Genomic DNA, 144,179 nt, shown 5'->3' with positions numbered 1-144,179 from the left:
ACCGCTGCTGTGACGGGGCACCCGGGGGAGATGTTGTGCAGCAAGTTGTTAACCCCTCCGTGGGCAGGAATGGTGGCCCCAGGACCCGGCGGCTGTAGTGCAGGGGGGAATAGCGACTGCAGAGGGTGCTGGTGTACTCACTGTTGGAAACAAACACACGAGTCTCTGGTAAACCAAGGTGGTGGTGGCCGGTGCCATGACCGGCTGTATCCAGGTCCCCCACCCGGCTGGTGGTCTCTATCCTTCTCCTGCACTGTTTTCTGAGTGAATGACTTTCCCATGTGTAGCGTAGGAGTCCGCTTCTGGCTGGATGTGGCCTAAGGAGCCGTGCCCGCTGACGCAGGCCCGTGGGATCTATGGGCCCTGGTGGTGACCGCTTATCCCCAATCGGTGGGCTGTTGTCTTCTATGAGGGACTTTGGGTGGGACAGAACCTCTAGTCCTGGCCTCAATCGGTTAATTAACCAGCTCCAGTCGATTCTGGTTTCTGGCTTCAGGGTCCGAGTACCCCCCTTTGTGCTATGGTTTCCGGGTCGGTTCCCCGTGTCGATACCGGCGGGCTACAACCCTGGCCCGGCACGCCTCGGTTCCACCGAGCCGTCTTCCCGTCTTCTGCTGACGGAGACCACCGTCTGCCTCCTAGCCAATGGCACCAGGGCTCCAACCCTGGCACCGTTAAACTTGATCTCTCTCTCCTCCTGCTGGGACTACACCTAGCCCCAGCTCCTCTCAACTTGAACTTCAACACAGATCTGTTTACTTTCCCACCCTGAGCTGTCTAAACCCCTGGGTGGGTGTGCACCAACCGCCTGGCCACACCCACTGGTGTGTCTATCTGTCCCTAAGGGGGTGACTAGGCTTAAATGGTTGGCTGCTGTTGCAAAGTGTGGGAACGGTGTAGTGCGGGGGCCTAATTGTGACTACCTGGATTCTCCAGGCGTCACATCTGCACCTGTCTGAGGTCCCCAGGACGTCTGCAACTTCCAATATCTCAGTTACCTGCTCCACACACACACACACATATGGAGCTGATCATGTGACCCTGACTCCTCCCCTCCATGTGACATCATCACAGGTCCTGTAAGCACAGAGCAGCCATATATCTAGTGTGCGGCTCTGCAGGTGGAGGTAGGTGCAGGGTATTATATATCTAGTGTGCGGCTCTGCAGGTGGAGGTAGGTGCAGGGTATTATATATCTAGTGTGCGGCTCTGCAGGTGGAGGTAGGTGCAGAGTATCCATTATTTTGGGGGTCACCATTATCATTAACCCCATTCATATCATAGCTATTTTTAGCTTTAACCAGTTCAGGACCATTCCTCACCGGCTCATTTCCATATTGTTTTGATACAGGTCAAATATATCTTTGTTCCGTGTTAGCCAGCAGAGATAAGGTAGATGCTAGAATGTACGGGCTCCTGACAGGTATGACATAACCTGTCATATGATGGGACGTGTTCAAAATGCAGCCTGATGTCCATGTGGTCATAGAGATGATTATATTAGAAGCGGGGGTCTGGGGGGTAAGAGCCCCAGATGGGGGGTGCAGGGGGGGGGCAAAGCCACAAGAGGTGGTGGAGAAGCCACAGGAAGGGGGGAGAAGCCACAGGAGGGAGAGAGAAGCCACTGGAGGGGGGGAGAAGCCACAGGAGAGGGGGAGAAGCCACGGGGGTGGGGGAGAAGCCACGGGGGTGGGGGGGGAAGCCACAGGACTGGGAGAGAAGCCACAGGAGGAAGGGGAGAAGCCACAGGAGGGGGAGAAGCCACGGAAAGGGGGGAGAAGCCACAGGAGGGGGGAGAAGCCACAGGAGGGGGAGTGAAGCCACAGGAGGGTGGGAGAAGCCACAGGAGGGGGAGAGAAGCCACAGGAGGGGGAGAAGCCCCCAACCAAGCTGGTCACTCCCCCAACCAAGCTGGTCACACACCCAACCAAGCTTGTCACGCCCACTAACCTGATAGGAGCCCGTACATTCTAGACTCATCCGTAGAGATAAAAAAATTGTGTAAAAGAACTGAAGTCCTCATTGGTTGATACCTTTTAATGGCTAACTGAAAAGATGGTAATATATAGCAGCTTTCGAGACTCTCAGGTCTCCTCATCAGGCTCAGTATAACACAAAATCTGAAGAGTCACATATTTATACACAACAGGACATAGAATAGTGCAGTAAATAAGACACGTTATGTGAAGCAGAACTATCAGTATGGCAAGGGGACAATCAGTTGTAGCCATAAATATTGCAGCAGTTCATAGATAAGGAGTGTGAAAGTTTTATTGTCCACTGATTGAGGTCTGGTCCAGAGTTGTGATGCCCCCAGATGCTCTGAGGAACACATTTCTTAATTGATGTAAAAAGACATAAATCCATGTGACCCCTTCATTCCTGCTCTGAATGTGTCACCGGTCATCATAACATTGTACACCCAGACTCTCCTGTCTCTTGGATTTGAAGTTTCCTTTCAATACCAGCAATTTCATGTCCATGATGCTGTGCTCTGGGTTACAGAAATGTTTGGCCACAGGTAGATCTATCCTTTTTTCTCTAATTGTGTGGCGGTGAGAATTCATCCTTGTCCTGAGCTGTTGTCCGGTCTCCCCTACATACAGACCCCCAGTTTGACATTTGGTACATATAATCAAGTACACCACATTGGTTGTGGTGCAGCTGAAGGTACCTGGGATCTTGTAATCCTGATGTGATCTGGGAACCTTTATCTTGTCCGTTGTCAGTATAAATGGACAGGTCTTACATTTTTTCTGGTTGCAGGGAAATGTTCCTGTTGTTGTTGGAGAGGACAGGGAGCTTCTGACAATGATGTTCCTTAGATTTGGGGGCTGCCTAAAACACAGAAGTGGGGGGGGGGGGGGTCTGGAAAAATAGATTATGATCAGGCATCTTTTTGCAGTAATGGTTGTAGTTTCCGTGCAGCTCCTCTTAACACCTCCAGATTTGGATTGTAGGTGATCACAAGAGGGACCCGGTTGTTTTTTCTTCTTCAGTTTTATAATGTAGGAGATGGTTTCTTGATATTCTGGTGGCTCTTGTAATCTGGTTTTCAATTGTTCTTGGGTAGTAGCCTTCATTCAAAAAGGTCTTTCTGAAGCCCTGAAGGTGATTGTCTCTATCTGTAGTGTTGGAACATATCCGATTGTACCTGATGGCCTGACTGTACACTATAGAGTTTTTTATGTGTTTTGGATGAAAACTGTCCCATTTCAGGTATGTTGGACGGTCAATTGCCTTCTGGTACAGGGATGTCTCTATTTTATTGTTCCGTAGTTTGATGATAAACCCAACAAAGTGGAACTTGCTGTGCTTTCTAGGGGACTCTCATTTTGTCCTACTAAAGCTCTAGATAAAACTGAACTCTGCAGCTACATGGAAGATTATACTTCAGGAGACTACGCCTGAGGGAATATTTTAACGATGCAGATGATTCAGAATCCACCCAGACTGAAGGAAGATGGATCTTAACAACCAAGAAAAGGTCAGATTGGACATTCTCACCTAGACGCAACCCTCATTTGGATAACTATATAGACACTTTCAGACGTTTGGTAAAATCCACTTTCCTAGACACACACAGGAGGCAACCATCCAACATCAGTGCCCAGCAGAGAAGGGCCATAAAATCTTTGAAAACAAACAAAGAAATCAAATCATAATTAAACCTGCAGACTAGGGGGGTGCAATAGTCATGATGAAAAAATCAGACTACATGAAGGAAGCACACAGACAACTGATGGACACACGCTACTATAAAAGATTGGAGTCTGACCCTACACAGGACTACTACGAGGAACTAAACAAGTTGGTCTCTTGTCTGCCTAACATATCCTTAAAAGCTGATGAACTGATACCGGTGAGTCCAAGAATAGGCACATTCTACATGTTCCCAAAATTCACAAATCTGGAAACCCAGGAAGACCCATCATTTCATGTGTGGGCACCCTCAATGAACAAGTCTCTGGATGGGTAGAGGGTGTCCTTAAACCCTTGGTAAGGGATACAACCAGCCACATCCAGGGCACAACTGACTTATTGAAGAAACTACCAGCAATAGGTCCTCTTCCAGAAGGAACCATCCTTGCCACTATGGATGTGGAATCCTTGTACTCAAATATTCCCCACCAGGATGGATTAAATGCTTGCAAAGTCTTCCTGGAAAATACAGGAATTGATGCCGATTCTGTGGTAAAACTTACAAAATTCATCCTCACCCATAATTACTTTGAATTTGACAATAACATATATCTACAGGAGACTGGGACTGCAATGGGAAGCAAAATGGCACCATGATATGCAAATCTTTTCATGGCCAAGCTTGAGAGTGACTTTTTATCCTCTTGTCCTATCAGGCCTCTAGCCTACTACCATTACATTGATGATATTTTAATCATCTGGACAGAGTCTGAGGAGCAGCAGAAGACCTTCCATGAACAATTTAGTCAGTTTCATCCCACCATCAACCTAACACTCAACTACTCCTGCACTGAAATCAACTCTTTGGACACCATCATCAAACTACGGAACAATGAAATAGAGACATAACTTTACCAGAAGCCAATTGACTGTCCAACATACCTGAAATGGGACAGTTTCCATCCAAAACACATAAAAAACTCTATTGTATACAGCCAGGCCATCAGGTACAATCGGATATGTTCCAACACTACAGATAGAGACAATCACCTTCAGGGCCTCAGCAAGACCTTTTTGAATCACGGCTACCCCCCAAGAACAATTGAAAACCAGATTACAAGAGCCACCAGAATATCAAGAAACCATCTCCTACATTATAAAACTAAAGAAGAAAACAACCGGATCCCTCTTGTGATCACCTACAATCAAAATCTGGAGGTGTTAAGAGGAGCTGCACGGAAACTACAACCATTACTGCAAAAAGATGCCCGATTAAAATCTATTTTTCCAGACCTTTCACTTCTGTGTTTTAGGCATAAGAAGCATCATTGTCAGAAGCTCCCTGTCCTCTCCAACACCAACAGGAGCATTTCCCTGCAACCAGAAAAAATGTAAGCCCTGTCCATTTATACTGACAACGGACAAGATAAAGATCCCCAGATCACTTCAGGACTACAAGATCCCAGGTACCTTCAGCTGCACCACAACCAATGTGGTGTACTTGATTATGTGTACCAAATGTCCAACTGGGGTCTGTATGTAGAGGAGACAGGACAACAGCTCAGGACAAGGATGAATTCTCATCACCACACAATTAGAGAATAAAGGATAGATCTACCTGTGGCCAAACATTTCTGTACCCAGAGCACAGCATCATGGACATGAAATTGCTGGTATTGAAAGGTATTTTCAAATCCCAGAGAGACAGAAGAGTCTGGGAATACAATGTTATGATGACCGGTGACACATTCAGAGCAGGAATGAAGGTGTCACATGGATTTATGTCTTTTTACATCAATTAGGAAATGTGCTCCTCAGAGCATCTGGGGGCATCACAACTCTGGACCAGACCTCAATCAGAGGACAATAAAACTTTCACACTCCTTATCTATGAAGTGCTGCAATATTTATGGCCACAACAGTTTGCCCCCTTCCCATACTGATCGCTCTGCTTCACATAACTTTTCTTATTTACTGCACTATTCTATGTCCTGTTGTGTATAAATATGCGACTCTTCAGATCTTGTGTTATACTGAGCCTGATGAAGAGACCTGAGTAGTCTCGAAAGCTGCTATTATTACCATCTTTTTAGTTATCCATTATGTTAAAAATATATCCCTTAAATATATTTTTCTTCGAATACGTGATAAACGCATGAAAGACAGACTTCAAAAAATGTAAAAATAAATAGATGTATTTTATATCTAATAAATCTAATAAAATGGTTGCCAAAAATTCAGTTACAGAAAGAAAAAAATAATATTCTTTGTTAGCTGACGTAAAGAGTTCAATACTAGTCCATACTAAATCAATAAAAATCTTCATCCATCTTTCCTTAGTTCCTGAATGGCAAGGATGATATGCTGTAGGCCTGACAGCATGTGTTACTTCATCTTGGGTGAGCTGGATGGATTCTGGCACAGCTGGCGACATGTGCAAGAGGGAGAGCGCCCCTCCCACCGTGCCATGTTTATATACAGCTGTCCAAATCCATATAGGGTGATTCTGCTGAATGCATGTTACACATGATGTAACCCTCTGCAAAATTCCAGATAGAATGGTATATATTTATCATACTATGTCAGCATTTATCTATATTCAATATAGATAGCTTAATTTAATTTATTGTTATCAATAAATTCTGCCACTATAGATCTATTATCTGGATATATTATATTATAAATTATTTAATAAATGTGAACTTTTTACATTTATCCTATTGTTTTGTACATTCAGGTTAATGATCTGTGAAAATCTTTTTTTCTTGTTCGGACAGTCCAGTAAATTTTGTGTTTTTTTCCTGTATTTTCTCCACTTCATTTTTATGATACTGCCATCATCTTTATTATTTGTTTGCTTTTATAACAATGCTGAAGTCGGTTTCGAATTCGACAGGAGTTTTTTCTGTGTTTTTTTTTTTTTTTTTTAAAAAAAAGGAAAATTCTGGCACCAGGCGTCTCTTCATTCAAATCTTCAATATTTTATTTGCATGTCAAGAATAAAAAATTCATGTGGGGACGCAGACCCTAAACATCTGAAGCGTTTCGAACAAAGTTCTTAATCATAGGCATGTGAACAATACATAAAACATCCTTATATACCTATTCCATTAGATAAAACCATATACACCTGTTACTTGACAAAGTTAATTGTGAACATTGTAATTTAAATGTGAGACAGCCTACCTAAAAGTCATGGCACCAACATAGACTGTCAACCCTCCCTCTACTTAGACTAGCAAAAAGCCTTCCTATATACTAATTTATTGAATGGAGGAATGAGAAAAAAACAAAACACACCCAAATACATTTAATAAAAATGGCTGATGTCACTGCATATATTAATCCCAAGGGGAATATAGCCTCCAGCTCAATTATCCAAGGCATTTTCATTTACCAATCTATTAAATAGAAGGTTTAACAACAAAAATAAAAAATGACAACAATATAATCCAGTGCAGTGCGGAGCTCGGATGTGAATACACTGAGGAGCAGCAACAAAAATGATAAAACTGGCACAAACATGGGCATGTAACTGGCACCGAAGGGCGTTATGGAAAGGGCTAAATGGCCTTGGGCCACTGATCGATATAGGTAAAACCATAATAATTTGCTCATAGACTGAAATCAGAGAACAATGGCGGCTTTCCCTTTGTGATTACTAATTAGTGACACAAACCCATTTACATCAGCCGGAAGTGAACTTTACAAAACACCAGCTACTTATTCACATCTGGGTGAATTGGCTATTTACTCACTTTTCTGCCAGTTCTAATGCCCAGAACCCATTTGGGCCGGGCTGGAGTGACCTGAATTTGATGCGAGATATCACTATATAATGATGGTGTGAGATCAGTGACCCAAAGTCATTTAACCCTTTCAAAAATGTTCTTCGGTGCCCACTTTTATGCCCATTTTTGTGCCAGTTTTATAATTTTTGTAGCTGCTTTTAAGTGTATTCACATCCGGGCTCCTCGCTGTATTGTACTTTATTATTGTGATTTTTTTACGTTTGTTGTTAAACCTAAAAAGAGAAAAAACAGAAAAAATCCAAATAAGAAACCAACCTCAGCCCCAAATAAGAAACTGGACCAATAAGAAACCAACTTCAGCCCCGAATAAGAAACTGGACCAATAAGAAACCAACTTCAGCATTGAGTTTTTATTGCTGGTGTCGAGCGATACTGGTGGGAAAATAAGGGAAATGTCTGTTATTACCACATACCGTATTTTTCGTTTTATAAGGTGCACTGGATTATAAGACGCAACCCAAATTTAGAGCTAAAAAAAGGTAAAAAAAAAATGGGGTCCGTCTTATAATCCAGTGTTCTCTTACTGGAGGAGGGCAGCAGTGGGGGTGAAGCAGGGTCACAGGAGGCAGAGGTTGTGCTGGTAGCCGCGGCGGGTTAGAATCGTCAGCCTCAGCGGGTCCGTGGTGACAGCGGCGGTCAGTGGCGGCAGTTGCGGCGGCATCCTTGGTGGGAGCCGCGGCGGCATCCGTGGTGGGAGCCGCGGCGGGTCTGTGGTTGGAGCCGCGGCGGGTCCGTGGCGGCGGGTGACACGTGGAGCAGGCCGGTAAAGTAAGTGTCTCAGTGTGTCCGCGGTCCCGCTTCAAATGATGGCGCCTGGAGCGGCGCATGCGCAGATAGAGCGCTCATCCAAGTCTTCATTTGCGCACGCGCTGACTCCCGGGGTGGTGCATGCGCAGATGGGGCTCTCATCCAAGAGATCCATCTGCGCACGCGTTGACTCCCGGTGCCATCATTTGAAACTGGGAGCGCGGACACACTGGGACACCTGCCACACAGGCGCCCCCACGTACGCACAGAGAGGCAGCCGGCACCGACGGGCACTCGGCTGCCCACATGCACGTACAGAGAGGCAGCCGGCACCTACAGGCACCCGGCCGCCCGTCCACACGCACATTCGCCCGCACGCACGTACAGGGAGGTAGCCGGCACCAACGGGCACCCGGCTACCCACATGCACGTACAGAGAGGCAGCCGGCACCTACAGGCACCCGGCCGCCCGTCCACACGCACATTCGCCCGCACGCACGTACAGGGAGGTAGCCGGCACCAACGGGCACCCGGCTACCCACACGCACGTCCGCCCGCACGCATGTACAGAGAGGCAGGCGGCACCGTCGGGCACCCGGCTGCCTGCACGCAGCCACAGGCAACTGGCCACCAGAACGCACCCGGATGCCGCACAAACAGCACCCCGGTAAGCTGTATTCGGATTTTAAGACGCACCCCTCATTTTCCTTCCAAATTTTTGGGAGGAAAAGTGCATCTTATAATCCGAAAAATACGGAATATACCCTGCCCCCCTCCCCCTGCAGTGACTGACAGCCGCTCAGCATTGGAACCTGCTGTCAGTCAGTGCCGAGAGCACGGTATACTGAGCGGTGATTAAAACCTCATTGGTGCCACCCCTATGACTGAAAGCTGGATGCTGTCATAATATATGTTGTTTGAGTTAAAATAATTTGGGGATCTAAGTAACTTTAAGGTCAATTACGGAAATCAGAAGCCTTAAATGTTACTTTGAGCCCCATGGAGGTATCTATGGCCAAAATTAACTTCTCTTTTAAGTTGCAGTCCAGGGCAATCAAATTTGTTAGGTATCTCCATCCTTGCTAATGTAGACTCCCTCTACTCCATGAACTATCAGGTGCTTTTCTCATATACTGTAAAGGATCTTCTAGCATATCATAAAAAAATCATCTCTTGGTTCGGGCGTATTAATAAATTCAAAATGGATAAACTCCCTCGTTTCTTTTGTGTCTTCCAAGCAGTGCCAATACTCGCTGTCACCAGTTTTTTTCCCACTTTGAAGTCCGCCCTGCATAAATTATGTGGGGACGCTCTAGAGCCAGGATTAAGTGTCAGATATGCACACGCCCTACCTCTACAGGTGGCATCGGTCTCCCAGACTTCCGAAGATATCATTAGGCTGTACTACTAGTGCACATGTTTGACTGTCATTTCCATGCAGGTACTAAAAAGTGAGTTACCTTGGAACAGGAAGTACCGAATTTTTCGTTTTATAAGACGCACCGGATTATAAGACGCACCCCAAATTTAGAGATAAAAAAGTTAAAAAAAAATGGTGTCCGTCTTATACTCCGGTGTTGTCTTACCGGAGGGGGGTGACAGCAGTGGTGGAGCGGGGTCACAGGAGGCAGAGGCTGTGCTGGCAGCGGCGGCAAGTCAGTGGTGGCAGCATTGCGGAGGGTCAGTGGTGGCAGTGGCAGGTCAGTGGTGGCAGCGGAGGCGGCGGATCAATAGTGGAGCAGGCCGGTGCGGCTAGTGTCCCAGTCTGTCTGCGGTCCCGGCTTCAAATGATGGTGCCTGGAGGGGTGCGTGCGCACATGGAGCTCTCATCCAAGAGCTTCATCTGTGCATGAGCTGACTCCCGGAGCGCTGCGTGCACAGATGGAGCTTTCATCCAAGAGCTCCATCTGCGCACGCGCTGACTCCCGGCACCATCACTTGAAGCCGGGACCGCGGACAGACTGGGACACCCACCACACTGCTACTGCAGTCTGCACAGCCACCCGCCCGCACAGAGTGGCAGCCAGCAGGTCGCCTGCTAGCCCGCCCGCACAGAGAGGGAGCCGGCCACCGGGACAGGGACAGCCAGCCACCGGCATTGACAGGCACCCGGCTGCCCGTATGCGCTGACAGACACCAATCCGCGCCCGCACACAGAGCCGCACAGAGTGGCAGCCAGCAGGCCGCCTGCCAGCGCACCCGCACAGAGAGGCAAACGGCCATCGGGACAGATAGACAGCTGGTCGCCGGCATTGACAGGCACTCGGCCGCCCGCACGCACCATCACGCACACATCCGCCTGCCCGCACACAGAGCCACACAGACAGCCTCCGGACAATTCTCCACCTCCCGGTAAGCTATATTCGGATTTTAAGACGCATCTCTCATTTTCCTCTCACATTGTAGAACATCACTGCAGAGTAAGTGCTAGATGGCATGAACAATTGAAGTCTACGAGCTCCAAAACTAGTAAAGAATAGCTGATCTTTGTTATTTACATAATTTTTCTAGTTTAGGAGTGAAATATAATGTGGGCACATTTTGTAATCGGGTTAATTTTCACTCTTTTGCTGCCTTAATACAAGAAATAGGTGGTAAATTGTGCATGGGACCCCGCTACAGTCACACTTGTCTCCGTGATCTCATTTCCGTACAAGCGCTCTCACTGTGCCGTATCACTATAGTCTTGAGATGAACAAAACGATTCTCAGACCCCTGGTGTAGAGGCCAGGTCAGTAATCCACGGGGGCTGAACAGGAGCCATGTGAATTTTTTTTTTTATTCTTAAAATAAACAACAAAAGGAAATCGAACAGGCCCCATATGAATCAATGCTTTGCCCCTCTGCTTCTGTTAGAAACAACAATACCTAATTCCATTGCTCTGTTCTTAACCAAAAACTGGGACATTTTTTGTTTTTACTCTTTTGTATTTTCCCGCTCTTATTCCGGGAGTAATAATTGCTTTTATTTTTCCGCCCACATGCCATATGAAGGATTTTTTTTTTTTTAAATGGATAAAGTTTAAGTAAAAGTTCAAGTATGGTGAAATGGTGAATAAATAGTCGGTGCACACTACATCCGATCACGCTGTTACCCCCAGTGCGAGCCGATCAAACACTGCAGGCGGCTCACACCGGGCTGAGCACCGAGCGCACCCGAGCACAGCGATGCTCTAGAGAGTGGTTTACATTCGTAAAGCATCCGATCTCCGCACCTTCTTGGAAAAGTCTGAGTTTGTACCAAACACTGAACTTCAGGTTCACTCATCTCTAGTGGTGAATAAAACTCACTTTTGTAAAAAAAATCAGTTTGTGTCTCCATTTTCCGACACCGGTAACATTATTATTTTTGCGTCGATTGAGCTGAGTGAGGACTTGTTTTGTGCTTGATGAGCCGACATTTTCATTGATACCATTCTAGGTGCAATATGGATAATTCATCACTTTTCATTGTATTTATATTGCTATAAAAATAATGTGCTACTTTTATGGGTCAGTTTTACTACTTAAATAGCACATTTCATGATGACATTTTTTTCTTACCTCCATTATTATCTGCAGTATTTTACATATCGGCTCATCTCCTTCCCATTCAGATCCTTACAATATCGGATCCTCTCAGTGGAGATCTTCTATAGAAGAGAATTCTCCTGATTGCCCCGTGAAGGATGGATATGGACAGGGACAAGATGGCGGAGAGGATATTACACCTCACCCTAGAGATCCTCTTCCGGCTTACTGGAGAGGTGAGAGATTCTGATGACGTCACATTACATCATTCTAATCTATGGGAATAACAGATGGACAGAACTGGAGAGGTGAGGACTCTGGAAATGTCTGGAGTGAGATTTATTACTGTGTCTCTCCATAACCAGGATTATACAGTAGTGAAGAAGACCTCTAGTGAGCGCTGTCAGGCCCCTGTGTCTGAGGGATGGGGAAGACCCCTGAGCCCAATCACGGGGCCTCCACCTCACCCCCCGATACATGAGGACATCAATGACCAGAAGATCCTAGAACTCACCTACAAGATGATTGAGCTGCTGACTGGAGAGGTGACACTGCTGGGAATGCTGGGACATTATACAGTAACGCTATGAAGGGATCGGGGGTGACGGTATCATTGTATGTGTCAGGTTCCTATGAGGTGTCAGGACGTCACCGTCTACTTCTCCATGGAGGAGTGGGAGTATTTAGAAGGACACAAAGATCTGTACAAGGACATCATGATGGAGATTCCACAGCCCCTCACATCACCAGGTAATAGACAGGACTAAATACACACGGCCTATAATTATCTGTATGTAAGGAATGAATTCAATCCCTGTATTTTTCTCCTCCAGTTCTATCCAGTAAGAGGACAACACCAGAGAGATGTCCCCGTCCTCTTCTCCCACAGGTCTATAACCAAGAAGACCACGATGTTCCTCAAGATGTGTTTCCTCCAGATCTATCCAGTAAGAGGACAACACCAGAGAGATGTCCCCGTCCTCTTCTCCCACAGGACTGTAACCAAGAAGATCCCGATGTTCCTCAGGATGTGTTTCCTCCACCTCTATCCAGTAAGAGATATCTACTCATGTACTTTCTGCACTAATTTTGTGTTTACATTTTTAGACTTTCTGCTCTGGGTTTTGACATGATGTAACCAAAGGTCTCTTAATTACAGAAGTCTAAATTCAATTTCATAGAAGACAGACTGGCATTAGGGGAAAGGGAAAGCAAACTAACCCATTCTCTTAGCGGCCCCAGTATTTATATGCTGATTAGAGGACTGCTTATGTGGCGCCCTGGACAAACCAGGTCGTCACAGGTACTACACCATCACACCCTACACCCCGGTCAAGCACACCGAAGCCAAACACAAATCCTTGTTGCCTCCCTCCAGGGGCTGATGTCCACACCAGGGGGTGGAGCCAGGCGGTTGGCCCCACCCGCCGAGGAGTTCACAGTCCTGGAGGCGGGAAAAGGAAGTTAGTTGAAGCGACAGTGGAGTTCTGAGGAGTTGAGGTAGCAGTGAGAGATAGTGAGAGGAGAGTGAAAGAGAAGGAAGTAGAGTGGTAAAGGAGCAAAGAGACTGACGGTGTCCGGGTGTGTGGCCCGGGCACAAACAGCAAGGTTGCCAGACGGTGGTGACCGTCTGCAGGAGAGGCTAATTGGAGCGAACCGTATGGACCGTGGACGGGCGGTGGCCCGGCGGTACCGGATCGGTTCTAATGAGCATGCTCAGCATGTCCAGGAGAACTATCTAAATAGTTTAAAATCACTCCTGGTCTCTCTGTCGGTCGGACTCTCTCTCTCTGTCGGTCTCTCTCTCTGTGGGTCGATCTCTCTCTGTCGGTTGGTCTCTCTCGCTCTCTATCTCTCTCTGTCGATTGGTCTCTCCCTCTCACCCCCTCTCTCATACTCATCTCTCTCTGTCAGTCGGTCTCTCCCTCTCACCCCCTCTCTCATACTCACCGATCACCGGCGCGGCACTGCACAGCTGTCACACTGCTTTAGCGGCTTCTCCTGCTTTTGAAAATACCGACCGCGGGGAGGCGTAGGCGGACATGACTAAGTAAAGACGCTGTTTCTTTGAGCTCCTCTCTATAATCCCCCATAAAGCTGGTTTTTACATCTAAAATGGGCAAATTTTCAACCAAAAAGGTCAAGCCTCGCACCCCAAGACGACCACCCTCATCCCAGAGCAACTTTGGATCTTATCTCACCCGCTCTCGGGAGCCTGGGACAGTATCACAGCCAGGGCGGGAGCTGAGGCCTGCAGATCCTGAACTAGTATTGGATCCGATGCCCGAAACTGCAGCGGTTCTGGAGACCCGGAGGATGGGAGAAGCGGCGGGGAGCCCCCTTGATGCAGAGGGACCCACAGTCAGATCCACGGTGGCGGCAGGAAGCAGCAGAAGCTCCGCGCAGAGAGAGGTGGTAAATCCAGCGGCGCCATTACAAGATGGCGGCCGCGTACATGGAGAGCAGGCCGGCGGTTCAGCGTTGGAGGATGGGACATCCACAGCCATAGCCTCACCTGCCGCGCGCTTCGCTGTGACTCTGCTGGGACCGGAGAGCCCTCACAACCCACCTGCGGTCGGCGCCCGTGGGAATCGGACGGTTGCGGCCGGTGAGAGCAGGGTGCACATGCGCTCGGGCACAGGCGCTGACTCACCGCTGCAGCCCCGGGCTATGGGGAAGCTGTCAACGCGCCGAGCAAAAGGGGAGAAGAAGCCATCAACCCTGCATACAGGTGCTGTGGAGGGGGGGAGGAAAGGGCTGCATTTAACTCCGATGGATGGCCTGTTTGCAGCTCTCAGGCGCTCTGACTGCGGTAGGACCTGGTGAAGGGGGCCCAAGCTAGGGACTGTGGCAACAATCTCAGCCCCACTCCCCTATTAGAGGTCTCAAGCTCCACAGTGGGCTTTGGGGACGGAGAGGGGTCACATAGTCCCCTGGTGGCTACTAATGAGTCCAGGGGAATCCCCCAGAGGGAGACATCCCCCACCCATTCAGAGAGCTGGTTTACGGGTTCCTCCTGGGCAGAGAGCCTGACAGGCCCAGATGGGGATCTGGATAGGGGTACACTGATGCCCGTGAACAGAGGGCCCAGGGTGCTCGGGTCCCCCACACTTCGACTTACGACAATGCCACAGGCATGGGAAGGCATAAACAACCCCCAAGGTATGCAGAAATTGATATATGGTCCAGCTCTACAGGACTCTTTCTGTGCATATCCCAACATGTCTCATACTGCTGCCTCAATGGGCAAGGACCATCCGGCATCCTTGGCAGATCTGCGGTCATTGTTACAAGCGATTCCAACCAAGAATGATATTGCAGCACTGGCCAAACAAGTGGTAGCAGAGTGTAAACAGGAATTCATCCAATTGCGGACTGAACTTTCCTTACCCATAGGGTCTATGCCCTTGATGAGCGGCAATCAAATTCTCAGGTTTCTATTCAATCTATCCAAGAGACAGTAAAGAACCAGTCCAAGCAATTATTTGCCCTCCAACAGCATGTAGATGATTTGGAGAACAGAAACAGAAGGAACGTGTTAGGGGCCTTCCTGAATCCATTGCCACTCCTGATATTCCTTCAGTCCTCCGTTCAATTTTTAATAACTTACTAAAGAGGCCACCAGGAGCCCCTCTTGAACTTGACAGAGCCCACAGGGCCCTGCATCCCCCAGATACAGAGGATTTTTGCCCAAGAGATGTTGTGTGCAGGGTGCATTTTTTTGCCGCCAAGGAGGCCATTTTGCAAGCTGCTCGGAGGAAACAGAACTTATCATACAATGGCTCTGCCATTCGAATAATGCCGGATCTTTCAAGGCACACCCTAGCTTAACGTTCTACTCTTAAACCCCTTCTGGATGTCTTAAAAGAGAAGGGTCTACCGTTCCGGTGGGGATTGCCCTTTTCCCTATCGGTACAGAAGGACTCACAGTGGTGGGTCTTTTACGTTCCCCAGAGGACTTTCCTGCATTCATCTCAAGCCTGGATCTGCCTACAATCTCCATTTCAGCATGGCCTACCACTTTGCTCCAGTCTTGGGTCCCCAGGGGATGAACCGGCACCTCCGGGCCGATCCCACCTGCAGAGTCCAGTAGGGGGCTACTCCCGAGAGGCGAAAGGGGTCGCAGACCGGGCCGTCCTCGGCAGACAACATAGATAAGCTCAGAGGCTGTGCGTGCCTTTATGACCTATACTACCTACAGTTATTTAAGTTGAAGGGCTTTTACATGTTGCCTTAAAGTCTATTCATCGCCCATGTTGCATAAGCATTTGATACCTTTACTGGTGTTTATGGCTATCTTTAAAGTTTTAAGTATATTTAGAGCTCAGTTCAGTTATGTCTGACATCTTTTTTTCTACAAATGGGTTGGTATCCTCTGTCCTGCCTAGATGAGGCGGATATGTTCCCTAGGAACATTTGTTTGGACTTAGGGCTACTTTGCACACTATGACATCGCACGTGCGATGTCGGTGGGGTCAAATCGAAAGTGACGCACATCCGGCGTCACTTGCGATGTCGTAGTGTGTAAAACCTTTTTGATACGATGAACGATCGCAAAAGCGTCGTTATCGTATCATCGGTGTAGTCTCCGACATTTCGATAATGCTGGTGCAGCGACAGGTACGATGTTGTTCCTCGTTCCTGCGGCAGCACACATCGCTGTGTATGAAGCCGCAAGAGCGAGGAACATCACCTTACCTGCGTCCCGGCTGCTATGAGAAGGAAGGAGGTGGGCGGGATGTTTACATCCTGCTCATCTCTGCCCCTCCGCTGCTATTGCCGCCTGCTGTGTGACGTCGCTGTGACGCCGCACAGCCCGCCCCCTTAGTAAGGAGGCGGTTCGCCGGCCAGAGCTACGTCGCAGGACAGGTGAGTACATGTGAAGCTGGTGTAGCGACAATGTTCGCTACGCCAGCAATCACAAGATATCGCACGTACGACAGGGGCAGGGACTATCGCACTCGACATCGCAGCATCGGCTTGTCGTAATGCGCAAAGTCCGCCTTAGACTATTGTGCAAGGTCGTTATGCCTGCTGTTCTCTTTGTTTTTTCCCTGCTACACTCTACCCACCTCAAGTATTTTCTTCTCTCTACCTTTGGCGGCCGGGCTGACCGTGTTCGATTCCTTCTCTCATGTATCTCTAATGCCTCATCCTCTTATAGATGGCGGACCTAACCATCGCTTCTTTAATGCCAAGGGCCTCAACGTTCCGGAGAAACGGACACAGATACTTTACCACCTCCATAATCGGAAGGTGAGAATAGTATGTTTCCAGGAGACCCATTTCAAACAAGAACATGCCCCCATTATTAAAAATAAGTATTACCAGACATGGGTATCCTCAGACAACCCAGATTCCCGTTCTAAAGGAGTGGCGATAGCCATTCATAAATCCTTTCCACATCAAATCTTAAAGTGCACGACAGATAGTCTTGGAAGGTATATTATCCTCTCGCTGAAGGTGGGGGACCAAACATTCATAATAATTAATACATACGCCCCAAATCAAAAGCAGGACAGCTTTGTTGCTCGTTTGGTCGACGCCGCGATCCCCTTGATACAAGGTACAGCAATTTTATGCCGGAACCTCAATGTTACCCTTGACCCCACATTGGATAATTCTAGGGGCAAATGCAGCATTACATAAACTACCATTAAATGTATCAAAAAAGCTTTATTGCGCATTCAATTGTTAGACACATGGAGACTAAAACACCCGTCGGACAGAGACTATAGTTTCTATTCCCACACACAGGACTCATATATTCGTATAGGCTACATACTATTACAGCACAATGCCCTCCCCTTGATCCAACATACTGGGATTAATAACATACTGTGGTCACACCACGCGCCGGCCTATTGTACGATTGAGATTCCTTCTCTCTCGGCCCCAGAGGGTCGTGGCGGCTGAATGAGTCGTTGCTACTGGATGAGCTCTGTGTTACCGATGTTCAGACCTCTATCACAAGGTTCATAGAGGACCACTCAGTGGATGACACAGCCCCCACTTGTAAGTGGGAAGCATTGAAGTGTGTCCTACTGTAACATCCTGGAGGTGGATTCACGGGACCGTGCACCGGACTGCCCCAGAGAGGCAACCCGGAGCTAACCCCTATACAGGGACTGTCCGATCACCCCACCAGAGGGCCTAGATGCACGGTAGCCGGAACACTCGGGGTACGGAGTACGGGTCCTACAGAAGTCTCTAAGGGAGATGACTAAGAGTCCAATGGGAGGGGGCGTGGCTATGGCCTGGAGCTAGGAGGACGCGTGTCTGGCAAGCTCCGTTATCCTGAACCTGAATCCTGGATATATCCCAGCGGGGGAGACTGTAATTAACCCCTTGAAGGTCCCTGGAGAGAGACACAAGCAGTGGAGAGGTCGGGGTGCGGTGTGGCGACCGGGAGAGCTGAGAGGAGGGACGGAGTTACAGTGCCTTGCTGTGCTTTCAAGCAGCTGCAGCCATTTTACAAACGGTGACCTGTGGTGGCAAGGAAGTAAGGAGGGGGCCTGGTGCGGAGGTGGAAAAAGAGCCTACCTGCTAAGGGAGCCAGAGCTGCAGCAATTGATCCTGGCAGCAGGCAGAAAGAGGAGCACTGTCAGTGTGGGGATTTCAGCCTGAAAGACGCCGAGGAAAGACTGAGGTGAACTGGATCCTAGTGCCCTCCATTTTCTCCCTGAGGTTCAGAGGCAACGTTACATCAGTGCCAGCGGTGGTGAGTGAGAAGCTGCAGAGAGGGCCCCTGGGATTACACACCAGCAGTGGGGGAGTGTGATACCAATGTGATATGACTGAAGACTGAATGTGATTTAGATAGGGATCATAATCAAAAGATATAGTGATCCCAGATATTATTTGATCCATCAATAATTCAGTATCAAAGAGATGTCCTCTGGATTAACCTATCTCACTATGACCAAAGAATACATGTCAAACAGATCTTAAGATAATGAGGAAGTAACATTTACAGTTCCACTTACCGGAAACTTGTGGTTGGCTTAAAGACAGGTGTAAGGAAGCTTGCAGATAAAATTTACGGCTCATTGCAATATTTCACTAAAACTATGGTCAACTATGGTCGGTCAGTTGTCAACTGGCAGGATGTACAAGTAAATGTGCAGGAAGCTGCTGGTGCCCACCGCAGTTTGTGGTCAAGTTACATGAACATGACTCAGCTGTCACATGCTGGTGACCGTTTAAACACAACCTACAAAGTTTTCCTATAAAAATACACCGGACTCGCTTAATGTTAGGGAAACCTTCCAGGACATTGAAGTGTACGTACGCACTGTTCCTGTGATGCAAGAGGCCGGGTTGTTGTTTCCTTATCATTAAATCGAGTCCCTCCAATGAGAAGGATTGCTGCAACAAACGGTAATGTTGATGCATATTTCTGTTATTGTATAAGATTCTATGACTAAAAAATAGTTCTTATGCCTATATGTACCATTGACTATTCATATGCTATTAAAATAAATAGTATCTTGCTATAAGGAATATTAGTATTCGTGCCTGATTAGGATATCAGTGAGCGCTTCATAAGTACGGTCTTTCAGCCCCCTTTTTAGTAGAATTTAGCAAGACAGGGAGAAGGGAGAGGAAGCGATGGGACCACCCAGGGCTGTAGGGAAGGCCACCCAAGATGGCGCTGCTGGTGCTGGAGTGGCGGGAAAGGGAGGCAGAGCTGCATCTGCGTCACAGCAGAAGGCTGCTGCAGGACGCTTGGCCCAATATGCCAGGAATAGCTCCTCGGGATCTGACTCTGGTAATAGGGAGACAGCTTCGGGGTCATCCCATGCTGGTCAGCAGAGGCAGCGGCAGGAAAATGCCCGGGAATTACAAGACCCACAGGCCACAATGGAGGATGGGAAGGGGAGCTCGTCTTCGCCTCCCCCGTCACCCCTAATAGATGAATTGCGGCGGGCGCTCCTGCAATCAGATTCTTCTGCTCAGGAAGCTGCAGCTCCCCAAAGAGAACCTACTCTATCAGATGTCATGGCGGCTCTAGGAATTTGCAACACCTCCCTCAATAACCTCACGTACCAAATGAGCTGTATTAAGAGAGATTTGGCTAGTGTGACACAAGATTTGAAGCGGCAAGCTGAAAAAACCACAGCCCTGGAGGAGAGAGTGAGCGAAATTGATGATGTACTGTGGCCCATGACGCAGAAGGTGCAGGGATATGGCAGAAATATCGATGCCATCCAAGCCAAACAGGATGATCTGGAGAACCGTCTGCGCAGAAATAATATACGCATAGTAGGGGTGCCGGAGAAGGTGGAGGGAACAAAGCCTGCTGAATATTTTGAAGACTGGATTACACAGACTTTTGGAAAAGACACACTTACGCCGTTATTTGCGATTGAACGGGCTCACAGGGTTCCTACCCGACCCCTTCCACCAGGGGGCCCCCCTCGCACGGTGCTTATGAAGATCCTGCATTACAGAGATAGAGACATTATCTTGAGAGCAGCTAGAAACAACCCAAATCTATCCATAAATGGTCAGAAAGTGCCGCTCTATCCTGACTACTCAGCAGAGGTCCAAAAGAAGAGGGCACAATTCTTGGACATCAAGCGCAGATTGCGCCAACTGGATATTCCCTACTCAATGCTGTACCCAGCGCGACTCCGAGTGGTGGCTATGAATTCTACACATTTCTTTGAGGCTTCAAAAGACGGAATGGAATGGCTGAACCAACATGAGAAAACCATCCGGGAGTCAAGGAGGCAGCGGAGCCCACTGGCTGAATGAAGCTGCCTTTTGTTGTATGTCTGTTTTTCTCTCTCATTGGAAGATGGAGCCCTTTCCCTTTGCTTGTAGCTTTCTACCAGCCCCGGTTTTAGTTGACATTGCTGCTGAAAAAGGTCATCTTCCGGAACCGTGGCTGGGAGGAGAGGAAATGGTTGGTGGGAAGTGGCGACGTGGACTGCCTCGCCTGATGGACAACTACACTTGGGTAATAATTCTACATGAAGGATTGATTATATTGTAATGCTAAATTCAAAGTTTGTCCCCCGGGGCTGCCTATGGTCCATGGGCTTTCTTAGTCTCCCCTCTGTGAGTGGGGTCCTCCTTTTTTTTCTTTTTTTTTTTCTTTTTTTTTATTATTTATAGTCTCTCGTCTCTTCTCCTTCCTATTTCTATATTTGAGATGCAGGGATGTCGCAATATTGAGGCTTCATGTGGGGGACGGAGGGGGGGTTGTAAAAAGGGAATGAAAAGCTTAGTTCTATGAACAGTGTCGGGAGAAGTTTGCCACGGTTATTTTACATTGCTGAATGCAAGTATGTCTCCCGGGGCTTCCTGTGGTCCACGGGCTTTATTGGTTGCTCTCCTATATTCTTTCCTCTTCCTTCCTCCTCCATCCCCTCCCCCCCCCCTTTTTTTTTTTTTTTCTTTCTCTCTCTCTTTTTTTCTTCCTCTTCTTCTCTTATCTTTTCTCTCTCTCTCCGCTCCCACTCTATTTTCTATATAGATATTGTTATAACAATGATAAGGTTTGATGCGGGAGGGGGGGAGGGGGTTACAATGTTATACTTAAAAAGTAGCCTTATGTAAAGTTTTAAAAGGAGCTTGCCATGGACAAAAAGGGTCCTTTGAGTTGCACACGTTCCCCAAAGGGTAGGAGTAGTGGTTTTGGACAGTAGTTTATTTCTCGTTCTGGACTCCTACTGGAGAGGAGTATTTTGATAGACCCTACTGTCAACTTGTTTTTGGTTATGGTTGTTAGGATGTTAGGAGGGTGGGGGAGGGAGTAGGGGAACTATGTTTGTCTACAAAATGGAAGGCTATATCGGTGGTCCAGACGTCATGAGGGTGTCTGGGGGACAGTCCAAGCTGCACTTATTTGGTTTGCTGTGACATAATGGCTGAACAGGTGACGATGTTGACTTGGAATGTGAGAGGGTTGAATGATAGGGTGAAGCGCAGGGCGGTGTTGGATTATGTGAAGACTTTCCCATCTTCAATAGTATGTTTGCAAGAGACTCATCTGACTAAAGACAGGACTCATCTGTTGAAGTCGGGGTGGATTGGTCATAGTTTCAATGCCACTTCAAACTACTCCAGAGGGGTCAGTCTGTTGGTGCATCGTAATGTACCCTTTGTCTATCAATCGGTCAAAATAGATGTGGATGGGAGGTATATTTGTCTCCTGGCACAGTTGGCAGGGATGGTATACATAATAGTGGTGGTTTACGTTCCTCCTCCATATTCGGGACAAGTCCTTCAGGATGCTCTTCACTTTGCGGCGCAAGCACCCTTGTTGCCCTTGTTGATCCTCGGAGATTTTAACAACATAATTGATGTGGAATTAGACAAAATGGGGGGAGGAGAGGGTGGGGGACTGACGCCGTTTGGGAAACTGCTGTTAGAAGTGGAGTTGATGGATTTATGGAGAGTACGGAACCCGGGGGTGAAGGTTTACTCATGTTTGTCTGCCTCTTTCGGCTCGCTCTCAAGAATTGATATGGCCCTGGGCAATGCGCAAATGGCAAGGGCGGTGAGCTTAGTGGAGTATTTACCTCATAGCATTTCAGACCATACCCCACTTCGGGTTGTGATACAGTTAGGGATAAGGGAGGGGGGAGTACCATTCCTTGGAGGTTTAATCCGTTTTGGTTAACTTTATTCCCTAAGAGTAGTAAGATTCCCACCCTACTTGAGGAATTTTTCACTTATAATGTGGGGTCGGCCTCGAAGGCTATGGTATGGGACACAATGAAAGCGTTCCTTAGGGGTACCCTGATTAAAGAGGTAAATGGGATTAAGAGCGTGTCCAGAGAATTTGGGAACACTCTGCGGAAAGAGGTTCAGGAGGCTGAATTACTTTATGTTACACATCCGTCAGACGGTAATAAGGCCACGCTGGAACACGCACAGACACAGCTATCCCAACATATGTTGACAACAGCAGGAGATAAGTTATTCTTTAAAAAACAAAGCTATTTTGAAGAAGGAGAAAGGGTGGGACATTTGTTGGCAGTGGTGTCGCGGGCCCAGCAGGGAGTGTCCTTCATTGCTGAATTGAAAAAGAGTGATGGCTCACTGACACGATCTGATAGGGAGGGGATGATGGTGTCGCGGGCGGAGGAGGGGACGCTGCGCTCTCCCACTGCTCGGGTCCGGCTACCGCTGCTGCTGCGGCCTCTGCTGCTCGGTGGCTCGAGTGATGGGCCGGATCCCGGGGACTCGAGCGGCGCTCCTCACCCGTGAGTGAAAAGGGGATTGGTTTTGGGGATTTATTGTCCGTGACGCCACCCACGGTTGTGGTGATTGTGTGGGCACCACCGCTGCTCTGTATGGGGATCTCGGGAGCGGTGACAGGGAGCAGCAGAGTTGTTAGTTCTCCCCTCCATGGGTAGGGGTTGGTTGTCCCGGGGCCCAGTGATGGGGTGGAGGATGAGGGATAGAAGGCCAGGTGCGGGGCCTGGTGAGGTGCAGGGTCGCGGGGGGGCAGCGCTGTGCCTCACGGTACGGTGGTACTCACTCAGCCTGAGACGGTGACACAGTTCTCGGTAAAACACACGGCTGGAAAGACGGTTCCCACGGACGGCTGCTGTTGCTTTTCCCCGGTAGTTAACGGTGACTGTCTCTTTCCCTGCACCTTGTGTAATGTTGGTAGCGATGGGTTCCCACCGGTAACCCGCTCCCCGACTTGGATATGGGCCGGAGGAGCCCCTCTTTGCCCGCAGGCGCTGGCCCTGAGAAACTGGTGCCTTGGCGGTGGCGGTGTCTCTCTCATACGGTTGGACGGTTGCCTTCAATCGGGACTTAGTTGTTTGGAGACCCGGAGGTCCCCTTCACTGACGGATTTGGCAAATTCACGACGACTCCTAGCCTTGCCGGGATCCGAAAGGCCCCTGCCAATGGTGCTTGCTTCTCCTTGTATACCGGTCTGGTACCGCCGGGCCACCACCCGTCCACGGTCCTTACGGCACCTCCGATAGGCCACTCCTGCAGACGGTTACCGCCGTCTGCTAACCTTGCTGTCTCTGTCCGGGGCACACACCTGGACCAACTTCAGGCTGCTCTTTTACTACTTTCCTAGCTTCACTCCCACTCCTCTCACTTGCTCCTCTACCACTCAACTCCAACTTCAAAACCCTTCTCTCCCTGTTCTGCCTGGTTTTCCCGCCTCCAGGACTGTGAACTCCTCGGTGGGCGGAGCCAACTGCCTGTCCCACCCCCTGGTGTGGACATCAGCCCCTGGAGGAAGGCAACAAGGATTTCTGGTCTAGCTTAGGTGTACCTAACCGGGGTGTAGGGTGTGGTGATGTCATTACCTGTGACCCCTGGCTTGCCCTGGGCGTCACAATGGTGTTTCGGGAATTCTTTGGGAGCTTTATAGTTCTAAAGTGTCCCCTGCTGTGGAGGATATACAAGATTTTTTGATGCAGGGAGATCTACCGACTCTCCTGCAGGACGATGCATGGGCATTAGATGCCCCATTTAGTCTGGAAGAGCTGGAGCTTGCGTTGTCATCAATGTCTAGTAATAAGTACCCGGGTGCGGATGGCCTGCCGGCTGAGGTCTTTAAGTCTTATGGCTCAGTACTACTCCCCCAGCTGCTGGAAGTGTTCAATGAGGCACTAGAGATTGGAAGGCTGCCACCCTCCATGAACGAAGCCATAATTGTGGTAATTCCTAAACAGGATAAGGACCCCAGTCTGCCGGAATCCTACCGCCTGATATCCCTTCTCCCCGTGGATGTTAAAATTCTGGCAAAACTCTTGGCTAACCGGTTAGCACGGATAATATCCTCCTTTATACATCCTGACCAAACGGGCTTTATGCCAAATAAATATACGGCCATTAATATCCGACGGCTCTATCTAAATCTGCAGCTACCAGCGGAAGGGGATCAGTTTAAAGCAGTGGTCTCTCTGGATGCTGCTAAGGCATTTGATAGTGTCGAGTGGAATTTTCTATGGGTGATATTGGATACAATGGACTTTGGCGAAAGATTTATTTCATGGGTAAAGGTAAACGGGCTGTTGTCAGAGGGGTTTTCATTGCCTAGACTCTAGAGGGACTAGGCAGGGATGCCCGTTGTCCCCACTGTTGTTTGCCATTGAGCCACTTGCCGCGGTCCTGAGAACATCAAGAGGCGTGAAAGGTTTCCATCATGGTAACTTAACAGAGAAAGTCGCACTCTATGCGGACGATATTCTCCTTTTTTAGATGACTGGCTAAACTCCCTAAGAGAAGCCATAGATGTTATTGATCGTTTTGGCGCACTATCGGGTCTGACAATTAATTGGGGGAAATCATCTTTGATGACTTTGGGACCCGTCCCCCCTACCCCTGAGAACTTGGTAGGGCAGTTGAAGATTACTCTTTCATTTAAGTACCTGGGAATCTTGATCAGTGAGAAGGTGGCAGACTTTGAGAAATTGAATATTACCCCTCTCTTGAGCAGATTTCAGCAGAAAACCAAGGCGTGGTGTAAACTCCCTTTGTCGGTGGTTGGCAGAGCTAATTTAGTGAAAATGATTCTAATGCCACAAGCTCTCTACCAGTTACATAATTCACCAATTTGGTTACCTCAAAGGATTTTTCACAAAATCAACAGTATTTTCAGAGAGTTAATTTGGAAAAGGGGAATTGCGCGGATAAAATTGCAAACCCTTCAAAAGTCTAAAATGAGGGGGGGGGGGGGCTGGCGGTTCCGGACCCATTTCTTTATTATCTGGCAGCCCAGTTACAACATTTTAAGAACTGGGAGGGGGAGGGTATGGGAACCCCATCGTCAATAGTATCAGTATTGCGTCATACTTTGAGGAAGAGAGCCTTACCTGCGGAATTAGATTCAGGGGGTTTTCTGAGAACCCCTGCCCCCGAACACCATACCTTAAGAGAAATGGGGAAGACCTGGGTAAAAGTAAAAGAAGTACTAAAGGTGGGGGTAGTCACTAAGTACTCACTCATATGGGGAAACCCGAATCTTCCTGAACTGGACAAACTATGTGGGTTTGAGCTATGGCAGCAGAAAGGGATCAAGAAGGTACAGCAACTGTTTGAGGAGGGGCGGGTTAAGACGTTTGAAGTGCTTAAAGGGGAATTTGGGATTCTGAACAACAGGTTTTTCCAATACCTTCAGGTGCGTCATGCGTGCGAGCTACAATCGGTATCTGTAAATATGTCGCCGGTGTATCGGACGCTGTTGTTGGACGCCTCGGTGGCGGCTGGGGACACTAAGGGCGCAATATCCTGGTATTACATGTACCTCCAAGATGCCAAATATAGGGGGGTGACCTGCGGTCTTAGGGATAGATGGCAGGGAGACATAGGGGCCGTTTCAGAGGAAATATGGGAGGAGGTATTGCAAAGTATTCCACTGGTGTCGGTCAGTGAGTCACAGAGGCTGTCACAAGTGTTCTTAGTACATAGGAAATATAGAACTCCGGCCTTTTTTTTCAAAATAGGTGTCAGCCCTGACTCGTGCTGTTGGAAGTGTGGAGCTCCGGATGCGGATCTAATTCATCTTATGTGGAATTGTCCACGTTTGAGAAGATATTGGGTGGGGGTCCTTGACCTTATTGATTCGGTCTATTACTGCCGTATGGACCGCAAACCACTGACATGTATTCTTGGCTATACGGCGGAACTTCCTGTCCAGGAGGGGCATAAGATTGCTATCGCGCGCATACTGTACAAGGCACGGAAAGTCATTGCACGGTACTGGAAGGATAGCAAGATCCCTGATATCAAAGAGTTAATTGATAAGGTGAACTACACACTTCAGATGGAGAAATACACTTATCAATAAAAAATTATTTGATTTAAAAAAAAAAGAGTCCAATGGGAACCGTTGGCAGGACGGATAACTGGAACCGGGTACAGGTGCTGGGTAGTAATAGCAGACGGGGTCCGGATCCAGCGGGATGTGCAGGCTGAAGTATCCAGATGGGATCCAGGATCGGTGACGGGTTCAAGCTGACGGAAGATGGCAGGATCCACAGCAGACAGTCACCGGGACACCTCCTGGGAAACCGGCATGCTGGACACAGTTGGGACGGCAGACAGGCACTGCGGAGGAGACAGGGTTAATCTGGGTACACAAGACAGAGGGACCTGAACACCTAGCTACAGGAACACGTTGAACAGGCACCGCCCACACGGAAAAGGAAGTCTTATATACCCTGTACCTGTAATCAGCCATATCCTGTTCCCGGGATGCTGGCCATTTAAGAAGAGGTGAGTGAGCGCGCCCGCGCCCTAATGCGCATGCGCGAGGCCCGAGTGCTGGAGACCAGTGCAGGAAGCAGAGAGGAAGGTGAAGGAGATGCAGGGGAGCCAGGCATAGAGTCCTGGATCGCAGCGGGACCCCGAGAGCGGCGGACGGGAGGCATGGAGGACGCACAGGAGGGGGAGTGAGAGGTGCAGCCGCGGGCAGGAGGACCGGGGACGGGAGCGGTGAGTGACAAGCGGCGCCAGGATCCGGGGAGCGTGACACCTACGAGGTATTTTTATTAAACATGGGTCCCGAATCAAAAGAGAAAGGGCGCAAGACATAGTAAAAGCTCTTCATAGGGTTTCTGTACTGGAGCTCATGCACAAGCGAGCCTTATCAGCCACAAATTTACAAGCTCTTCTACAAGCTAGGATAGAGGTAAAAAAAACTATTAGATTCCTCATATAAGCGCCTAATACAGGTGGGGAAGGCGAGGTTTTATGAGTTTGGGGATAAGCCAGGCAGACTGTTGGCTAATGCGTTGAGAGAAGGGAGAGCTCATACCCTCATTCCTTGCATCAAAAATTCACGCGACAAACTACTTTATGCCACCCCTGACATCTCAAATACATTTCACGACTTTTAATCCAAGCTATATAATTTATCTGTTGAGCCCCCTGAGTCGAGTGATGGATGTCCTTCAATGCCCTCACCTTTTAGACATTTTAATAGCTCTATAATTGAAGACCTAGAAAGCCCATTTTCATTGGAGGATATATTGGCGGTGATTCGCGACACACCTGGTAATAAGAGTCCTGGACCTGACGGGTTCCCCTACAAATTTTACAAATCCTTTTCAGAACAGTTAGCACCCTTAATGCTTCTCTCCTTCAATTCAATTTCTGAGTCTGTCCCTTTCTGCCTCATTCCACCACGGTCCATATCTCTCTCCTCCGTAAGGCTGGAAAAGACCCCACGGCGTGTAGCAGATTTAGACCAATATCACTTCTTAATGTAGATTTAAAAATCTATGCCAAGCTTTAGGCAAATAGACTTGGCCCCCTGCTCCCTGACCTGATTCATTTAAACCAGGTCGGATTTGTCCCGGGCAGGGAGGCAAGGGACAATACAATAAAGACCCTGGACCTAATCCAACACGCACACACTAAAAAGCTCTCACTGATGTTGTTATCTTTGGATGTCGAGAAGGCTTTTGACAGACTCCTGGCAGTCACTTTCACAGACACTGGACCATATAGGCCTGGGGCCAGTTTTCTCGTCTAAGATTATGGCCTTATATCATTCTCCGACTGCGTATCTTAAAATCAACGGCACTCTGTCAGGACCCTTCTCCATCCGAAACGGGACCGGCAGGGGTGTCCTTTGTCACCTTTACTATATATTTTAGTCATGGAACACTTGTTTTCGGCCATTAGGACCAACCCGGATATACAGGGAATTAAGCGGGCTTTACATGTTGCGACATCGGCAACGAGATATCGTCGGAGTCACGTCGTTAGTGACGCACATCCGGCGCCGTTACTGACATCGCAGCATGTAACGCAAATGAGCGATGATCAACGAGCACAAAAAAGTCACAAATCGTTGCTTGTTGTCACGTCGCTCATTTCCATAATATCGCTGCAGTGACAGGTATGATGTTGTTTGTCGTTCCTGCGGCAGCACACATCGCTATGTGTGACGCCGTTGGACCGACAAACATCACCTTACCTGCGTCCACCAGAAAAGGAGGAAGGAAGGAGGTGGGCGGCATGTTTCGGCCGCTCATCTCCGCCTCTCCTTTTCTATTGGGCGGCGGTTCAGTGACACTGCTGTGGCGTCGCTGTGACGCTGAACGAACCGCCCCCTTAGAAAGGAGGCGGATCGCCGGTCACAGCGACGTCGCAGAGCAGGTATGTACGTGTGACGCTGCTTTAGCGATAATGTTTGCTACAGCAGCGATCACCACTTATTGCATGTGCGACGGGGCGGGTGTTATCACGCTCGGCATCGCTAGCATCGGCTAGCGATGTCGCAATGTGTAAAGCCCGCTTTAGGATCGCCAATCAGGAGCATAAATGCGCCGCGTTTGCTGACAATCTCCTTGTATATCTGTGTAATCCCCTCACATCTCTCCCGTCCCTAATGCTGGAACTAAACCGCTTTAGCAAGTGGTCCAACTTTAAAATCAATTTTGATAAATCAGAGGCCCTAAATATCTCTTTGCCTCAAACAATAGTAAATGCTATAAAACCAAACTTCCCCTTTAGATGGCCACCTCACAGCAGTATTGGATACTTGGGCATTAATATCACATCCGATATGACCAGGCTCTTTCAACTAAATTATCACAGTTTTCTGTCAAAACTTGAGGGAGACTTAGGGGTACTTTGCACACTGCGACATCGCTAGCCGATGCTAGCGATGCCGAGTGCGATAGTACCCGCCCCATCGCACATGCGATATCTTGTGATACCTGCCGTAGCAAACATTATCGCTATGGCAGCTTACTTGCCCTGCGACGTTGCTCTGGCCGGCGAACCGCCTCCTTCCTAAGGGGGCGGGTCGTGCGGCGTCACAGCGACGTCACACGGCAGGCGGCCAATAGAAGCGGAGAGGCTAAGATGAGCGGGACGTAAACATCCCACCCACTTCCTCTCTTCCGCATAGCCGGTGGAGGCAGGTAAGGAGATGTTCCTCGCTCCTGCGGCTTCACACACAGCGATGTGTGCTGCCGCAGGAACGAGGAACAACATTGTACCTGCGGTCGACCCGACATTATAGAAATGGCCGACGCTATACAGATCGCCGATTTACGCCGCTTTTGCGATCGTTTATCGGCGCATCTAGGCTTTACACGTTGCAACATCGTTACTGGTGCCGGATGTGCGTCACTTTTGATTTGACCCCGACAATATCGCAGTAGCGATGTCGCAACGTGCAAAGTACCTCTTAAGGCCGCTTTATACGCTACTACATCGCTAAAGCGATGTCGTTGGGGTCACGAATTTTGTGACGCACATCCGGCCACGTTAGCGATGTCGTTGTGTGTGACACCTAGTAGCGATTTTGAATCGTCGCAAAAACGTGCAAAATCGCTAATCGGTGACATGCCCCCCTATTCCCAATTATCGTTGCTGCTGCAGGTACAATGTTGTTCGTCGTTCCTGCGGCAGCACACATCGCTATGTGTGACACCGCAGGAACAAGGAACCTCACCTTACCTGCGTCCCGCTAGCAATGAGGAAGGAAGGAGGTGGGCGGGATGTTCGTCCCGCTCATCTCCGCCCCTCCTCTTTGATTGGGCGGCTGCTTAGTGACGTCGCTGTGACACCGAACGAACCACCCCCTTAGAAAGGAGGCAGTACGCCGGTCACAGCGATGTCGCTATGCAGATAAGTATGTGTGACGGGTCCGTGCGATTTTGTGCGCCACGTGCAGCGATATGCCCATGATGCACAAACGATGGGGGCAGGTATGCACGCTAGCAATCACGCTAGCGAGATTGCAGCGTGTAAAGCGGCCCTTAGCCTCATGGCAAAGGGGTACTCTTTCATGGTTCGGCAGGATTAGCGCTCTCAGGATGACGGCCCTGCCAAGATTGCTGTATTTGATACAGACGGTCCCGGTTTACATTCTGGCAGCCTACCGGGCTAGGATACAGCGCTTATTCAATCAATTTGTTTGGTCAAAGATGCGCGCCCGTCTCGGGAGTAGCATCTTAACTAGGACCAAGAACGCAGGAGGAGCAGGGTTGCCCGATTGTAGGCGGTATTACATGGCGGCCGCTCACGCCAGAGTTCTGGACCTTTTGCATAGCTCTAGATCTAAGCTTTGGGTTTGTCTGGCACAGTGCCGACCCTGCCGTGAACCTGGCCACTCCTTACCAGACATAAGATTGAGATGTCCTATAGCACTAAACAAATATTGAAAACTGTACACTCCACATCTTTACGCCTGATTCAGTCCAGAGGACCCCTTATGCCATTAACCGATAACCCAGAGTTTTTACCGGGGGCATCATCCAACAATTTTCTGGGAAGCACGAAACAGAACCCCTTGAGATTGAACCAGGTGGCCCCGGGGGGATCCCTCTTACCACTCCTGGAGATTGTGGAGAATCGTGATTTCAAAATGCGGTTCCATTTTGAATATGCTCAACTCAAACACTTCATAACATCACAAGACATTGTCATGGCTCATCACTCACTCCAAACACCTTTTGAAAACCTTTGTACTGTGTCCTCCGATACACGTCAAGCAATATCAAAAGTGTACAAGCTCATAACAAGCGCAGCAGAGGCGTCTCTTCCTCGCTTCTGTGCGGCTTGGGAGGCAAAGCCCAATCAGACGTTCCTTGGGAATCAGTGGGAGCGTTGTTTCCGTCTGACCCACAAGTCCGTGGTTGCCACCAGGATGCAAGAAAGCAGCTATAAAATACTTTCTAGGTGGTACAGGGTCCCAACTTCCCTTCATGCGTGGTGTCCCGAAGTACCTGATACCTGTTGGCGTTGTGGAGCGCAGGGGGGCACCATGTCCCACATCTGGTGGTACTTCCCGAGCTTAGCGGTCTTTTGGAAAAAGTACTAGCAGCCATACAGGAGCTCACCGGGATCACAGTCCCTAGTTGCCCACAGGCAGTTTTATTGTACATCTTTAACGTATCGCAAAAGACCTATAAAAAATCCCTCTTGGGCCACCTTCTTCAGGCACCAAGACAGTGATTCTTCGACGTTGGAAGGATCCTACTCCCCCTACGCTAGAGGAGTGGGTAATGGAGGTGAATGTGATTCATCGCATGGAAATGGTGATGGCCTAGTCGTGTGGCCAGACGGTAGAGACGGCCACTAAATGGTTTCAGTGGGAATCATTCCTGTCTGGTAGAACATTTCTTGAACTAATTTAATCTCCGGAAAATAGGCACTTTGGCCCTATCTCCCTCAGTCAACATACACCATCTTTCTGACAAGTTTTGGTCCAACGGACAATGTATCAGACCCGGCCGACGCGTTCTACTCTTTACCTCTCCTCCTCTTTCTCCAACTTATTCTTTCTTTTCTATATATCGTGAATGTTAATAAAGTGAATTTTGTGGTTTAAAATGACTATCCATGTATTATGTCAATCATCTACCTACTGTTATGAAGTCTGCGAATGTGTTGTATCGTATAGACTTTTGATTCGCAATATTTGTGATAGCATGGACCAATGTTCTTGTGCCACCCCCGTGCCAGCAGCCAGTCGCTGCTCGGACCCGGACCTTCAGGGTTGGTGGCTTGAGGGTCTCTGGACCCGGGGGTCTCGCGGACACGGCAAATAAAAATAGGGAGACGTAGATGTACGGGCTAGGCCGTAATAAGTTCGTGACGCCATCCACGGTGTGTGGAGAGGTGGGACATCACCGCTGCTGTTACAGGGCACCCGGGGGGAGATGTTATGCAGCAAGATGTTAACCCCTCTGTGGGCAGGGATGGTGGCCCTGGGACCCGATGGCTCTGGAGCAAGGGGGATGACGACCGTAGGGGGTGCTGGTGTACTCCCTGTCAGTAGTAAAACACGCAAGTCTCTGGTAAACCAAGGTGGTGGTGGCCAGTGCTGCGGCCGGTTGCGTTCGGGATCCCCCACCCGGCTGGTGGTCTCTATCCTTTTCCTGCATCTTTTTGTGTCAAATGGATCTTCCCGGTATGAAACTCGGGAGTCCGCTCCAGGCTGGGTGTGGCCTAAGGAGCCGTGCCCGCAGACGCTGACCCTTGGGATCTCTGGGCCCTGGCGGTGACCTCTTATCCTGAATTAGGTGGGCTGTTGTCTTCTATGAGGGACTTTGGGTGGCACAGGACCTCTAGTCCTGGCCTCAATCGGTTAATTAATTAGTTCTAGTAGGTTCTGGTTCTGGCTTCAGGTGTCCGAGTACCCCCCTTTGTGCACTGTTTCCGGTCGGGTCCCCGGTGTAGGTACCGGCGGGCTACAACCCTGTCCTGGTTCACCTTGGTTCTGCCGAGCCGTCTTCCCGTCTCCTGTCGATGGAGACCACCGTCTGCCTCCTAGCCAGTGGCACCAGGGCTCCTACCCTGGTACCTGTCAGTTTACTTCAGGCCTGAAACACAGGCCTGACCTCCACTCTTACTGAACTCTGAAACTCCACTGCTTGCTTTCCCGCCCCGGGCAGTCTAAACCCTTCGGTGGGCGAGCACCAATCACCTGGCCACGCCCACTGGTGTGTCTATCCACCACCGGTTTATTTTTACTGCAGAAAGATAAAAGTATAAAACATTTTTTAAACATAATAACATATTTACATTGTAAGAATATTTTGAATTCTTTCTTTACGGGAGGCAGGCTACTTAAACGTTACATAACATAACCGGGACGTGACGGGACCGGGTCCTTGTCGCCTTTACCACCCAAACAAACCTAACCCTGGTGCCACCGTAAGCACTGGTGCGCACCCCTTGCCAAAGTCCAGGTTAAGTCCGGGTGCCCAAACGGGCTGGGTAAAAAGTTCCTTACCCGGCAGTCCTTTCAAGGGCCCCATGTCCAGGGGACCCCTGACCCGGAGGATAGTCACTGGTCCCAATAGTGACAGGGCCTCGGTCTACTCTACCGCAGGCCCATCCTCCAATCAGCCTCTCCGGAGACTGCTGCAAAATGAAAAGGACGGTCAATCATAACATTTAAACTCCGCTGCCGGAACAGCCTCCTTCTGCAGCTTTTCCCCAGACCACCACTGGACAGCACGAGTCCCCAATGCCACCTTCGCTCACAGGCAGCACTGTCCAAAAGACTCCGTCTTCAGCTTCCGGCAGTGCGGGTACGACTGCTCCTCCAGACCGGGCTCCATCCTCCACCTAGGGCTCCCACCCCAGATGGCGTCTCCACTTAGAACTTGCAGGGGTGAAGACGTTCAACAAGAACGGAGCGCTGTGTCATTTAACTCTTCAACTGCCCTGCTACCCTCCACCTGTCATGCAGATGGCCTCCTCCGGAACATGAGGACGTTCAACAAGGGTCGCAAGTCCCTTAAACAGTTAACTTTTAACTTTAAAACTTCGTGTGAGCTCCTTTAAAACCGGCCATTCTCAGGGCACGCACTGGCAAAGTGACCAGGCTGTCTGCAGTATCTACAGATTGGTATTATCATACCCCCAGCGGCAGTCGGGGCCTCCGTATCACCCTCGGAGCCGCTGTCATCCGTCTCTGAGCTAGACGCCATTCCCGTTGCGGCCGGGCGGACTGCCGGAGCCGACATCCTTCCTGTGGCAGGCGGCTCACCGCCAGCTGCTACACGGGGAATCATTACCGGAGCCCAAGGGTCCACGCTCCTGCGACCGGAGCGGGAGCTGCAGCTTCCTCACCGGCTGCTTCATTTGCGGGCGCCGCCGCTCCGGCGGTCGGCGCGGGGTCGGCATCAAGTTTAGGAGCCAGCATCTTCCCGCTTCTCCCCCTTGGTCTTTTGCCGGCACTCCTCTTTCAGGCCTGTAAGTTTCGTTTTTCGACTTCTGGCCTCGCTTTCCGGCCGCGTTCCCAGGGGGCGGCGCTTCGGTTTTCGCGCCCTTTTTGCGGGGAAGAAGACGATGGGCTGTAGTTTTTCGCGCCAAAATGGCGAACAAAATGGCAACTTCTGAAATTTCGGCAACGGATCACCGCTGACTGTCCAAGACAAGGCGCACTTCCACAAGGTAAGTGGATGGGTAAGTATCCTGTTTGTGACGCTAAGTTTCAGGATGTGCCGTCCCCGTGCCAGCAGCCGGTCGCTGCTCGGGCCCGGACCTTCAGGGGTGGTGGTTCGAGGGTCTCTGGACCCGGGGGTCTCGCGGACACGCTGAATAAAAATGGGGGGACGTAGATGTACGGGCTAGGCCGTAATAAGTTTGTGACGACACCCACGGTGTGTGGTGAGGTGGGACACCACCGCTGCTGTTACAGGGCACCCGGGGGGAGATGTTGTGCACCAAGATGTTAACCCATCCATGGGCAGGGATGGTGGCCCCGGGACCCGATGGCTCTGGAGCAGGGGAGATGATGACCGTAGGGGGTGCTGGTGTACTCACTGTCAGCAGTAAAACACGCAAGTCTCTGGTAAACCAAGGTGGTGGTGGCCTGTGCCGTGGCCGGTTGAGTTCGGGATCCCCCACCCGGCTGGTGGTCTCTATCCTTCTCCTGCACCTTATTGTGTCAAATGGATCTTCCCGGTATGAAACTCGGGAGTCCGCTCCCGGCTGGATGTGGCCTAAGGAGCCGTGCCCACAGACGCTGGCCCGTGGGATCTCTGGGCCCTGGCGGTGACCTCTTATCCCGAATCAGTGGGCTGTTGTCTTCTATGAGGGACTTTGGGTGGGACAGGACATTTAGTCCTGGCCTCAATCGGTTAATTAACCAGTTCAAGTAGGTTCTGGTTCTGGCTTCAGGGTCCGAGTACCCCCCTTTGTGCACGGCTTCCGGTTGGGTCCCCGGTGTAGGTACCGGTGGGCTACAACCCTGTCCCGGTCCACCTTGGTTCTGCCGAGCCATCTTCCCATCTCCTGTCGATGGAGACCACCGTCTGCCTCCTAGCCAGTGGCACCAGGGCTCCTACCCTGGTACCTGTCAGTTTACTTCAGGCCTGACACACAGGCCTGACCTCCACTCTCACTGAACTCTGAAACTCCACTGCTTGCTTTCCCGCCCCGGGCAGTCTAAACCCCTGGGTGGGCATGCACCAACCACCTGGCCATGCCCACTGGTATGTCTATCTGTCCCTAAGGGGGTGAGTAGGTTTTAATGGTTGGCTGTGTGTTTCCTAGTGTGGGAAAGGTGTAATGCGGATGCTTACCTGTGACTACCTGCTTTTACCAGGGCGTCACATTCTCTTTATGTATTGTTTAAAAATTCAATAAAACTTTAAAGTGGAAAAAAAAAAAAGAAAATGCCAGCCGCTCATTATTCCATCTCATATTCACTGCTTCCCCCACCCACCGGCGCCTATGATTATTTGCAGTCAGACACCCCCCCACGCTGAGTGACAGCTGTCTCACTGCAACCAATCACAGCCGCCGGTGGATGGGTCTCTTTCATGCAGTACAATAAATAAATAATTTTAAAAAAAACGGCGTGCGGTCCTCCTCAATTTTGATACCAGTCGAGATAAAGCCACACGGGTGAAGGCTGGTATTCTGAGGATGGGGAGCCCCATGTTATGGGGAGCCAACCAGCCTAAAAATATCAGCCAGCAGCTGCCCGGAATTGCCGCATCCATTAGATGCGACAGTCCCAGGACTTTTACCCGGCTCATCCCGAATTGCCCTGGTGCTGTGGCAATCGGGGTAATAAGGAGTTAATGGCAGCCCATAGCTGCCACTAAGTCCTAGGTTAATCATGGCAGGCATCTATGAGACACCCCCCCATGATTAACCTGTAAGTGAAAGTAAATAAACACCTACACCCGAAAAAATCCTTTTTTTTTAATAAAAGACAAAAAAACACCATCTTACACCACTTTATTTATCACCAAATACCCCTCCAGGTCCGGCGTAATCCACATGAGGTCCCACGATGCTTTCATCTCTGCTACATCAGAAGCTGACAGGAGCGGCAGTAAAACACCACCGCAATCTGTGAGCTCCACGCAGAAACTGTAGTGAATAGCTCTGTACGTCACTGAAGTAGTGGCGGGGTATGTGCGGTGATGATGGGGGCGGTAGTGCCGGTGTGTGTGCGGTGATGATGGGGGCGGTAGTGCCGGTGTGTGTGCAATGATGATGGGGGCTGTAGTGCCTGTGTGTGTGCGGTGATGATGGGGGTTGGTAGTGCCGGTGTGTGTGCGATGATGATGGGGGTGGTAGTGCCGATGTGTGCAGTGATGATGGGGGCGGTAGTGCCAGTGTGTGCGGTGATGATGGGGGCGGTAGTGCCTGCTTGTGTGCGGTGATGATGGGGCGGTAGTGCCGGTGTGAGCGGTGATGATGGGGGCGGTAGTGCCAGTGTGTGCAGTGATGATGGGGGCGGTGGTGCTTGCATGTGCGGTGATGATAAAGGTGGTAGTGCCGGTGTGTGTGCGGTGATCATGGGGGCGGTAGTGCCGCTGACAGATTTCAGCAAAATTACGCATCCGTTGGGTCTGTTAGCAACACAAAAATTGACGGATGCGTCGTTTCGACGCAGCAACGGACCTGGCAGGTGAGACACAACACAAGTGTGAAAACAGCCTAAAGGCCGCTTTGCACGCTACAATATATCTTACGATGTGTCGGCGAGGTCACGTCGTAAGTGACGCACATCCGGCATCGTAAGGTACATTGTAGTGTGTGACAGGTACGTGCGATTGCGATTGAACGTTAAAACGTTCATCGCATGCACGTCGTTCAATTCCTAAAAATTGAACGTCAGATTGTTCATCGTACCCGGGGTAGCACACATCGCAGTGTGTGACACCCTGGGAACGATGAACAGATTTTACCTGCGTCCCACATCTCCTGGCTGACAATGCGGAAGGAAGGAGGTGGGCGGGATGTTTACGTCCCGCTCATCTCCGTCCCTCCGCCTCTATTGGCCAGCTGCCGCGTGACGTCGTTGTGACGCCGAACGTCCCTCCCACTCCAGAAAGTGGACGTTCGCCGCCCACATCGAGGTCGTATGGACGGGTAAGTACGTGTGACAGGAAAAAATCGTATGTGCAACACGTTCAACAAATTGAACGTGCCGCAAATACGATGGGGGCGGTTACGATCGCATACAATATCGTATGCTGAATCGTAACATGTAAAGCAGGCTTAAGATGTTGAAATTGGACAACAGATTCAGAATACATTTTTTCAGAATTTCTGATGTTATGGTTTAAAAACATAAATGTACTTTTAAGATAATGTCATTGAGAAATAATAACTGTTTATTTTTAGCAGATGACTGTATTGGGACTTCAGATGGAAATCTAATATCGTCAGAATTTAAAACAGATGATCAAAGTATCACACATGATACATATGAAGAGCATGCTGTTGTTCCAGATATACCTCCAGTCCTTCCTCGGAAAGCTTTATCATCTGATCTTTTAAAACAAGTCCAAAAGTCCGATTTATCACAGAATTTTAATCAAAATGAAAGTTACAGAAGGGATGTGGAACATGTAACGACTCCTACAAGGGAGAAACCATTTTCATGTTCAAAATGTGGGAAATGTTTTATCAGGAGATCACGTCTTAATATCCATCAAAAAACTCATACAGGGGAGAAGCCATTTTCATGCCCAGAATGTGGTAAATGTTTTACTCAGAAAACAACCCTTGCTAATCATCAAAAAATTCACACAGGGGAGAAGCCATTTTCATGTTCAGAGTGTGGGAAATGTTTTATTCAGAAATCGTCTCTTGTTGAGCATCAAAGAATTCACACAGGAGAGAAGCTATTTTCATGTTCAGAGTGTGGGAAATGTTTTATTCGGAAATCGGATCTTGTTGAACATCAAAGATCTCACACAGGGGAGAAGCCATTTTCATGCCCAGAATGTGGAAAATGTTTTACTCAGAAAACAACCCTTGCTAATCATCAAAAAATTCACACAGGGGAGAAGCCATTTTCATGTTCAGAGTGTAAGAAATGTTTTATTCGGAAACCGGCTCTTGTTGAGCATCAAAGAATTCACACAGTGGATAAGCAATTTCCATGTTCAGAGTGTGGGAAATGTTTTATTCGGAAATCGTCTCTTGTTGAGCATCAAAGTTCTCACACAGGGGTGAAGCCATTTTCATGTTCAGAGTGTGGGAAATGTTTTTTTCGGAAATTTTATCTTGTTGCGCATCAAAGATCTCACACAGGGGAGAAGCCATTTTCATGTTCAGAGTGTGGGAAATGTTTTATTCGGAAATCAGATCTTGTTGAGCATCAAAAAATTCACACAGGGAAGAAGCCATTTTCATGTTCAGAATGTGGGAAATGTTTTATTCGGAAATCATATCTTTTTGTTCATCAAAGATCTCACACAGGGGAGAAGCCATTTTCATGTTCAGAATGTGGGAAATGTTTTATTCGGAAATCAGATCTTGTTGAGCATCAAAAATTTCACACAGGGGAGAAGCCATTTTCATGTTCAGAATGTGGGAAATTTTTTACCATGAAATCACGTCTTATTGAACACCAAAACACTCACACAGAAGAGAAAGAATATTCTTGTTCAGAGTGTGGGAAATGTTTTACTCAGAAATCATATCTTAATATCCATCAACGATCTCACAAAGAGGAGAAGCTATTTTCATGTTCAGAATGTGAGAAATGTTTTACTCGGAGATCACTTCTTGTTAGACATGAGAAAATTCACACAGGGGAGAAGCCATTTTCATGTTCAGAATGTGGGAAATGTTTTACTCGAAGATCACTTCTTGTTAGACATGAGAAAATTCACACAGGGGAGAAGCCATTTTCATGTTCAGAATGTGGGAAATGTTTTATTCAGAAAACACACCTTGTTGCTCATCAAAGATCTCACACAGGGGAGAAGCCATTTTCATGCCCAGAATGTGGTAAATGTTTTACTAGGAAATCACGTCTTGTTTACCATAAAAAAATTCACACAAAATAAATCATTTTTATGTTCTGAATGTGGAAAATGTAATTCTCAGAAATCAGATCTTGGTAAACGTCTGAAGAAGCCGCACAGGGCAGGAACCTTTTTCATGTTGTGAATAATTGAAATGTTTAACTGGTAAATCAAGTCTTGCCAACATCAGAAAACCAACAGAGCGGAGCAGTTATTTTTGTTTTCAGAATTTAGCAAATGTTTTTATCATTAATCAGGTCCGGTTGTTAAATGAGTCACACAGGAGAAGCCATCATGATGTACCATAATTCAAAGGGTTTTTTCAAAAAATTGGCTACAATTGCTCAAGTAAGAATTGTTGAGGGAAAGAACCATTTTCTTTCTTTTTAAACTTATCGTATTTTTCAGACCATAAGATGCACCTAGGTTTTGAAGGAGGAAAATAGGGGAATAAATTGAAGCAAAAAATGTGTTCATGATGCACTGTTGTGAGGGGATCTGCTACTGACACTGTTACAGGGGTAATATCCCTCAATTTTCTAGCGCAATGTGTTTTTTGTCTTTCCCTTTAAATAGTGCTTATCACAAATCTGTGGCTGCCTTTTTTATTTACTAAAGCAGAGGAGAGCCGCGGATTAGTGAATTTTCTAAATATAATCCAGTACCAAAACGTTTAGAAGTGCCCCTAATGTCCCACAAAATGAACTTCCAGGTTGCGAGATCCCAAAAGCCTCAGTGATCACTGTCAGTGAAAGAATGAGCTCTAGGACCCCAGCGCTGCAGCAAGCTTCTTAAGCAGCTCAGCAAAAAACCTTAAAAGAGTATGTGACAGCGATGGATTAGTTGAGAGAGCAATGTCTCATGCTTAGAGCAGCTGCAGAGATTTGCGGGATCCCGCTCTGCACACTGAGATCCCACAAAATGGAAATTCGGGCTCAACTCTGCTAGTAAGGCTATGTGCGCACTGGGAAATGGAATTTTCTTGAGAAAATTCCACATGCTCTCAAAGATTACCGCACCCACGGTAAAAAAACGCGGCAAACCGCATGCGGTTTGCCGCGGTTTCACCGCGGTATTGTTCGCGGTATTGCCGCGGTTTTGCCGCGTGCGGGTTGGGATGTGCTTTATTGCATTCAATGCAATAAAGCACATTGAAAAAAAAAAAAAAAGTCATTTAATTCTGAGATAGTAGATAGATAGACAGAAGAATAGATAGAGGGATAGATAGATAGACAGACAGATAGAGGGATAGATAGACACATAGATAGAGGACAGATCGCTACATTTCCCACGGTCGGCAGTGAGTTCACATTACCGGCCGTGGGAAATGACCGGTAATTACCTCTGCTGTCTGCTGCATTCATTCAGCGCTGTGTCTGTGACAGTTGCGGCTGGATGTAAGCAGCGCAGGACCTGTGGATTATGCTGGAGCTGTGGATTACGCCGGAGCTTTGGTGCGGGAGGGGTTAATAAAATGGTGAACGAGGCTTGTTTGTTTTATTTAAAATAAAGGATTTTTCTGTGTGTTTTATTCACTTTACTTACGGGTTGATCATGTCAGCTGTCTCATAGACGCTGCCATGATCAAGCCTGGAGTTAATGGCGGTGATCCACCACCATTAACCCCTTGTATTACCCTGCTGCCACTGCTACACGGCGGCAGGAAGAGCCGGGGACACGCCTTCACTGACGCATAATGCATGCGACAGTCCCGGGGCAGCTGCGGCTGATATTCTCGGCTGCGGGAGGGGGAGTGAGGCGAGTGAGCCCACGTTCTTTGTTTTCTATATTTCCGTTTTCTTTCTATGTGTGTTCTATGTGTCTGTGTCTGTGATCTATGTCTGTGATGTCTGTGTCTATGTGTTCTGTGTGTTTGTTTACTCTCTGCACGGCTTCCTCTTCCTGTAATGACATCACTTCCCTGCAAAACCGCAGACAGGCGATGTACATTACCGGAGGTAAACCGCGAAATACCGCAGGGAATAACGCAGGAAAACGCACAGAATTTGCTTCCTGCGTTATTCCCTGCGGGATTTCACGATTAACATTGGAGTCAATGGAGTGAAATCCCGCAGCGACGTGCGGACAAGAATTGACATGCAATTGTTTTTGCTGCGGGAATCCCGCAGCAAAACATGCAGCTGTCAAATTCCGCCTAGTGCGCACAGGATTTTTTTTGCCCATAGGTTTTGCTGGTGATTCACTGCAGAGATGTTATGAACATTTTCTGCAGCGAAACATGCAGCAAAACCGCAAAAAATCCGCGGCAAAATCCGGTAAGTGCGCACATAGCCTTAGGCTATGTGCGCACTTACCGGGTTTTGCCGCTGATTTTTTGCGGTTTTGCTGCATGTTTCGCTGCAGAAAATGTTCAGAACATCTCTGCAGTGAATCACCAGCAAAACCTATGGGCAAAAAAAATCCTGTGCGCACTAGGCGGAATTTGACAGCTGCATGTTTTGCTGCGGGATTCCCGCAGCAAAAACAATTGCATGTCAATTCTTTTCCGCACGTCGCTGCGGGATTTCACTCCATTGACTCCAATGTTAATCGTGAAATCCCGCAGGGAATAACGCAGGAAGCAAATTCTGTGCGGTTCACTGCGTTTTCCTGCGTTATTCCCTGCAGTATTTCGCGGTTTACCTCCGGTAATGTACATCGCCTGTCTGCGGTTTTGCAGGGAAGTGATGTCATTATGCCAGGAAGAGGAAGCCGTGCAGAGAGTAAACACACACAAATCACACTCACACACAGACATCACAGACATAGAACACAGACACAGACACAGACATAGAACATACATAGAAAGAAAACGGAAATATAGAAAACAAAGAACGTGGGCTCCGCTGTATATTTACCTTCCAGCCGAGGTAAGCACACAGCGGCGGCCCGGTATTCTCAGTCTGGGGAGGGAGAGGGGCAGGGTTAATGTCCCCCGCCTCACTCCCCCTCCCGCAGCCGAGAATATCAGCCGCAGCTGCCCCGGGACTGTCGCATGCATTATGCGGCAGCACTGGCGTGTCCCCGGCTCTTCCTGTCGCCGTGTAGCAGTGGCAGCAGGGTAATACAAGGGGTTAATGGTGGTGGATCCCCGCCATTAACTCCAGGCTTGATCATGGCAGCGTCTATGTGACAGCTGACATGATCAACCCGTAAGTAAAGTGAAAAAACACAGACACCGAAAAATCCTTTATTTTAAATAAAACAAACACGCCTCGTTCACCCTTTTATTAACCCCTCCCGCACCAAAGCTCCGGCGTAATCCACAGGTCCTGCGCTGCTTACATCCAGCCGTGACTGTCACAGAGACAGCGCTGAATGAATGCAGCAGACAGTAGAGGTAATTACCGGTCATTTCCCACGGCCGGTAATGTGAACTCACTGCCGACCGTGGGAAATGCAGCGATCTGTCCTCTATCTATCTATCTATCTATCCCTCTATCTATTCTTCTGTCTATCTATCTACTATCTCAGAATTAAATGACTTTTTTTTTCAATGTGCTTTATTGCATTGAATGCAATAAAGCACATCCCAACCCGCACGCGGCAAAACCGCGGCAATACCGCAAACAATACCGCAGCAAACCGCGGCAAACCGCATGCGGTTTTCAGGTGCGGTTTGCCGCGGTTTTTTACCGCGGGTGCGGTAATCTTTGAGAGCATGCGGAATTTTCTCAAGAAAATTCCTTTTCCCAGTGCACACATAGCCTTAGTTGGGTATTTTAAGAGCCTTTAGGAACATTTGTGAAAGGTTTTGATACTGGATTATATTTAAATAATTCACTAATCTCAGTTTACCCACTGCTTTATTTACTAATAAGTGCAGTATATCAGAGTGTATATAATTGCATTTCAAAACTTGTTTTGTTAATAAATGCTTGTAAAATATATATATATATTCTTCATGCCTATCTTTCCCTATTGTTTAGATGTGATGATTTTGCCTCAGAATCTCAGGAGTTGAGGCAGAGCTGTAGACATTTTGCACAAAAATAGTGAGGGGATGTCACAGAGGTATCATGGCCGGCAGACAATCCGGTAGCAGCGAGTGTTAAAAAATTCCCAGAGATTAGCAGCATGTGTTGTTATCTGACAGGTTTCTGTTTCTTCAGCAGCAGACTCTATGACCCTGAGAAACTAAGTTTTTCCCTTCACTTACCAGTCTCTGACTTCCTGTATAAACCTCACCCTGGGGTGCTGTTTATAGTTGTGTCTGGTTGTGGTCTGCAGCTGTTGTCTCCTCTTGTTGTTCCAGAGACTTCTGTGGTAGCTGCTCCTAAGATAAGTGTTTAACCTTTGATATCTACCTGGGCTCAGGTGGTAGCATTGTGTTTCCCCTGTATTGTTTCCTTTTGTCTCCCTTAGCGTTAGTGGTTTTGACAAATAGCTCATACCTGACATTCTTACTTTGGGCCCAGATCAGGATTTGCCTAGGGTGAGGTATTCCTGCTCGGCGACAGGTGCGGAACTTGTATAGGGTTGGTGAGGACAGTGAGGGTGAGCTGCAGGTTGTCAGGCGCCACCACTTCCCCCTTTCCCTAGTGATAGGGCATTCTTTTCCCCTTCCCTTTGTATTGTATTATACGGCCAGTATTGCTTCTATCCACAGCAGGGACAGGGGAGAATTGAATCACACTATACATCCTAGATATGTGAAAGTTGTTAACACTCTGGTCCCAATTCATCAAAGCTTTTATGCCAAAAAAGTGGTACGAAAGCTTTGAAAAGTCACAACAATTTGGATAAATTGAGTTGTGCCAAATTTTGGCGGCTTTTGGCTTTTTAACTCCAAAATTTACAGAGCTTAGGTGTGAAGGGGGTGTGACAGCACACCTCCTTTAAATTCATGACGAGCTGTGGTGTTCCCTATGCCAGAAATCTCACTCCAGGCCCTGAAGGGAGTAATATTTCTAGCATGGCACAAGGAGACACATGCCAATTGTTAAACGCTCCAGATTCATAATTTGGACCCTTTATGTTATAAAAATGATCCCTTTACAAAGTATAAATGGTGTAATTGAAAAACGAAAGGATTTTATATGTCTGATATCCAAGTGTTTATTTTTTTAATGGGGCTACCCATGCATAGAGATATACGGACCCGTTGAAGTTTGGGTTCAGCTTTTTCAGATGGACTTTAGATAAAGTTCAATTTGTGAACCGGACTTGACCTGAACCCCATTGGAAGTCACTGATTGGGCAATTTGGGTCTCCGCCCACATGCAACCGGTCATAAACAGAGCATTTCCAGGGGAGGGAGAGTGGGATTTCTTTCTTGTACACAGTACATCATTTAGCAATGTTTTTACCCCGTGAAAACCATTGAGACACGGTAAGCGGCTCACACTGTGCCGAGTAGAGATGAGCGAACCTCTAGAGGCTCGAGTTCGAGTTGGTTCGTCAAACGGAGGCCGCGTTCCAGTTCGGTTCGGCGAACCGTTCGACGAACCTCTCGAACCCCATTGAAAACAATGGGAGGCAATCACAAACACATAAAAACACATAGAAAACACCCTCAAAGGTGTCCAAAAGGTGACAAACAACTCACAAGACAACACAAACACATGGGAAAGTGACAAGAACAAATTCTTATGCGAAAACAAAACAGCTTGACGAGGAAAAAGAGGACGAGACACAGATATAGGCATGGCATGCCCTTCTAAAATCATGTAAAACACCGCAAGGGTTACTCCAAGCGGAGTCTCCCTTTTTACCAAAAATTTGGCCACACAGACACCCCTTCAGTGGCAGCACTTGTGCCCTAGTTGCAAACAGGATGTTTTGATTTGCATTAAGCACATAAGCACATTCAAAATACGACAGCCTTAACCGTCCCCAGGATGGCACCGGGGTAGGTAGCAAAGTCTTTGCTGAACCATGACTTGTTCATCTTGGCTCCTTTTTAAAAACACAGCAAGGGTTACTCCAAGCGGAGTCTCCCTTTTTTTTCCAAAAATTGGGCCACACAGACACCCCTTCAGTGGCAGCACTTGTGCCCCAGTTGTACACTTCACAGGTAGATTTGCATCAAGCACATTCCAAATCCACAAGCCTTTATTCTCCCCAGGATGACACCGGGGTAGGTAGCAATGTCTTTGCTGATCCCAGATCTGTTCATCTTGGATCATTTTTAAAAGCAATGCAAGGGTTACTCCAAGTGGAGTCTCCCTTTTTTTCCAAAAATTGGGCCAGACAGACAACCCTTCAGTGGCAGCACTTGTGCCCCAGTTGTACACTTCACAGGTAGATTTCCATCAAGCACATTCCAAATCCACAAGCCTTTACTCTTCCCAGGATGACACAAGGGTAGTAAAGTCCTTACAGATCCATGACTTGTTCATCTTGATGAACGTTAGTCTGTCCACATTGTCAGTGGACAGACGGGTGCGCTTATCTGTCAGCACACACCCAGCAGCACTAAAGACACGCTCAGAGACAACGCTGGCTGCAGAACACGACAAGATCTCCAAGGCGTAAGTGGAGAGCTCAGGCCATTTTTCAAGATTTGATGCCCAAAATGAGCAAGGCTCCAGTTGCAAAGTCATGGCATCGATGTTCATTTGGAGATACTTTTGTATCATCCTCTCCAGCCGTTGACAATGTGTCAGACTTCTGGTCTCTGGTGGCCTTGCAAAGGATGGTCTAAAACAAATTATGAAACGATTCAATAAAATTGCTGTTACCAGCACCAGATACGGTGCTGCTGGTATGGTTAGACTGTTGATGACGAGACAGTCCCATATTTGGCAAGTTACAACTGGGAGATTCACTCCGTGCACTACTGGGGTTTGGTGGAAAAGCCGAGCTAAGATCGAGTAACAGCTTCTGCTGATACTCCTGCATACATGCGTTCCTTTCTATGGCTGGAATTATTTCACAAAATTTTGACTTGTACCGGGGATCTAATAGTGTGGCAACCCAGTAGTCATCATCACTTCTAATTTTGACAATACGAGGGTCATGTTGTAGGTAGTGCAGCAAGAAGGCGCTCATGTGTCTTGCGCATCCATGCGGACCAAGTCCGCGCTGTGTTTGTGGCATAGAGGTGCTAACCGTGCTTTTTCATCTGACATCTCCCCCCCAACCTCTTTCAACTGAAATTTGACCAAGGTCTCCCTCATCTGCTGAGTCTTCCATGTCCATGGACAGTTGCCTGCCGCCTTGGTGATGATGAACGTCTGGACCTTGGTGATGTTGTTGTCCCTTGCGCATATGAATCCTCCTGTAGTTCCTCCCCTTCCTGTTGTCCCACCCCCTGACTACAAATAGTGTTTAGCTTGTGCTCCAGCATGTAAGTGACTGGAATTGTCATGCTGATAATGGCATTGTCAGCGCTAAACATATTCATCGCCATGTCGAAACTGTGCAGAAGGGTGCATAGGTCCTTGATCTGAGACCACTCCATCAGGGTGATCTGCCCCACCTCTGCATCTCGTTGGCCCAGGCTATACATCATGACGTATTGCACCAGTGCTCGGCGGTGCTGTCACAGTCGCTGTAACATGTGGAGAGTCGAATTCCAGCGTGTCGGCACATTGCATTTCAGGCGATGAACCGGCAGGCCGAAAGACTTCTGGAGCGATGCAAGTCGGTCAGCTGCGGTGGTTGAACGGCGGAAGTGAGCAGACAGTTTTCGTGCCCTGTGCAGAAGGCCATCTAGGCCGGGATAGTGTGTTAAAAATTGCTGGACACCACGGTTCAACACATGAGCCATACAAGGCACGTGTGTCACCTTGCCCAGGCCCAGGTTTGCAGCATTGTCGCACACAGCCTTACCTGGCTGCAGGTTGAGTGGAGACAACCATTTACCAAACTCGGTCTCCACAACTCAGCCGCTGTGTGACTCTTATTTCCAAGACATTTCAAGGTAAAGACCACCTGATGCCGTTGCGCTCTACTGCCAGAATAGTAATGAGGTGTGCGTGATTCCTTGTGCGCAGTTACAACGCTGGTGGCCTGACCAGGCAGGCTTGAGGCGGAGGTGGAGGACCCTGACGAGGTTGAGGAGGCAGAAGCAGTGGAGGAACTTCGACAGACAGCGGATTGACGCACAAGTCGTGGGGATGGCAAGACTTGTTCAGCAGACCCTTCTCCATCTATCACCAGAGTTACCCAGTGCCCAGTCAGCGACATGTAACGTCCCTGTCCATGCTTACTGGTCCAAGTATTGGTGGTTAAATGCACCCATTCACACACAGAGTTTCTCAAGGAAGCGGTGATGTTGTGTGCGACATGCTGGTGTAGCAAAGGCACACCTTTCTTAGAGAAGTAGTGGCGACTGGGCATCTGGTACTGGGGCACAACGACGGACATAAGGTCTCGAAAATCCTGTGTGTCCACCAGGCGGAAAGGCAGCATTTTGGTAGCCAAGAGCTTACAGAGGGATAAAGTCAACCTCTTAGCTTTGTCATGGGTCGGAGGAAATGACCTTTTATTTGTCCACATCTGAAAGACAGAGATCTGGCTGCTATGTGGAGGCGGTGGTGAGTAGGGTGTCCCTGGAAAAATGCAGGTTCGTAAGGAAAGTGCAGGCGGAGACATGATGTTGCCTTCATCCAACGTTGGTGCTATCGATGTCTGATAGAGCTGTACACCCGTACATGTTTCACCTTCCAAACCAACTGACGACCTACTAAGCAAACTGCCTGTTGCGGTTACAGTGGTTGCAGTTGTGTGTGGAAAACCAGGTGTGACAGCTGTCCCCACAGTCATAGAAGATGAAGAGCGCGCGGATGCACTGGAAGGGGCAGGCGGTGGTTAGCCCGCTCCGCTAGGCCGCATTGCAGCATGGTGAGCTTCCCACTGGGACTTATGCTTGTTATTCATCTGACGATTCATGGAAGAAGTTGTCAAACTACTGAGGTTTTTGCCTCTACTTATAGATTCCTGACAAATTTTACAGATCACATGATTTGGGAGATCCTTTGCAAGGTCAAAAAAGGACCAGGCTATGCAAGGCTTAGAGGACATGCGACCTGCAGAGCCACCCCGACTGGTGCTCAGAGGCAGAGTGGTGGCTGAGGATGCAGTTGTAGACGTGCTACCAGTACTCCGACTCTGTCCAGTAAGGCGCAAGGTAACTTCGTCGTCAGTTGCATCCTCCTCCACCGCCTCTGTTGACCTCCTCAAGTGCCTGACTGTGGGTTGAGAGTAAGTGGGATCTAGAACTTCATCATCAAGCGTTGTGTTTGTACTCCCCTCACCCTCAGACCTAGCCTCTTCCTGCCCTGACCGAATATTTAAGTTGTCATCCCAATCTGGTATCTGCGTCTCATCGTCATCAGTATGTTCCTCATTGTCTCCACCAACAGGTGTTACAGTTTGTGAATGAGGGTCTATATTATGCTCAGAAACTTGGTTATCAGAGCCTGAATCTGAGTCACAAAGCTTCTGGGCATCACTGCAGACCATTTCCTGGTCTGTACTCACTGTAGCTTGGGAGCAGACCTCTGATTCCCAGGCTATAGTGTGACTGAACAGCTCTGCAGACTCAGCCATCTCTGTTACACCATACTGTGCAGGGCGGGTGGAGACTTGAGAGCTGGGAGAAAGCAAGTGTGATTGGGATGACAACTCAGAGGGCTGTTTGTTTTTTTTTTTGATGCGGTAGTTGAGGTGGAGGAGAGGGCACTTGTTGGAGCACTTGAGATCCATTCAAGCATGTGCTTTTTTGTGCATCATGTACCTTTGTTCCAGTTGTTTTGTTCTGTAAAAAAGGGAGCACATCGGATTGTCCACGGAAAGTAGTAGACATCTTACTTTTGCTGGAAGATGGTCTATCTTCAGCAGATGTTAATGGAGCTTCCCCACGGACACAAACTTTTTTTTCCTTTTCCAACACGCCTGTTCCTCTTTCCACCAGCATCTGTCCTTTTGACACTCATTTTATTAGCGACAAGATTGGACACTTAAAATGTGGTAGCAAAAATTGAGAGGTGGTCTAGCTTTATTGACAGCTGAAGAACCAACACTGACTATCCCTGACTATGCAACTATGGCCCTAAAACTGGCAGCACTGTTTGCTATTAAAATAGCGTAGCAAAATGTGCAGAAGGGTAGAATGCAGAGGTGATGGAACTTGCTTGGCAGCAGTGGGACACTAATGGAGTATAGCAGACACTTTTTGGATGCCAGTTACTTTCAGCACTGTTTGCTATTAAAATAGCATAGCAAAATGTGCTGGAGGGTAGAATAGAGAGGTGGTGGGACTTGCTTGGCACAAGTGGGACACAAAATTAGTATATCAGACACTTTTTGGATGCCACTTATGTTCAGCACTGTTTGCTATAAAAATAGCATAGCAAAATATGCTGGAGGGTAGAATGCAGAGGTGGTGGAACTTGCTTGGCACTAGTGGGACACTAATGGAGTAAAGCAGCCAGGTTTTGGATGCCACTTATGTTCAGCACTGTTTGCTATAAAAAAACATAGCAAAATGTGCTGGAGGGTAGAATGCAGAGGTGGTGGAACTTGCTTGGCACTAGTGGGACACTAATGGAGTATAGCAGCCACATTTTGGATGCCACTTATGTTCAGCACTGTTTGCTATAAAAATAGCGTAGCAAAATGTGCTGGAGGGTAGAATGCAGAGGTGGTGGGACTTGCTTGGCACAAGTGGGACACAAAATTAGTATAGGAGAAACCTTTTGGATGCCACTTATTTTTAGCACTGTTTGCTATAAAAATAGCGTAGCAAAATGTGCTGGAGGGTAGAATGCAGAGGTGGTGGAACTTGCTTGGCACTAGTGGGACACTAATGGAGTATAGCAGCCACTTTTTGGATACCACTAACTTTCAGCACTGTTTGCTATAAAAATAGCATAGCAAAATGTGCTGGAGGGTAGAATGCAGAGGTGGTGGGACTTGCTTGGCACTAGTGGGACACGAATGGAGTATAGCAGCCACTTTTTGGATGCCACTAAGTTTCAGGACTGTTTGCTATAAAAAACCGTAGCAAAAGGTGCTGGAGGGTAGAATGCAGAGGTGGTGGGACTTGCTTGGCACAAGTGGGACACAAAATTAGTATAGCAGAAACTTTTTGGATGCCACTTATGTTCAGCATTGTTTGCTATAAAAATAGCGTAGCAAAATGTGCTGGAGGGTAGAATGCAGAGGTGGTGGAACTTGCTTGGCACTAGTGGGACACTAATGGAGTATAGCAGCCACTTTTTGGATACCACTAACTTTCAGCACTGTTTGCTATAAAAATAGCGTAGCAAAATGTGCTGGAGGGTAGAATGCAGAGGTGGTGGAACTTGCTTGGCACTAGTGGGACACTAATGGAGTATAGCAGCCACTTTTTGGATGCCACTTATGTTCAGCACTGTTTGCTCTAAAACTAACGTAGCAAAATGTGCTGGAGGGTAGAATGCAGAGGTGGTGGAACTTGCTTGGCACTAGTGTGACACTAATGGAGTATAGCAGCCTTTTTTTGGATGCCACTAACTTTCAGGACTGTTTGCTATAAAAAAAAAAATCGTAGCAAAATGTGCTGGAGGGTAGAATGCAGAGGTGGTGGGACTTGCTTGGCACAAGTGGGACACAAAATTAGTATAGCAGACACTTTTTGGATGCCACTTATGTTCAGCACTGTTTGCTATAAAAAACCGTAGCAAAATGTGCTGGAGGGTAGAATGCAGAGGTGGTGGAACTTGCTTGGCACTAGTGGGACACTAATGGAGTATAGCAGCCACTTTTTGGATGCCACTAACTTTCAGGACTGTTTGCTATAAAAATAGTGTGGCAAAAGTGGGGAGGTGGGTACAGTGGCCGGGTTCTCTGGGTCAGTGGACAGGAAAGGAAGCCTCACTTTCTATCCCTCCTAATGGTGAAATGCAGCAAGAGATTCCCTGAGCTTAGGTATACAGACGCTATCTAAAGCTGTATACAGCGTTTCCACGGACCTGCCTGTCAGCTATGGCTCTGAACCCCAGTTAATAAGCCCTGAAAAGGGCTGAACTAAACTTCTGTCCCTAATCTGTACAGCGCTATGTGTGTAGCGTACACAGCAGGAGCGGCGACAGGAGCTGCGTGAGCGCTGACTGTCACCCAGACGCAGGAGGCAGATAATGGCACCGTGAGGGAAAATGGCCGTATTTATAATGCCAGGACATGTGACATTTACAGCCTATGACACATGCCCTTGCTTGTCTGGCAAAAAGTCCACTTAGCTGTGTATGTGTGTGGGATTGGCTGACATGCTGGCCCACCCCACTGCACGCGCGCTTAGGGAAAAAAATAAAAATTCGATCGGTATTCTCAGAGCAACGCAGATCTAAACCCCCACCCTCCCGCACACTATATGCTGAAATTTGATAATAGTGTGAATCACAGAGTGACTCACACTATTACAGTGAAAAGCCAGCTAGTAACTAGCTAGACTTTTTGCTGATCGAACCGTTATCGAACGTAACTCGAGCTGCCGAGATTTTAGCAAAAAGCTTGAGTTCGAGTTCGATCTCGAGCACCCCCCAAAATCACTCGAACATGAAATTGGCGAACCTCAAACGTCGCTCAACTCTAGTGCCGAGCACTGCGCATACCCGAGTACACCAATGCTAGATCGAGTGGTTAAAACGTAAAGCACCCTTAAGGAGCGAAAGACACCCCAGACCGACATAGAGAGGCTGCACTAACTCACCAACTGTCAGTGCATGGATGGTTATCTCCTGAGGAGCGGAGGAACGCTGTACAAGCCTGGAGCAGAGGGAGGAGGGAGTGAGTGGAGATAAGATGTCGCCGAGGGGGAGGAGGGAGAGGAACACCAAAGGCAGCTGCAGCAGCATGTCGATGCAGGAAATCAGGATAACAGAAGAACCCAGAGAAATCAGAGCGGTACAGAGACACTGGGCCTGGGTGAGGGGGGGGAGATTAATTACCCAAGGCTGGCAAAAGAAGTGGCAGACTACCTGACTGCAGACATTAGGGAGGCACTAGCAGTCTCAGTGAAGGAGGCTATGGTGGGGATGCAGGAGGACGTGGAACATCCTGACATGAGGCTGACAGCGGTAGAACAAAGAGTCTCTGATGCCGAAGAAAATTTGACAAGACTGGAGGGCAGATTTAAGGAGCTAGACACTAATGCTCAGCTCATGAAGGATAAAATAGAAGACCTTGAAAATCGGTCTAGGAGGAATAACCTAAGGATGGTGGGCCTGCCTGAGTCAGTGACGACAAAATATCTGAACTCAATCTTTGAAAAAGAATTACCCCAGGCCTTTGGTCTACCACACAGCTGCCGGGTAGAAAGAGCACACAGAGTGGGGCCCATAAGGTAGCAAAGAGATCGACACAGTAATAATGACAATACCTCCAGGCAAAGTAAAATATCCAGAGCAAGACAGGTTATTATTAAATACCTGGAATACAAAGATAAAGAAGAAATTCTATGGGCCTTCAGGAATAGGAGACAGACACTACACATTCAGGGACACAGGATTCTACTATTTGGTGATTATTCGGCAGAAGTCACACGAAAAAGAAAAGCATTTAGTCAGATCTGCACTGCCCTCTATCACAAAAACATTAAATTTCAGCTTTTATACCCAGCAATACTAAGGGGTACTTTGCACGTTGCGACATCGCACCTGCAATATTGTCGGAGTCAAATCGAAAGTGACGCACATCCGGCGCCGGTAACGATGTCGCAACGTGTAAAGCCTAGGAGAAAAGATGAACGAGCGTGAAACAGTCAAAAATCAGTGATCTGTGTCACGTCGTTCATTTTCATAATGTCGGTGCGTCTGCAGGTACGATGTTGTTCCTTGTTCCTGCGGCAGCACACATCGCTATGTGTGAAGCCGCAGAAGCGAGGAACATCTCCTTATCTGCGTCCTGACTGCAATGCGTAAGGAAGGAGGTGGGCGGGATGTTTACGTCCTGCTCATCTCCACCCCTCCACTTCTATTGGCCGCCTGCCGTGTGACATCGCTGTGACACCGCACAACCCACCCCCTTAGGAAGGAGGCGGGTCGCTGGCCAGAGCGACGTCGCAGGGCAGGTAAGTGCGTGTGAAGCTGCCGTAGTGATAATGTTCGCTACGGCAGCTCACACTACATATCGCATGTGCGACGGGGGCGGGGGCTATCGCGCTTGGCATCGCTAGCATCGGCTAGCGATGTTGCAGCGTGCAAAGTACCCCTTTCCAGGATGCTTCGGAAGCGGAGAAGAGGATACTACAGAATGGGATCACAGGAGAGGAATGGAAAAGAAGGGACTTCCACTGATCCGAAACATGCAGATCCTGCTAACATAACATCATGGAGTCAATTGAGATCCAGACCAGCCAGGAACGACAGATGGTGACTTCATCTGGTAAAAGAGGAGAAAGAGGCAGCAGCTCTTGAACAAGCAGGACAAGAAGAGACTTAATTTGGGACTGCTGAAGGGAGCCATATGGTGATAAATGTGCCTTAACTCTCTAAAGTCTCACCTGCCTCCCTCTTTCTATCTCTTTTTCTTTCTCTTCCTTTTTCTCTCTCTCCTTTTCATGAATACTCCTTTTTCCCTTCTATCATTCTCTAATGCAATGCTCTTTTTCTTTTTTCATTCTCTTTCTTTTCTCCTTCGTCCCTCTTTTATATCCCATCTCTTTCCATCTTCCTTTTTATCCCTTCATCTGCTTTTATCTATTCTTGCCCTTCTTTTGTACCTTTCCTTTTCTGGCTCTCTACCCCCCCATTTTTTTTTCTTTTCTTCTCTTAATGACCGGTGTAAGCGGTTTTAGGATTGTGATAAATTTATAAAGGTTGTTTAGGGGCATGGAGCTAATAGCTGATAGAAGGGGAGGGTGTGACATAGTGGGGTGGCTTCATGGAGAGCTTGACCTGATGCAGGGGTTTGAAAGGAGCTTAAATCATCTCAGAAAAAAATTGAAGACTTTAATTGTATTTGTAAAGTTGGGGATGTGAGGGGTTATATACAGTTGGGGAGGGGGAGGGGAAGGGAGTTGGGGAATCCATGCAACACGGCCAGAAAAAGGAATTGTTGATTTTGGTTAAGCTCATTACGTGGAATGTTAAGGGACTCAGATCTCTGCACAAACGAAATATGATACTACGTCATCTCAAGAAGCTTAAGGTTGATATTGCTTTATTACAGGAGACGCAGTTGCAAAAGGATGAGTTCTTCCGTATGCACAAGATGTGGGGGGGAAGAGTGTATGGGTCGGCCTCAAAAGGTTGGAAAGCAGGGGTTCTTATTTTGATCAATAAAAACTTTGCACACGAGGTGGAAATGTGGCGCCCCTGACCTGGCCAGGCACCACTGAGTACTGCACCCATGCTGGGGGCAGTACAACACAGGTAATCCAGAAGGCTGACTGGGGTGTGGTTACACAGGCGCATAGTAACCAGATCTCCCACATTGACCTTTAAAGGGACCCCTGGGGAATCCAGGAGGGGGCGTGGCCTCCAAATCCACTCAAAGGGTGTGGTAGAGAGCCTGGTTCCTGAGTTGCGTAGGCAGTAAAGAATGGAAGCACGGTCTGGTAGAGCGCTAAGGAAGCCACAGTATTAGATTAATGTTTGTAGAAGTTATTGTTTTCTATCAGCCACAATGCGTTTCGATATGCACAATATATTCATCAGGTGGATATCCACCTGATGAAGATATTGTGTATATCGAAACGCGTTGTGGCTGATAGAAAACAATAAATTCTACAAAAAAAATCTAATACTGTGGACTCCTTAGCACTCTACCAGACCGTGCTTCCATTCTTTACTGCTGATCTTCCCCTCTGTGGGTTCACGGCAAGAGCTGCTTGGTACGGAGGTCAGATTACCAGAGACGCCCAGTGATCTGTCATGTGACCAGCATTTCAGGAATTTGCTTCCCTGGATGGACATTGTGGGTAACAGGTCAGAAGATTACTGACACCACACTCCCATCTTATACCGTGGTTGTGCGAGGGCTGCACAACCACATCAGGTGAGCAGATTCTTTTTCTCCTCCTCACCGCTATCTCCCAGACCCTTCACATGCGCTCCCTCGTTTAATTTTTTATTCAAGTTGCGTATGCAGGCACAGAGGGGAGGAAGTAGTGAGCCAGTCAGTCAGTGGAGCTCAGGCAGAGGAGTCGCAAGGAGGAAACCTGAAGCCTGTCACTGGTTAGACACCGCAGGTGCACTAGCTACTGATGGGGGAGAACGGTCACCTGGTAGTGCCGCCCGAAATCCACCCAAGGCTGGAGTGCAAAGGGGTGGCTGAGTACAGGGACGGCCAGGCGAGGACCAGGCCCGCACGGGGTTACAAGTCCCCAGAGTAGGGGCCTATTCAGTTGGCCTGCTCAACCTGCAGGTGGGGGTACTTCATACCCTCCACCATAACAACACAGAGTCTGGAGCTACGTAGCAACGTGAGGGCCCATAGTTCACAAGAGGCAAGCAGCCGGAGTGACCTGGTCCAGGCTAGAAGCAGACGGGCAGAAAAAGGGGAGAACAGGCAGAAGCAACTTCCCTGGGTGACCCCAGCAGGACTTCAGGTCGAAGTCACCACAAAAACACAAGGGCTAGGAAGGCGAGTCAGTAGCCACCCTCACAAGTCAGCCTGAAGGAGCCTGGTTCCCTACTTAGAGCATCACAGCATCATCCGGGTTACTTACCCCTGCCAGCTGACGTGAGTAAAAACCCTGAAAGACATTCTTGTGCGTGTGAGTCATTCTGCAACCTGTGGTTCCACACACCCAAATCGGGCACTGGGGCCAGCCTCACTCTCGGGAGGCCACTACATCTAACGGCATCCAACATCAGCCCCAGGTGCCCCCGTAATCTGCAGTGGCGGTCACCCTGACCGCAATACCAAGAGTGGCATCACGAATCCAACAGAAATCAAACGACCTGTGACCAGAAGATCTCCAAGCCTGTGGCGACCCTGCGACGACTGGCACCTGAAGGTAATGCGCAGGGCGCCACACATTCTGGCGTCACGAACAGGATAAGGACTAGACCTGTTAAAACAGGTGACCATGTGCCTGGGCAGTCCACTTAAAAAATTTGAAGTGCCGCCATATTGCCACCATGACCCCGCCGGCGCTGCCCCAACGTGAGGCCGCTGCGATGCCCGTGGCGCGCCACGCTGCCATGCCTGCGAAGATTCCTGCTGCGACCCCGGAGGCGATGCCCGCTAAGGCCCACGCTGCGACACCCGCGGTCCCTGCAGAGACGCCTGGAGCCATGACGCCCGGCCCGCCAACCAAGCCGCAGCAGTGACGCTTAGCCCGGCTCACCAAGATAAAGCCGCAGCCATGCCAGGCTCGGCCCGCCAAGACCAGGCCGCAGCCACGCCAGGCTCGGCCCGCCAAGACCAAGCCGCAGCAGCGACGTCCAGCCCAGCCCAGCCCGTCAAGCCCAGGCCGACGCCATGCAAGGCTCGGCCCGCCAAGACCAGGCCCCCAGGCCATCTACCCTGGCCTGCAAGGCCGAAGCAGTCGCCGCATCCCAGCCACTGCCCAAAGAATCAGGTCCTGCATCCCCGCCTGGAGAAGACCCCGAGTTTCTCAAATTCAAGGCGGATCTGGAGGCGCGGCTCCCTAAAGAAATGGTGGATTGCTACCTGCTCCCCAGGCGCTCATCCAGAGCGACCCCAGTGACTCCTGCGGCTGAAGGCCCACCGCCCTGTTCCAAGGAGGGAAGCCTGTCCCCAGCGCTGCCACCAGAGGAGTGCTCAGGAGAACTAAGGGGGAGGGGAGGCCAGGAGCCTGAGGAGTCGACCCCATCAGAGGAGGATGCGGCACCATGCGTGATTGAAGGGGCCCCGGAGCCAGAAATGCTACCATACTCCCGCTGGGATGAGGAGAGTCTGACGTCCCCCGCTGAAGATGAAGTGCTGGCCATCACCATACCGCGAATGTACGTAGCCTGGGAGCCTGCAGTTACAAAGAGTCCCACAAGCAGAGCACGGCGCTGCGCCAGAGAGAAACAGACCGCAAAACAGGCCGCAATACAGCAGTCCCCAGATCGGCATAGGGAAGATGTTGCAGCCCTGGACTTAGAAGACAAGCAGACGTCAAGAAAAGCCCACCACCAGGAAAGAGGACCCCTTTGCCGTGAAGTGGTCGAAGAATTCAGCCTTAAGTCGGGATACGGCTTTATTGTTGCACCTGGTGTCAGAGAAGGCATCTTTGTAAGTAGAAGGGATGTGAGAGCCCACTTGCCAATAAGACATCCTGGAAGAAATCTGCACATGGGAGACCTGGTGGAGTTCACAAAGCATCAGGGAGAACGTGGCTGGTTTGCACTAGATGTTACAAGATGCCCCAGAACCGCATACTGTAGCCCAGCTGTCTCCGCCCAGCCTACCCCAAGGTCAACAGAACAAGAGAAAGAAACAGAAGAAAGAACAGAAAAAGACAAAGAACAAGTTGACGACACTACTACAGACGACGACAGAGACTCGAAAGCTGTCCAGTGCCAAAGCCCTGGTAAGGAGGAAGAGTCCATGTAAAGAATGCAGTAAGAAGTTACCAGTTTTGAAATGTTTGCAACGTTTAAAGAAAAAGTTCAAGTAATGTGCCCACAAGTACTGTTGTGAGAAACCCTTTAAAATTTCGTTTTTGCACCTGGTTTTGTGCACTTTTACGGACCATCAGGCTATGAACTGGCTATAGCCACAAACTCTCGCAGTGTATGTAGTTACCTTGAATGGTACCTCCACCAGAGCCTGCCTGTTTAGGGGCCTGGCTTGCCTGTGACCAGGGAGCACGCCTGTTTATGGGGCCTGGCTCTCCACCACAAAGAGGGTACCCTGTCTGCATCAATTGTCGATGCCGCCTCTACATTCCTGCCAGAAGAGGCCAAAGGCGCGGCTCCACAAAGCAGGCATACCCGGTAACAACACCAACTGAGGAAGCCGCCTCCACATCCTGCCAGAAGAGGCCGAAGACGCAGCTCGACGGTAAGGGGCTTGCCTTCAACCACCAGCCACAGGAGAGGAAGATTGGAGGAAAGGTCTGGGGAAACAGATGGCCCAGACCTGGTTGCTAAAAGGACCGGTGACCTGCCTCCTGAGACGGTTTTGGGTGGGTAACGGACTTGTGGGTGGAGGGTGGTGATGTATGGTACCTGGTGGTTTTATAGTGTTTTAAGATGCTTTTATAATGTGTTTTTACTGTTTTATGCATTTTAAACTGTCTGTCTTGCAACCCGAGGACGTGCTGTTGATAACTAAGGGGGAATGTGGCGCCCCTGACCTGGTCAGGCACCACTGAGTACTGCACCCATGCTGGTAGCAGTACAACACAGGTAATCCAAAAGGCTGACCGGGGTGTGGTTACACAGGCGCATAGTAACCAGGTCTCCCACATTGACCTTTGAAGGGACCCCTGGGGAATCCAGGAGGGGGCGTGGCCTCCATCTCCACTCAAGGGGTGTGGTAGAGAGCCTGGTTGCTAAGTTGCGTAGGCAGGCACAGAGGGGAGGAAGTAGTGAGCCAGTCAGTTAGTGGAGCTCAGGCAGAGGAGTCGGAAGGAGGAAACCTGAAGGCTGTCACTGGTTAGACACCGCAGGTGCAGTGGCTACTGATGGGGGAGAACGATCACCTGATAGTGCCGCCCGAAATCCACCCAAGGCTGTAGTGCAAAGGGGTGGCTGAGTACGGGGACTGCCAGGCGAGGACCAGGCCCGCACGGGGTTACAGGTCCCCAGAGCAGGGGCCCATTCAGTTGGCCTGCTCAACCTGCAGGTGCGGGTACTTCATAATCTCCACCATAACACCACAGAGTCCAGAGCCACGTAGCAACGTGAGGGTCCATAGTTCACAAGAGGCAAGCAGCCGGAGTGCAAAAGCATATGAATAACTTGGTCCATATTACCACCTTTTCTATGAAGAGTCACCAAAACAACAACTTAGTCCTACAAAAGACCTCCATAATTCTAAATATCAATATTAAATATCAAACTGTATCAGTTATTTAGAAAAATATTTATTATTTCATACAAAATCTCACAAAAATATTGCAGGAATACAAAAAGGACAGGGTGGGTACAGAACCGTGCACATAAAAAAACTGCAATAATGCAGGGGGTTGTGTCCGAATTTCAGCGTCTGAGAATAGCATAGAGTACATACATAATGATCATTATAAACTTTATAAACCTTCATGATTTAGAGTATAGATCAGTATAAATAGCCTATTGAGACGATATACATATGTGCGCCTGAGCACACAATCAATATGACCACTCTATGGCTAAAAAACCACACCAACATGCAACACACCCACTGATGGACCCTCAGATGGACAGTGTCCATCATACATAAGAGGAAAACCAGGTGCCCAGGACCGGTACAGGTTGAATAACCTACCCAGGAACCACCTCAGACCCCGCACTCAAACACACCGCCCTGCACCTCAACGCGTTTCGCAACCGCTTCGTCGAGAGGTGCAGGTGTAATGTGTGAGGCTGCTTATAACCCCAGAGTGTAGGACTCACCATCCTATAGCAGCGCGCCGCGACTCTCCGGTGTCCATCCTCCACCGCGTCCGGCGTCCCGGAACCCAGCGTGCGCATACGCACAACCTCGGAACCAGATAGGTCGCCAGACAGGGAAGAAGAAACCAGAGAGCCGCGCGCGCACAGGACAGAGGCCGTCATCGCCATTTTTAAAAAAGGCTGCAGGAAGGGCAAAACAAACAATATGGAGAATTAAACCATCTGATGTATTACATAATATACATTATATCCATAAGATTTTATTCATCCAATTCAAGAAATCCCCGAATCGGGTAGATCCAGCTTCCTTGCAGCAAATACATAGTTGAATCCTTTTCATAGATTTTCAAATATCCAGGGATACAAGCAGCCATATCTAAAAAAGTTTATAAAAAATGAATGATCAAAATACATGGTGACATGGCAAACAACCATAGATCCAAGCACCCCCTTTAAAAAGCAGAACCATGAGCCAGGTCATATACAGTCATGGCCAAAAGATTTGAGAATGCTACAAATATTAATTTTTACAAAGTCTACTGCTTAAGTTTTTCTAATGGCAATTTGCATATACTCCAGAATGTCATAAAGAGTGATCAGCTTAACAGCAATTACTTGCAAAGTCAATATTGGCTAAGAAAATGAACTTTAACCCCCAAAACACATTTCAACATCATTGCATTCCTGCCTTAAAAGGAGCAGCTAACATTGTTTTAATGATTGTTCCATTAACACAGGTGTGGGTGTTGATGAGGACAGGGCTGGCGATCAATCAGTCATGATTAAGTAAGAATGACACCACTGGACACTTTAAAAGGAGGCTGGTGCTTGGTATCATTGTTTCTCTTCAGTTAACCATGGTTATCTCTAAAGAAACACGTGCAGTCATCATTGCTCTGCACAAAAATGGCCTAACAGGGAAGAGTATCGCAGCTACAAAGATTGCACCTCAGTCAACAATCTATTGCATCATCAAGAACTTCAAGGAGAGAGCTTCCATTGTTGCCAAGAAGGCTCCAGGGCGCCCAAGAAGAACCAGAAAACACCACGACCGCATCTTAAAACTGTTGCAGCTGCGGGATCGGACTACCAGCAGTGCCGAGCTAGCTCAGCAATGGCAGCAGGCTGGTGTGAGTGCTTTTGCACGCACTGTGAGGCGGAGACTCTTTGAGGAAAGCCTGGTTTTAAGGAGGGCAGCAAAGAAGCCACTTTTCTCCAGAAAAAACATCAGGGACCGACTGATATTCTGCAAAAAGTACAGGGAGTGGACTGCTGAGGACTGGGGTAAAGTCATTTTCTCAGATGAATCCCCTTTTCGATTGTTTGGGACATCTGGAAAACAGCTTATTAGGAGAAGAAGAGGTGAGCGCTACCACCAGTCTTGTCTCATGCCAACTGTTAAGCATCCTGAAACGATTCATGTGTGGGGTTGCTTCTCAGCCAAGGGAATCGGCTCACTCACAGTCTTGCCTAAAAACACAGCCATGAATAAAGAATGGTACCAGAATTTCCTCCAAGAGCAACTTCTCCCAACTGTCCAAGAGCAGTTTGGCGCCCAACAATGCCTTTTCCAGCATGATGGAGCACCTTGCCATAAAGCAAAGGTGATCACTAAATGGCTCATGGAACAAAACATAGAGATTTTGGGTCCATGGCCTGGAAACTCCCCAGATCTTAATCCCATTGAGAACTTGTGGGCAATCATCAAGCGACGGGTGGAAAAACAAAAACCAACAAATTCTGGCAAAATGCAAGCATTGCTTATGCAAGAATGGACAGCTATCAGTCAGGATTTGGTCCAGAAGTTGATTGAGAGCATGCCAGGGAGAATTGCAGAGGTCCTGAAGAAGAAGGGTCAACACTGCAAATATTGACTTGCTGCATTAACTCATTCTAACTGTCAATATAACCTTTTGGTACTCAAAATATGATTGAAAATATATTTCTGTATGTGATGTAACATCAGACAAACACAATTAAAAACCAGAGGGCAACAGATCATGTAAAAATATAATTTTGGTGTCATTCTCAAAACTTTTGGCCATGACTGTACTAGATCAGAAAGGGCTTATAGCTGATGACATCATTTACTCCCTTTGGTTTGACAGTGTCAAGAATTGTTATCCATCGGGCTTCTCTTTGATATAATAGATTTTTAAAGTCTCCCCCTCTAGCCCCAAGATGGATCTTCTCTATGCCCCTGAATTTTAACATCCGCCAATCACAATCATGTTTGTCCTTAAAATGTTTTGGGATGTTTTTCAGGAGACCAATTTCTTCAGGTTTTTGCATTTTAGCGGCATTTTTGATATCTTGGATGTGTTCTAGGATTCGTACCCGGAATTCCCGGGTCGTTAGGCCAACATAAATCAGTCCGCAAGGACAAGTTGCCCAATAAATAATCCCAGAGGATCGACAATTGATGAAATGTACTATTTTGTACGTGTTTTCCCGAGACGAATCCCAGAACTCCACTGCACGGTCCATCTGGGGGCATGCCCCACAATCACCACAGGACCGAGAACCCCATCTTGGACCCCTACTTATCCCAAAGAAATTTTTCTCAGTTAAAGGGGTATAATGGCATCTAACGATCTGATCCTTTAAGGTCTTAGCTTTTTTAGGAGTAATTGCGGGCCGGGGGGTTAGTATGTTGGCAAGATCATTATCAGTAAGAAGCACTGACCAATATTTTCTAACAATGTCGGACATCTCCCTCCACTGTGCATGGTAGGGGGTAATGAAGCGGGTCACATCCTCATTACCACTCTTTCTACCATGACTCAATAATGCCTCACGTGGGGTATCCTTAGCTCTATCATAACCAGCCTGTATAGACTGCTCATGATCGTGACGAGCCCTTAATCGTCTTTTAAGATCTATGGATTGTTTTTCAAATTTTTTTTATATGTGCACGGTTCTGTACCCACCCTGTCCTTTTTGTATTCCTGCAATATTTTTGTGAGATTTTGTATGAAATAATACAATTGTTTCTAAATAACTGATACAGTTTGATATTTAATATTGATATTTAGAATTATGGAGGTCTTTTGTAGGACTAAGTTGTTGTTTTGGTGACTCTTCATAGAAAAGTTGGTAATATGGACCAAGTTATTCATATGCTTTTGTGTTGTGTCTTTTTGGGGAATATAGGTCCAAGCATGGATTATCGTGTCCGGGATGCAAATTGGGCAGCACAGGTTACAGACGTGTTTGGTGGTGGAGGCAGCCAGATTAGAAGCCATTATACCCCTGTAACTGAGAAAAATGTCTTTGGGATAAGTAGGGGTCCAAGATGGGATTCTCGGTCCTGTAGTGATTGTGGGGCCTGCCCCCAGATGGACGGTGCGGTGGAGATCTGGGATTCGTCTCGGGAAAACACGTACAAAATAGTACATTTCATCAATTGTCGATCCTCTGGGATTGTTTATTGGGCAACCTGTCCTTGCGGACTGATTTATGTTGGCCTAATGACCCGGGAATTCCGGGTACGAATCCTAGAACACATCCGAGATATCAAAAATGCCGCTAAAATGCAAAAACCTGAAGAAATTGGTCTCCTGAAAAACATCCCAAAACATTTTAAGGACAAACATGATTGTAATTGGCGGATGTTAAAATTCAGGGGCATAGAGAAGATCCATCTTGCGGCTAGAGGGGGAGACTTTAAAAATCTATTATATCAAAGAGAAGCCCGATGGATAACAATTCTTGACATTGTCAAACCAAAGGGACTAAATGATGTCATCAGCTATAAGCCCTTTCTGATCTAGTATATGACCTGGCTCATGGTTCTGCTTTTTAAAGGGGGTGCTTGGATCTATGGTTGTTTGCCATGTCACCATGTATTTTAATCATTCATTTTTTATAAACTTTTTTAGATATGGCTGCTTGTATCCCTGGATATTTGAAAATCTATGAAAAGGATTCAACTATGTATTTGCTGCAAGGAAGCTGGATCTACCCGATTCGGGGATTTCTTGAATTGGATGAATAAAATCTTATGGATATAATATATATTATGTAATACATCAGATGGTTTAATTCTCCATATTGTTTGTTTTGCCCTTCCTGCAGCCTTCTTTAAAAATGGAGATGACGGCCTCTGTCCTGTGCGCGCGCGGCTCTCTGGTTTCTTCTTCCCTGTCTGGTGACCTATCTGGTTCCGAGGTTGTGCGTATGCGCACGCTGGGTTCCGTGACGCCGGACGCGGTGGAGGATGGACACCGGAGAGTCGCGGCGCGCTGCTATAGGATGGTGAGTCCTACACTCTGGGGTTATAAGCAGCCTTACACATTACACCTGCACCTCCCGACGAAGCGGTTGCGAAACGCGTTGAGGTGCAGGGCGGTGTGTTTGAGTGCGGGGTCTGAGGTGGTTCCTGGGTAGGTTATTCAACCTGTACCGGTCCTGGGCACCTGGTTTTCCTCTTATGTATGATGGACACTGTCCATCTGAGGGTTCATCAGTGGGTGTGTTGCATGTTGGTGTGTTTTTTTAGTCATAGAGTGGTCATGTTGATTGTGTGCTCAGGCGCACATATGTATAACGTCTCAATAGGCTATTTATACTGATGCAATTTTTGCTAATTGATTCTTGCTATGACGTTTATATCCATACTCTGATGTGCTAACCTATACTCTAAATCATGAAGGTTTATAAAGTTTATAATGATCATTATGTATGTACTCTATGCTATTCTCAGACGCTGAAATTCGAACACACACCCCTGCATTATTGCAGTTTTTTTATGTGCACGGTTCTGTACCCACCCTGTCCTTTTTGTATTCCTGCAATATTTTTGTGAGATTTTGTATGAAATAATAAATATTTTTCTAAATAACTGATACAGTTTGATATTTAATATTGATATTTAGAATTATGGAGGTCTTTTGTAGGACTAAGTTGTTGTTTTGGTGACTCTTCATAGAAAAGTTGGTAATATGGACCAAGTTATTCATATGCTTTTGTGTTGTGTCTTTTTGGGGAGTATAGGTCCAAGCATGGATTATCGTGTCCGGGATGCAAATTGGGCAGCACAGGTTACAGACGTGTTTGGTGGTGGAGGCAGCCAGATTAGAAGCCATTATACCCCTGTAACTGAGAAAAATGTCTTTGGGATAAGTAGGGGTCCAAGATGGGGTTCTCGGTCCTGTAGTGATTGTGGGGCCTGCCCCCAGATGGACGGTGCGGTGGAGTTCTGGGATTCGTCTCGGGAAAACGCGTACAAAATAGTACATTTCATCAATTGTCGATCCTCTGGGATTGTTTATTGGGCAACCTGTCCTTGCGGACTGATTTATGTTGGCCTAACGACCCGGGAATTCCGGGTACGAATCCTAGAACACATCCGAGATATCAAAAATGCCGCTAAAATGCAAAAACCTGAAGAAATTGGTCTCCTGAAAAACATCCCAAAACATTTTAAGGACAAACATGATTGTAATTGGCGGATGTTAAAATTCAGGGGCATAGAGAAGATCCATCTTGGGGCTAGAGCGGGAGACTTTAAAAATCTATTATATCAAAGAGAAGCCTGATGGATAACAATTCTTGACACTGTCAAACCAAAGGGACTAAATGATGTCATCAGCTATAAGCCCTTTCTGATCTAGTATATGACCTGGCTCATGGTTCTGCTTTTTAAAGGGGGTGCTTGGATCTCTGGTTGTTTGCCATGTCATCATGTATTTTAATCATTCATTTTTTATAAACTTTTTTAGATATGGCTGCTTGTATCCCTGGATATTTGAAAATCTATGAAAAGGATTCAACTATGTATTTGCTGCAAGGAAGCTGGATCTACCATTCGGGGATTTCTTGAATTGGATGAATAAAATCTTATGGATATAATATATATTATGTAATACATCAGATGGTTTAATTCTCCATATTGTTTGTTTTACCCTTCCTGCAGCCTTCTTTAAAAATGGCGATCACAGCCTCTGTCCTGTGTGCGTGCGGCTCTCTGGTTTCTTCTCCTCCTCCCTGTCTGGCGACCTATCTGGTACCGAGGTTGTGCGCATGCGCACACTGGGTTCCGGGACGCCGGACGCGGTGGAGGATGGACACCGGAGAGTTGCGACGCGCCGCTATAGGATAGTGAGTCCTACACTCTGGGGTTATAAGCAGCCTCACACATTACACCTGCACCTCCCGACGAAGCAGTTGCGAAACGTGTCGAGGTGCAGGGCGGTGTGTGTGAGTGCGGGGTCTGAGGTGGTTCCTGGGTAGGTTATTCAACCTGTACCAGCCCTGGGCACCTGGTTTTCTTCTTATGTATGATGGACACTGTCCATCTGAGGGTCCATCAGTGGGTTTGTTGCATGTCGGTGTGGTTTTTTAGTCATAGAGTGGTCATATTGATTGTGTGCTCAGGCGCACATATGTATATTGTCTCAATAGGCTATTTATACTGATGCAATTTTTGCTAATTGATTTTTGCTATGACGTTTATATCCATACTCTGATGTGCTAACCTATACTCTAAATCATGAAGGTTTATAATGTTTATAATGATCATTATGTATGTACTCATGCTATTCTCAGACGCTGAAATTCGGACACACACCCCCGCATTATTGCAGTTTTTATATGTGGAATGAAGGAAAGCGATCCAGCTGAGTGACCAGGTGATTTATTCAGTGCAATACAGACATGGCATGGTCGTGGTTAACGCGTTTCTGGCTTAATGCCCTTAATCATAACAACTAGTGAATGTTGCCAGTGCCGCTATATACTCCCCTCTCCCTCTGGGGCAATCAAGCGGAAAAATGGAAACATTTGTGTCAGCAGATAAAGCTGGATGAGAAAAAGTGAACAAGTGAAAAAAACAACATATATATGTGTATATGTGAAACAATAATGCTTCTGCTAGAACCACATATGAATGCGCTATCATTTTTTTATTTGTCATTAGATGTCCCTGATAAACAAGAACAAAAGCTAAATAACAAATGAATATATCATATATTCATGCTATTTATAATTTTACATTAGCAATAATAAAAAAGCATCATGTATATATATTTATTATCCACATGACCCTTCTATTTGTATGTTTATATTTTGTACTTGTATATTGTTTATTTATATTAAAAAATAATAAGAATGCATGAGTGAAAATATGGAGCAATCATATGGGGTTTCACAAGTATAATATCAATATGATATAATATTACATAATTGTATTAAGGTGGAAAATGTACAGTACTTGATCTTAAAATTTCCATTGGGATTTCTCACAAAACTGGAAAACCACTAATTTATATAAAATTAGTTAAAGTGATTCACATTCGTAAATTTATACAAAAAACATGAAAAATTATATACAAATTCATCGGACATTGTGGCAAGTGCCATTTCTTATATATATATTACTTATAAATGGATGATTCAAATAGTCCATATTGATTGAAATAAAGCAGTTCATTTCGTTTGGAAACAACAAGAGAAATTCCTTTGTGTTAAGTCAGTGTCTCAATTGTGACTTTTTGGGGAAACTCCAGGTCTGGTTCAGTTGGAAAGTTCGTATCATTATAGATCAATGTGAACAAAGTCCTACATCGATTGACCCAAACCTCATTTTGTGAAAATATATATATAAAGTGAAGTTGATGCATTCTTTTACAAGATGTTTCTGTAGAATACAAAAGTATTTTAGTTTTGAACAAGATCAAATTAACATTAACAAAATTGTTTCCGGTGTAACAGCAATATGGTCAGGAAAGGACTTTGTACCACTGCACTGTTATACAGGTTATCACAATAGTTGAAAACATGGCACATTAGCAGCCAAAACCTTTATCAAGTTTATCAGATATTTTAGGCAGAATCAAATGGCCAATTTAAAATCCTTGACACAGTAATATTGCAAATTACTATTAATCACTATAAAGAACATATAGTATTAGATTAGCCACCTATAATAGTCTGAAAGGTAAATGAGTAAACAGACTGGTGACACATTGGACCAAAATGTTGCTGTGAACAAGCAGGCACACCCATGTCATAAAATTACCATAATTGTGCACAATACTTCCATCAAAACCAAAAAACTCCACAAAGGGGAAATAGAGGAAAAAGTGACGCTCATCACATAAAAAGACTGTAATTGCGATTTAGATCATAGTGCACTGACATTCCAAACTGGTTGCAATACAAATCCAGACATTAATAATGTAACATTATATCGCGTCTAAGATTCAAGCCATGGGGAACTCTGGTATTCAATTGAAAAATCCACCATGCCTCTCTGTTTCTTAGACCATTTAAGCTGAAACCATGTCTGGGTTTTTTATGCAGTTTTTCAATCGCATATTCAGAAAAAAATTCAATTGAACTGTTGTGTTCCTGAATAAAATGTTTAGAAGCATGTGATGTATTTTTTATTTGATTATATTTGGCAATATCATGAAGATGTTCCTTTATTCTGGTGCAAACCATTCGCTTTGTGATGCCAACATCTTTTAGATTACATTTATTGCACTCTATAATGTAAGTGACCCATTTCGTGTTGCAGTTTAAAAAATAATTAATTTGATACTTATTATTGTTGGATGTGTCAGTGAAAAATTTACATTTTTTTTGCAACTGTACACATCTTACAATTGTGCAAACCGCACTTATAAAAACCCTTTAATGATAACCAATTGCCTTTAGTTTTTGGAAATCTGACAGCACTAGGTGAGAGAATATTGGCCAATGTGGTTGCTTTTTTATACACTACTCTATAGTTGTTGTGTAAAATATGGTTCAAGGTGTCATCTTCTCTCAAAATAGAAATATTCTTATGAAACATACGTTTAATGAGATCAAATTGGTTACTGTATTTCAGAACGAGAGTAAGTGAGTTGTTTTGTGATGTATAATTTTTTTGGTCCATTTTCTTGAATTATTTAGTTTTTTTGAGTTGTCATTAGGTTTTAATTCTGATGAGTAAGAATCATTATCAATAATAATTTTTTTGGCCCTAGTGATCATCCAATTTTTATAACCTCTAGCTTGTAAGCGGGTCTCAATATTTTCTAGTTCTGCAGAATAGGAATCAGGGGTATTACAATTACGTTTTGCTCTGATAATTTCACCTAAGGGGATTGCTTTAATCGTATGAGCTGGATGATGACTAGTGGCATGTAAAATTGTATTCCCTGCTATTTGTTTTCTATAAGATCTCGTTCCATAGTAACTTGGAATTTATCCATGGCAGGACAACGGTCCTGTGCTGGATAAAATCTCTTATTTTTAATTTTGGGATGGTTTTTCTCAATGATATTACAAATCTCTGCATTTCAGTCTCTGGCTAGATCGTTTAGACAAGAGAGAGTAACTTGATCCTCAAAGTTAAAAAATTTAAATGAGTTATTCTGATCCAAACTAGCAACATCACCATCATTAATATTTGAATTATTTTCATTATAAAAATGTTTTCTCAAAACCAAATCTCTCACAAACTTATTGATATCACAAATTGTTGTAAATAAATCAAAATTACAAGTAGGGGAAAAATTTAACCCCAAAGAACTTTTTTTTGCTCATCATTAAGAGGAAAATTAGACAGATTAATAATGTCATACTTCCCTATATCTTTCGACGTCGTGAATTGTGCTTGTGGAATACCCAGGGATCAATGTTTTCTCCCTCCTCTTCTCCTAGTTTTCTTTTTGAGAAAGTTCTGTTCCTGAGATAGTAGTTTTTTGACCTAGGGGTTTGGACTTGCTGACGGTTTCCTTGATCCAATTCTGAATCTTCAGTCTGGCTTGCTGACATATCCGGCTCAGTCGAGCTAAATGAAACCCTGATGGGTTGCAATTTATTCCAATTTTTATTAATGCGTGGAGTCCTCAAGATTAATCTTTGTGGATTTTCCCAACGGCCCCATTCATAAACTTGATTATTTGTATAATCGTATAGATCTCTATTAAATTTCCTTTTTTTAATGTCCATAATTTTATTTTCAGCTTTATCAACAGATTTTTTCATGTTGGTTTCCAGTTCATCAATTTGTGCTTGTGTTGCATCCCTTAAATAACCCTGTTTCAATGTGTCCAGATCTTTTTGGACCTTTGTGAGTTCTTCCTCTTCATATTTTATTATAAGATTAATTAATTTAAGGGAGCAATCTGACAGTATTGTATTCCACTGTGTCACAAAGTCCTCTGAATAGACATGATTAGGGACTTTTTTCAATCTTAGACCTCTTGGAATAATTGTTCTGTCAGAATAATTTTTTAATGACGTTAAATTCCACCATAAGCGGTTTTCTTTTTCTGCTGACTTGATAATCTTGGCTACAGCACTTTCATTATCAGGATTTTTAGGGTTGTTATTCAACTTTGTAAATAATTCCCTGGCCCGCTCACTCCTTTGTTGGCGGTAATCCATAATAAAGTTAAAAGTTTCTTTACCTTATAGAAGCGCTGATTGTATTAAAACCAAGAGGAGATTTTCTACACAGCGTTGTCTGGATGCATCAGAGATTTGCTGGTCGATAGGGGAGCATGGAAGGCAATGTAGAAACTTGTAATGGAATCCAGCTCACCCACGCCTGACCTCACCGCACCTCAGACACGGATCCGGCCCTGCCCAGGCCGCAGCAATGAGAAATGAAGGAAAGCGATCCAGCTGAGCAGCTGGATCGCTTTCTTTCATTTCTCATTGCTGCGGCCGGGGCAGGGCCAGATCCGTGTCTGAGGTGCGGTGAGGTCAGGCGTGGGTGAGCTGGATTCCATTATTAGTATTCGCGCCTGATTAGGATATCAGTGAGCGCTTCGTAAGTACGGGCTTTCAGCCCCTTTTTAGGAGAATTTAGCAAGACACCATAGCTGCCACTAAGTCCTAGTTTAGTGATGGCAGGTATCTATGAGACACCCCTTCATCACTAAACTATAAGTGAAAGTAAATAAACACAAACACCCCAAAAATCTGTTATTTGAAATAAAAGACAAAAAAGCCCCCTCTTTCACCACTTTATTAGCCCCACCAATAACAGCCCTCCAGGTCCGACGTAATCCAAACGAGGTCCCACGACGCTTCAGCTCTGCTACACCTGACACTCACATTGAGCGCCATAGAACATGACCACTCACTGTGAGGGTCAGGCCACAAGTAAAGTGAGCCACGCGGGATCAGCTGTGACTTCACTCATGTGCTTTGCGGTGACAGGTGGAGGACTCAGCTGTCACTGCACATCAGCTGACTGAAATCACTGCTGATCTTATACTCACCTTCTCCAGCGAGACTGCCTCCGGACGCTGGTCTCCTGCTTCCAGGCCGGCTCATGCATATGCAGTTCTGCACTCCACAGCCGACCCGGAAGTAGCAGAGCGCCGGAGACAGCCACACGGGACAGAGCATCGCGGGACACTTCAGCACCACGGACAGAAGGAGCGGGGACAGGTGAGTATCTCCCTGTGCTATTAAAATAATGCAGGGACATACCACAGCAAAACCACAGAACATCCGCAGCAAACCGTGGTAAAACTGCATGCGGATTTCAGGTGCGGTTTGCAGCGTTTTTTTGCCGCAGGTGCGGTAATCTTTTAGAGGGTGCGGATTTTTCTTAAGAGAAATCCTTTTTCTAGTGAGCACATAGCCTAATAGATTAAGAGGAACAAAGCTACCTGTAACATGTGTCCAGTTGACCTGTATAAGCAAAGACCCTAATTCCAGTGAACTGTCACTTACTTGGCTGCTTGCTTAAAGGGAACCTGTCATCAGAAATTTCGCCCAAAAGCTAAAAGATTCCCCCTCTGCAGCTCCTGGGCTGCATTCTAGGAAGGTCCCTGTTATTATTGTGCCCCATGTGAGACCAAAATAAAGCCTTTATAAAGTGGTACCTTTTTGTATGCAGCTTCTGTAAATTCGTCCCGGGGGCGGGCTCTCTGCCGTCCGTTATTCTGCCTCCTGGTCCTGTATGCCGCCCCCATCGCTCCTTTCCATATCTGATGCACCGCCCACTGCTCCAGCCATCCCCGCGCATGCCCAGTGCCAGTCTCACAGGACTGAGCACTGTGACTGCTGGTGACGTGTGCGCAGGCAAGTGATTATGGACGGGACTGTGACTGTTATCAGCAAGTACCCGCCCATAATCTCTTGAGCGCGCAAACCTCTCCAGCGTCACACTGAGCTCAGTGTAGATGCTAGACTGTATGGGCTGCTTCCAGGGATGACGTCCCTTTGTCATGTGATAGGGGCGTGTTCGAAATACTATCACATGACAAAGGGACGTCATCCCTGAAAGCAGCCCATACAGTCTAGCATAAATCCTGAGCTCAGTGTGAATGCTGGAGAGGTTTGCGCGCTCAAGAGATTATGGCCGGGTACTTGCTGATAACAGTCACAGTCCCGTCCATAATCACTTGCCTGTGCACACGTCACCAGCGGTCACAGTGCTCAGTCCTGTGAGACTGGCACTGGGCATGCGCGGGGATGGCTGGAGCAGTGGGCGGTGCATCAGATATGGAAAGGAGCGATGGGGGCGGCATACAGGACCAGGAGGCAGAATAACGGACGGCAGAGAGCCCGCCCCCGGGACGAATTTACAGAAGCTGCATACAAAAAGGTAGAACTTTATAAAGGCTTTATTTTGGTCTCACATGGGGCACAATAATAACAGGGATCTTCCTAGAATGCAGCCCAGGAGCTGCAGAGGGGGAATCTTTTAGCTTTTGGGCGAAATTTCTGATGACAGGTTCCCTTTAAGTTTTGACAAAAATCAGTTTTATCTGCTTAAGGTCTACTAGTTCTCAAAATGCTGTTGTGTATAACCTCACCCATATCACTGCTTGGCCGCTGTGTACAATGAGCGTACACAAAAGCTGCCAATCAGGTGAGGTTCGGGGTTATACAGAGCTATTGGAGATGGGGGATATATGGTAGCAGGTTTACTAGTTCTTTAGTGATAATCCCCTAGCGATAATACTGTGATTTTATCAAAACTACACCAAGCAACCCAGTAAATGACACATCATTGTAATCAGAGTCCCTGTCTGTCACGGGTAACAGACAGTTCTGTGGTTATCGGCGTTAGAAGGTCACAGCATTTGGCTGCGCAAAATAGCCCTGACTTTCTATTGTTCCTGCTGTCAGTATTCAGTGCACTCGTATCTCCTCTGCTGGGTTTTCATCCTATTTTTTAGGAACTAGTTGAGCTCCTCTTCCCTTCAGTTGCTAATAATATGTATTTCCTCTTGGATTTAAATACTTTCATTTTCCCTGGACTTGTGGTGGTGATATTGTTACTTCACAAGCTCTGGAGGCAAGCAGGTGGCTTGCACACACCAGTAGGATTGTTGTTGCTTTTTACTGAACTTCTTACGGAGTCGTCTAGAGATAAGTTGTTTGTTGTTTCCCATTGTTTGTTATCCCTGTGTGTCCTTTAGTGCTTAGTGGGGTTGATGAAGAGCTCATCCCATCCGTTCCTTATTTAGACTATGTTCACACACTGCGTTATTTACCCGCGTTTTTGGTGCGTTTTTGTTGCAGAAAGTTCTTGAGAAATTCTTGTAACCTTTCTGCAGACATTCCCCAGCAAAACCTATGGCAAAAAAAATTAGCTGTGTGCACACTGTTTTTTTCTTAAGCAAATTCAGTAGATTTTCTTAAGAAAAAGAATGAGCTTGTCACTTCTTTTCTGCAGTTAACTGCATTATTTCACTCCATTGACTAATGTAATGCAGAGTAAACACACACATGACACTCACATAGACACACACATATGACACTCACAGACAGACACAGACATATAGAATACACATAGAAATCAAACGTACATATTAAAAATAAAAAAACAAGAAAAAATGCGTGTGCTCCGGCGTATTTTTACCGTCCAGCCAGGAAAGCACACAGCGGCGACCTGGTATTCTCAGGCTGGGGAGGGCAAGGGCCATGGTTAATGACTCCCCCCTCCCGCAACCGAGAATATCAGCCCGCAGCTGCCCCGGGACTGTCGCATACATTATGCGACAGTCTCGGAGTGTCCCCGACACTTCCTGTTGCCGGGATGCGGTGGCAATCAGGGTAATAACGAGTTAACGGCAACCAATAGCTGCCGCTAAGTCCAAGAATAGTAATGTCAGTGTCTATGAAACGCCATTACTAATCTGTAAGTGACATTAAAAACACACACACACCCCGAAAAATTCCTTTATTTGGATTAAAAGACAAAAAGCCCCCTTTCTCCACTTTATTAAACCCCCGAACACAGCTCCGACGTAATCCACAGCGATGTCCCGTGGCACTTCCAGCCCTGCTCCAGCCATGACTGACAGTTCTCCACGCAGCCTCATTCAGTGAGCGAGTGCTGAATGCGGCTCCCTGAGCGAGGTTGTGGGTAACTCCAGGACATTTTTCCCGGCCCGTGATGTGAACACACTACCGGCCGCGAGAAGTGCAGTATGTCCACAAACATCATAAATAAAGCTGGAATATCTAGCCCTCTATTATGTATCTATCTATCTATCCCTCTATCTATCTATCTATGTATCTATCTATGTATGTATCTATATCTATTATCTATGTATCTCTCGCTCTATTATCTATCTATTATCTCTAATTATCTCTATTATCTGTTAAAGTAGCTGTTAAAAGCATTAAAAAACGCAGGGACCAACCTGCAAAAAAACGCACCAAAACGCACCTGTGTTACTGGTGCGTTATTTTAACGCAGGTGCGCTAATCCTTCACTCTCAAGAACTTTCTTAAGAAATTTCTTAAGAAAAATCATTTTTCTAGTGTGAATATAGCCTATGGTTCCAGATCAGGGTCAGCATAGGGTGAGGTATCCGGCTCAGCGTGGTGAGGGAACTCAGGGCACAGCGGTAGGCTTAGTCAGAGGTTACCATCTCCCCTTTCCCTAGGCACATGGTTTCTTTCCCTTTCTCCGTTCGCTTGCTACTTCACCGTTCATAGCGTAACACTGTCTTTACATTATTCCGATTTTTAATTAAGTAGTAAACACTTAGTGACCGAATCCAATTAAATTCACAAAACTCCAGCATAGGTATAATAAATGTTACTTCCTCTCCACCAAGAGATAGACCTCTTTTAGTTCTGGTCTCTTCTAAACCCATAATCTGAACTGTAATAAAGGTTTGTGGACAGAGACGAATGAACCTAAATAGTAAAGTTCGGGGATTGTACCAAATACAGACTTTATACAAAAAATCAGTGTTAGAGTTCGGAGTTCGGGTGCTTTATGTATCATAACCACTTCATCTAGCATCGGTGTGCTCGGGTACACGCGGTGCTCAGCACAGTGCTAGCTGCTTGCAGTGTTTGAATCGATTACGTGGGGGATAAAACCATCATTATAGGATGTATTGTGTAAAAGAAAAAATAATTGGAAATGCTCTCTTTATGGCCGGTTGCATGTGGGCGGAGACCTAAACTGCCCAATCAGTGACTTCCAATGGGGTTCTGGTCAAGTCCGGTTCCCGAACAGAACTTTATCTAAAGTCCGGCTGAAAAAGCCGAACCCGAACTTCAACAGGTGCACTTATCTCTATTTGTGAGTAGCCGCATTAAAAAATAACCACTTGGATATCAGACATGTAAAATCCTTTCTTTGTTTATTACAAACAATTATCCTTTATAAAGGGATCATTTTTTAAAATAAAGGGCCAAATTTATGAGTGGGCCACTCCTGATTCATTAAGTGGTCCATGCCTCTTCATGAATCTGGAGCGTTTGAGTGGCATGTGCCTCCTTGTGCCATGCTAGAAATATTACTCTCTTCAGGGACTGAAGTGAGATTTCTGGCTTAGGGAATGCCACAGCTCGTCATAAATCAAAGAAGTTGTGGTGTCACATCTCCGTCCCTCCGTCCCAACTCTGCCAATTTTGGAGTGAAAATGCCAAGAGCCACAAATTGCTGGCACAACTTTCCAAATTTTTGGAACTTTTCAGAACTAAGTGACAATTTTTTTTGCCACAAAAGTTTTGAAGAATTGGGACCAGAGCGTCTTTACAACGTGCACATATCTAGGATGCAGTGCAATTCAATTCTCCCCTCACTATTTTTGTGAGCAATACCTACAGCTCTGCCTCAACTACAGAGGTCCGGAGGCAAAATCATCACATCTAAACAATAGAGAAAGCTAAGCATGAAGAATATATATATTACAAGTATTTATTAACAAAACAACAAGTTTTGAAATGCAATTATATACAATGTGATAAACTTCAGAGTTCCTATCTCCAATCTGGAGCTGCACTTTTTAGTAAATAAAGCAGTGGGCACCTGAGATTAGTGAATTATCTAAATATAATCCAGTATCAAAACGTTTCATGAATGTTCCTAAAGGCTCTCAAAAGGGCTAACAGTGTGCCAGCTAAAAAAGAAAATGAATATTCACTGCTCCCCACGCCATAATCCCGCCCACCTCTAGGCAATGAAGCCAGCGCCAACCAAGAGGTGGGCGGTATTGTTAGCGTGGGGAGCAGTGAATATTCCAGTAGCTGACGTCCGCATGTAACTAGGGGCGCATGGCAGTAATGTCATGCGCTGCGCCGCTTACATGCTGAAATCACTTGCCGGCATCAGAAGAGAACAACGTGCACATGAAGACCGGAGGGATGGTGAGTATAATAATTTATTTTCTTATGTGTGCAGCGTGATGGGGAAATATATACCAGAGTGGGCCCAAGTTGAGGGCCATATATACAAGGATGAGGACATATATACTAGGACAAGGGACATATATACCAGGATGGGGATCATATATACCAGGATGGGATAAAGATGGGCAACATATATACGAGGATGAAGGACATATACACAAGGATGAGAGACACATATACCTGGAAGGGGACCAGGATGGGGGACATTAGTACAGAATTGGGTCACTTTATCCCCGTAAGTGTCAGCAGCAGATCAACCTCCTTAACAGTGCTTCATGACTACATTTTTTGCGTCAATCTTTTTCCCTATATTCCGCCTTCAAAATCTAGGTGTGTCTTATGGTCCCAAAAATACGATAAGTTTAAAAAAAAAAAGGAAATGGTTCTTTCCCTCATCAAATCTTACTTGAGCAATCGTAACTAATTTTTTGATAAAAACCCTTTGAATTATGGACCTGGTACATCATGATGCCTTCTCCGATGTGACTCATCTGACAACAGGACCTGATTAGTCTTAAAAACATTTGGCAAATTCTGAAACCAAAAATGGCTGCTCCGCTCTGTTGGTTTTCTGATGTCCGCAAGACTTGATTTACCAGTTAAACATTTCAATTATTCACAACATGAAAAAGGTTCCTTCCCTGTGTGGCTTCTTCACATGTTTAACAAGATCTGATTTATGAGAATAACATTTTCCACATTCAGAACATAAAAATGGTTTAATTTGTGTGATATTTTTGATGGTGAACAAGACTTAATTTCATATAAAACATTTACTGCATTCTGGGCATGAAAACGGCTTCTCCCCTGTGTGAGATTTTTCATGCCTAACAAGATCTTATTTCTGAATAAAACATTTCTCATATTCTGAACATGAAAATGGCTTCTCCCTTGTGTGACATCTTTGATGCCCAACAAGATCTGATTTCCGAATAAAACATTTTCCACACTCTGAACAAGAAAATGGCTTCTCCCCTGTGTGAGATCTTTGATGCACAACAAGTTCTGATTTCCAATTAAAACATTTCCCACACTCTGAACATGAAAATGGCTTCTCCCCTGTGTGATTTTTCTGATGTGTAACAAGATGTGATCTCTGAATAAAACATTTCCCACATTCTGAACATGAAAATGGCTTCTCCCCTGTGTGAATTCTTTGATGCTCAACAAGATCTGATTTCTGAATAAAACATTTCCCACACTCTAAACATGAAAATGGCTTCTCCCCTGTGTGAGTTTTCTGATGTGTAACAAGATGTGATCTCTGAATAAAACATTTCCCACATTCTGAACATGAAAAGGGCTTCTCCCCTGTGTGAATTCTTTGATGCTCAACAAGATCCGATTTCCAAATAAAACATTTCCCACATTCTGAACATGAAAATGGCTTCTCCCCTGTGTGAATTCTTTGATGATTAACAAAATTCGATTTCCAATTAAAACATTTCCCACATTCTGAACATGTAAATGGCTTCTCCCCTTTGTGAATTGTCTGATGTGAAACAAGATGTGATTTCTGACTAAAACATTTACCACATTCTGAACATGAAAATGGTTTCTCCCCTGTGTGAATTTTCTGATGTCTTGTAAGGTTTGATTTCTGAATAAAACATTTCCTACATTTTGAACATGAAAATGGTTTCTCCCTTGTAGGAGCTGTTTCATGTTCCAGATCCCTTCTGTAACTTTTATTTTGCTTACAATTCTGTGATAAATCAGAATTTTGGTCTTGTTTGAAAAGATCAGATGATAGAGATTTCCGAAGAAGGACTGGAGGTATATTTGGGACAGCAGCATGCTCTTCATATGTAGCATGTGTGATACTTTCATCATCTGTTTTAAATTCTGAAGATATTAGATTTCCATCTAAACTCCCGATACAGTCATCTGCTAAAAAATAAACAAAATATTATTATTTAATGATACTATTTTGAAAGTACATTTTTTTTAAACCATAACATCAGAAATTAAACAAATTATTCTGAATTTGTTGTCCAGTTTCGACATCTAAGAGTTACATCTTCGGTAATTGAGATCTCCCATTCCTAGCACCAGTTCTCTGGAATGTGCTATAGTAAATCTGATTGATTGTCAACAAGTGACTCCAGGATAATGAGGAACAGGGGGCTCCTATACTGTCCATCATTATAGGGGACCCTAAGCTATTCTTAACCTATGGATTACCCCTGAAGATGGAGCTGCTGGAGTCCCGTGCCTTACTAGTCTCCTGACTAGATTTAATCTGTGATCCCCAAGGGAAGGAAGGTGAAGGAGTATGATGGAAATATAGAGTAAGACAGATGGGACACATTGCAAACTCACAGAAATAAACAGTGAGAGACTAAGGAGAAAAGCAAGAGCAGAAAGGCAGCAACAAAAATACAACAAGGGTTAACACCACAACAGCTCACTGTAATAATGCACAACAACCACCGGTAAGTCTGGATTACAACCAGGGCCGGCTCCAGGTTTCTGTGGGCCCCGGGCGGAAGAGTCCCAGTGGGCCCCATAAACACGCAGACACACACACACACATATTTAAATACAAACTCACAAAAATACATATAAACAGACAAATCTATACAATCATATACACTGACATACATAGATACATATCATACATGCATACAGACAGACACACACAGCTCTGCTGCATACATACAAAGACACACACTGCTCTGCTGCATACATACACACACTGCTTTGCTGCATACAGACAGGCACACACACTTTTCTGCTGCATACATACGGACAGACACACACACACTGCTGCTGCATACATACATACAGACACACATACTGTTCTGCTGCATACATACATATAGACAGACACACACATACTGCTCTGCTGCATACATACAAACACACACACACTGCTCTGCTGCATACATACAAACACACACACACTGCTCTGCTGCATACATACATACAGACAGACAGACACACACATACTGCTCTGCATCATACAGTCATATGAAAAAGTTTGGGTACCCCTATTAATGTTAACCTTTTTTCTTTATAACAATTTGGGTTTTTGCAACAGCTATTTCAGTTTCATATATCTAATAACTGATGGACTGAGTAATATTTCTGGATTGAAATGAGGTTTATTGTACTAACAGAAAATGTGCAATCCGCATTTAAACAAAATTTGACCGGTGCAAAAGTATGGGCATCCTTATCAATTTCTTGATTTGAACACTCCTAACTACTTTTTACTGACTTACTAAAGCACTGAATTGGTTTTGTAACCTCATTGAGCTTTGAACTTCATAGGCAGGTGTATCCAATCATGAGAAAAGGTATTTAATATGGCCACTTGCAAGTTGTTCTCCTATTTGAATCTCCTATGAAGAGTGGCATCATGGGCTCCTCAAAACAACTCTCAAATGATCTGAAAACAAAAATTATTCAACATAGTTGTTCAGGGGAAGGATACAAAAAGTTGTCTCAGAGATTTAAACTGTTATTTTCCACTGTGAGGAACATAGTAAGTAAATGGAAGAACACAGGTACAGTTCAAAAACCCAAATTGTTATAAAGAAAAAAGGTTAACATTAATAGGGGTGCCCAAACTTTTCCATATGACTGTACATACATACATAAATGCATGCATACATACATACATACATGACAGACACCTTGCTCTGCGGGGCCCACACACGCGGCTCCGGGGGCCAGCACATATGGCTTTGTGGAGGGGAGGGGGGGGCAGGGCATACATTGCGTGGGGCAAAAGCCCATACAGTTCACCTGGGCCCATAAATCGGGTAGCGGGTAGGGCACATACAGATCGAGTGGGGGTGGAGGGGTGTCCCACATACCGCTCAGGTCGCAGTGGAGAGGGGGCCCACACAGCGCCGGAGAGAAGCGCTGTTCTGGGGGTCGCTGGCTAGCACTGCGCCTCCATTTGTGGGACCGAGCAGGACGCCGTGCGGTAGCTCCGCCCACAGATTAAGGAGGACGCAGCGAACACTGTTGTCTGCGCGCCTTAAAGGGACGGCAGCCACAGTTTCCTGCCGAGGACTGCGGTCCCCGGAATTCGGCCCGGGGGCAGCAGAACTGAAGAGGCCAAGTGGGCCCCCCCAGCTCTCAAGGGCCCCGCATTTGCCCGGGTATGCTGGATGCTGACGCCGGCACTGATTACATCACCTCACCAGACCAGTATAGGTAAACTATAGCGGGCAATAATGAAATAGTCCAGCCATCATATACAGAACGGGAGCGAACAATAATTTCTCCTCTACAGCATGTGATCAAAGATATTAACAGGCAGCCCAGCAGAGAATAACTCTTGCTAGCCTGCCCAAGCCTGTGGTTCGACACCTGCGTCTCCCTGCGCTGCTCACAGGCATCAGAGAAGTTAACATGCAAAGTACCAGAATCTATAATTTCCACAGATCCTGACTGAAAACCTCTCCTTGAAACATTGATCCACAACAGACAAATTCAAAGAGGGTTTTTTTGAAGACGAAAATAAAGACAGATGCTGGAAATTTAACTGGGTTGTCTGGGACTATAACGCTGATGAACCATCCTTAGGCTTCGTAACCAAAGCAGGTAGCAGGGACTTGCTGTCTGTGCAGATAAACATTAGGGCTCCAATTCATCAAGACCGGCGATGTACACTGAAAAATGACGTCAGGGACTGGAGTGAGATTTCTGGCATAGGGAACGTCGCAGTTTGTTATGAATTAGAGAAACGGCATCACACCCTTCTTCTGCCAAGCTCTGCCCATTTTGGCAAAGCTGGTTAAAATTGGCGTGAACACACCCAGACACACCAGCCTGTCTCCTCTTCAGCTTTAGACTCCTGCAATTGAGACCTTTGGTTATATGCCGTAATGTCAAAAAGGTCCTTAAGCAGTCCTATAATTGGCAAATAAACACTGGGGCTGGTAGGAGAAAGGGGGACTGTGCAATTGCCCAGTTTGCTCTTAAGAGACCTTTGGTTACATCATGTCACATGACTTTGAAGTCAAAGGTCCTTAAACAATCAACCTCAGAATACAACTGATGTGGTCCCTAAGAAAGTGGGGTCTTGAGAATTTGCGAAGTTTGACTCCTCCCAACGCTGGCCCTGACTGTAACTGGGGCTTACTTTTGGAGTAGGGCTTGTATTTCAAGCATTCTTCAAAAATCCCATAAAATTGTGCTAGGTCTTATTTTTGGACTAGGTTTAATTTTCAGGGAAACAGGGTATTCATGAACCCTCTGCAGGTCTTTTAGTTGCCTTCATAATGACAGAGAGAAGGCACTAGAAACAAACTAAGAGAAAGACAATACAGTTGAAAAAAACAAAACAAAAACAGAGCAGAAAGCCTAAAATTGTAAACACAAAATTAGTGCAGAAAGTACATGAGTAGATATCTCTTACAGGATAGAACTAGAGTTAACACATCCTCAGGAACATCGGGATCTTCTTGTTTACAGTCCTGTGGGAGAAGAGGACGGGGACATCTCTCTGGTGTTGTCCTCTTACTGGATAGACCTGGAGGAGACACATACAGGGACTGAATTAATTCCTTACATACAGATAATTATAGGCCGTGTGTATTTAGTCCTGACTATTACCTGGTGATGTGAGGGGCTGGGGATCCTCCATCATGACGTCCTTGTACAGATCTTTGTGTCCTTCTAAATACTCCCACTCCTCCATGGAGAAATAGACGGTGACGTCCTGACACCTTATAGGAACCTGACACATACAATGATACCGTCACCCCCGATCCCTTCATAGCGTTACTGTATAATGTCCCAGCATTCCCAGCAGTGTCACCTCTCCAGTCAGCAGCTCAATCATCTTGTAGGTGAGTTCTAGGATCTTCTGGTCATTGATGTCCTCATGTATCGGGGGGTGAGGTGGAGGCCCCGTGATTTGGCTCAGGGGTCTTCCCCATCCCTCAGACACAGGGGCCTGACAGCGCTCACTAGAGGTCTTCTTCACTACTGTGTAATCCTGGTTATGGAGAGACACAGTAATAAATCTCACTCCAGACATTTCCAGAGTCCTCACCTCTCCAGTTCTGTCCATCTGTTATTCCCATAGATAAGAATGATGTAATGTGACGTCATCAGAATCTCTCACCTCTCCAGTAAGCCGGAAGAGGATCTCTAGGGTGAGGTGTAATATCCTCTCCGCCATCTTGTCCCTGTCCATATCCATCCTTCACGGGGCAATCAGGAGAATTCTCTTATATAGAAGATCTCCACTGAGAGGATCCGATATTATAAGGACCTGAATGGGAAGGAGATGAACCGATATATAAAATACTGCAGATAATAAGGGAGATAAAATATCACTTGGGTAGGAAAAAAAATTTCAACATGAAATGTGCTATGTAAGTAGTAAAACCACCGATAAAAGTAGCACATTTTTATAGCAATATAAATACAATGAAAAGTGATGAATTATCCATATTGCACTAAAGGGGGCTTTACACGCTGCGACATCGCTAATGCGGAGTCGTTGGGGTCACGGAATTTGTGACGCACATCCGGCCGCATTAGCGATGTTGCTGCGTGTGACACCGATGAGCGATTTTGCATCGTTGCAAAAACGTGCAAAATCGGTCATCGGTGACATGGGGGTCCATTCTCAATTATCGTTACTGCAGCAGTAACGATGTAGTTCGTCGCTCCTGCGGCAGCACACATCGCTCCGTGTGACACCGCAGGAACGAGGAACCTCTCCTTACCTGCCTCCTGGCCGCTATGAGGATTGAGGAAGAAAGGAGGTGGGCGGGATGTTCCGGCCACTCATCTCCGCCCCTCCGCTTCTATTGGGCGGCCGCTCAGTGACGTCGCTGTGACGCCGCACGGACCGCCCCCTTAGAAAGGAGGCGGTTCGCCGGTCACAGCGACGTCGCCGGGCAGGTAAGTATGTGTGACGGGTCTGCGCGATGTTGTGCGGCACGGGCAGCGATTTGCCCGTGTCGCACAACAGATGGGGGCGGGTACCCATGCTAGCAATATCGGGACCGATATCGCAGCGTGTAAAGTAGCCTTTAGAATGGCATCAATAAAAATGTCGGCTCATCAAACAAAAACAAGTCCTCACTCAACTCCATCGACGCAAAAAGAATAATGTTATTGGTGTCGGAAAATGGCAACACAAACTGAATTTTTTTTACAAAAGTGATTTTTATTCACCACTAGAGATGAGTGAACCTGAAGTTCAGTGTTCGGTATAAACTCACTTTTCCAAGAAGGTGCGGAGATCGGATGCTTTACGTATGACCGCTCACTTTTAGCACACAGTGTACATAGTAAAAACAACACTAAAAAACAAAATAGTGGATTTTGGTTTTTTTTCCCCACTATTTCACCGTGCTTTGACTTTTTACTTAATTTCCAGTCCATTTTATGATAAAATTAAAAACTATGAGTAATTTAAAAAAAACAAAAACAATCCTTCATATGGGAAGGTAGGCAGAAAAATAAAAAAGCAGTGCAGCAACAAGCAAACATGTAGCAACGGAGAGGACATCTGTCCATCTCTACATAAGGCAGAGATGGTTTTTATTACTGCCTCTGCTTTCTCTGTCACTGTATACACAGCTCTGCGGTGCAATGCAGCTGGAACAGTGAGGGATCTGACAGCGACACAGATCTCTGTGTGAGAGCCCATCCACCATCGGTACTTGCCAACTGTAAAGGCTGCTTTACACCAGACAATCTATCGTGCGATAGATCGTCGGGGTCACGGTTTTTGTGACGCACATCCGGCATCGCTGGCGATGCCGGCCTGTGTGACACCTCCTAGCGACGCAGTATCGCTCACAAATCGTGAGTCGTGTACTGCTCGCTAGGTTCCATAATATCGTTTAATTTAGTTGATCATCGTTTCCGTGGTAGCACACGCTGCTCCGTGTGACAACACGGGAACGATGAGCAGCTCACCTGCCTCCCGCGGCCGCCGCCGGCTCTATGTGGAAGGAATGAGGTGGGCGGGATGTTTACATCCTGCTCATCTCCGCCCCTCCGCTTCTATTGGCCGGCGGCCGTGTGACGTCGCTGTGACGCCGAACGTCCCTCCCACTTCAGGAAGTGGACGTTCGCCGCCCACAGCGAGGTCGCACGAGAGGTAAGTATGTGTGACGGGGGTTACTGACTTTGTGCGACACGGGCAGCGATTTGCCCGTGACGCAAAAAGGACGGGGGCGGGTACGATCGATTGTGAAATTGCACAATCGGTCGTACCGTGTAAAGCAGCCTTAATTGTTTGGGGCCTGGTGAGTGCGATTTTTTTTTGGGAAGCGTTTGTCTGCTTTCTTTTGAGGGTGTCCGTTTTCTTAAATAAAACACTACGGTTACTTACCGGTAGCCGGTTTTTCCAGAACCCATGACAGCACCACGTGAGAGAGGGATCCGCCCAGCAAGGACAGGAAACCATTCTGAATAAAAGGGCGGTACTTCTCCCCTTCATCAGTTGATCACCGAGAATGAGAGGACCTCCAACAATCGTTAGAACTTACCCCACCACCACTAAACACTCACAAGCACACCGAAAAAGTGCACACCAAGGATCAGAAAGGGAGGGAATATAAGGGTGCTGTCATGGGTTCTGGAAAAACCGGCTACCGGTAAGTAACCTTAGTGTTTTCGCCTCACCCATGACAGCACCACGTGAGAGATTTCCAGAGAAACCTATTTAGGGAGGGACCACCGCCTCAAGCACCCTTCTACCAAACGAAAGAGCAGCCGAGGAGGATAGGTCCAACCGATAGTGTCGGAAAAAAGTAGATTGTGAGGACCAGGTAGCGGCCCTACAAATTTGTTCAAGAGATACCTGTGCACGCTCAGCCCAGGAGGTAGACACCGCTCTGGTGGAATGGGCCCGGAGGTTCTCCGGAACAGGCGCTCCACTGGAGGAGTAGGCTAAAGTAATGGCCTCCCTAATCCACCTAGCGATAGTACTCTTGGACACCCCCTGACCCTTGGTACTACCCTGAAAGGAGATAAATAACGACTGTGTCTTCCTCACTGCCTGAGTGACCGAAAGATAGTGTAGGAGGGCCCTGCGGACATCCAGGGTGTGAAATCTACGTTCCCCCTCATTAGTGGGATGGCTTTCAGAACGAGGGCAGGACTATTTCTTGCGTTCAATGAAAATGAGAGGCGACCTTCGGGAGATACGCTGGGTCCGGCCCGCCGGTTTTCAGAACAGGGGTCTCCCATCCAGGACAGGAAACCAACTGACGAAGGGGAGAAGTACCGCCCTTTTATTCAGAATGGTTTCCTGTCCTTGCTGGGCGGATCCCTCTCTCACGTGGTGCTGTCATGGGTGAGGGGAAAAGTTTTGCTCTATTTAACTTTTTTAGCTGCTTGGACACTTCCCTATGGAACCACAACTAGGGCTTATTTTTGGAGCAGGGCTTAGGGTATGACCGCACTTTGCGTTGTCCAAAACGCATGTCAAAACACACCCTCTGGCAGTAATTGATTTAGCCCAAAGTTGGTTTTGACCACAAATTAGCGCTAAAAACGCATGCATATTTACCGCATTTTAGATGCGTTTTTAGCGCTTTTTACATGCTTTTTAAATTGCGTTTTGAGAGATGCGTTTAGAACATAAAGACACTGCTTAATAAAGTTTAAACAGTCAAACTCAATGAAAAAAAGGAAGAAAAAGAAACAAATCTATATTTTTAAGAAAAATAATGGAAATAGACATATTTAATAAAATTATTGCGGTAATATTATATTTATTGCAAAAATAGCAATAAAGTAATTTCTTTATTTTAATTGTCGGACTATGTGTGTGTGTCAGGCCCCTTTCACACGTCAGTGATTCTGGTACGTTTGTGCTTTTTTTTAAACGTACCAGAATCACTGACATACGCAGACCCATTATAATGAATGGGTCTGCTCACACATCAGTGATTTTTCACTGCACGTGTCTCCGTGCGGCGTACCCACGTGTCCGTGATTGCCGCACGGAGACATGTCCATTTTTTTTGGCATCACTGATGTCCCACGGACCACGCAGTGGTGTGGTCCATGAAACACGTGCCAGAAAAAAAACGTGCTTTTAAAATAAAAATCATTTTTATTCACCCGGCGTCCAGCGATGTCCTCTGCAGCCCGTGCAGCTTGCTGCTTCTGAGCCAGCTCATTACTGTCGCGCATATTCATGATGCACGACACAGCCGACCCGGAAGCAGCTGCTGCGGGGGTCAGCGCCGGCTGGATGCTGCACCGCAGGAGCGTTCAGCACCATGGAGAGCGGGAGTGCGCACAGGTGAGTTAATCTCTAAGTGCAATCACGGGCACGGAGAACGGAGCCCGGATTGCACTTAGACAACCCACGTGTGCCATAATTCACGGCACACGGAGGGACATGTGCGTGTTTTACACGCCAGTGAAAAACGTCAGTGTTTTTCACTGACGTGTGAAACGGGCCTAAAGGGACATAAGTAATCATTATTTTGATGTCCAAAAAGCATGCGTTTTTTTAAGTCCAAAACGCATGTTTTCTGCACCTAAAAAGCATGTAAAACGCTGGAATTTTGATGTTTCTTGGTTATTGCCATTTCTCATAGACTTCAATGTTAGCAAAACGCACCCAAAATGGCAAAAACAATTGACATGCTGCTTCTTTGAACGCACAAAATATCCAAATTAAACGCTGCGTTTTAAAAAGCAAAGTGCGGACAGGAATTCAACATTTTCCATAGACTTTGCTTATTTTCCAGGTAGGTCTTATTTTCGAGGAAACAGGGTAGAAAGAGCTGGTGGTGCCTCCTCCCCCATACACAGAGGATATGGTCACCGCGGAGTCATTATATCAGCCCCAGTTACAAGGAAAGTAAGAAGAAAATATAAATAAATACTGAACTGACCCCCCACCCAAATGTGTGACATATAGGAAAATGCCACTGTCAATCCAAATCTGTTATTAGCCCCGACCAGGTAAAAAACAGCCATATATACAAAATAATAAGCGTTACTAAATAGCTATGAAATATGTAAATGTGATCATAGACATATATTGAGACGGCGTACAGCTTTCAGTCATATGGGGTGGCACTGATGTGGTTTTAATCACTGCTCAGTATACCGCGCTCTCGGCACTGACTGACAGCAGGTTCCAATGCTCAGCGGCTGTCAGTCAGTGTGGGGGGTGGGGTATATATGTGGTAATAACAGACATTTCCCTTATTTTCTAAGCGGTATCGCTCGATATCAGACACAATGCTGAAGTTGGTTTCATATTCATCCAGTTTCGTATTCGGTGCCGAAGTTGGTTTATTTTTTAGATTTTTTTCATTTTTTTGTTTTGTTTTGTTTTTTCAGGTTTAACAGCAAACATAAAAAACCCCACAATAATAAAATACAATATACCGAGGAGCCCTGATGTGAATACACTGAAAAGCAGCAGCAAAAAAAAAAAAAAAAAGTATAAAACTGGCACAAAATGAGCATCAAAGCTATTATTTCACAAGGGTAACATGCATACAATTTCTCCTGAGTACGCCGATACCTCATATGTGGTAGAAATCAACTGCTTGGGCGCACGACAGGGCTCAGAAGGGAAGGAGCGCCATTTGACTGTAAAATTGGATGGAATCATTAGCGAATGCCAGGTCATGTTTGAAGCTCCTGAGGTGCCTAAACAGTGGAGCTCCGTCACAAGTGAACCCATTTTGGAAACTAGACCCCTCAAGGATTTTATCCAGGGGTATAGAGAGCATTTTGAACCTACAGATACATCACAGAATTTGATAAACTTAGGTTGCTTTATTGAAAATTTTCATTTTTTTTTTCACAAAAATGTTGCTTTAGCACCAAATTTCTCACTTTTTCAAGAAGCAACATCAAAAAGTGGACCCCACAGTTTGTTGTCCAATTTCTTATGAGCTCAGTGATACCCCGCATGTGGCTAATAACCTCTGTTTGGAGAAACCAGAGTGCTTGTAACGGAAGGAGCACCATGTGAATTTTGGAAAAGTTGAAATAAACTGCGGGCACCATGTTGAATTTGCAAGGCCCCTAGGTACCTATACAGCAGAAACCCCCCACAAATGACCCCATTTTGGAAACTAGACCCCTCAAGGATTTTATTCAGTGGTATAGTGAGCATTTTGAACGCACAGGTACTTTACAAAAATGTTGCAGTAGCGCCAAATTTCTCACTTTTAGGCTATGTGCCCATGACCCGGCGACACTGTGTCTAGGATGCAGTGTCAGACCTTCTGCAGAGATGCGAGCATTGTCCACTGGAGAATGCAGCTGCCCGGGCCCACCATCCAGGTTCAGGCTGCTGCGGACTTTAGCTCTATTCTCCCCTCGGACAACATTCTTGTCTCCACGATATAAATTCCCATCCTGAAGCTCAGGAAGCCGCACCGCTGGTTTGTTTATGCTATGGAAAAAAACAAGCACAGTGGGCAGGAGATTTCCAAAAATCCTTCCAATGCGGTTGTACTGCACAGCGCAGCATTTTGGACGCAGCAAAAACACTATGTCCAAAATGCTGCAAACCCTGATCGTGGACACATAGCCTAAAAAGCGAGGATGGATGGATAGATAGACAGAGGTAAAACACATACAGTATATAATGTCCCACCACCCTGCATATTCTAAGCTGGCACCCTTTAGTGACTTTCATGTCGCACTAAACGGTGTTTAGCATTACATTTAGCCAAAAAAAAACCCTTTGTGGGGTCCCCTCTATTTTTGATAGCCAGCTAGGGTAAAGAAGACGTCTGCAGCCTGCAGACCACAGTTAGCAGCTTTACCTTGCTGGTAATCTAAAATAGAGGGCACCCCACACTATTATTTTAAAATTATAAATGGATCCAAAAAAGCAGAGAAGGCGGCACTTCACAATGGAGTTTTTGCGATTATTTAATGTGCAATTGCAAACAAAGTTACAGCATGAGTGGGGAGCGGGGAGTGCAGGTCTGCCGGTGTACCTGCACTTCCCCCCCCCCCCATTCATGCTGTAACTTGTTTACAATTCCACATTAAATAATCACAAAAACTCCATCGTGAAGTGCCGCCTTCTCTGCTTTTTTGGATCCATTGGACTTCTTTTTCTATGCCGGCTGAGCACCACTGGAGATTGCTGGAGGTCCGCTATCAAGCATTATTTCCACAATCCATGAGTACTCACCTGAGGCTGCAGTGCCCGGCTGCCTCTATTTACTTCTGTTAAAATTATAAATAATTAAAAGAAAAATGTGGGGTCCCCCAAATTGGATCACCATCCAAGGTGAAGCTGACAGCGGTCTGGTATTCTCAGGCCTAAAAATAGCAGGTTGCAGCTGTTCCAGAAGTGACGCATCCATTAGATGTGCCAATCCTGGCACTTCGCCTCGGCTCATCCCGTTGCCCTGGTGCGGTGGCAATCAGGGTAATAAATGGGGCTGATACCAACTGTGTAATGTCACCTGGCATCAAGCCGTGGGGTTAGTAAAGTTGTGGCGTCTATCAGATACCTGACATCACTAACCCAGTCAGTAATAAAAATAATAATAAAAAAAAAAGACAACAAAAAAAAATTATTTGACAAAACAGTCCCCAACACATTTCCTCTTTTACCAATTTATGGAAAAGAAAAAAATCCAGTCCGTCACAAACCATTTTGGAGGTCCCATGACGATTCTGAATATGTGGGCATGCTCAGGGAACACTTCCCCATTTTCTGGAAGTGCAGGCACTCCATGTGAGTAGTGTGGCTGCAGTGACCTGAGAATACTGCACTCACACTCCACGGATTAAACCGAGAGCAGTGTGAGCTGCAGTAAGCTCAGTGTCACTGTGTGCAGGGAGCCGAGTGAGAGGATGAGGAGGGACCGTGGGGACCAAAGCAGCAGCAGGTAAAGGGAGACCGGGGGAGGACCGGGGAGTGACAGGGGGTGACTTGGCTGGACCTGGGGAGGATGTTTCTGTCACATCTGACATCACATGTGACAGAAATCAGAGGAGGATGAATGCAGCGTGCGGCCCCCATCTTAGATGATCAGTATGGGGAGGGGGAATGGGGGGCACTTTGGACAGACGGGGGACCGGGGGAGGGGATTGGGATTTATCTCCCATCTGACATGTTTGATCATTCCCAGTGGGAGATAAATCATGTTTTACTGGCGCCGCCATTTACTGTAACGTGATCTTCTATATACAGTGTATACCGGTGATCACGTCTCCGGGGACTGGAAACGACCGAATCGTGATCTCCAGGGTCTCCACTACCCCTGCTAGCTGACACCCCGGAGATTATCCGACACTGGGGGCCGGTATACACTTTTACCTTACCGCCACTATAATACAGAGATATGGAAGAAGTGCCCTTCACTACTGACGCTTTACTCCGTACGGCGGTCGTAAAGGGGTTAAACTGCATGTACAAAACAATATGAAAATGTGCCTGGTCAAGAACCGGACATGAAGGGGTTAATGATAATGCTGACCCCAAAATAACAGAGACCCTGCACCTACCTCCACCTGCAGAGCCGCACACTAGATATATAATACCCTGCACCTACCTCCACCTGCAGAGCCGCACACTAGATATATAATACCCTGCACCTATCTCCACCTGCAGAGCCGCACACTAGATATATAATACCCTGCACCTACCTCCACCTGCAGAGCCGCACACTAGATATATAATACCCTGCACCTACCTCCACCTGCAGAGCCGCACACTAGATATATAATACCCTGCACCTACCTCCACCTGCAGAGCCGCACACTAGATATATAATACCCTGCACCTACCTCCACCTGCAGAGCCGCACACTAGATATATAATACCCTGCACCTACCTCCACCTGCAGAGCCGCACACTAGATAAATAATACCATGCACCTACCTCCACCTGCAGAGCCGCACACTAGATATATAATACCCTGCACCTACCTCCACCTGCAGAGCCGCACACTAGATATATAATACCCTGCACCTACCTCCACCTGCAGAGCCGCACACTAGATATATAATACCCTGCACCTACCTCCACCTGCAGAGCCGCACACTAGATATATAATACCCTGCACCTACCTCCACCTGCAGAGCCGCACACTAGATATATAATACCCTGCACCTACCTCCACCTGCAGAGCCGCACACTAGATATATAATACCCTGCACCTACCTCCACCTGCAGAGCCGCACACTAGATATATAATACCCTGCACCTACCTCCACCTGCAGAGCCGCACACTAGATATATAATACCCTGCACCTACCTCCACCTGCAGAGCCGCACACTAGATATATAATACCCTGCACCTACCTCCACCTGCAGAGCCGCACACTAGATATATAATACCCTGCACCTACCTCCACCTGCAGAGCCGCACACTAGATATATAATACCCTGCACCTACCTCCACCTGCAGAGCCGCACACTAGATATATAATACCCTGCACCTACCTCCACCTGCAGAGCCGCACACTAGATATATAATACCCTGCACCTACCTCCACCTGCAGAGCCGCACACTAGATATATAATACCCTGCACCTACCTCCACCTGCAGAGCCGCACACTAGATATATAATACCCTGCACCTACCTCCACCTGCAGAGCCGCACACTAGATATATAATACCCTGCACCTACCTCCACCTGCAGAGCCGCACACTAGATATATAATACCCTGCACCTACCTCCACCTGCAGAGCCGCACACTAGATATATAATACCCTGCACCTACCTCCTCCTGCAGAGCCGCACACCAGATATATAATACCCTGCACCTACCTCCACCTGCAGAGCCGCACACTAGATATATAATACCCTGCACCTACCTCCTCCTGCAGAGCCGCACACCAGATATATAATAACCTGCACCTACCTCCACCTGCAGAGCCGCACACTAGATATATAATACCCTGCACCTACCTCCTCCTGCAGAGCCGCACACCAGATATATAATAACCTGCACCTACCTCCACCTGCAGAGCCGCACACCAGATATATAATAACCTGCACCTACCTCCACCTGCAGAGCCGCACACTAGATATATAATACCCTGCACCTACCTCCACCTGCAGAGCCGCACACTAGATATATAATACCCTGCACCTACCTCCACCTGCAGAGCCGCACACTAGATATATAATACCCTGCACCTACCTCCACCTGCAGAGCCGCACACTAGATATATAATACCCTGCACCTACCTCCTCCTGCAGAGCCGCACACTAGATATATAATACCCTGCACCTACCTCCACCTGCAGAGCCGCACACTAGATATATAATACCCTGCACCTACCTCCACCTGCAGAGCCGCACACTAGATATATAATACCCTGCACCTACCTCCACCTGCAGAGCCGCACACTAGATATATAATACCCTGCACCTACCTCCTCCTGCAGAGCCGCACACTAGATATATAATACCCTGCACCTACCTCCTCCTGCAGAGCCGCACACTAGATATATAATACCCTGCACCTACCTCCACCTGCAGAGCCGCACACTAGATATATAATACCCTGCACCTACCTCCACCTGCAGAGCCGCACACTAGATATATAATACCCTGCACCTACCTCCACCTGCAGAGCCGCACACTAGATATATAATACCCTGCACCTACCTCCTCCTGCAGAGCCGCACACTAGATATATAATAACCTGCACCTACCTCCACCTGCAGAGCCGCACACTAGATATATAATACCCTGCACCTACCTCCACCTGCAGAGCCGCACACTAGATATATAATACCCTGCACCTACCTCCACCTGCAGAGCCGCACACTAGATATATAATACCCTGCACCTACCTCCACCTGCAGAGCCGCACACTAGATATAATACCCTGCACCTACCTCCACCTGCAGAGCCGCACACTAGATATATAATACCCTGCACCTACCTCCACCTGCAGAGCCGCACACTAGATATATAATACCCTGCACCTACCTCCACCTGCAGAGCTGCACACTAGATATATAATACCCTGCACCTACCTCCACCTGCAGAGCCGCACACTAGATATATAATACCCTGCACCTACCTCCACCTGCAGAGCCGCACACTAGATATATAATACCCTGCATCTACCTCCACCTGCAGAGCCGCACACTAGATATATGGCTGCTCTGTGCTTACAGGACCTGTGATGATGTCACATGGAGGGGAGGAGTCAGGGTCACATGATCAGCTCCTCAGTGTATGCAGGGCTCTGCTGTGCTGGTTGTCATGGTGCTGGATGAGGGGAGGATTATGTGTGGGGTCAGGAGGGGTTTACAGTGTGGATGTAGCAGAGCCGTGTGTGTACGAGGTGTGCGGAGCAGAGCCGTGTTTGTACGAGGTGTGCGGAGCAGAGCCGCGTGTGTACGAGATGTACGGAGCGGAGCCGTGTGTGTACGAGGTGTACGGAGCCGAGCCGTGTGTGTACGAGGTGTACGGAGCGGAGCCGTGTGTGTACGTGGTGTACGGAGCGGAGCCGTGTGTGTACGAGGTGAGCGGAGCCGCGTGTGTACGAGGCGTACGGAGCGGAGCCGTGTGTGTACGAGGTGTACGGAGCGGAGCCGCGTGTGTACGAGGTGTACGGAGCGGAGCCGCGTGTGTACGAGGTGTACGGAGCGGAGCCGCGTGTGTACGAGGTTTACGGAGCGGAGCCGCGTGTGTACGAAGTGGAGCCGTGTGTGTACGAGGTGTACGGAGCGGAACCGCGTGTGTACGAGGTGTACGGAGCGGAGCCGCGTGTGTACGAGGTGTACGGAGCGGAGCCGCGTGTGTACGAGGTGTACGGAGCGGAGCCGCGTGTGTACGAGGTGTACGGAGCGGAGCCGCGTGTGTACAAGGTGTACGGAGCGGAACCGCATGTGTGTACGACGTGTACGGAGTGGAACCGCGTGTGTACGAGGTGTACGGAGCGGAACCGCGTGTGTACGAGGTGTACGGAGCGGAGCCGAGTGTGTACGAGGTGTACGGAGCGGAGCCGAGTGTGTACGAGGTGTACGGAGCGGAGCCGAGTGTGTACGAGGTGTACGGAGCGGAGCCGAGTGTGTACGAGGTGTACGGAGCGGAGCCGTGTGTGTACGAGGTGTACGGAGCGGAGCCGAGTGTGTACGAGGTGTACGGAGCGGAGCCGCGTGTGTATGAGCTGTACGGAGCGGAGCCGAGTATGTACGATGAACGGAGCGGAGCCGAGTGTGTACGAGGTGTACGAAGCGGAGCCGAGTGTGTACGAGGTCTATGGAGCGGAGCCGTGTGTGTACGAGGTGTACGGAGCAGAGCCGTGTGTGTACGAGGTGTACGGAGCGGAGCCGTGTGTGTACGAGGTGTACAGAGCGGAGCCGAGTGTCTATGAGGTGTACAGAGCGGAGCCGAGTGTGTACGAGGTGTACGGAGCAGAGCCTTGTGTGTACGAGGTGTACGGAGCGGAGCCGTGTGTGTACGAGGTGTACGGAGCGGAGCCGTGTGTGTACGAGGTGTACGGAGCGGAGCCGAGTGTGTACGAGGTGTACGGAGCGGAGCCGTGTGTGTACGAGGTGTACGGAGCGGAGCCGTGTGTGTACGAGGTGTACGGAGCGGAGCCGTGTGTGTACGAGGTGTACGGAGCGGAGCCGTGTGTGTACGAGGTGTACGGAGCGGAGCCGTGTGTATACGAGGTGTACGGAGCGGAACCGCGTGTGTACGAGGTGTACGGAGCGGAGCCGAGTGTGTACGAGGTGTACGGAGCGGAGCCGTGTGTGTACGAGGTGTACGGAGCGGAGCCGAGTGTGTACGAGGTGTACAGAGCGGAGCCGCGTGTGTATGAGCTGTACGGAGCGGAGCCGAGTGTGTACGATGTACGGAGCGGAGCCGAGTGTGTACGAGGTGTACGAAGCGGAGCCGAGTGTGTACGAGGTCTATGGAGCGGAGCCGTGTGTGTACGAGGTGTACGGAGCAGAGCCGTGTGTGTACGAGGTGTACGGAGCGGAGCCGTGTGTGTACGAGGTGTACAGAGCGGAGCCGAGTGTCTATGAGGTGTACAGAGCGGAGCCGAGTGTGTACGAGGTGTACGGAGCAGAGCCGTGTGTGTACGAGGTGTACGGAGCAGAGCCGTGTGTGTACGAGGTGTACGGAGCGGAGCCGTGTGTGTACGAGGTGTACGGAGCGGAGCCGAGTGTGTACGAGGTGTACGGAGCGGAGCCGTGTGTGTACGAGGTGTACGGAGCGGAGCCGTGTGTGTACGAGGTGTACGGAGCGGAGCCGTGTGTGTACGAGGTGTACGGAGCGGAGCCGTGTGTATACGAGGTGTACGGAGCGGAGCCGTGTGTGTACGAGGTGTACGGAGCGGAGCCGTGTGTGTACGAGGTGTATGGAGCGGAGCCGTGTGTGTACCGGGGGTCTGGTGCTCTCTGGTTTCTCTGCCCTGAGCTCAGTCCCGGGGGTCCGGCGATCTCTGTTTTTTCTGCCCTGAGCTCAGTCCCGGGGGTCCGGCTCTCTCTGGTTTCTCTGCCCTGAGCTCAGTCCTGGGGTCCGGCTCTCTCTGGTTTCTCTGCCCTGAGCTCAGTCCCGGGGGTCCGGTGCTCTCTGGTTTCTCTGCCCTGAGCTCAGTCCCAGGGGTCCGACGCTCTCTGGTTTCACTGTCCTGAGCTCAGTCCCGGGGGTCCGGCACTCTCTCGTTTCTCAGCCCTGAGCTCAGTCCCGGGGGTCCGGTGCTTTCTGGCTTTTCTGCCCTGAGCTCAGTCCTGGGGTCCAGCGCTCTCTGGTTTCACTGTCCTGAGCTCAGTCCCGGGGGTCCGGCACTCTCTCGTTTCTCAGCCCTGAGCTCAGTCCCGGGGGTCCGGTGCTTTCTGGCTTTTCTGCCCTGAGCTCAGTCCCGGGGTCCAGCGCTCTCTGGTTTCTCTGTCCTGAGCTCAGTCCCGGGGGTCCGACGCTCTCTGGTTTATCTGCCCTGAGCTCAGTCCTGGGGTCCGGCGATCTCTGGATTTTCTGTCCTGAGCTCAGTCCAGGGGTCCAGCGCTCTCTGGTTTCTCTGCCCTGAGCTCAGTCCTGGGGGTCCAGCGCTCTCTGGTTTCTCTGCCCTGAGCTCAGTCCTGGGGTCCAGCGCTCTCTGGTTTCTCTGCCCTGAGCTCAGTCCCGGGGTCCGGCTCTCTCTGGTTTCTCTGTCCTGAGCTCAGTCCCGGGGTCCAGCGCTCTCTGTTTTTTCTGCCCTTAGCTCAGTCCTGGGGTCCAGCGCTCTGGTTTTTCTGCCCTGAGCTCAGTCCCGGGGTCCAGCGCTCTCTGGTTTCTCTGCCCTGACCTCAGTCCCGGGGGTCCGGCGCTCTCTGGTTTCTCTGCCCTGACCTCAGTCCCGGGGGTCCGGCACTGTCTGGTTTCTCTGCCCTGAGATCAGTCCTGGGGTCCGGCTCTCTCTGGTTTCTCTGTCCTGAGCTCAGTCCCGGGGTCCGGTGCTCTCTGGTTTCTCTGCCCTGAGCTCAGTCCCGGGGGTCCGGCGATCTCTGTTTTTTCTGCCCTGAGCTCAGTCCCGGGGGTCCGGTGCTCTCTGGTTTCTCTGCCCTGAGCTCAGTCCTGGGGTCCGGCTCTCTCTGGTTTCTCTGCCCTGAGCTCAGTCCCGGGGGTCCGGCGCTCTCTAGTTTCTCTGCCCTGAGCTCAGTCCTGGGGGTCCAGCGCTCTCTGGCATCTCTGCCCTGAGCTCAGTCCTGGGGGTCCGGCGCTCTCTGGTTTCTCTGCCCTGAGCTCAGTCCCGGGGTCCAGCGCTCTCTGGTTTCTCTGCCCTGAGCTCAGTCCCGGGGTCCGGCGCTCTCTGGTTTCTCTTCCCTGAGCTCAGTCCTGGGGGTCCGGCGATCTCTGTTTTATCTGCCCTGAGCTCAGTCCCAGGGGTCCGACGCTCTCTGGTTTCTCTTCCCTGAGCTCAGTCCTGGGGTCCAGCGCTCTCTGGTTTCACTGTCCTGAGCTCAGTTCCGGGGGTCCGGCACTCTCTGGTTTCTCTGCCCTGAGCTCAGTCCCGGGGGTCCGGTGCTTTCTGGCTTTTCTGCCCTGAGCTCAGTCCCGGGGTCCAGCGCTCTCTGGTTTCTCTGTCCTGAGCTCAGTCCAGGGGTCCAGCGCTCTCTGGTTTCTCTGTCCTGAGCTCAGTCCCGGGGGTCCGACGCTCTCTGGTTTATCTGCCCTGAGCTCAGTCCTGGGGTCCGGCGATCTCTGGATTTTCTGTCCTGAGCTCAGTCCCGGGGTCCAGCGCTCTCTGTTTTTTCTGCCCTTAGCTCAGTCCTGGGGTCCAGCGCTCTGGTTTTTCTGCCCTGAGCTCAGTCCCGGGGTCCAGCGCTCTCTGGTTTCTCTGCCCTGACCTCAGTCCCGGGGTCCGGCGCTCTCTGGTTTCTCTGCCCTGAGCTCAGTCCTGGGGGTCCGGCGATCTCTGTTTTATCTGCCCTGAGCTCAGTCCCAGGGGTCCGACGCTCTCTGGTTTCTCTTCTCTGAGCTCAGTCCTGGGGTCCAGCGCTCTCTGGTTTCACTGTCCTGAGCTCAGTCCCGGGGGTCCGGCACTCTCTGGTTTCTCTGCCCTGAGCTCAGTCCCGGGGGTCCGGTGCTTTCTGGCTTTTCTGCCCTGAGCTCAGTCCCGGGGTCCAGCGCTCTCTGGTTTCTCTGTCCTGAGCTCAGTCCAGGGGTCCAGCGCTCTCTGGTTTCTCTGTCCTGAGCTCAGTACCGGGGGTCCGACGCTCTCTGGTTTATCTGCCCTGAGCTCAGTCCTGGGGTCCGGCGATCTCTGGATTTTCTGTCCTGAGCTCAGTCCTGGGGTCCAGCGCTCTCTGTTTTTTCTGCCCTTAGCTCAGTCCTGGGGTCCAGCGCTCTGGTTTTTCTGCCCTGAGCTCAGTCCCAGGGTCCAGCGCTCTCTGGTTTCTCTGCCCTGACCTCAGTCCCGGGGTCCGGCGCTCTCTGGTTTCTCTGCCCTGAGCTCAGTTCCGGGGTCCGGCGCTCTCTGGTTTCTCTGCCCTGAGCTCAGTCCCAGGGTCCGGCGCTCTCTGGTTTCTCTGCTCTGAGCTCAGTCCCGGGGTCCGGTGCTCTCTGGTTTCTCTGCCCTGAGCTTAGTCCCGGGGGTCCGGTGCTCTCTGGTTTCTCTGCCCTGAGCTCAGTCCCGGGGTCCGGCGCTCTCTGGTTTCTCTGCCCTGAGCTTAGTCCCGGGGTCCGGCGCTCTCTGGTTTCTCTGCCCTGAGCTCAGTCCCGGGGTCTGGCGCTCTCTGGTTTCTCTGCTCTGAGCTCAGTCCCGGGGGTCCGTCAATCACTGTTTTTTCTGCCCTGAGCTCAGTCACGGGGTCCGGTGCTCTCTGGTTTCTCTGCCCTGAGCTCAGTCCCGGGGGTCCGGCGATCTCTGTTTTTTCTGCCCTGAGCTCAGTCCCGGGGGTCCGGTGCTCTCTGGTTTCTCTGCCCTGAGCTCAGTCCTGGGGTCCGGCTCTCTCTGGTTTCTCTGCCCTGAGCTCAGTCCCGGGGGTCCGGCGCTCTCTAGTTTCTCTGCCCTGAGCTCAGTCCTGGGGGTCCAGCGCTCTCTGGCATCTCTGCCCTGAGCTCAGTCCTGGGGGTCCGGCGCTCTCTGGTTTCTCTGCCCTGAGCTCAGTCCCGGGGTCCAGCGCTCTCTGGTTTCTCTGCCCTGAGCTCAGTCCCGGGGTCCGGCGCTCTCTGGTTTCTCTGCCCTGAGCTCAGTCCTGGGGGTCCGGCGATCTCTGTTTTATCTGCCCTGAGCTCAGTCCCAGGGGTCCGACGCTCTCTGGTTTCTCTTCCCTGAGCTCAGTCCTGGGGTCCAGCGCTCTCTGGTTTCACTGTCCTGAACTCAGTCCCGGGGGTCCGGCACTCTCTGGTTTCTCTGCCCTGAGCTCAGTCCCGGGGGTCCGGTGCTTTCTGGCTTTTCTGCCCTGAGCTCAGTCCCGGGGTCCAGCGCTCTCTGGTTTCTCTGTCCTGAGCTCAGTCCAGGGGTCCAGCGCTCTCTGGTTTCTCTGTCCTGAGCTCAGTCCCGGGGGTCCGACGCTCTCTGGTTTATCTGCCCTGAGCTCAGTCCTGGGGTCCGGCGATCTCTGGATTTTCTGTCCTGAGCTCAGTCCCGGGGTCCAGCGCTCTCTGTTTTTTCTGCCCTTAGCTCAGTCCTGGGGTCCAGCGCTCTGGTTTTTCTGCCCTGAGCTCAGTCCCGGGGTCCAGCGCTCTCTGGTTTCTCTGCCCTGACCTCAGTCCCGAGGTCCGGCGCTCTCTGGTTTCTCTGCCCTGAGCTCAGTCCTGGGGGTCCGGCGATCTCTGTTTTATCTGCCCTGAGCTCAGTCCCAGGGGTCCGACGCTCTCTGGTTTCTCTTCCCTGAGCTCAGTCCTGGGGTCCAGCGCTCTCTGGTTTCACTGTCCTGAGCTCAGTCCCGGGGGTCCGGCACTCTCTGGTTTCTCTGCCCTGAGCTCAGTCCCGGGGGTCCGGTGCTTTCTGGCTTTTCTGCCCTGAGCTCAGTCCCGGGGTCCAGCGCTCTCTGGTTTCTCTGTCCTGAGCTCAGTCCAGGGGTCCAGCGCTCTCTGGTTTCTCTGTCCTGAGCTCAGTCCCGGGGGTCCGACGCTCTCTGGTTTATCTGCCCTGAGCTCAGTCCTGGGGTCCGGCGATCTCTGGATTTTCTGTCCTGAGCTCAGTCCTGGGGTCCAGCGCTCTCTGTTTTTTCTGCCCTTAGCTCAGTCCTGGGGTCCAGCGCTCTGGTTTTTCTGCCCTGAGCTCAGTCCCGGGGTCCAGCGCTCTCTGGTTTCTCTGCCCTGACCTCAGTCCCGGGGTCCGGCGCTCTCTGGTTTCTCTGCCCTGAGCTCAGTCCAGGGGTCCGGCGCTCTCTGGTTTCTCTGCCCTGAGCTCAGTCCCGGGGTCCGGCGCTCTCTGGTTTCTCTGCCCTGAGCTCAGTCCCGGGGTCCGGCGCTCTCTGGTTTCTCTGCTCTGAGCTCAGTCCCGGGGTCCGGTGCTCTCTGGTTTCTCTGCCCTGAGCTTAGTCCCGGGGGTCCGGTGCTCTCTGGTTTCTCTGCCCTGAGCTCAGTCCCGGGGTCCGGCGCTCTCTGGTTTCTCTGCCATGAGCTCAGTCCCGGGGTCCGGCGCTCTCTGGTTTCTCTGCCCTGAGCTCAGTCCCGGGGTCCGGCGCTCTCTGGTTTCTCTGCTCTGAGCTCAGTCCCGGGGGTCCGTCAATCACTGTTTTTTCTGCCCTGAGCTCAGTCACGGGGGTCGGCGCTCTCTGGTTTCTCTGCCCTGAGCTCAGTCCCAGGGTCCAGCGCTCTCTGGTTTCTCTGTCCTGAGCTCAGTCCCGGGGGTCCGACGCTCTCTGGTTTATCTGCCCTTAGCTCAGTCCTGGGGTCCGGCGATCTCTTGATTTTCTGTCCTGAGCTCAGTCCCGGGGTCCAGCGCTCTCTGTTTTTTCTGCCCTTAGCTCAGTCCTGGGGTCCAGCGCTCTGGTTTTTCTGCCCTGAGCTCAGTCCCGGGGTCCAGCGCTCTCTGGTTTCTCTGCCCTGACCTCAGTCCCGAGGTCCGGCGCTCTCTGGTTTCTCTGCCCTGAGCTCAGTCCTGGGGGTCCGGCGATCTCTGTTTTATCTGCCCTGAGCTCAGTCCCAGGGGTCCGACGCTCTCTGGTTTCTCTTCCCTGAGCTCAGTCCTGGGGTCCAGCGCTCTCTAGTTTCACTGTCCTGAGCTCAGTCCCGGGGGTCCGGCACTCTCTGGTTTCTCTGCCCTGAGCTCAGTCCCGGGGGTCCGGTGCTTTCTGGCTTTTCTGCCCTGAGCTCAGTCCCGGGGTCCAGCGCTCTCTGGTTTCTCTGTCCTGAGCTCAGTCCAGGGGTCCAGCGCTCTCTGGTTTCTCTGTCCTGAGCTCAGTCCCGGGGGTCCGACGCTCTCTGGTTTATCTGCCCTGAGCTCAGTCCTGGGGTCCGGCGATCTCTGGATTTTCTGTCCTGAGCTCAGTCCTGGGGTCCAGCGCTCTCTGTTTTTTCTGCCCTTAGCTCAGTCCTGGGGTCCAGCGCTCTGGTTTTTCTGCCCTGAGCTCAGTCCCGGGGTCCAGCGCTCTGGTTTTTCTGCCCTGAGCTCAGTCCCGGGGTCCAGCGCTCTCTGGTTTCTCTGCCCTGACCTCAGTCCCGGGGTCCGGCGCTCTCTGGTTTCTCTGCCCTGAGCTCAGTCCCGGGGTCCGGCGCTCTCTGGTTTCTCTGCCCTGAGCTCAGTCCCGGGGTCCGGCGCTCTCTGGTTTCTCTGCTCTGAGCTCAGTCCCGGGTCCGGTGCTCTCTGGTTTCTCTGCCCTGAGCTTAGTCCCGGGGGTCCGGTGCTCTCTGGTTTCTCTGCCCTGAGCTCAGTCCCGGGGTCCGGCGCTCTCTGGTTTCTCTGCCATGAGCTCAGTCCCGGGGTCCGGCGCTCTCTGGTTTCTCTGCCCTGAGCTCAGTCCCGGGGTCCGGCGCTCTCTGGTTTCTCTGCTCTGAGCTCAGTCCCGGGGGTCCGTCAATCACTGTTTTTTCTGCCCTGAGCTCAGTCACGGGGGTCGGCGCTCTCTGGTTTCTCTGCCCTGAGCTCAGTCCCGGGGTCCAGCGCTCTCTGGTTTCTCTGCCCTGACCTCAGTCCCGAGGTCCGGCGCTCTCTGGTTTCTCTGCCCTGAGCTCAGTCCTGGGGGTCCGGCGATCTCTGTTTTATCTGCCCTGAGCTCAGTCCCAGGGGTCCGACGCTCTCTGGTTTCTCTTCCCTGAGCTCAGTCCTGGGGTCCAGCGCTCTCTGGTTTCACTGTCCTGAGCTCAGTCCCGAGGGTCCGGCACTCTCTGGTTTCTCTGCCCTGAGCTCAGTCCCGGGGGTCCGGTGCTTTCTGGCTTTTCTGCCCTGAGCTCAGTCCCGGGGTCCAGCGCTCTCTGGTTTCTCTGTCCTGAGCTCAGTCCCGGGGGTCCGACGCTCTCTGGTTTATCTGCCCTGAGCTCAGTCCTGGGGTCCGGCGATCTCTGGATTTTCTGTCCTGAGCTCAGTCCTGGGGTCCAGCGCTCTCTGTTTTTTCTGCCCTTAGCTCAGTCCTGGGGTCCAGCGCTCTGGTTTTTCTGCCCTGAGCTCAGTCCCGGGGTCCAGCGCTCTCTGGTTTCTCTGCCCTGACCTCAGTCCCGGGGTCCGGCGCTCTCTGGTTTCTCTGCCCTGAGCTCAGTCCCGGGGTCCGGCGCTCTCTGGTTTCTCTGCCCTGAGCTCAGTCCCGGGGTCCGGCGCTCTCTGGTTTCTCTGCTCTGAGCTCAGTCCCGGGGTCCGGTGCTCTCTGGTTTCTCTGCCCTGAGCTTAGTCCCGGGGGTCCGGTGCTCTCTGGTTTCTCTGCCCTGAGCTCAGTCCCGGGGTCCGGCGCTCTCTGGTTTCTCTGCCCTGAGCTCAGTCCCGGGGTCCGGCGCTCTCTGGTTTCTCTGCCCTGAGCTCAGTCCCGGGGTCCGGCGCTCTCTGGTTTCTCTGCTCTGAGCTCAGTCCCGGGGGTCCGTCAATCACTGTTTTTTCTGCCCTGAGCTCAGTCACGGGGGTCGGCGCTCTCTGGTTTCTCTGCCCTGAGCTCAGTCCCGGGGTCCGGCGCTCTCTGGTTTTTCTGCCCTGAGCTCAGTCCCGGGTCCGGTGCTCTCTGGTTTCTCTGTCCTGAGCTCAGTTCCGGAGGTCCGGCGATCTCTGGTTTTTCTGCCCTGAGCTCATTCCCGGGGTCCAGCGCTCTCTGATTTTTCTGCCCTGAGCTCAGTCCTGGGGTCCGGCGCTCTCTTGTTTCTCTGCCCTGAGCTCAGTCCCAGGGTTCGGCTCTCTCTGGTTTCTCTGCTCTAAGCTCAGTCCCGGGGGTCCGGCGCTCTCTGGTTTCTCTGCCCTGAGCTCAGTTCCGGGGGTCCGGCGATCTTTTATTTTTCTGCCCTGAGCTCATTCCCAGGGGTCCAGCGTTCTCTGGTATCTCTGCCTTGAGCTCAGTCCTGGGGTCCGGCACTCTCTGGTTTCTCTGCCCTGAGCTCAGTCCCGGGGTCCGGCGCTCTCTGGTTTCTCTCGCCTGAGCGCAGTCTCGGGGGTCCGGTGCTCTCTGGTTTCTCTGCCCTTAGCTCAGTCCTGGGGGTCCGGCGCTCTTTGGTTTCTCTGATTTGAGCTCAGTCCCGGGGGTCCGGCGCTCTCTGGTTTCTCTGATCTGAGCTCAGTCCCGGGGGTCCGGCGCTCTCTGGTTTCTCTGATCTGAGCTCAGTCCCGGGGGTCCGGCGCTCACAGTGTTAAATATTTGTACATCTTAGTAGCAGTGTCTCCTGGTCTCTTACACCGACTCTTGGCACCTTTCCTCCATTATTCGCTCCTCACTTCTGGCACAATTATCCCCGCGCTGCATTTTCTAGACAGTTTCATGTGTGGAATGTAACATGTGGTTTTTCTTGAAAGCCAAATAGACCGGACACATAAGATGATTATTACCAGTTACCAGACGACTACTATATGACGGTACTATACAATCCTAAATGTCTTGTTTGGTCATTATAAGGATTATAGATTTAGCACAACATTTCCAGAATCAATCTCTCTATTTTAGAGATGAATATTACGGCGTATAATATATGTGCAGGCAATTACATGAGGTGATTTAATAGAGAAAGAGGAAAAATGACACAATTTAAAGCGAGAAAAGAAAAGAAAATAGGGAAAAATGTGATATAAATGTGAATAAATATATACGTAATAGATCAAAAAGAAAATACCTACAGTTAGGTCCAGAAATATTTGGACAGTGACACAATTTTCGCGAGTTGGGCACTGCATGCCACCACATTGGATTTGAAATGAAATCTCTACAATATAATTCAAGTGCAGATTGTAACGTTTAATTTGAAGTTTTGAACAAAAATATCTGATAGAAATTGTAGGAATTGTACACATTTCTTTACAAACACTCCACATTTTAGGAGGTCAAAAGTAATTGGACAAATAAACCAAACCCAAACAAAATATTTTTATTTTCAATATTTTGTTGCGAATCCTTTGGAGGCAATCACTGCCTTAAATATGGAACCCAGGGACATCACCAAACGCTGGGTTTCCTCCTTCTTAATGCTTTGCCAGGCCTTTACAGCCGCAGCCTTCAGGTCTTGCTTGTTTGTGGGTCTTTCCGTCTTAAGTCTGGATTTGAGCAAGTGAAATGCATGCTCAATTGGGTTAAGATCTGGTGATTGACTTGGCCATTGCAGAATGTTCCACTTTTTTGCACTCATGAACTCCTGGGTAGCTTTGGCTGTATGCTTGGGGTCATTGTCCATCTGTACTATGAAGCGCCGTCCGATCAACTTTGCGGCATTTGGCTGAATCTGGGCTGAAAGTATATCCCGGTACACTTCAGAATTCATCCGGCTACTCTTGTCTGCTGTTATGTCATCAATAAACACAAGTGACCCAGTGCCATTGAAAGCCATGCATGCCCATGCTATCACGTTGCCTCCACCATGTTTTACAGAGGATGTGGTGTGCCTTGAATCATGTGCCGTTCCCTTTCTTCTCCAAACTTTTTTCTTCCCATCATTCTGGTACAGGTTGATCTTTGTCTCATCTGTCCATAGAATACTTTTCCAGAACTGAGCTGGCTTCATGAGGTGTTTTTCAGCAAATTTAACTCTGGCCTGCCTATTTTTGGAATTGATGAATGGTTTGCATCTAGATGTGAACCCTTTGTATTTACTTTCATGGAGTCTTCTCTTTACTGTTGACTTAGAGACAGATACACCTACTTCACTGAGAGTGTTCTGGACTTCAGTTGATGTTGTGAACGGGTTCTTCTTCACCAAAGAAAGTATGCGGCGATCATCCACCACTGTTTTCATCCGTGGACGCCCAGGCCTTTTTGAGTTCCCAAGCTCACCAGTCAATTCCATTTTTCTCAGAATGTACCCGACTGTTGATTTTGCTACTCCAAGCATGTCTGCTATCTCTCTGATGGATTTTTTCTTTTTTTTCAGCCTCAGGATGTTCTGCTTCACCTCAATTGAGAGTTCCTTAGACCGCATGTTGTCTGGTCACAGCAACAGCTTCCACATGCAAAACCACACACCTGTAATCAACCCCAGACCTTTTAACTACTTCATTGATTACAGGTTAACGAGGGAGACGCCTTCAGAGTTAATTGCAGCCCTTAGAGTCCCTTGTCCAATTACTTTTGGTCCCTTGAAAAAGAGGAAGCTATGCATTACAGAGCTATGATTCCCAAACCTTTTCTCCGATTTGGATGTGAAAACTCTCATATTGCAGCTGGGAGTGTGCACTTTCAGCCCATATTATATATATAATTGTATTTCTGAACATGTTTTTGTAAACAGCTAAAATAACAAAACTTGTGTCACTATCCAAATATTTCTGGACCTAACTGTATATTGATCATGTTTAGAATATATACAATGAGGACAGTGAAAATGCTCATCCACGTATTTCATCCACATCACCTTTAGGGGCCATAGCTGTAGACAGGAATGTTTACTGAAAACCGAAGTTAAAGAGATAAAAAACTGCCAAAAAAATAAGAAAACCTTTTATAAATATAATAATAACTATCAATAAAAAACATTGATAAAATACTCCTGTACAAGAAAGCATCGAAACTAGTGATGAGCGAGTATGCTTGTTACTACTCGGTACTCGCACGAGTATCACTGTACTCGGGCTACTCGGCGGGTACCGAGTAATTTTGCAATACTCGTGCTTTACTCGTGGTCTTCATTTCTGCATGTTGGCGCTCTTTTGAGAGCCAGCCCTCATGCAGGGATTGGCTGGCAGACCACTGCAATGCCACAGCCCTGTTAGTTGTGGAATTGCAGTGATTGGCCGGCCTGCACAGTGTGACCGAGCCTTTATACCGGCCGGCGCGCTGTGCTCTGTACACAGCCATCTCATATTCCCTGCTTTCCACGCCCACAGGCGCCTATGATTGGTTGCAGTGAGACACGCCCCCACGCTGAGTGACAGGTGTCACACTGCACCCAATCACAGCAGCCGGTGGGCGGGTCTATACTGTGCAGTAAAATAAATAAATAAATAATTAAAAAAAACGGCGTGCGGTCCCCCCAATTTTAATACCAGCCAGATAAAGCCATACAGCTGAAGGCTGGTATTCTCAGGATGGGGAGCTCCACGTTATGGGGAGCCCCCCACCCTAACAATATCAGTCAGCAGCTGCCCAGAATTGCCGCATACATTATATGCGACAGTTCTGGGGCTGTACCCGGCTCTTCCCGATTTACCCTAGTGCGTTGGCAAATCGGGGTAATAAGGAGTTAATGGCAGCCCATAGCTGCCACTAAATCCTAGATTAATCATGTCAGGCGTCTCCCCGAGATTCCTTCCATGATTAATCTGTAAATTACAGTTAAAAAACACACACACCCGAAAAATCCTTTATTAGAAATAAAAAACACTAACAAAGTCCCTCATTACCAATTTATTAACCCCGACAAACCCTCCATGTCCGGCGTACTCCACGGACTCCGGCGTCGCGTCCAGCTCTGCTGCATGGAAGTGACAGGAGCTGCAGAAGACACCGCCGCTCCGGTCACCTCCACGTTGTTGTTGATGCATTGGTCCTGAGGAAGAGGTTGTCACCTTGAAACGCGTAGACCTATGAAATAAAAGAATACTCATCTTCATCAACATTATACGTCTTCATTTGGCTGATGCGCAGCATTAACCCCTTTTCTGCCTTATCTTGTATGCGCATCTAATGTATGCGGCAATTCTGGGCGGCTGCTGACTGATATTGTTAGGGTGGGGGGCTCCCCATAACGTGGAGCTCCCCATCCTGAGAATACCAGCCTTCAGCCGTATGGCTTTATCTGGCTGGTATTAAAATTGGGGGGACCGCACGCCGTTTTTTTTAATTATTTAATTATTTATTTCACTGCACAGTATACACACACCGGCTGCTGTGATTGGGTGCAGTGAGACAGCTGTCACTCAGTGTGGGAGCGTGTCTCACTGCAACCAATCATAGGCGCCGAAAAGCAGGAAAGCAAGGAATAGGAGATTGATTAATGAGCGGCCGGCTTTTTCAAAAGAGGAAAAGCCACCGGAGTTTGAACAGCTGTGCAGCGCCGCGGCAGTGATCGGGGAACGGTAAGTAAGAGAGAGGGGGGGGAACTGACCGACAGACTGTGAGAGGGGGACAGACAAGACAGAGAGAGACAGACCGACGGACTGAGGGAGATAGAATAAAAAAAAAAAAAATGACCGACATCGCTAGTAAAAAGCACAAAACGTGCGTTTTGGACATCGGAGTGCCACACAAGGTTTTCATGTAAAATCTTTCATGTATTAATCTCAAAAAGTAACATACACCAGCTCTATCTCACTATTGGGTATGTGCCCTTAACATTTCCGCCATGAAAATTCATTTTGGTGTCATTTTGGAAGGTTTTCTGGTGAGTCCGTAAAAATGGCGTAAAACTCGGACAAAATTGTTCAGAGCTGTGACTTTTGAGTGATAAATGCTTCAAGGGGTCTTCCCCATGCTGATGCCATGTCATTTGAGCACTCTTCTGAGACTTTTGTGACATTTTTAGGGTTTCTACATGCTGCCGGGGGGTCATTTCACAAAAATACTCGGGTCTCCCATAGGATAACATTGGGCTCGGTGCTCGGGCCGAGTACACGAGTATCTTGGGAGGCTCGGCCCGAGCTTCGAGCACCCGAGCTTTTTAGTACTCGCTCATCACTAATCGAAACCAAAATGTTCCTTCAAACCGTCTGTATCCAATCTAGAGATCCATTGTCTTTCCAGCTGTGACAATTTCCCTCCCATGTTCCTCCCCTCTAGTCACCATATCATTTATAGAGATGAGCGAACCGGTCGCGGTTCGGCTCGAGGTCGGTTCGCCGAACGGAGCTCCCGTTCGAGTTCGGTTCGTCGAACGTTCTATGAACCGAACTCGAACTGCATAGGAAACAATGGCAGGCAATCACAAACACATAAAAACACCTAGAAAACACCCTCAAAGGTGTCCAAAAGGTGACTAACAACTCACAACACAAACACATGGGAAAGTGACAAGGACAAATTCTCATGTGAAAACAAAACAGCGTTACGAGGAAAAAGAGGACGAGACACAGAAATAGGCATGGCATGCCCTTCTAAAATCATGTAAAACACCGCAAGGTGACTCCAAGCGGAGTCTCCCTTTTTTCCAAAAATTGGCCCACACACACACCCACCCCTTCAGTGGCAGCAGTTGTGCCCCAGTTGTACACTTCACAGCTAGATTTGCATCGAGCACATTCAAAAATACGCCATCCTTAACCATCCCCAGGATGACTCCGGGGTAGGTCGCAAAGTCTTTCCTGATCCCAGCTCTGTTCATCTTGGATCATTTTTAAAAACAATGTAAGTAAGGGTTACTCCAAGCGGAGTCTCCCTTTTTTCAAAAAATTGGGCCACACAGACACCTTATCAGTGGCAGCACTTGTGCCCTAGTTGCAAACAGGATGTTTTGATTTGCATCAAGCACATTCAAAAATACGCTATTCTTAACCGTTCCCAGGATGACACCGGGGTAGGTAGCAAAGTCTTTCCTGATCCCAGCTCTGTTCATCTTGGATCATTTTTAAAAAAAAAAACAGCAAGCAAGGGTTACTCCAAGCGGAGTCTCCCTTTTTTTCCAAAAATTTTGCCCCACACACACCCACCCATTCAGTGGCAGCACTTGTGCCCTAGTTGCAAACAGGATGTTTTGATTTGCATCAAGCACATTCAAAAATACGCTATTCTTAACCGTCCCCAGGATGACACCGGGGTAGGTAGCAAAGTCTTTCCTGATCCCAGCTCTGTTCATCTTGGATCATTTTTAAAAAACACAGCAAGCAAGGGTTACTCCAAGCGGAGTCTCCCTTTTTTCAAAAAATTGGGCCACACAGACACCTTATCAGTGGCAGCACTTGTGCCCTAGTTGCAAACAGAATGTTTTGATTTGCATCAAGCACATTCCAAATCCACAACCATTTACTCTCCCCAGGATGACACAGGGGTAGTAAATTCCTGGTGGATCCATGACTTGTTCATTTTGATGAACGTTAGTCTGTCCACATTGTCACTGGACAGACGCGTGCACTTATCTGTCAGCACACACCCAGCAGCACTGAAGACACGTTCAGAGACAACGCTGGCAGCTGGACACGACAAAATCTCCAAGGCGTAACTGGAGAGCTCTGGCCATTTTTCTAGATTTGAAGCCCAAAAGGAGCAAGGCTCCATTTGCAAAGTCATGGCATCGATGTTCATTTGGAGATACTCCTGTATCATCCTCTCCAGCCGTTGACTGTGTCAGACTTGTTGTCTCTGGTGGCCTTACAAAGGAGGGTCTAAAAAAATTATGAAAAGATTCCATAAAATTGCTGTTACCAGCACCAGATACGGTGCTGCTGGTACGGGTAGACTGTTGAAGATGACGAGACCGTCCCATGTTTGTCAAGTTACAACTGGGAGAATCACTCCCTGCACCTGCACGGTTGTTTGGTGGAAAAGCCGAGCTAAGATCGAGTAACAGCTTCTGCTGATACTCCTGCATACGTGCGTCCCTTTCTATGGCTGGAATTATGTCACAAAATTTGGACTTGTACCGGGGATCTAATAGTGTGGCAATCCAGTAGTCATCATCACTTCTAATTTTGACAATACGAGGGTCATGTTGGAAGTAGTGCAACAAGAAGGCACTCGTGTCTTGCGCAGCCATGCGGACCAAGTCCACGCTGTGTTTGTGGCATAGAGGTGCTACCCGTTCTTTCTTCCTCTGACATCTCCCCCCAACCTCTTTCAACTGAAATTTGACCAAGGTCTCCCTCATCTGCTGAGTCTTCCATGTCCATGGACAGTTCGTCCTCCATTTCTTCATGTTCTCCTGCACCTTCCTCAACATTTCGCCTTCTACTATGCGCCCTTGTTGATCCCTGTCCCCCATGGTCCTATGCCTGCTGCGTTGGTGATGATGAACGTCTGGACCTTGGTGATGTTGTTGTCCCTTGCGCATATGAATCCTCCTGTAGTTCCTCCCCTTCCTGTTGTCCCACTCCCTGACTCCGAATAGTGTTTAGCGTGTGCTCCAGCATGTAAATGACTGGAATTGTCATGCTGATAATGGCATTGTCAGCGCTAAACATATTCGTCGCCATGTCTAAACTGTGCAGAAGGGTGCATAGGTCCTTGATCTGAGACCACTCCATCAGGGTGATCTGCCCCACCTCTGTATCTCGTTGGCCCAGGCTATACGTCATGACGTATTGCACCAGGGCTCGGCGGTGCTGCCACAGTCGCTGTAACATGTGGAGAGTCGAATTCCAGCGTGTCGCCACATCGCATTTCAGGCGATGAACCGGCAGGCCGAAAGACTTCTGGAGAGATGCAAGTCGCTCAGCTGCGGCGGTTGAATGGCGGAAGTGAGCAGACAGTTTTCGTGCCCTGGTCAGAAGGCCATCTAGGCCAGGATAGTGTGTTAAGAATTGCTGGATGACAAGGTTCAACACGTGAGCCATACAAGGCACGTGTGTCACCTTGCCCAGGCGAAGGGCCGCACCCAGGTTTGCAGCATTGTCGCACACGGCCTTACCAGGCTGCAGGTTGAGTGGAGACAACCATTTATTAAACTCTGACCGCAGAGCTGACCACAACTCCTCAGCTGTGTGACTCCTATTCCCAAGACATGTCAAGCTAAAGACCGCCTGATGCCGTTGCGCTCTGCTGCCAGCATAGTAATGAGGGGTGCGTGATTCCTTCTGCGCAGTGAGAACGCTGGTGGCCTGACCAGGCAGGCTTGGGGCGGAGGTGGAGGACCCAGATGAGGTGGAGGAGGCAGAAGCAGTGGCGGAACTTGGACAGACAGAGGATTGACACACAAGTCGTGGGGACGGCAAGACTTGTGCAGCAGACCCTTCACCATCTATCACCATAGTTACCCAGTGCCCAGTCAGCGACATGTAACGTCCCTGTCCATGCTTACTGGTCCAAGTATCGGTGGTGAAATGCACCCGTTCACACACAGAGTTTCTCAAGGAAGCGGTGATGTTGTGTGCGACATGCTGGTGTAGCGCGGGCACACCTTTCTTAGAGAAGTAGTGGCGACTAGGCATCTGGTACTGGGGCACAGCGACAGACATAAGGTCTCTAACATCCTGTGTGTCCACTAGGCGGAAAGGTAGCATTTCGGCCAAGAGCTTACAGAGGGATAGAGTCAACCTCTTAGCTTTGTCATGGGTCGCAGGAAATGGCCTTTTATTTGACCACATCTGAGGGACAGAGATCTGGCTGCTGTGTGTAGACGGTGTTGAGTAGGGTGTCCCTGGAAAAATGCAGGTTTGTGAGGAAAGTGCAGGCGGAGACATGATGTTGCCTTCATCCAACGTTGGTGCTATCGATGTCTGAGAGAGCTGTACACACTCACTTGTTTCCCCTTCCAAACCAACTGACGACCTACCAAGCAAACTGCCTGTTGCGGTTACAGTGGTGGAAGTTGTGCGTGGAAAACCAGGTGTGACAGCTGTCCCCACAGTCCTAGAAGATGAAGAGCGCGCGGATGCACTGGAAGGGGCAGGCCGTGGATGGTTCGCTCCGCTAGGCCGCATTGCAGCACGGTGAGCTTCCCACCGGGACCTATGATATTTATTCATGTGACGATTCATGGAAGAAGTTGTCAAACTGCTGAGGTTTTGACCTCTACTAACAGAATCACGACAAATTTTACACATCACATAATTTGGGCGATCTTTTTCTATGTCAAAAAAGGACCAGGCTAGGCAAGGCTTAGAGGGCATGCGACCTGCTGAGCCTCCCCGACTAGTGCTCATAGGCAGAGTGGTGGCTGAGGATGCAGTTGTAGAAGTGCTTCCAGTGCTCCAACTCTGTCCAGGAAGGCACAAGGTAACTTCGTCGTCGGTTGCATCCTCCTCCACCGCCTCTGTTGACCTCCTCGAGTGCCTGACTGGGGGTTGACAGTAGGTGGGATCTAGAACTTCATCATCACTTGTTGTGTTTGCACTACCCTCCCCCTCAGACCGAGCCTCTTCTTGCCCTGACCGAATATTTAAGTTGTCATCCCAATCGGGTATCTGCGTCTTATCTTCATCAGTATGTTCCTCATTGTCTATAACCGCAGGTGTTACAGTTTGTGACAAAGGGTCAACATTATGTTCAGAAACTTGGTCCTCACGGCCTGAATCAGAGTCACAAAGGTTCTGGGCATCACTGCAGACCATTTCCTGGTCTGTACTCACTGTAGCTTGGGAGCAGACCTCTGATTCCCAGGCTATAGTGTGACTGAACAGCTCTGCAGACTCAGCCATCTCACTTCCACCATACTGTGCAGGGCTGATGGAGACTTCAGAGCTGGGAGAAAGCAAGTTTGATTGGGATGACAACTCAGAGGACTGGTGTTTTTTGGATGCGGTACTTGAAGTGGCTGAGAGGGCACTTGTTGGACCACTTGAGATCCATTCAAGCATTTTCCTTTTTTGGCCATCATCTACCTTTGTTCCTGTTGTTCGTGTCCGTAAAAAAGCGAGCACATCGGATTGTCCACGGTAAGTAGTAGACATCTTACTTTTGCTGGTAGATGGTCTACCTTCAGCAGATGATAATGGAGCTTTGCCACCTTCCCCACGGACAAACCCTTTTTTTCCTTTTCCACCACGCCTCTTCCCCTTTCCACCAGCATCTGTCATTTTGCCACTCATGTTGATTGCAACAAGATTGTGCACTGAAAATGTGGTAGTAAAAATTGAGAGGTGGTGTAGATTGCAGCGGTGGTCTAGCTTTATTAACAGCAGAATAATAAAGAATAAATATCCCTGACAATGCAACTACGGCCCTTAAACTGGCAGCATAAATTGCTAGTATAATGGCTTAGTAACTATCAGTTTGAGTGTGCAATGCAGGCAGACGTGCTGCAAATATCTGTGCACTAGTGGGACTATACAGAAGTCCAACAGCCACGTTTAGGATGCCACTATGTTCACTCAGTGTTTGCTAGTATAATGGCTTAGTTACAATGAGTTTGAGTGTGCAATGCAGGCAGACGTGCTGCAAATATCTGTGCACTACTGGGACTATACAGAAGTCCAATAGCCACGTTTAGGATGACACTAGGTACACTCAGTGTTTGCTAGTATAATGGCTTAGTTATAATGAATTTGAGTGTGCAATGCAGGCAGACGTGCTGCAAATATCTTTGCACTAGTGGGACTATACAGAAGTCCAATAGCCACGTTTAGGATGACACTAGGTACACTCAGTGTTTGCTAGTATAATGGCTTAGTTATAATGAGTTGGATTGTGCAATGCAGGTAGACGTGCTGCAAATATCTTTGCACTAGTGGGACTATACAGAAGTCCAACAGCCACGTTTAGGATGCCACTAGGTTCACTCAGTGTTTGCTAGTATAATGGCTTAGTTATAATGAGTTGGAGTGAGCAATGCAGGCAGACGTGCTGCAAATATCTGTGCACTAGTGGGACTATACAGAAGTCCAATAGCCACGTTTAGGATGCCACTAAGTTCACTCAGTGTTTGCTAGTATAATGGCTTAGTTATAATGAGTTGGAGTGTGCAATGCAGGCAGACGTGCTGCAAATATCTGTACACTACTGGGACTATACAGAAGTCCAACAGCCACGTTTAGGATGCCACTAGGTTCACTCAGTGTTTGCTAGTATAATGGCTTAGTTCTAATGAGTTGGAGTGTGCAATGCAGGCAGACGTGCTGCAAATATCTGTGCACTAGTGGGACTATACAGAAGTCCAATAGCCACGTTTAGGATGACACTAGGTTCACTCAGTGTTTGCTAGTATAATGGCTTAGTTATAATGAGTTGGAGTGTGCAATGCAGGCAGAGGTGCTGCAAATATCTTTGCACTAGTGGGACTATACAGAAGTCCAACAGCCACGTTTAGGATGACACTAGGTACACTCAGTGTTTGCTAGTATAATGGCTTAGTTATAATGAGTTTGAGTGTGCGAAGGGCAGGAGGGTACAGTGCCAGGGTTGTGGGTCTCTGGGTAGAGGAAAGGAAGCCTGCCTTTCTATCCCTCCTAATGGGGAAATGCAGCAAGGAAATCCCTGACCTTAGCTACACAGACGCTGTCATCTTGTGTAGCTGTTAAACTCTGTTTTCAGGACCTGTCACCTATGGCTCTGACCCTGCCGGTATGAGCCCTTAAAAGGACTGATAGAAAGTGCTATCCCTAAGCTGTCCAGCGCTGTGTATGGAGCGCATACAGCAGCATCGGCGATAGGACTCACGACGGAGCTGCGCCAGTGATGTCTGACACCAAGGACGCAGAAGAGATAATGGCGTCCGGACGGGCAGATACTCGTTTTTATAATGCAGGGACATGTGACATGGACATCCTATCACACATGCCGTTGCTTCTCTGGCTAAAAGTCCACTTAGCTGTGTGTGTGTCTGGGATTGGCTGACATGCTGGCCCTCCCCACTACACGCGCGCGCTTAGGGAAGGAAGACAAGGAAAATATCCATACAGCAGTGATCTGAATACGCTGTTCCCGCACACTATACACTGAAATCTCATAATAGTGTGAGTCACAGAGTGACTTACACTATTACAGCGGAAAGCCAGCTAGGAATTAGCTGTTTTTTTTGCTGCTAGAACCGTTCTCGAACGTATCTAGAACTATCGAGCTTTTGCAAAAAAGCTCGAGTTCTAGTTCGATCTAGAACAGCCCCCAAAATCACTCGAGCCGCGAACTGGAGAACCACGAACCACGAACCGCGCTCAACTCTAATCCCGACATTACCACCGACGTCCCCGCACACATCTCCGCACACATCCCGACATTCCCGCACACATCCCGACATTACCTCCGACATCCCCGCACACATCCCGACATTACCACCTACGTCCCCGCACACATCCCTACATTACCACCGACGTCCCCGCACACATCCTCGCACGCATCCCGACATCCCCGCACACATCCCGACATCCCCGCACACATCCCGACATTACCTCCGTTATCCCCGCACACATTCCGATATTACCACCGACGTCCCCGCACACATCCCGACATTACCACCGACGTCCCTGCACACATCCCGACATTACCTCCGACATCCCCGCACACATCCTCGCACACATCCCGACATCCCGCACACATCCCTACATTACCTCCGACATCCCCGCACACATCCCGACATCCCCGCACACATCCTGACATTACCTCCGACATCCCTGCACACATCCCGACATCCTGCACACATCCCGACATTACCTCCGACATCCCCGCACACATCCCCGCACACATCCCGACATCCCTGCACACATCCCGACATTACCTCCGACGTCCCCGCACACATCCCGACATTACCACCGACGTCCCCGCACACATCCCCGCACACATCCCGACATTACCTCCGACATCCCCGCACACATCTCGAGATCCTGCACACATCCCGACATTACCTTCGACATCCCCGCACACATCCCGACATCCTGCACACATCCCGACATTACCTCCGACATCCCCACACACATCCCCGCACACATCCCGACATCCCCGCACACATCCCGACATTACCTCCGACATCCCCGCACACATCCCTGCACACATCCCGACATCCCCGCACACATCCGGACATTACCTCCGACGTCCCCGCACACATCCCGACATTACCACCGACGTCCCCGCACACATCCCGACATCCCCGCACACATCCCCGCACACATTCCGACATCCCCGCACACATCCCGACATTACCTCCGACATCCCCGCACACATCCTGATATCCCCGCACACATCCCGACATTACCTCCAACATCCCCGCACACATCCCGACATTTCCGCACACATCCTGAAATTACTGACGACATCCCCGCACACATCCCGACATTCCCGCACACATCCGGACATTACCGCCGACATCCCCGCACACATCCCGACATTCCCGCACACATCCCGACATTACCGCCGACATCCCCGCACACATCCTGATATTACTGCCTACATCCCGACATTACCGCCGACATCCCCGCACACATCCCGACATTCCCGCAGACATCCTGACACTACCTCTGACATCCCCGCACACATCCCGACATCCCCGCACACATCCCGACATTACCGCCGACATCCCCGCACACGTCCCGACATCCCCGCACACATCCCGACACTACAGCCCTCATCATCACCGCACACACACCGGCATTACCTCAGTGACGTCCCCGCTCCCCGTCGTCCCCATTTGTTGATGTTCCCCGTCGTGCAGCGCGACTCACTTCAGTTTCTGCATGGAGCGGACAGGAGCGGCGGTGTTGTACTGCCGCTCCGGTCAGCTTCATGTAGCAGAGCTGGATGTGTTGCTTGACCTCGTGGATTACGCCCGACCTGGAGGTGTGTTTGGGGATTTTAATAAAGTGGTGAAAGAGGGTGGTTTTTGACTTTTATATCAAATAAAGGATTTTTCGGGTGTATGTGTTTATTTACTTTCACCAGGTTAATCATTGGGGGTGTCTCATAGACGCCTGCAACGATTAACTAGGACTTAATAGCAGCTATGGGCTGCTGCCATTAACTCCTTATTACCCAGATTGCCACCGCACCAGGGCAGTTCTGGATGATCCGGGTACAGTACCGGGACTGTCACATCTAATCCATGCGGCTGCTGGCTGATATTTTTAGGCTGGGGGCGCCCCATAATGTGGGCTCCCCATCCTGAGAATACCAGCCTTCAGCCGTGTGGCTTTACCCTGGCTGGTATCAAAATTGGGGGGGACCGCACGCCGTTTTTTTTTAATTATTTATTTATTTATTTTACTGCACTACATAGACCCGCCCACCGGTGGCTGTGATTGGTTGCAGTGAGACAGCTGTCACTCAGTATGGGGGCGTATCTGACTGCAACCAATCATAGGCGCCGGTGGGCGGGGGAAGCAGTGAATACAAGATTGAATAATGGGCAGCCGGCATTTTCAAAGGCAGGAGAAGCCGCCGGAGCAGTGTGACAGCCGTGCAGCTGATCGGTGAGTATGAGAGAGGGGGGAGAGGGATAGACCAACAGAGAGAGAGAGACCGACAGGGAGACACAGAGACCGACAGACAGACAGAGAGAGAGACCTACATTACAACCAATACGCACAAAAGAAGTGACATGTCACTTCTTAGAACGCGCGCTTCGGGCAGCAGCCGAAGTGCTGCGCTCTAATACGCCACGTACGCACGGCTCCTGCATAATCTTCATAGATTATGCAGGGGATGCAGGACGCATGCAGTTACGCTGCGGTGCAGATCGCAGCGTAACTGCATGTAAATACGCAATGTGCGCACATAGCCTAACATGACTGAGTGGAGGGCCTTACTGTGCGAGGATGCTGTGCAACAAAACAATAGCTATGATTGTGGGGTTTACACAATATTAAATGCCTACACTATTATTACTGGAAAATGCTATACCAATATAATTAGTGAAAATGCAAGAGTGTGGATAGGTGTAAATATTGTCCAACACAAATTATGCAGATGTTCAAAAAAGGTCTTTAAAAAGCAGTCCATAATGTTTGGTAAATTGCATCTTTCTTTAAAAAAAAAAAATGAAGCCTAATATTAAAGTGTCTGAAAAACCCTTAATGGATTACTTAATTACCTTTATGGATACTCATAGCACATGGTCAAAATGTTCAGCTGCAATTTGTCATGGGGACTCTACCCCTTTCGATGAAATGGTATTTTGTTGTTGGTGCAGAAATTGATTGCATTTGGAGTGTCTTCAAATAAATGCAAAAGATGTGCCAACTTACTATATCTGCCCCAAATGTTCTAAGTAAGAAGATAGTGGATTTACATTAACTAGGAACCTCACTAGGCATAGCAGTATATGATTAATGTGAAAACCACTTCTGCAATTGGTACCTTGATATTAACAATGATATTTCAATCTTTGTCAAATTTACTGTTCTTGATAATTATTCATTGTTCTACAAACAGGTCGGGCACTGCAGCGTGAAGCTGTATAGTGGAGCCGTACTCACGGGTGACAGCAGACAGCTGTTCCAGGACTTGTATCGCCGTGCCGGGTGGTGCTCTGCTGACAGCGTGATCAAGATTCCAGGATTCAATGTAGAGAAGAAGCGGCAGCTCACTCGAGTAGTAGGCAAAATGTGTTTATTCTGCAGTTGCAGACATAATCACAAGAACAACGGGGAGAGGGGGAGGTGCGGGGACGGTAGACGGACAACAGCCGTTTCGCGCTGTGGGTAGCGCCTTGACGAGTCTAGTCTGTGTGATCAGGTGACCATATTTATGAGTCATCAGAGCTGACGTAGTGACGTTTAAAAACAGCAGATTGCTGCATAATATGTAACTTTACAAGACTGCTGCATGAACATACAAAATCGTTACAAGACATAAATATTCATTCTAATTCCTATTGCAGGTCAGGAAAATTCATACAAGATATTTTTTAGAAAGAAAACGCAGCGCAGCCCAGAAATTGACAAAAATCAAATAGGATTAAATAAGGGCTGACCTTTTCTTCTGCGCCCCCTCTTTTTTCGCACTGGTCTTGTATAAACTACACTTTTTTCAAATAAACAGTACTTTCTTCTGAAATAAATATAGTGCTCTTTTTGTTATTGTTCTATGTGTAATCTGCTATAATAGTATGAAAAATTAGATTTACAAATAAGCAAGACATCCAGTTACAAAACTCATTTTTATGCGTTCTGATTTTTTTATATATATTGCATATTTGTATATATGTTTATAGTATCATTTATATTTATTGATTATCGTAATTCATATATTAACAACAATAATTTTTCTCACTATAGCTCCAGTAATGTTTAATAAAATTATTCACAAAAACCCGACCAGTGTAATCGAAAAGGGGGGAACATAACAAAAATGTAGGAGTAGGAAAGGGACCTAATTGATAGTGAGGCAAAGGCTAAAGGGAGTTTTTATTTGCTGTATGAGGATTGGGGAGGGTGATGTTAAAATTAACATATGGTGAATTGTTAAAAAGCATTAAAATTAATACATCTAGTTATCAGATATGTTATAGTAAGACATATAAGTTCACAGTTCTGTTTATGTTGGAGGGCATAGTTTATTAATTAAGTTTTTATAAGGAATAAGTATTAAACTATCCATATTGAATATATATGCTGAGCATGGAAGGATATATATAAATCCTTCCAGAAGCTTCCCGAGGCTTCCAGAAGGTTACGTAATATGGAACTATATTCAACTATGTTCCACTAGAACACCCTATATGGGCTGAGCAGCTGGTATATAATACACGATGGAGGGGGTTACGGGGGGCCGCTCCACACTGCCTGCTGTGAGAAGACTCGAGGCTGCAAAGATGAAGACACGCTGTCCAGCCTAAGAGATGACATCCCATGCATTGCCGTTCAGGAACCAAAGAAAGATGGGTAAAGACTTCCCATAGATCATTATGGACTAAATGAACTCTTTGCGTAATCTACCAAAGTATATTATTTTTCCTTTCTGTAACTGAACCCTGGCAACCATTTTTTTAAATAGATAAAATACATTTATTTTTTACATCTTTGGAAGTTCTTTCTTTCATGCGGCTTTACGTATTTTGAAGAAAAATATATTTAAGGGTATATTTTTTAACATTTTGGTGAGCCACCCATTCGTAATTTTTTTGCATTTTTTGTTGTTCCTTCACTTTGCATAAGGGGGGACTGGACATATGCTTCCTGCAAAGGATCAGGAATCGACAATTTATAAAAAAATCACGCAGAACCTAGGAAATACGTATAAGTCAAGTAGCATGAATGTTTTTTTTTTAAATGAACTTTAAAGACTTTATAAAGCCACAGAAGTTAACTTTTGACGTATTTTTGAGCAAGAAAGATAGTGTCAGTCCATAAGAAGTATTGGACGGGTTGAACAAGGTGAATCAAGTTTTACAGGATCATCCATCAGATCATCTGATCATTTCAGGTAAGAAAATGGATTTTATCTCTTCATATGTTAAGCAAAGTAAACTTCAGTTCACTTATCCAGATATTTCTAATGTAGAAGAGATTTGGTTACGCTTTTATGGGGAGTGTGAACTTGAGAATTCACGTATAGAATGTGCAAGGTCTTTTAATAGAGAGAAACAGAAAATCAGAAATGTCTGTCATTTAGTCTATGATTTTCACAAGTTAATCGTAGAAAAGTGTAAAAATGGTGGAAATAGACAACCTGAATTGTCAGGAGAGTTAGTGACAGAGAAATCCAAAGACTGCTTAGAACTTGGAATGTCAGTCAGTGATATGGTGAATTCTGACTGTAATGTTGTAAATGATCAGTCAGATGATTTAGACTGTAATTTTGTAAATCAGAATTTTGATAATGGCGACAGACACGTGTTACCTAATCAAGGTGCCTTTCAAGATACTGAGAAAGAAGCAGGAAATGACGTAGTGAAGCCAGAAGGGGGAGGAGCCAGAATGGGACACAGGCAGAAAGCCGTCAGAGAAGGACACGTGGAGAGAGAAAATGGCGACGATCAGTTTCTAAAAATAGAACAGGCTAAGTTAGGGATTACACTTAGAAAAAATTTATTGGACATATGCAAATTAATTCCCGCATATAATCCTAAAATACATGTTTGCAGAAATTCAGAGATATTTGAAAGTTCCATCGAGAGGTTAAATTTAACCAATTGTGAGACAAATCAGTTATTCCGTATGTGGTTACCTCAGCATTTCTTTAGACAATTGGCATTAAAAAAGTCTTCTGACAATGAGACATTGGATTGTTCAAATGATAACGATATTATAAGGCTGAAATATCTCATCTTCTGTGCAAGGAATGAATCTGATCCAAACTATGAGATGTTGAAGGAATTACAAATTGAACAGAATGAGAGTACGTTCTCATTTATGTCCGTTTTTGAACGTTTGTATAGGGCGGTCATTCCAAATGTCAGATTGGATGTAATGATACGTTTATTCATCAAGAAATTTCATTTCCTTGACAATGCAGCCAGTGCGGTGGCATTAAATAAAAAGTCCCTATTCGAATGTACGACATTTATCAATTTTGTTAGAAGTCGCCAAAGTCAATCAAGACAGAAATTAATTAATTCTGAAAAACCAACACGAAAAAGGGAGAGTTTCCGTGAAAAACCAACAGTGTCTCCCAGATCCAGATATTTCTGTGACAGGGTGTATGCAATTCGGAGGAAGATGCATACATGTTATAAACCATACAATCCACCCCAATTTCTGTCATCTAAAAGTCTTTTTTCACAGGAAAAACCCCTGTCACCAGTGAAAGGATTGGTCACTGGGATTGAAAATCCCAGACAAATGATGAGTAATAGCTTTGAAAGACAGAAACAGGTGTCTTGTGCAGACCCTTTCCCTGGATTAGGGTTTGATAGCCAGCAAGAGCTGGGTGGTTTTTCAGAGAAAGATATTTTTTCTCATTTAAGGACAAAAATTGAGTTACAAAATAATTTCAATTCCAATTTCCTGGAAATTACTGTAATAAATCGAATCTTGCAAAAATTGAGGTTTGGTCTTTAGCTGGATAAAAGGGGATTTCTGGATAAATTAATTTTGCTATTTGATAATCATAATTTTTCATATACAGTGAATATATATATATATATATATATATATATATATATATATATATATATTAAAGGTAGTGATAGTAAATCAAGGTCATATTTTCATTTAGTCAAATGATAGTTTAATGTTATAAATTAATAATTTGATCTCTGTATATGAATAATAATTTTTAAAATAAAACAATAAGAGAAAGTAACAGATTCAAAGTGTTTCATTTTTATCATAAATATGATAATAATTTTATTCTTTTATTTCCCTCAGAATTTATCAGTAAAGCAGATTGATGAAGTATTAACTTTTTATTTATACATATGTTCTTGTCCTCAATCAGGTAACATATATTTTATTGGGTAAGATTAATCGCGAAAGCACGATTAATATTATTATTTCCTCAGGTACCAATTGCCAGAGAACTATTACTTTAATGTTTCTTTAATGAATATATATCTTCTTTAGAGTTATTAGAAATGTAATCTGAGCTTTGGAGTGGTATAAAACCGCTTGCTGTCTTGGAATGGTGTTCCTTGCACGTGACCAAAGCATGTGACTTGGTACTAAAGCTAAAAAAAAATAAATGTTTGTTCCATGGTCATATGTACAGTCTGTAATTCATTGGAATTTTTTTTTTCGAGAAATACTTCAAATTAGTAACATAATCTTTGAAATGCGCATAGAATAATTGGGAATACAGGGATTTGTGTCCGTCAATGTTTTTATGTGAAAGTATATGTTACAGTCTTGTGTGCATAGATGTGTCAATGAATGATTGATTGTTTGAGCAGCTGCTAAAGTCAAAGTATTTGGATCCAGAGAGAGAGAGAAAAAAAAAAAAAAATAAGGGGGAATTTTTGTTTTAACTTAGAAGTTATAAGATATGTATGTATACTATCTAAAATAAATAAGTTATAGTATATAAGTATAAATAATGAAGGAATTTATACAAGATATATATTTTAATTCTTAGGCATATGTCTTTAGTATAGAGATATTAGGTTTTTTTATTATTAAGGGTTTATTCTGAAGAGTTACATTCTAGAATAAGGTTATAACGTTTTGATTTTCTTATATCTTTTGTGTTAGTCACTTCTTTTACTGATACACAGATTGGTAATCATTTTTTCTTTTCAAATATGGAAGTGATATTTATAATATGGTCTTGAAGATATACAACACAAATTTTAATTTAATTTAATCTAAACACATTAATTTTTATAATATCATATTTCATGATATTGAAAGGGAGAGGTTTGGTCTCAATCACACATTTTATATTTGATAAATATATGTGTTTACAGGATACTTTAATAATTAATATTTCAAGTACAAAGGAAGAATTGGGAATAAAAAATATATTTGAAGTATATCATAATGCATTTATATACTAAGAGAAGTGTATTATTTGCAAGGTTACATGACTTAATTATTTTTATTGGTTATTGATAGGTTTGGTAATTTTATAAGATACTGGTAATATTAAGGTTATCTGGTAACATTAAGGTTATGTATTATTAAAGACATAGGTGTTATATACATAGAAGGCCTTATTTTTATTTCAAGTTTTATTTTTTATTCCGATTTTCATTTTTCTTTATTCCTATTTTTTATATTAATTATTATTTAACATTCACATTTTTAATCAAAATCTAAATTCTACAATTTTTATTTTTTCTTCAGATTTTAAATATCTCAATTGAGAAAACACTTCAATATTTAGTTCAGTAATATCTAATATAAGAATATTACTTTATTAAATATGAATCATATTAAAAGGGAAAAGTTCCATTTTTTGGAAGAAAAGATACTTTTTTCATCAATATATACAATTGTTTATTTCCTAGTAATACATTATTTTTATATTAATATGGATGAAATATTACTTATAGTTACACATTTCTTTATAGTAGGTTATTTAATAAATAATAGACAAATCAAATAAATTAAATTAGAGTAATAAAGATGGAAGATCGAGGTACATCTAGGTTTACCTTCCTATATTTACAAATAATATATATTATATTTTTAATCAATAATAATTTATAATGGGTATTATTGTGTTTTGATGGTATCATCCAGTCTTTTCTAAAAGGTTATTTGCTTTGGTTTATAATTTACAAATGATCTAACTAAAAGCCACATTGTTGCCTTTTATATTTATAATATGATACATGTTATAGGTACACATTATATTATTTCATACTTTATATTATATTTTGGTTACATTCAACACATTGCCACCTATGGGTTTGGAAGGGTAATGCACCAATGACAAAAAAGGTCATTACAAGAAAATACTATCGTCTATACCATTATGCAGTATTTTATCATTCTGAGTATCAATTATATTAATACTTTTACGATAATAATGATGACATGGTATTATAGTATTAGAGTTATGGTACGCTGTGACATTTATTAGTGATAGGTATTGCCATATTTGGTATTTAGGTAGGGAATGAAGTCTTCAATCAAGATTATAGAAGATAAAACGACTTTATATTTTTCCTAAAGTTAAAAGGGATTCTGCAAAAAGGTCCAAAAGGTAACGTCTCAAATAAGACTGTGTAACATGCAAAATACACTTACCGTGCTTGCATCTCAAACATAGTGCTCCTATGGTTCCAAGATGGACAATGACACATGGTCTGTGCATTAAGACCTCCCTAAAGTTACTAAGAAGAGCAATGACGTGTTAAAGTTAACCCCTGTCGTGCTGACCAAGAACGTCTTAACATCTGTTCCTGGGTTATTTGACAACAGGCAGCATGAAAGGTGACTAGTGTAAATCACACTGCACAGACATCAAAGACTTTTGCTATTCTTCTACATTCATGAACTATGGTTTATCAGCATTGGCTATGGACTTTGCAATAAAAAATAAAGTTTATGGACTTTGATCTAACAATGATAAACGCAATATGGGACTGTATGAATTGGTAACCATTCATTTTTATCAAAGGATTTATTTCTAAGAGACTGTGTTTATGCCGGATTACATCGGAGATAAGAAGACATCAACTCAGAGGACATCATATGGTGACCGGATTTGGTTTTTGCATTTCTTTTTAGGTCTAGCGAAGTATAGTTATATACATTTTTATATGATTGATCAGTCACAGCCTGTCATAACAGGAATCCACAATATTATATTATTGAACTTATAACATGAATAATGCAAATTAATTATTATTCATCATTATTATTGATATTAATCCATTATCGCCAAATAAGGAAAGAAGATTTGTTGAATTAATGATGTATTAATTAATTTTCGGGGTTACTCCACCCGCTTCAAGGGGGGTTTGTTAAAAAGCATTAAAATTAATACATCTAGTTATCAGATATGTTATAGTAAGACATATAAGTTCACAGTTCTGTTTATGTTGGAGGGCATAGTTTATTAATTAAGTTTTTATAAGGAATAAGTATTAAACTATCCATATTGAATATATATGCTGAGCATGGAAGGATATATATAAATCCTTCCAGAAGCTTCCCGAGGCTTCCAGAAGGTTACGTAATATGGAACTATATTCAACTATGTTCCACTAGAACACCCTATATGGGCTGAGCAGCTGGTATATAATACACGATGGAGGGGGTTACGGGGGGCCGCTCCACACTGCCTGCTGTGAGAAGACTCGAGGCTGCAAAGATGAAGACACGCTGTCCAGCCTAAGAGATGACATCCCATGCATTGCCGTTCAGGAACCAAAGAAAGATGGGTAAAGACTTCCCATAGATCATTATGGACTAAATGAACTCTTTGCGTAATCTACCAAAGTATATTATTTTTCCTTTCTGTAACTGAACCCTGGCAACCATTTTTTTAAATAGATAAAATACATTTATTTTTTACATCTTTGGAAGTTCTTTCTTTCATGCGGCTTTACGTATTTTGAAGAAAAATATATTTAAGGGTATATTTTTTAACATGAATGTATATATGTATAACAGGAATGTCCGTGTATGCATCAACATGACAAGATGTTATAAAAACGCGGACTTATCATTGCGGTCGTTAAGACCTAGGGGACCCATGGCTTTCGTGTTTATTATGAACCGTGATTATTTTTGCAGTAATGACTTATGGATGTCTCCTCCTTTCCCCGAAGAGGTTACTCTGAGTACGCCTTCGAATCTGAGAACTTCTGGATTCCCTGCATGATAATCTCTTATGTGTTGAATTAATCTTGGGGAACCTATACCAGAGTTAATAGATTTACAATGTTCCCGAAAGCGAACATAAAGGCAACGAATGGTCTTGCCAATGTAAAAAAAGGAACAAGGACAAAAAATAACATAAACTACGTTTTTTGTATTTTATGAATATATACAGTTAGGTCCAGAAATATTTGGACAGTGACACAATTTTCGCGAGTTGGGTTCTGCATGCCACCACATTGGATTTGAAATGAAACCTCTACAACAGAATTCAAGTGCAGATTGTAACGTTTAATTTGAAGGTTTGAACAAAAATATCTGATAGAAATTGTAGGAATTGTCACATTTCTTTACAAACACTCCACATTTTAGGAGGTCAAAAGTAATTGGACAAATAAACCAAACCCAAACAAAATATTTTTATTTTTAATATTTTGTTGCGAATCCTTTGAAGGCAATCACTGCCTTAAGTCTGGAACCCATGGACATGACCAAACGCTGGGTTTCCTTCTTCTTAATGCTTTGCCAGGCCTTTACAGCCACAGCCTTCAGGTCTTGCTTGTTTGTGGGTCTTTCCGTCTTAAGTCTGGATTTGAGCAAGTGAAATGCTTGCTCAATTGGGTTAAGATCTGGTGATTGACTTGGCCATTGCAGAATGTTCCACTTTTTTGCACTCATGAACTCCTGGGTAGCTTTGGCTGTATGCTTGGGGTCATTGTCCATCTGTACTATGAAGCGCCGACCGATCAACTTTGCGGCATTTGGCTGAATCTGGGCTGAAAGTATATCCCGGTACACTTCAGAATTCATCCGGCTACTCTTGTCTGCTGTTATGTCATCAATAAACACAAGTGACCCAGTGCCATTGAAAGCCATGCATGCCCATGCCATCACGTTGCCTCCACCATGTTTTACAGAGGATGTGGTGTGCCTTGGATCATGTGCCGTTCCCTTTCTTCTCCAAACTTTTTTCTTCCCATCATTCTGGTACAGATTGATCTTTGTCTCATCTGTCCATAGAATACTTTTCCAGAACTGAGCTGGCTTCATGAGGTGTTTTTCAGCAAATTTAAAGGAGTTATCCGACATACACTCCAAAAAAAATTGTAAGCTAATCTATGCTGTATTGTCATATAAATCACCCCTACATTGTTATTTTTTGTTTTCTAACTTTTGTTCCTCTTGAATTATCCCTTTATTCTCTGCAGCACCTTGTTTACATTCAGCTCCAGCAAACATGACCACTTCCTGTATTCTTGGTTGCCAAACCTCAGTCAGAGCTGGCACCACCCGGCCTCAGTGTCCAGAAACGCCCCCTGCCCGGCCTCAGTGTCCAGAAACGCCCCCTGCCCGGCCTCAGTGTCCAGAAACGCCCCCTGCCCAGCCTCAGTGTCCAGAAACGCCCCCTGCCCAGCCTCAGTGTCCAGAAACGCCCCCTGCCCTCCCTCTGCACATTCAATGGCTGTCAGTATTCTGCCCAGCACCTGACCTCTCAGCATGTGACAGAGCAGAGATCCAGCTTCTCTCATCTGTGACACAGCAATCACATCCCATCAACAATGGTAACAGAAAGAGTTGTTACATGTTCCTCACCCCTTATAGATAAATGAATACTGTGTTAGGCCCCTTTCACACGTCAGTGATTCTGGGACTTTTGTGCTTTTTTTTAAACGTACCAGAATCACTGACATACGCAGACCCATTATAATGAATGGGTCTGCTCACACATCAGTGATTTTTCACTGAACGTGTCTCCGTGCGGCGTACCCGCGTGTGCGTGATTGCCGCACGGAGACATGTCCATTTTTTTCTGGCATCACTGATGTCCCACGGACCACGCAGTGGTGTGGTCCGTGAAACACGTGTCAGAAAAAAACGTGCTTTTAAAATAAAAAACATTTTAACTCACCCGGCGTCCAGCGATGTCCTCTGCAGCCCGTGCAGCTTGCTGCTTCTGAGCCGGCTCATTATTGTCGCGCATATTCATGATGCGCGACACAGCCGACCCGGAAGCAGCTGCTGCGGGGGTCAGCGCCGGCCGGATGCTGCACCGCGGGAGCGATCAGCACCATGGAGAGCGGGAGCGGGAGCGGGCGCAGGTGAGTTGATTACTAAGTGCAATCACGGGCAGTAATCTGTAAGTGACAGTAAATAAACACATACACCAAGAAAAAACAGTTTTTTGTAATTAAATACATCACCCTCATAAGCCTCTTGATTAGGCTACATTCACAGGACTGCCCCGTTTTTGCGGTCTGCAAAAAAATGGTCATGTTTTTTCACGGATGCAACTGTGTGGCATCCGTTCCGTTCTGTATATGGTCCGTGTGTCATCTGCGTACCTTCCTATTTTTTTCATACTGCAAAAAACGGAAGCAGCAAGATAGATAGAGGGATAGATAGAGACAGATAGCTAGAGGGATAAATAGAGGGATGGATGAATGAATCAAGGGATAGATAGAGGGATAGATAATAGATGAGAAAGACCAATAAAATGTCCTATCCCCCCCGCATATTCTAAGCTGGCACCCTTTAGTGACTTTCATGTGGCACTAAAGGGTGCTTAGCCTTGTATTTAGCCAATAAATAAATAATTAAAAAAAAAACGACGTGAGGTCCCCCCATCTTTTCTAGCCAGCTAGGGTAAAGCAGACGGCTGCAGTCTGCAGACCACAGCTGGCAGCTTCACCTTGGCTGGTAATCCAAAACAGAGGGCACTCCACGCTATTTAAAATTAAATAAATAATTTAAAACAAAAAACGTGGGGTCCCCCCCAAATTGCATCACCAGCCAAGGTAAAGCGGACAGCTGTGGTCTGGTATTCTCAGACTATGGAGGTCCACCGTTATTGGACACTCCCCAGCCTAAAAATAGCAGGCTACAGCTGCCCCAGAAGTGGCGCATCCATTGGATGTGCCAATCCTGGCGCTTTGCCCCAACTCATCCCTTTGCCCTGGTGCGTTGGCAAATGAGGTAATATATGGGGTTGATTCCAGATGTGTAATGTCACCTGGCATCAAGCCCTGGGGTTGGTGAGGTCAGGCGTCTATCAGATACCCGACATCACCAACCCAGTCAGTAAGAAATAAAAAATAGACAACAAAAAAAGTTTTATTTGAAAAAACACTCCCCAAATTCCCTCTTTCAACAATTTATTGACAAGAACAATCCAATCCGGGTCCGGCGTAATCCAATAAGGGGGTCGCACGGCGATCCATACCATAGTCAATGAGACTCCCAGTCAATGAAGAACAAAATGTTCCCCATTGGCTGGGAGAGCCGTGCAGTGACCTGAGCTAACATCAATGGGTCAGCCCAGGTCACTGCAGGGGATGCCGAGCGCTGCCATCAGGAGGTTAGATGAGATCATTACCTGCAGTAACGATCTCCTGCTCTCCTGACGTCAGCGCTGTCACTGACTTCTATGCCCGCCTCGTTCTACGCAGTATCGCGAGAGCCTGTGACGTCACTGCTAGTGACAGTCTCGGGCCGCCCGCGAGATGGGTAGAGAAGGCAGTGACCGCGGTGATGTCAGGAGGCAGGAGATCGTCACAGCAGGTAATTATCTCATCTAATCTAACCTGCAGCTACATGTGCAGAGAGCAGGGAGCCGCGCACACTGCTTAGCGCTGGCTCCCTGCTCTCCTAGCTACAGTACACATCGGGTTAATTAACCCGATGTGTACTGCAGCTACATGTGACAGTGCAGAGAGCAGGGAGCCGCGCACACTGCTTAGCGCTGGCTCCTTGCTCTCCTAGCTACAGTACACATCGGGTTAATTAACCCGATGTGTCCTGCAGCTACACGTGCAGACAGCAGGAGCCGGCGCTGGCAGCAAGAGCGGCGGAGGCTGGTAATGAAGGTAAATATCGGGTAACCACCTTGGTTACCCGATGTTTACCTTGGTTACAGCTTACCGCAGCTGCCAGACGCCGGCTCCTGCTCCCTGCTCGCTTCATTTCGTCGCTCTCTCGCTGTCACACACAGCGATCTGTGCGTCACAGCGGGAGAGTGACGACCAAAAAATGAAGCTGGACATTCAGCAACGAGCGGCGACCTCACAGCAGGGGCCAGCTCATTGCTGGATGTCACACACAGAGACAACGACGAGACGTCGCTGCAACGTCACAGAAAATGGTGACGTAGCAGCAACATCGTTGTCGCTGTGTGTGACACCACCTTTAGCAGTCAGTGTCCTGCTCCCTGCCAGCCCCGCGGCGTGAGAAGCTGCTGATACTGCGGGCAGACACTGACATTGCAGTGCGGGCAGCTGCGGGGCTGGCAGGGAGCGGGACACAGACTGCACGGGCAGTGATGACAAGCAGCGCTCGTCATCCCCGCGGCTGCACGCACTGCAGGGTGAGAAGCAGCTTATACTGCAGAGGGGGGCAAACACTGACACGCTGCAGTGCGGGCATCCGCGGGGCTGGCGCGGGACACAGACTGATGCACACACACAGGTGACCCATGATGACACAGACAGCGCGCACAGGGGAGGGGGGGGGGAGACAGTTCCCAGGGCGTCAGGCAGTACACATGATAAAGCGCTGGGGACACAGCGCCGACAGTGTATCTGACAGCAAGTGTTCCTTGCCTTATTGAACTGGACACTGAATCGGCTGGAATTCAGGGCGCACGTAGCTGGGCACAGGAGGCGGGGGAGGGAGACTACGGAGTGTGTGGGAGGTTGTGGCCAGAGTACGGGGTGCAGAGGAATGTGTGGGAGGGTGCAGGGAACGTGGGCGGTTACTCCACGCACTGCACAGCCCAGCAGGGAGGCGACATGCTGTTCCAGATTTGCATGTCAACATGGCCCTGCCCATGTAGACATGAAATGACCAGAAGCAGCAAAATCGTGGCAGGAGCGGTCACATGACCACTCTGAGCCGGGGGAGAGGGGCTTACAGCAGGGCAGGTAAGTGGTCTCTATCTACTTACCTGCCCCAATGTAGCCCAATAGGGAAATAAAAAAAAAAAGTCAAAAGAAGCCGGATAACACCTTTAACTCTGGCCTGTCTATTTTTGGAATTGATGAATGGTTTGCATCTAGATGTGAACCCTTTGTATTTACTTTCATGGAGTCTTCTCTTTACTGTTGACTTAGAGACAGATACACCTACTTCACTGAGAGTGTTCTGGACTTCAGTTGATGTTGTGAACGGGTTCTTCTTCACCAAAGAAAGTATGCGGCGATCATTCACCACTGTTGTCATCCGTGGACGCCCAGGCCTTTTTGAGTTCCCAAGCTCACCAGTCAATTCCTTTTTTCTCAGAATGTACCCGACTGTTGATTTTGCTACTCCAAGCATGTCTGCTATCTCTCTGATGGATTTTTTCTTTTTTTTCAGCCTCAGGATGTTCTGCTTCACCTCAATTGAGAGTTGCTTAGACCGCATGTTGTCTGGTCACAGCAACAGCTTCCAAATGCAAAACCACACACCTGTAATCAACCCCAGACCTTTTAACTACTTCATTGATTACAGGTTAACGAGGGAGACGCCTTCAGATTTAATTGCAGCCCTTAGAGTCCCTTGTCCAATTACTTTTGGTCCCTTGAAAAAGAGGAGGCTATGCATTACAGAGCTATGATTCCTAAACCCTTTCTCCGATTTGGATGTGAAAACTCTCATATTGCAGCTGGGAGTGTGCACTTTCAGCCCATATTATATATATCATTGTATTTCTGAACATGTTTTTGTAAACAGCTAAAATAACAAAACTTGTGTCACTGTCCAAATATTTCTGGCCCTGACTGTATATATATATATATATATAATCTCGAAAATATTGGTAATGAATGTTAAATGTAAAATGTATAAAAATGTGTATGAAATAATATATATGAGATATATATATAAAAACATCTATAATTAAAATATATTTAAATATATTAAAAACCCGAGAAATATGAATTACATATTGTATATAAAATTATAAATATAATAATAAAATTTGACCATAAAAATGCTGATACACATTAATTTATTCAGACAGTACAATGCTATAGATATAGAAAGAAATGGCTATACAAATTATATACTGGACAAAAAAAATAATATTTATATAGCTGTATGAGAGGTCCAAATCCTGCTGCAGAAAACATTCCCCAAACCATGACACGTCCTCCACCACCATTCACTGACTTCTAACTCACTTTGGGTTTAGTCTTTCTCCAGTTCGTTGATGAACATAATGTTTCCCATCAGACCCAAATAAAGTAAATTTGCTTTTCTCGCTATCTAGGGACCACTCCTTCTCTGTCCATACAATATGCTCGTCACCAAAGGTGAGTTCAGCCTTTTGATTCTTTCTGCTAATGAGAGGTTTGGTCACTGCAGAGTGGTCTTTCAGTCCAAATACTCTTAAACATCGTGACACTGTATGACGAGACAGATCCTTACCCTGTTCAGTGCTGAACTGGCGAGTAATTCCAGCTGCAGTGCTGAAACAAATACCCATGGAGATTCTCCACATTAGTCTGTCCTCTCTTGCGAGAGCGACCAGTCTTCTTTGGGGAATTGAAAGAGTTTGTGATGTTGTAAAGATGCAATATTCTCGAAATCACAGACTTGGAACAAGCAACTTCTCTTGCTAGGGCTGTTAGGGTTACCCCTTTGGCCTTCATCTGGACAACCTGCTGCCGGAGGGTTTCAGTACTTTGGAACGGCACACCATTTTTGCAAACTGGAAAGTTAGGAGCCAGTTATGTAGGGTTTGTCAGATAATTAAAGAAATTAGCACTAGGTGCCAGATTAACACCAATAGCTTGCAGGTATCTGAAAGTGTTCTCTAATTTTGATCAGTGTTCTTTTACATTTATTTAATTTACTTTTTTGATTATGTGCTTTTGAAAAAATTCAATTTTTGAAATAAGCGTAAAATCCTGCGTGTTTTCTCATGTTAGGACTACACAATGACCGCAACATTTAGGAAATTGTGATCTTCACTGTATATACATTTATATACAAAGACACTGTGTACACATCACCCCATTTTACAGTCCCTTACAGGGTATGTGATTGATCCTATGACCTGAAAAGTCCTGGAGCTTGTGGGGTGGAAGGTTCTTCAGCCGCTCACTCAGGATGTGTAGCCTCTGTGCAGGTGCCGGCAGCTTCCTCTCCTGCTCTGCACCGATCACATCGATCAGTGTGGGGCAGGAGGAGAGAGCAGTTCTCTTGTAATACTATTGTATGTTCTGAGGATTTCGATAGCGTTAGGGCAATGACAACCAGAGACGAGTTCTTGGTACAAATATGTTTATAATATGTAACCACGATAGGTACACAACGGAACAAACACAGTAGAACAATAACACACGAAATACCTTCCCGAATCGGAGCGAAGGGAATTCCCGGGGCCACGCACCGGACTCCCCCAGGGAGACCACCAAGAGCGAACCCCTATACAGGGACTGTCTGGCAATCACCCCGGAAGGCCTAAATGCGCAGCAGCCGGGACACAAGGGGCAAGTGGTAAAGTCCAGAAGTGTCCGTACGGGATGATAGTCCAGAGTGGTTACGAACCGGAAGGAACTGGGCAGAAGTGCTGACCAAAGACGGCAGACGGAGTCCGGGCACAGCTTGAAGAAACCGGGTATGGTCCAGAGTCGGTGTCGGTAGTCTTTCAGGAGGATCCAAAGGCAATCAGGAATTAGGAGCAGCAAAGCAGGAGCACACAGCAAGCAGTATACTCAGGCACTGGACTAGGCTTAGAGGCGGCCTTTTAAGCAGCTGGACAGGAAGTAGGGCAACAGAACAGTAAACTCCATGTTAACCGAGGGCAAGCTCTTTCAAAAGAGAACTGGAAATCCCGGAAACCTGACATCTCTCTGTGATTGGGAAAGACACGGTCTCAGCATTCTCCATAACAGGAAGCTGCCTCCAGACTATAAGACACACTCACTTATCAGAAAGTTGTTTTTTTTTTGTTAGAAGTGCATCCTATAGTCCAGCAAATATGGTAAGTTCTAAAGTAATTTACTTTTCTCATTTTACGACTGTCTATTATGTGATTTTTGTCCAATCTGTCAATAAAATATTTAATTTCTCCCGGTGAGAGTTATTATTGATGGTCAACAAAATATGATTTTCCTGTTATTCATTTTTCACATTCTACGTATGATAATGGCTTTTTCCTGTGTGGGATTTTTGATGTTTAAGAAAGTTACACTTGTGTTTAAAACATTCTGAACATGAAAAAGACTTCTCTCCTGTGTGAGTTATTTGGTGTTTAATAAGATGCAATTTCTGAGGAAAACATTTCCCATATTCTGAACATGAAAAATACTTCTACTCTCTGTGACTGCTTTGGTGATAAAGAAGAGTTGATCTACGTGCAAAACATTTTCCACATTTTTCACATGAAAACGGCTTCACCTCTGTGTGAGTTCTCTGATGTCTATTAAGATTTGATTTGGAGTTAAAATATTTCCCACATTCTGAACATGAAAATGACTTCTCCCCTTTATGAGTTCTTTGATGTGTAACAAGATTTGATTTCCGGTTAAAACATTTTCCACATTCTGAACATGAATATGACTTCTCCCCAGTATGAATTATCTGATGGTTAACAAGACTTATTTTCTGGCTAAAGCTTTTCCCGCATTCTGAACATAAAAAAGGCTTCTCACCTGTATGAGTTCTGTGATGTCTAATAAGACTTGATTTGGTATTAAAATATTTCCCACATTCTGAACATGAAAATGACTTCTCCCCCGTATGAGTTCTTTGATGTGTAACAAGATTTGATTTACACATAAAAAACTTCCCACATTCTAAGCATGAAAATTGTTTCTCCCCTGTATGAGTTCTTTGGTGTATAACAAGTTTTGATTTCCGGATAAAACATTTCCCACATTCCGAACATGAAAATGGCTTCTCCCCTGTGTGAGTTCTTTGATGTATAACAAGTTTTGATTTCCGGTTAAAACATTTCCCACATTCTGAACATGAAAACGGCTTCTCCCCTGTATGAGTACTTTGATGTGTAACAAGATGTGATTTCTGGTTAAAACATTTCCCACATTCTGAACATGAATATGGCTTCTCCCCTGTGTGAGTTCTATGATGTTTTACAAGGTTTGATGTGTGATTAAAATATTTCTTACATTTGGAACAAGAAAATCTCTTCTCCACTGTGTGAATTTTTTGATGTTTAACAAATGATGTTTCAAGGAAAAAACTATTTCTATTTTTTGAAATTGGCTTATTTCCTTTAAGAGCAGTTAGTTTTCTAATGCCAATGTGACTTTTATTTATTTTAGTAGTCTGTAATGATTCAGAAGAGAGGACCCGTTTCATAGTATCAGATGAGAGATCTTTGCTGTGAAAGAAAGATGGGATATCTGGAAAAATGGCATTCACTTTAGTTGAATCCTGTGTGATCGCAAAGTTATCTGATTTATAAATTGAAGATGTCAGTTGTCCCACTGGTCTCATGGTACAGTCAGCTGCTAAGAATAAAACCTGTTATTTTTTTCATAAAATATGCTTGAAATTAATATTTTTAAACATTTCTACTTAAAATGTCCATAGAAACATCAAGTTATGTAGTAAAATAGAATTATTCACTAATGACAATGACAGCTCACAATCTAATAGAATTCAGAAAAAAGACTGACAGGAACACCTATATGTGTGAATTTGGTGCTAGCCTAAAATACATGACTATAATAAGGATAATAAGCTGCACACTAACCACTATCAAAATATAAACATGAAAAATGGTAAAGCATTATTACTATAAGGATACTATGAACAATGAAAAATACATGAAAAATGGTATTGCAAAACTGCTATGAATATTTGAGAAAGGAAAAAGCTGTGGAGAGAAAGCACAAAAATAAGGTCTTACCCCAGTATGTACGGGGTGGAGGGGGAGGGGTGTGAAACTACTCACCAAGTGTCGTTGTGAAAGTCACAACAACTGTAATCGCATGTAGTATTTGATCATAGGCTGCAGCCACCCAATGGCAGATAACAGAGAACACAAGAGAGCGGTGTTAGATACTGCGCCAAAAGATCACTTGGACAGATGTTCAGATTAATGTATCTTTATTTTCATCCAGGTCTACGCGTTTCAGGAGCTGCTGCCCCCTTCCTCAGGACCGTCAGGAAAGACAAACATCAGATCTGATCTTGATAATGTATCTTGATAAAGATACATTAATCTGAACATCTGTCCAAGTGATCTTTTGGCGCAGTATCTAACACCCCTCTCTCTTGTGTTCTCTGTTATGAATATTTGAAAGTAATAGAGATGTTTATCAAATGTATTGATCAATGCAAATGAGCCCGAAACCAACGACAAGGTAATCGCTAATTTTTCGGGAACCTAACCTTAATGCTTCTCTATGTGCTATTAAAAATCTACAGGTATGGGCAGACAGTCTCCCTCTATATAGGATCATGAATAGAGTCTGGTAATAGGGCGGGGTTCTGGGTTCTAAGTCAGAAGAAACTGCATGCTATTCAGAAAAAAGACTGACTGGAACACATACAGTGCTAGCCAAAAGTATTGGCACCCCTGCAATTCTGTCAGATAATACTCATTTTCTTCTTGACAATGATTTAAATCACAATTTCTTTGGTATTAATATCTTCATTTAATTTGTCTTCAATGAAAAAAAAAGAAAAAAAAATGGTCATAAAGCCAAATTGGATATAATTCCACACCAAACATAAAAAAGGGGGTGGACAAAAGTATTGACACTGTTTGAAAAATCATGTGATGCTTCTCTAATTTCTGTAATTAACAGCCCCTGTAACTTACCTGTGGCACCTAACAGGTGTTGGCAATAACTAAATCACACTTGCAGCCAGTTGACATGGATTAAAGTTGACTCAACCTCTGTCCTGTGTCCTTGTGTGTGCCACATTGAGCATGGAGAAAATAAATAAGACCAATGAACTGTCTGAGGACTTGAGACTCCAAATTGTGAGGAAGCATGAGCAATCTCAAGGCTACAAGTCCATCTCCAAAGACCTGAAAGTTCCTGTGTCTACGGTGCGCAGTGTCATCAAGAAGTTTAAAGCCCATGGCACTGTGGCTAACCTCCGTAGATGTGGAAGGAAAAGAAAAATTGACGAGAGACTTCAACGCAAGATTGTGCGGATGTTGGATAAAGAACCTCGACTAACATCCAAACAAGTTCAAGCTGCCCTGCAGTCCGAGGGTACAACAGTGTCAACCTGTACTATCCGTCGGCGTCTGAATGAAAAGGGACTGTATGGTAGGATACCCAGGAAGACCCCACATCTTACCCCGAGACATAAAAAAGCCAGGCTGAAGTTTGCCAAAACTTACCTGAGAAAGCCTAAAACGTTTTGGAAGAATGTTCTCTGGTCAGAGGAGACAAAAGTAGAACTTTTTGGGAAAAGCCATCAACATAGAGTTTACAGGAAAAAAAAAAAAGAGGCATTCAAATGGTGGAGGTTCCCTGATGTTTTGGGGTTGCTTTGCTGCCTCTGACACTGAACTGCTTGACCGTGTGCATGGCATTATGAAGTCTGAAGACTACCAGCAAATTTTGCAGCATAATGTAGGGCCCAGTGTGAGAAAGCTGGGTCTCCCTCAAAGGTCATGGGTCTTCCAGCAGGACAATGACCAAAACCACACTTCAAAAAGCACTAGAAAATGGTTTGAGAGAAAGCACTGGAGACTACTAAAGTGGCCAGCAATGAGTCCAGACCTGAACCCCATAGAACACCTGTGGAGAGATCTCACAATGGCAGTTTGGAGAAGGCACCTTCAAATCTCAGGGACCTGGAGCAGTTTGCCAAAGAAGAATGGTCTAAAATTCCAGCAGATCATTGTAAGAAACTCATTGATGGTTACCGGAAGCGGTTGTTCACAGTTATTTTGGCTAAAGGTTGTGCAACCAAGTATTAGGCTAAGGGTGCCAATACTTTTGTCTGGCCCATTTTTGGAGTTTTGTGTGACATGATCAATGATTTGATTTTTGTTTCATTCTCTTTTGTGTTTCTTCATTGCAAGCAAAATAAATGAAGATAATAATACCAAAGAATTTGTGATTGCAATCATTTTCAAGAAAAAACTGATTATTATCTGACAGAATTGCAGGGGTGCCAATACTTTTGGCCAGCACTGTATATGTGTGAATTAGGTGTTAGCCTAAAATTAGTTAGTGTGCAGCTTATTATCTTTATTATAGTCATATATTTTATATTTATATGAAAGTGTCAGATCGTCAGTGCTGTCCCATATATAAATATATCATTATTTACAAAAATATGAGAGGTGTACTAACTTTTGTGATATACTGTATTTGCAATTTTCATTCTCCAACATCCACTGCGCTCTAATTCCTGGAAAGTGCCTGTGCAGTCAAAACATTCACTACAACTAAGGAGAAATTCACTGAGGGCTATAATTTCCAAAATGGAGTCCCTTAACAGGACTTTCTTCTGCTTTGGTTTTCTGTCATTCAGTCATATTATGGCGTATGCAAATGTTGTGTCACATCTCCTCTGGGATCTGCTACAGCGCCGTCTGCTCCTGTCACCAGGCACGGCCTTACTCATTCTGCCAGTGGAGCTGATGATGGAGATGTTAGAACCTGAAGCTACAGACGGTGCAGGCTCTGTCCAGTCACTATGATTAGGGAGGCTGGGATGTGTAGTACAATCCAGTCTGGCAGTATGGGTGTGTGCGCAGTCCAGCTGAGGTAATCAGCTCTCTAGTTTTGGTGCGTTTTTTCCGCAGCTTGGTACATGTGTTTTAATGCATTCAATGCAATAAAGCACATTGAGAAAAAAAAAAATTCCTTCTGAGATAAATAGATGGATAGATAGATAGATAAATAGATAGATAGATAGATAGATAGAGGACAGATCACTGCAATTCTCCCGAGCGGTAATGTGTTGTTCACATTACTGACCGTGAGAAATGACCTGTGGTTACCTCTCTGCTGTCTCGTTGCGAGGCTGCATTCAGTAGTGCGTTAGACGCGGCTGAATCAGTCTGCAAGCATCGTGGGACCTCGGTGGATTACGCCGGAGCTGTGTGTTTGGGAGGTGTTAATAAAGGGGTGAAAGAGGGGCTTTTTTGTTATTTTATTTAAAATAAAGGATTTTTCGGTGTGTGTGTTTTTTCACTTAATCATGAAAGCTGTCTCATAGACGTTGCCATGATTAAGTCGGGACTTAAATGGCAGCGATCCGCTGCAATTTAACTCCTTATTACCTGGATTGCCACCGCATCACGGCATCTGGAAGAGCCGGGGATACACCGGGACTGCCGCATAATGGATGCGACAGTCCCGGGGCAGCTGCGGGCTGATATTCTCAGTTGCGGGAGGGAGGGGGCATTAACCCTGCCCATCACCCTCCCCATCCTGAGAATACCGGGCCGCCGCTGTGTGCTTACCTCGGCTGGAAGGTAAAAATACAGCAGAGCCCGCGTTTTTTTATTTTTATATGTACATTTGATTTGTATGTGTATTCTATATGTCTGTGTCTGTGTGTGAGTGTGATGTGTGTATTCTATATGTCTGTGATGTGAGTGTGATATGTGTGTATTCTATATGTCTGTGATGTGTGTGTGTTTACTCTCTGCTCCGCTTCCTCTTCCTGTCATAATGACATCACTTCCCTGCAAAACTGCAGGGCAGTGATGAACATTATGTCCCGAAAACTCGAAATAACGCAGGAATAACACAGGAAAACGCAATGAACCGCACAGAATTTGCTGCCTGCGTTAGTCCCTGCGGGATTTCACGATTACATTGCAGTCAATGAAGTGAAATCCCGCAGCGACGTGCGGAAAAGAAGTGACATGCAATTGTTTTTGCTGCGGGAATCCCGCAGCAAAACATGCAGCTGTCAAAATCCGCATAATGCGCACAGCATCTTTTTTTTCCCATAGGTTTTGCTGGTGAATCACTGCAGAGATGTTATGAACATTTCATGCAGCGAAACATGCAGCAAAACCGCAGGAAATACGCGGCAAAAACCAGCAAGTGCGCACAGGGCCTTAATAAGGAATAAGGTAAATGTTATTTATTAACTATTTTGTGTGGTTTCTATTTTAAGGGCATAAAACTTTAGAGTTTGAAAATTACAACCTAAAATTCCCAGAAACATAAAGTACAATGTGTCACAGAAAAATCTCAGAATCATTGGAATCAGAAGAAGCTTCTAAAGTGATCACCTCGTTAGGAACGGAAAAACTGGGTGCGGTAAGTGGTGAAATCAGAGTATTTTGGGCGTTAACTACTGTAATCAATAATTGTGAGTATAGACAATAACAAATCTACTGAAATAATCAGACTCATCAGTCTTCATCAGTAAAATAATTAGTAACGAGCGGTGACACATCTCTGGGTGATTAGAGGATGTGGCTCGGTGGCTCTTATCTGTAGATTAGAGCCATCAGCCACGCACAGCTCAGGTATAGATCACGGCAGACGGGGAAGGATCTATTTTTTGCAGTTTATTTCAATTCTGTTGAAGTTAGTAGGTTTTAAATAAAAATGAAAAGTCAAAACAAAGGCAAACTATTGTAGAGAAATTCACACTTGGATCTCACTGGACATTTAATGTTGTCCATCATAAAAGCAAAGTTTGATCAAAAAGACTGGACCTGGTGTTGTAGGGACCAAATTACAAATTATCACATTCAGCAGCACAAAATACAGAGAAGGAAGATTAATCTTATACAATGCCAGGATTCTAGGAAGTTATAAATGTTCAAAATGAAAGGACGGGTTTTTTTACCGCGCTATAAACCACAATGGGTGTTTGTAAAATAAAGATTCTTTTATTAAAACATTCCTACGCGTTTCAGAGGTATACACACCTCCTTCTTCAGGGAAAAATCATCATGATGATTTTTCCCTGAAGAAGGAGGTGTGTATACCTCTGAAACGCGTAGGAATGTTTTAATAAAAGAATCTTTATTTTACAAACACCCATTGTGGTTTATAGCGCGGTAAAAAAACCCGTCCTTTCATTTTGAACATTTATAACTCTCTCCAACGGGACCTCAGCTTTAACCACTCCAGCACTAACACAAGTCTGCACAGGGGTTGTGACTGGCACAACCTGATCAGGTGAGTGTATTCATTTCCTTTTCGCCTTAAACCCATATACCGGGTAAGACACTATTTTCTTGCGCCTTTTCCCTCCTCAGATTTCCTCAGGATTCTAGGAAGGAAACAGAATCATCACCCTCCGATATCTCCTACAGGCCATCATAATATTCTACAAGTGATTTTCTAACTTGTCCGCACATTCTACGTACACTGTTATTTAGATTTCTAGTTTACAGATCTGGGCAGCTGTGAGTACAAGACTTCTAACCCCAACAGAAGGACTCCAATGCCCAAAGTAATGGGGACAGTTTCAGCACATCAGTTTAGAGGTAGAATGGGGACCATTTGATATGGCCAAACTACACCACCGATAAAGCAGCCACAGCCGGTGACTGAGAAGAATGTGTGACTTCTCTGCATTTAGTGGTCACTACTCACCTGGGCGGTTATCTGTAGGAATCTCCTCTTTACTCCGCTCATCAACCCTCACATATGTCTCTGCAGTATTAATATGGGGCAGATCTTCCCCCTGAAACAAATATTGTAAAAGTCACAGACAGATGGAGAAGTCCCATCTATGATCAGCTCTAATCCTGCCATCTCCACCGCTCTCATTACACAAGTATAACACATATAATACTGGAGGATAAAACAAGACTGAGCACAAGACCTTCACAGCCGTCTACACACCATAGGGAGATTTCATGGCACCTTCTCTCCATCTACCTGATGATCCTGAGGAACATCGGGAACTTCTTGTTTACAGTCCTGTGGGAGAAGAGGATGGGGACATCTCTCTGGTGTTGTCCTCTTACTGGATAGAACTGGAGGAGACACATACAGGGACTGAATTCATTCCTTACATACAGATAATTATAGGCCGTGTGTATTTAGTCCTGTCTATTACCTGGTGATGTGAGGGGCTGGGGAACCTCCATCATGACGTCCTTGTACAGATCTTTGTGTCCTTCTAAATACTCCCACTCCTCCATGGAGAAATAGACGGTGACGTCCTGACACCTTATAGGAACCTGACACATACAATGATACCGTCACCCCCGATCCCTTCATAGCGTTACTGTATAATGTCCCAGCATTCCCAGCAGTGTCACCTCTCCAGTCAGCAGCTCAGTCATCTTGTAGGTGAGTTCTAGGATCTTCTGGTCATTGATGTCCTCAAGTATCGGGGGGTGAGGTGGAGGCCCCGTGATTGGGCTCAGGGGTCTTCCCCATCCCTCAGACACAGGGGCCTGACAGCGCTCACTAGAGGTCTTCTTCACTACTGTGTAATCCTGGTTATGGAGAGACACAGTAATAAATCTCACTCCAGACATTTCCAGAGTCCTCACCTCTCCAGTTCTGTCCATCTGTTATTCCCATAGATAAGAATGATGTAATGTGACATCATCAGAATCTCTCACCTCTCCAGTAAGCCGGAAGAGGATCTCTAGGGTGAGGTGTAATATCCTCTCCGCCATCTTGTCCCTGTCCATATCCATCCTTCACAGGGCAATCAGGAGAATTCTCTTCTATAGAAGATCTCCACTGAGAGGATCCGATATTGTAGGGACCTGAATGGGGAGAAGATGACGATGTAAGATCATAGAGAATCCGCTGTAATAATACAATTACTGGAGATAATAAGGGGAAACATATAATGAGAACATTCTGGGGGAACATTATACCGTGTGAGAGCAGAAAGGGGCCGAGGACCGAGGGCAGAAAGAGGCCGAGGACTGAGGGCAGAAAGGGGCCGAGGACTGAGGGCAGAAAGGGGCCGAGGACTGAGGGCAGAAAGGGGCCGAGGACTGGGGGCAGAGAGGGGCCGAGGACTGAGGGCAGAAAGGGGCCGAGGACTGGGGGCAGAGAGGGGCCGAGGACTGGGGGCAGAAAGGGGCTGAGAACTGAGGGCAGACGGGTTTCATCACTTCCGGCCTCTCATAGTTGGGGCGTCTGTATCTATCAGAGGAAAATGAACAAAAACCTCACGATTCATAGAAATCAGCGATAGAAAGACACCAAGAAAGTCTCAGAGCTGAAGGGGTTAATGCCGCCTGCCCCAGTAATGGGGAATCTCCACACACATCCACCTGCAGAGCCGCACACTAGATATATAATACCCTGCACCTACCTCCACCTGCAGAGCCGCACACTAGATATATAATACCCTGCACCTACCTCCACCTGCAGAGCCGCACACTAGATATATAATAACCTGCACCTACCTCCACCTGCAGAGCCGCACACTAGATATATAATACCCTGCACCTACCTCCACCTGCAGAGCCGCACACTAGATATATAATACCCTGCACCTACCTCCACCTGCAGAGCCGCACACTAGATATATAATACCCTGCACCTACCTCCACCTGCAGAGCCGCACACTAGATATATAATACCCTGCACCTACCTCCACCTGCAGAGCCGCACACTAGATATATAATACCCTGCACCTACCTCCTCCTGCAGAGCCGCACACTAGATATATAATACCCTGCACCTACCTCCACCTGCAGAGCCGCACACTAGATATATAATACCCTGCACCTACCTCCACCTGCAGAGCCGCACACTAGATATATAATACCCTGCACCTACCTCCACCTGCAGAGCCGCACACTAGATATATAATACCCTGCACCTACCTCCTCCTGCAGAGCCGCACACTAGATATATAATACCCTGCACCTACCTCCACCTGCAGAGCCGCACACTAGATATATAATACCCTGCACCTACCTCCACCTGCAGAGCCGCACACTAGATATATAATACCCTGCACCTACCTCCACCTGCAGAGCCGCACACTAGATATATAATACCCTGCACCTACCTCCACCTGCAGAGCCGCACACTAGATATATAATACCCTGCACCTACCTCCACCTGCAGAGCCGCACACTAGATATATAATACCCTGCACCTACCTCCACCTGCAGAGCCGCACACTAGATATATAATACCCTGCACCTACCTCCACCTGCAGAGCCGCACACTAGATATATAATACCCTGCACCTACCTCCACCTGCAGAGCCGCACACTAGATAT

The 144,179-nt window shown here is 46.9% G+C and overlaps 1 protein-coding gene and 1 pseudogene across 1 annotated transcript; one reads left to right on the top strand and one right to left on the bottom strand.

Annotated features, from left to right (window-relative positions):
- Window positions 1-12,034: 12,034 nt before the first annotated feature.
- Window positions 12,035-40,373, top strand: LOC142259059 (uncharacterized). The gene is given in 5 exon segments (XM_075331585.1): window positions 12,035-12,256; window positions 12,338-12,461; window positions 12,545-12,763; window positions 37,770-39,435; window positions 39,437-40,373. Coding segments are annotated over 5 exon segments (2,340 nt in total). The 3' UTR covers window positions 39,546-40,373.
- Window positions 40,374-75,784: 35,411 nt separating this feature from the next.
- On the bottom strand, window positions 75,785-142,452 carry LOC142259058 (uncharacterized; annotated as a pseudogene).
- Between the last annotated feature and the right edge of the window lie 1,727 nt (window positions 142,453-144,179).

This window comes from Anomaloglossus baeobatrachus, assembly GCF_048569485.1.
Source record: "Anomaloglossus baeobatrachus isolate aAnoBae1 chromosome 5 unlocalized genomic scaffold, aAnoBae1.hap1 SUPER_5_unloc_23, whole genome shotgun sequence".
NCBI classification, from domain to species: Eukaryota; Metazoa; Chordata; class Amphibia; order Anura; family Aromobatidae; genus Anomaloglossus; species Anomaloglossus baeobatrachus.
Note: the sequence above shows the minus strand (reverse complement) of the source record. Positions and strands in the feature narration are given on the sequence as shown.